Consider the following 142,606-nt stretch of genomic DNA (forward strand, 5'->3'; position numbering starts at 1 on the left):
ATGCTGGACGTTTAACAAAAGAAACACATCTATTTCCTTGGGACCGAGGCAGCTGCATGGAGTATAAATGATTTTACTTGGTAACCTCAACAGGATTCACTCCATTTTAAAGAGAGAAGAAAAGACCTGGAGCATCCATTTCCAGGGTGATCACCAAGGAGCAACCAGACTTCAATTCCTGTGAGGGTCTTCAGAGGGTTTGATCATTCAGGATGCCCTCATATACAAAATACTGATCTACCTGCAGCACTGGCCATATTCTGTTCCCAGCTAAAACGTGTGCAACTGCTGAAGTCAATTTACGAGGCAAACATTTAATTTAGCAAGCAGACTCACAATACTAAATTTAAACATATGTCAAGCCAACTAGTAGCTTTGTTTTAATTAACTCTCAAACTTTGTGGTTGTCATTTCTTTATATAAATGAGGATGTTCTGCCAAGGGCAGACTGTAATCCTATGTGCATACCTACAAAACCGCCTGCTATTTCACAGCCACTTTTCAAAGAGCTCTTGCAGAGGCAAGGGGATGTAGAAGTTATTATAAGGGTCCATATGGCAGTACGCTGGCACTGCAGTATTAAATCAGAGGTATTGTAGCTTTCCAGCCTAGATTCTCACAGTACCAGGTAATGTATATGTAGCTTTTTTGTTGTACAATTTTAGTGGCTATGCATTATTCAACAACGGCCAAAGTCTCTGCGCTGCCAGAGGTGATTCAGTGATGATAAAGGGAATACATTTTGCTCTAAAGGCAGGAACAAAGGGATTTCACAGGTCAGTATCTTCTCCATGAACTGAGGAACAATGGAAGCATTAACATTTCTAGTAAAGAAATCAGCTGGCAACAAATTCTCATCGATAATTAAAATGAAAGTACAAGCTGCCTTAACATGTAGTTAGACTTAGGAACTGTAACCTGCTCTCTAAATTAAATGCTTTCCTTGATAATTTGGCTCTCGCAGCAGGCGCTGAAATCTGCTGGAAGATGCCATCTAGTGGGTTATGGAAGTTTATTTAAGTTTAAATCTACTTGCTGGTGTGGAGCAAGGGTGGAAAGAACTGCAAATTCTGGGGTGAGTAATTGTTTTTGTAGACTTTCTGTTGCTGTTGTTCTAGGAAATCAAAATTTCCTTGTGGGAGCTTACATTGGAAGAGACCTAATTTTTCTTTTCCCAGTCCCCACAGCAGGGCAGTGGATTGTCACAGCTTCACTATTGACATCAGCCGGGCCGCACAGCTGTGGGGATGGCAGGGCACCTTCCTAACCACAAAGGCTGTTTGCTCTTCATTTAAGAAATTAATCCACTCCCCATTTTTGGAAAAGCTGTACCACTGTTGTTTTATTCTTAAAAAACAAACAAACATCATCAACAACAACAACAAAAAAAACCAACAAAAACCAAAACAAGACACTCCATGCCTACAAATTGTCTAGACGATGGTACAGTTGAAAGCACAGAATTGGTACCCGAACAAACAGAGCTCCTTCTGACAGGGAGCCCTGGCCGGGGAGCTGCTCGGGAGCGCTCCCGGTAGCCAGCAAGGCCGGCCGGTGGCCCACGGCATCTCCCACCGTGGAGCTCTAAGGTCCTCCGGTTCACCGCGTGTCAGTGGGGCATGCTCTGCTCTGCTCTGCTCTGCCGCCCACCCCAACCCCACCCCACCCCTCCCCTCCCCTCCGGGTCCCACTTAACCCGACTCCCCCCGCCGTTTCCCCGGTGCCAGCCACATCCCTCGCAAACCGCTCTGTTTTTCAGGGGGAGCAGTACCCGGCGCCGAGCACCCGCTCAGCCCGCGGCAGCGCCGGGGCAGCTTCTGCCGCAGGGGCCGCCGCTGAATGACCGTGATTAACGCCGCCGGGCCGCTAATTGCGGAGCCTCTCGGGAGCAATTAAGCACCTTGGTTTTCCTCCGACGGTTCAGAGCCCGCTCCCCGCCCTCTCCCGCGGCGCCCACCCGGGGCACCCGCCGGTGCCACGGCATCCTTCGAGAGGCGTTACCGGAGAGTCATTAAAGGACAGTCATTAGCGGGGGGGGGGGGGGGGGCGTGAACTCGGCGGGGGCGGGGCCGCACCACCGGCGGCGGTGGGCGGGGCTGTGGAGGCCACGCCTCCCCCGCGCGGCGCGGAGCGGAGCGGAAGTGCCGGAGTTGCCGCCCGCCGCTGCCGCCGCGCGCGCGGGGGAAAGTTCTGCTCCCTCAGGGCGGCGGCGGGGGCGGCCGGGCCGCGCCGCGCTCCTTCCTCCTGCTCCTTCCTTCTCCTCTTCCTCCTTCCTGGCGGCGGCTCCGATGCGGCGGAAGCAGAAGCGGCTGCTGCAGGCGGTGGGGCTGGCGCTGGCCGCCCTCGTCTTCTTGCCCAACGTGGGGCTGTGGTCCCTCTACCGCGAGCGGCAGCTGGAGGGCGGCGGGGCGGCCGGCGGGGAGGGGGCGGCCGCCGCCGCGGGCCCGCCGGGGGCAGCGGCCGGCGAAGCGCCGGTGAGTGGCGGCGGTGGGGAGGGAGGTGAGGGACAGGACGGGGACGCACAGGGTATGGGAGCTGAGCGATGTCCCCACCACCACCACCACCACCCGTGTGCGTGGGGGAACCGCCGGGTGAGGGATGAGGAGCGAGCGCGGCCGGGGGGGTGGTTCCCGTGGGAGTGGGAGCAGCCTCCTTCGCGTGAGCTGAGGGCAGAAGGGGTTTGTGTAGGGGTTTGTGTAGGGGATGGGTGCGTCCCTCCCCCTGTCATCAGAGGGAAGCCTCGGCAGTGGCCGGGGAGGCAAGGGGGAGCTGAGAAGCAGCAGCCGGCCCTTCGGGAGGAGGGGGCGAGGGAGGGGAGTGGAGGGGGTGGCTCCTGTGCCCCTGAGGAAGTAGCCTACGTCTGGGTTGGAGGGGGGACACGAGTACTTTCTTGGCAAATCACGGATCCGGAGACCGGAGGGTCTGCATGCCTTTTGTGGCTGAGCTTGGTAAGGCAATAAAGCTTGGTCTTTGCGCCTTGCTCCAAGGAATAAAAAAGGGGAGCTTGTCCCACCCTTGCAAAGAAAAGGACAGTAATTCTGTCTCCCAAGGGTGCTCATCTGTGCCATTTCTCTTTACCTGCCTTGGAAAGGTAGAGGGAGTGAGCATTACCTGTTACCTCTGAGTCCCTGCAGAGCTTCAGGTAAGGACTAGCAGCTGGTACCAGGTGGATCTTGAAGATATGTCTGTGTACTGATCCTCCTTTGGGAAAAGAGTAGCAGATAACTCCTCCTGAGAGAAACAGAGGATGCCTGCTGGATACATGGCCTGATGATATTGCAGCACATGACTGCATTCCTTTCTTGTCCCGGTGGTGTAGTAGTAAATTCAACAGACAAACCCTTCTGCTTAGCGTGCGAGACAGAAAGGCTAGATCACCCAAATTAGACGCTTGGAAGCTCAGTTTAGCTGCATTTACTTTTGGCTGTGTAATTGCTTTATCCCCTTCTGGGTTTGGCTTTGTACCATTAAGAATGATTGGGACTTGAAAGCTTGAAATGTCAGTGTGTAACTATCAGTTCAGCTGCCACTCTGCAAGGCTCTGCTTGTTCAAAACCACTTAAAACTCTTAGTTGTCTAAATCTTTCCCTCCTTGGAGACTTGCCGCTATGACTGTGCCGTAAAGGTGGGGAAACCTACTGTGGCAAATTCTGCTCTGAGAGAGAGAGGGCTCTCAGGAAGAGGAATTATCAAACTGAGACCAAGCTCTTCCTTCCCAGAAGAAACATTTTTTCGAATTCAAGCATTCGGTGCAAATCTAGGTATAACCATGATCATATCCGTGTAATGTTCCATGTTGGTAAAGAAAGGGATCAACTCTTACCTGCCATAAAGCAAATTTGTAATGAATCCTCAAGCGTATACAGAAATCCCTTTAACATACACAGCGATCATTACATGCCAGGAGTTCCCAATGTTACTGCCTTATGCTTGTATTTCTTTTGGATGCAGGGAATCTATTTTGATTGATTGATAAGAATCAAGCCCTGTAGTACACTGCTCCATAGCTTCATATGGTATGGAGTTATGGCGAAATGAAGACCATTGTAAAATCACGTGTCTTCCAGAGGTTATGAGGAGAAAGTTGATGATTATTCTTAGGAAGCTTCAAAGCTCCTTGTTGGAAGTAGCAGTTAATTCTGGTTAAATCTGTAACAGGCAAAAAAACAGTGACAAGCTGACTTTCTATTTTTGGTCTTCCAAAATTGTCCTTGAACTGTTGGCTTTGGGTATCCGTAAGCCAGACGGTTCCTACGGTGCAGTACATCACTGCTGATTTCTGTGTACGTTTGGTGTTCTTGGTATTTAGATATCCCTTATTGCTGGTGTTGCACAGAATGTTGACTCTGTTTTAATTTGTGTGAAGTATGGCAGCTGTCAGTAAATTGAGATCTGCTTTTGTTTTGATGGTGTGTTGAGCTGGACAGGAAATGTCTGTTCAGCTTACGGGAGAATTTGCAATAAAACCTCTGCACTTGTGTAAATCAGAGTTACTGGACTTTAGGCTGAAGGTGTCATCTTCCAGTCTAATTAAAATGGAGTTATGGTCTGCAGTGGGTCTGTGAGTGAAAAGTATACTTGTATTGTATGCCTATTTTTTTTGAAGGATTGGGCCCTGAAATAACTCCTGTTATACTGAGCAAGGGAGAACATACCCTAAAGGGCAACTGGCTGTCTTGATAAAAATAATTTGAGATAAAGCAAAATAAAGACAAACCAAATGTTTGGGTTTTTGTTTTTACTGTTGTCATAGAGGTACCTGCCAGCTGACTGCAGAGTTTTTTGGGCATCCACAGATTCAGTGGTTCCAGCCTTTCTTCCTTGGTCCTGACGTGCATTCATGGTTTTTGTACTTGCTAATCAACTTCCAGCTTATAAATGAGCATGCTATCTGCTTGTTCATGAAGCCGTTTGGAAGGGCTGACTTCTTAATACCAAAACTCTAGATGATAGGAGGCTATATCATAAAAAAAAAATTATATTCATAGCAGTCAGAAAAGATTTTCTTCTGTTTCTGGCTTTAATTAGCCTTTTTGTGCAGGCTAATCTTTGAATTGAGGACATTTCGGATATGATACAGAATTGAGCTTTTCAATGAAATCTCTGTCCAGGCTCATTCTTTCTCTTTAAATGGTGTCAGCTGTTTCAGTCAGTAATTTTATCTTTCAGAGTAGCAGCAAAAGGGGGGAAAAGGTTTTAAGAAACATCTGAATTAAAGCTACAAAGCGATTCCTGGAACAGAGTTGTGATGCTATAATACTGTAGTTTAAAACCTGCTAGGAGTTTGTTTTGTTGTGTATCTTGTGTTGCGTGTTACCTTCAAAATGGCAATATATCAGTGTAGGTGATTTTGCCTTATTTAATCTTTCCAGTGCCTGAAACAAATGTGTCAGAAAATTAAGCAATCAGAAGCCATGTAAATATATTCTAGGAAAGATTATGCTAAATGGTTTTTGCAGAAGTGCCTAGGCAGCTAATTACTTCTGTATTTACATGTTCAGGGGAAACATTATGGTGGCTGAAAATAATGTATTGCTTTAATAAGGTGGATTAGGTCTGTGTTCTTTCATTCTGCCTTTGGGTTTGTTGTTCTGCCGCTCTGTTGGGTGCTTTTTGCTCCGCAGGGAAGGGGTGGCCGTAAGTCATCAAGGTCTTGGCCTCAAGGTCGTGCTGCAGATCTGTTTAGAAAAGCTGATGCATTGAGTTACTCTTCATCTTCTCTACAGCTGCATGCTCCAAACTGTCCTTTATCAGTGTGTCTATACAGTTGCTCAGCAGATGATATGAACTAGGAAGTCCTTTCCTCATGGTGTGTGTAACAGGTTTGGCTAGTGTCGTGGCTTTAAATGGGGATGATGGTATCGAGGTACTGAAGTGTTTCTGCTGACAGGAAAAGTATTGGCTCAAGCTTCTTAAACTTCATGATTGTACTTTTTTGCTCACCAGTATGAGTGTATCAGTATGATCATGTAATGCAGATTGACTTTTGTGTAGTTTCATCTTTTTCTTTTTTTAACAAGCATTCAGTAAGTAAAAACATATGATCTGTAGGTGTCGGGGTAGGAAAAAGCAAGAGAAATGAGGCTATTCCTTTTGTCACTTGAATCTCTGCTGTCTGCCTCAGAGGCTGCTGGGCATCCTCAGCCGAAATGTTTGATGTGTAGTCCTACAGTGCATAAAACACAGAGTTAGTTTGTGGGATAGTGGTTTATGCTTGGGCTAATGCAACTATTTACGTGACTTCTCATGCTCTGCAGAGACACTGCTCTGTGCCTGTGTGGTGAGGCTGGAGATCCGCACTCGGCGTGATACCTGCTGTTAGGGGAATGTGGCATTTGAACTCAGGGAGACACTAAGCTTAAACATCTGTTTCTCTGAATTGTTGGCTAAAAGCATTGTAGCAAATTAGCTGCCTTTCATTGCATGTGTTTTTATCTGATGTGATGCATGCTTTATGGAGTCACCCTGTAGCTTGTTGTAGTAGTAATTTGTGCTCTATAAATTAACTTGCGAACATGATGGAAGTATATAAATCACATAGGTGATTGTGTGGTGCCCTCTGCTGCCAGCCAGCTGGAGTGAAGTGAGATATACCTGCCTGCTGGTATGTTATGAATGAAACACCAGCTGCAAACTTATGATTGAAAAATGGTTTGTGAGAATGCTCCTTTTGGAAAGTCTAGGATTGTGAACTTCAGCCGTAGTGCAATTAAGCTTAAAGTTTCCATTCAGTATTGCTGAAAATGGAGCCCTAACAATGAGCTGAGTGGGGAGCGTTGCTGTGCTGCCTTCCAGACTGCTGCTGCTGCTCGTGTCCTCCTCAGCAGAAGAAAATGATCCGCTTTGCCATTCTGACCTGGAGGCAGCTATGAAGCTGTCAAGGACTGTCAGCTTCGTGTTGTGCTTGGCAAAAGCCAATAAGGAGGAGGGTGGTTTAGCAGACTCTGTGCTGTTCAGGCTGGAGAGGGAGGGGAGCGGCTTGGGAAAAGTGAGAGGAAAACCTTTCTCCTCTCTGGCAGCCAGGGATAAACAGAACAACAAAATTACCATCCTTCCTATGCAGATTTCTTTGGCAGTTACACTGGTTGAGCCCTTGACCTTGCTACTGCCATTGAACTCTGGGGCTTGGCTTCTCACAGACCTCTTAGACTGTCATGTTGGCAGTTGTCATCAGCTGATAAAAGAGGAAACTTTGAAAAGCTTATTTTGGTAAGCATGGTGTAAAACAATTGGCATCTAACAGCTGAAGTGCAAGTGCTGAACAAGCCTGTTTTAAATTAAGAGTGACTGATTTCCAGTATGGGCTACTCTAAAGTTGATCACTTCAGTGCACTTGCAAAACGAGCAGGTTTTTGTGGACTAGACAAATGTGGACCACACTACTTATTAGCAAAGTGAGCTGAAGTGAACATGAAGTGGCTGAACCATCTCACAGCTGTTAAATGCAAAGTAAAATTTGGAAAAGATGTTTATTAAGAAACTGGAGCTTTCAGTGGTCTTCACTCAGTGTCTCATTATTCCTTCTGGTGATTTTCACTGTGACAGGAACACAGAACTCAATGAACAAATGAGCTGTATGCTAGGTCTCCGACACTGTGTGGAAAATAAAAGGTTTATTATACTTCCTGTTCTTTAGGGGAAGTTATCTCTATTGTGGAGCAGGTGCTCCTGTTATTGGACAAGTGGTTCTGTTTCACCACTCAGATGTGTTCCATGTGCAGTTCTGAATAGTTACAAGGGTTACCTTTCTTCAGGGAAAGAAGATTTCAGCAAGAAAACTTTTTGGCTCCTGGCATCTGGACTAGTTTTTGGATCACTGGTGAAAACTGTAATTGTACAGTGATCTCCAGAACTGTGTATTTTTCCTGTATGTGTAGTGATCAAGATGTGAGAGATAGCAAGATTTAAGAGTAACTATAGTTATAAATTTCATGGCAGATAACTGCCATGTATTGACTAAGTGGACTGGTAAACTAATGGAAAGTTTCTTACCACTGTTGAGGAGTGTTGGTGAAATTAGGCAGAAAAATGCTATCAACCAGACTTTCAGTTATATAGTATTATCTTCCATTCCCTGTTTAAATACAGTTACAGGCATCACTAATAAAAAGATAAAGAGCTGCAGTTAACCTTCCTGTCACTCTTGTATTTGCTTCCCTGTGGAGCCAACTGTAACCTTACTTACATTGCATAAGAACAGAACCTGTCTAACTTAAACTTTGAGGAAATTGTTATTCAAGTGTAAAAGCAATCTACACACTGCTCCTGTTTCTTTGCAACCTTTTCTTATACCAGGCAACACAGGCAGGCAGCCTTCAGCCTTCCTTCTGGAAAATAAAGAGCTGGTGGGGTGCATTAGGAATTTGCAGGAGGTATTCCACCGTGTGCTTGAAATATCACCAGGAATAAAAAAAAAGTGCTGCAGAAATTCTTTTTGATCCACTATGAAAGCAGGCAGTTCAACCTGCTAGCTTGGTATCCTGTTGACTTTAGCAGAGCTGTCGTTGGTAAGCTTTTATGGAGTGCACCTTAACTGGAGAGAGCTGTGCTGAGTTTCCTGGTACTTCGTGATGGTGTAAATGCTTATGAAAACAAAGCTGCTGTGATATTTACCATCAGAGGACACTCTCTAGTGTCCATCATGCTTCATGTTTTCCATCCTGTTAACTCTGTAGGGTAACCTCTAAGTTATGCAGCTTTAAATTATTTGATAGTAACATGAATAATGCATGATACTGTGTAGGCACAGGGAGAGGGGTGGCTTCAGTGACTCTGTGCATATGAAAGCTTTTAATAGTAATAGCTACTCTCAGGTTAAGTGACCTGAGCGTATGTGTAGATTTTCTTCTGTATCACCTTTACTAGAAAACTGGAAAGGAATTTTCCCATGGCTGACTGGGTTAAAAACTGGATATTCTGATGGGATATATTGTGATGGCAAGCAGACACTAATGATTATTTAAATAATCATAAATTTAAATATTATTTAAATGTTACTTCAATCAGACTGAGGTAGATTAAGTTAAAGCTGAGTAGTCACTTTTTGTTAACCTTGTATCTGTATGTTTGTATTCTGAAACCAAGTCGGGATTAGCCTTCCTGCCCTACATTTGTGCTTTGTCATAATCTGAGCCAATGTCCCTGGACAGAACAGTTTCAGTCAGACCTAGAGCAGTTTGACCACCCATGTATTCCTTCTAGATACAGCATGGCCTGGGATTCCTCTGCTTCTAGAGAGAAGTGTAAAAGACATTCTGACTTGACTTCAGGTCCCAGATTGTTTGCAAAGCTGATAGCTGTCAGTGGGGATTTTTAGCAGTTAACAGAAAGTGTGAATCTGTTTATCAGATTTCAGACTCCTGAACAAGTCCTGATGCTCTGAGTCACTTTCAGGAGTATAATGGTGTGATGCTTTATTTCTAAATCCAGGGATAATAGCACTGCCTCTCCCCCCCTTTTCTGATTTCAAATTTTTATGTTCTACTTTTGTACTGCCTTTCAAATTCTCTGTTATCTCTTTAAGAGTCTATTTGTGGTTTTCCCTTCAGATCTGGCATGCTGCTCCTGACTTCTTACAACCCAGGGAGTTAGGAAGTGTTACTGGTCCTTCTTTATTCAACCTGAAGCTTAACCTCTCAGTGGTAATGGTATCTTTTGTATCACTGTAACCGACACTCATGGTATTTCCTGCATTTTGTGTTACCCTGGCTAGGTGATGGATAGGTAACAAGGAAGGGAGTGTTTATCTACACAGCTTTCTTAAGAATATTAGTAGTACTGGATATCAAATTATGGCTGACTTGTCAGACTGTGCCTCTTTTGTTAAAGAGTCTGGCAAATAACTGGAGAAAGCTACAGATAAGTAAATCAATATGTAGCACAGTAAATTGTCAGGCAGCTCTCCTTTTCAAATGACTGGGTAGAAGAGTAACTTCTACAGTGAGATCTGCTGGCAGCTCTGCATCCGAAGTCCTGTGCACCCCCTAAAATATAAGAAATACGTTATTTGATATGTCTCCTTATTGTTCATAAACTTGATAAAGCTTTAAAGAAGGGAGGTCTACTGTTTCTTGGTCCTTAAGTTTGATTTTCTTTCTAAATAATTAGCTCTCTTCTCTGCCCTTTTGCAGTTCCTCCATTTTCTCTGATCTTAGCTCCAGGGTTAAAAGAGAGCTCTCTAGAGCATATATCTATAATTAAGGCTTTTTAACCACAGTTACAGTGGAGTATAAACAGTGCTCTGGTGTTGCTGATATCTAGGGAAGAAACTTGCTTCAGCAGAAAAGCTGTTGATTTTATTATAACTGAACTCTCTGCTATCCTAGTCATGGAGTTCCCTCTGATACTGCTTCGTGCCTTCCCACTTCCATAAGTTATCTTTCTAAGATTGGTGACCATTAATGGTATATCTTCTGTAGCTCACAAGAGTAACAATCATTTATTCTGCCTGTCGTTTTCTTGGAAACACAGGTTGCCAGCTATTGTGAGTAGTATCCCTCATGAGTATATTCAGAAAGCTTGAGGAAGTATCATCCAGCTCATTTCTAAGTTCTGACTTCTTTGGGTCTTACTGCAACTCTGTCCAGGCATCTGTACAACTTTCATAAAGTGTACCCATGGTTCATGGCGTTCAGCAGACTTCCCTCTTTTGGAGGCCATGATGTAAACACATGGACATGTTGCCACCAACAGGAGTCAGAGATGAAATTCCTCACTTAGTTTAGGTGCTCTTGGAGGTCTTACAACTACAGTGGGCAAGAGCACACTTAGAGGCGATTACTAAAGAGTAACTGATGGCTTCAAATGTGCATCCTACAAAACTCAGTTTATAGTAATATATCCTTTGCTTTTCTGTACTACTGGGTCAAACTGAAATGATAAGCAGTTTAAGCATATTAAGGGTTTAAAATGGAAACCCTGTTTTAAGCAAGTTGGTGTAATTACTGTGGGTATTATGATTCTTTCCTTTGCCAGAAGATAGAAAGCAAAGGAAGGGGAGGAGTGTGGAGACTGAAGACTTGACTGCATAGCACTGCTCAACCTGGTGAAGTTCATTCTTAATGTTTTTTTTTGAGATTGTGTCTTTCAGTCTTGACTCCTTATTAATTTTTCATCTGTAATACTTTTTTCTTCCAAATTAGCACAACAAGTAGCAGAAAGCAACTTCTAAAAACTTTCTAAACAGTGAATGCTGACATCTTTCCCTGCTAAGCTGAGCATTACCTTTGCAGCAAGGTAACTGATTTCTGCTCAGAGTGTCTCCCCTCAACACCAGTATGTATTTCTTACATGTATGTCATGTCTAACTGATGTAGCAGGGACCTGACACGTTTCCCAGATGTAGCTTTGAATAGAGAACCTGGCCCCTTCTGAGTGGTTGCGGTTCACAAGGTGACTGCTGAAGTCAAACTTCCAAAAGGCATTTCAGAGTATTTTTTTAAATGCACAGAAACTGTAGCTGTTTACTGAAATAATGACAAACCAAGAGGTTGAATTTCAAACAAATGTTGGAGGGTGGTTTTTCCAGCTACAAATATTGGAACTTATGTCTTAAAATTGGATGTCTATAAATGAACTCTTCCTTCAGTAGAGCTATTTGGTCATAAAAATAAAGGATTTACAGAATCAGTCTGTCTCCTGCAAGAATTTTCTGGATGCATAAAATCTTCCTTCTTGTTTGATTATTTTCTCTTTCCAAAAATCTGATTAGAATGACATTTTGTCTTTGTTAGTCAAAGTCTTGTGATGTTTTAGGGCTTTATCAGATCTTATCTAGAAACACTGTCAGCTGTCCCTCCTACATGCAGAGCTGCTTTGCTTCTGCCCTCTTGAACAACTGTTTTTACAAGATTAAGTTATGAAAAGTTGTGCTCTGCTTGATCTCTAAAGCCTGAAATCCTTTGCTTGCAGCTATGTGTGCAAGCTAAGATGACTTTTCAAAGGACCATCATCCTCTTCTGCATCTTTGCTTGTTACTATTCAGAAATCTAACATTAAAAACCTCTAGTAGCAAGTCTTGTTTTTTCTCAGTGGAAGATTGTGCAGGATTGTCTTTGTATAAATTACCTTTACTTGTGTTCAGATTCATTTGGGAAGTTACTTTTGCCTAGTTCATGACACTAACAAGAAAACAGTTTTTCTCCATGATGGAAGAGAGAGGATTTTTTTCTTTCTTGAGCTTACCTAACATTTTTCAGGCTTCAGATGAAGTCCAAATAAGAAATTTTCACAGGGTCTAGTAAGCATGAGCTGTTGCTTAATAAATAAAACAAGTAAAACAGAGTTTGAGTGTTCTTAATGTTTAGACCAAAGTTTTCAAAGATGTCTTAGAATGTGATGTTCTTTTGAAAAATAAGAGTCTTAGTGACTTTGATCTAGGATATGATACAAAAATAAGCACATAACCAGGTCTGGCATCCCATAAGCTTTTGTTTTGTTTTCTCTTTTTTATATTACTATTTTTTAAAGGGTGAGCAGCTTCTTCACTTCTTCTCAGACTGACTTTAATCTTAACTCTGCTTCCTTGGAAGTGGCTCTCTTTAGAGACTGTACTTTCAGCTCAGATAAGTAAAAGCAAAATATATTCCCTCACTAAAGAAAATCAGAATCCCAAAAGCTAGGTAAGTACAGGCATAACTACATTGTAAAGGGTTTCAGTTAGGCAAGTAAGTTATTTTATGTAACGTTACAGAAGGTCACTTAAATTTAGCCTGACTGTCAGTTCATGTTAGCCACTACGTAACAGGCTTATTCTGGATCTCAAAAAGAAGTGAACCCTGTGATTATCTTCTGTCTTCTCATTTATCTTCCAGGTGGCCTGTTGCCAGGGTTTAGTGTGTGATAGCCAAGTAATAAGGAATAACCCTTTTTTTTCCACTCCTGCATATGTTAGTTTTGCTAATCTACCAAATATACTCTGGACTGCCACTTCTTTTTGATTCTCAGGCTGCGGCTTACTGTGTTGGAAATATCTGAAACTCCTATTGATGTTTTGCTGCTGTATGCTGCCTAATTTTTTTTTTTTGGCTGTTTGGAATCTGAATCAAGGTATTAATTTAGCTGGGGGGGTGTGGAAATCTCCTTTCAGAAAACCAGCATCTGTTCACAGGTCTTGTTCACAGCAGCAAAGAAGCTGTATTGGTACAATTAAGGTGTTTGGAATGAGACTTCTCAAAATTATTTTGCTTGCCTGATTTTGAGGGCATGGAAGTAAGCTGCAAAAACATCTGCAAAGTATTAGAAGCCCTATAATTTTGGTGTAGGAACTGGCAGAATTGTATTTGGTTATACATACGGAGACCAGAGGACTATCCAAGTTAATGATTGTTGCCATTTTCCTGAAGTTGCTGCTGAATTTTTGGAAGTGTGGTTCTTCCCCCATTTTGCCCCAGATTGTTTCTGATTTTCAGATGTGGGTTGTGCGCTCTGTGAATGGGGATGTGGAAGATTGGAAAAATCTTCTCGGCAATGTGAGGGCCCTACTTGTGGTGTCTTTGACTTTGATTGCTGCAGAGTGTCTGTGTATAAAAGAGAATAGGTTTTCTTTCACCATAGTTGCATATTTTCTGCAAATAGGAATTTGGGCCAGCTGGTTACAGAAAAAGAGTCCTTGGCAAAGCATGTACAAACTAACAAGAAAGTTTCTTGAACCTCAATCTGTGCCAAGACCCTTTTCCTTGTATTTTGGCCAAAGCTGTTATCAGCATAAACTAATACTGGTTACCATAGGTGAAAGGCCTAATCTCTAGAAACAAGTGATGTCTTGTGGCTTTCCAAGTGCTGATATTTTTATAATAAGAGGCTGCTCGTAGTAGAAATGCATCTGAGAAGCCGTGAATCGATGCATGTGAGCAGAGTGCACTGGCATTGCAATAAATCATCTGGGAATTGTCAGTTGTGTAAAAACTCAAATATTGGCTTAACCCGAAAATGTTAAATGAGATATAAAACTACAGATTTTCTCTCTGGATCTTTGAAAACAATAACAAGTCATCTGAAAACTTGTTTTTTTAAAATTATTTCTAGAGGATATGCGTTTTCAAGCCTAATGCAGTGAAGTATATTTTTATAGTCCTTGAAAACAAAACCTGACAGACCATATTTGCCAGCACTTATATTGGTATGGTGACAGTGCTTCTTTTTAAAGCATGCCAGAGGAAATGCTCTGTGCTGGAGCATATGTCAGTGATTAGTGGGACCAGTGCTGCAGTATGAAGTGGGAGAAATATGGTTGTGTGTAGCAAAAGTTGAATGGACAGAACATGAGAAATGTAGTGGGTTTGGGTTTGGTTTTATAGTAGGAATGGAAAATAGTTACTTTTAGGGTTATCTGTATGTAACTGATATGCTGTCTTCCAAATCAGTTGAGGTTTAACCAAGGTGACAACTGGTGACTTTGTATGTTTCCCTTAATTTCTCTTTCATTTAGAAAACTGCCCATTTGAACCTATCACTGTTTATATAATGCAGGTATTTGCATGCATTGTTTATGCCAGAGTGAACTGAAAGACTTTGGTATCCAACTCTTTTTGTGGATTTAGACCTAAGTAGATTTAAGGGCTCAGGCAGAGCAATCCTCAGAAACCAGCGAATCCTCTCCAGACCTGACTGACATACTGGGTCCAGAGGTCTTGCCAGTCAAGCCCCTGGAGTGTGTGCTCACATTTTGCTTCTGAATAGCTCTTCCTATCTCCTTCTCCTCCCTGAAGCCCAGCAGCTATCCTTAGCACTGACTACCTTTGTCAAGGACACTGAGTTCAGAGCACAGCTCTCGGAGCAGAGCTCTCCATGAGCCACATGGGACCCTGGGTACTTGCATTTGAAGCCTTGAAGAGGAGGACAGTGCCCTACTACCCTTCCACAAGGATTGCTGACAGCTTTTACAAAAGAGTTGAAGTGCAGAAGCTACAGCAGTCAATCAACTTTGTTTCCCTGCTTTCACCATGCAAAAATAACAAACACCTGCCCTGTGTTTGAGAGGAATAGCTCAGGCATCAAAGCACGCAAACAGGTATGAATGGTTCTTATGCAATAAAGAGGCCACCTTGCACATAAGGGCCATGTACTTAAGACTTGGAGAAATCAAAGGTCAAAAGCCTGTCTTACCCAGCTGTTTTGAATTTGTTCCTGAAGGTACCTACAGACTTTACTCAAGGACATAGACCCCATGGTCAGCATCACAAAACTGGAAGTGGAGCAGTGAGATGCACGGCATTGCAATATTATAGTTTGTTGTGGATTTAGCCCTTGACATCATAGATGTAGTCATCACTCAAGTGCTGTAAAATGCTATTCTGTCTCACTCTATTCTTTGTATCTCATCAGTTGTGTTGGAGTACACCAGAATTATTCTATTTCATATAAATGGGAGCAAAATGAAAACGCCCTGATCCCTTTATCACAATTTATGTCTGTATTTGAACTTTGCTAGTATTTGTTTATGAAAACTGCTTGTTTTCCTCTCTGAAATCTTTTTGTTAGAGCAGCTCAATACAGCTTGGATTAATGGAAGTCACAATAGGTTAGAGAATCCCTGAAAATTAGAAAAAGAATGTATTAGCCTGCTGCATAGTATTACCCTGCTAGTATAAAAATTAGGCTGCTACTTTTTGTAGAGTAGACATTTGGCTATTAATACTTAAACAAATAATGCAAAAAGCCAAGTTATTTCCAATTAAATGCAAGTTGTAAAATAATTGTCTTGAGCTCACTACAGCTGTGACTTCCCTGTCTTACACGTTTTTTTGTGTAGATTTTTTCATCACATTTAAGAGGTTTTTAAAGCTATTTTAGGTCTGTTTTTTGCTCGCCTGTAAAGTTTTTGCTTTTGAGTAATTCTTGAGATAATTAGAAAAACAAAATTAAATTCTTTGGGTTGTTTAGGGAAAAGTGATAGCTTCATGAGGATTGATTTGTATTTCTATAGCGTGCAGGAGGCTCAGTTGGAAATTGGCAACAAGAAAGTAAAACACCAAAAGGAGGAAGACTGTTTCCCATAAAGTAATATCAACTGAAAGTATTTTTATTTTCCTTCGCTAAAGTTGCTCTATAGAAAATGCCTTAAAACTTAGATTGTTTGCTGGTACTTGTACCAAAAAAAGCAGCCTCTCATCAGTGCAATAATTTGATTTTTATACTGTGTCAGAAGTACTGCACAGCTTTCTGAAAGGGACAGCTGGATTTTCACTGCTGACTCAATCCAGTGTTTAAAGATCTCGGGTGTTTTCAGTCTCCAGGTTTTGTAATTGCTTCATACTTGAACCTGCTGGCTCAGGCATGAGATTTCTGGACCTAACTTCTTCTTCCTTAGCTTATCAGAGCTGTGGAAGGATCTGACTTTGAAACCTTGATTATTTTTAATCTCTTCTCAATTCCTTACAACCATTAAAGGTCTAAACATTTAAGAGGAGCACTGGCTTACCTCATTTGTGAGTCACACCTTCACAATAAATTGATGTTTTCAGCAAAATGTTTTCAAACTCATTGAAGTTGGATCCATTAGTAATGGGTTCCCATGGGGTTTTGGCTCATTTTGTTTTTTGTTTTTTGTTTTTTTTTTTTTTTTTTAGCAGAAATAGGTGTACAAGTGGCTCTTTGAAAGGCTGCTGTTCCTGAATAGCAGGGGGGAGGCAATGGTTCTGACTGGAAGATCGGCAGTGAGGCATGGTATTCATCTTTTCTCTTCTGATGGAAGACTATTGATAATTATCTGTGTCTCTTGCTTGTGAAGTGGTGTGATGCACTGTTAAGGTAGACTTGTTCATCTACATCCTCTGTTTAGGAGGTGGAAAAAAATACCAAAGAAAGTTTTCTTCCATCCTATTTATAAACTTTGTGAGCTTAACATGAATGAGTTTGGGCACGTGTTCAGTGCTGCTGGATTATGCAGTTAGGATTCTGTTCTGGCTTCCTAAATGAGAACAGTGTGTAACACATCACCATTCAGCGTGTGTGTAATCTGTTCTTGGTTCTGTGCTGTGTACAGTCAGCAAAAAGGGTCAGGAATTAAAGAGGAGATCAGTTCTTGCACCTGGATCTTGTTTGAAATCACAGGGTACAAAGCTTCTAAAGCCTCTAAAAACATCTTGGTGACTCCTTAAAAGAGGAAGCTGGTTAGCAGGAGACCCTGTAAGCTGCTTGGTTATAGAGTACTCTTAAAATTTAATGAAATATAATCCCACATTTTAATTGCATGTCTGGTCATATGAATTTAATGTTGACTTTAGCAATTCTGCTTAATACCTAATGGGGCTAAACTCTGTGTAGCAATGAATCTCTTCCAAAAGACCTTAATCTTAAATACTAATACTTGAAAAAGCAAGGAGGGAGAGGCAGCGGTTGCAAAGATATCACTTGGTTTCTTGAAGCTCTTCAAGTGTCTTTTGTGGTTCAAAGCAATCTTGGCTTTAGCTTATGTTACAAAGGTTTCCTCCTCACTAGTCTGCAGAATGCCTTGGACAACCTACAGCAAGTATGTAAGAGTTTACTGTCATCTGCAGCCAAAATGGTGGAAACATTAAACATAGCTCTTTGGAAAGTTGTTCTGCAGTTCTTTTGCTAAAGGGATTTATTGTACCTCATCCAGTAGCCACACTTGCTGGCTTGTGTCCCTGGAACACTGAATGTTTGATAAATGGCACAGTTTGCAGCAGGAGTTAGTCAAGAGTTAGTTTAGGTATATCCCTGCCATGTAATGCTGCACCATCACTTCAGTCAGTCCTGAAATATTATAGGTCTTTGTTTCTTTGCTGTTGTCTTCTGCCTTTGCTGAGAGGTGATGATAAGAGAACACAAGGAATGCTGCTGAACCTTTTATCCTCCTACTGCTGCACATGAGATTTTTGTAATTCATCTGTTTGGAGTTGAAAGGGTGGGCAGGGAGGGTTGTGTTATACCTTGAATAGTCAAACTGTTACAGTTTTTATCTTACACCTTTTGTGTATAGCTGTGTGCCCAGCCTGAAACTGAATGCTGCTTTAGTGACTCTTGATCTTCACGGTGGTTTACATCAAGCCCGACATAGAACAGTAAGCGCACCGGTGTCATTCTGGCCAGTCGCATATTCACTGACCACAGGAGAGTTGTTAACTGCACCTCTTGCCAATTGCATAGGCTGATGTGGGAATAAGACTGAATGTGCTTTTCTGGAGCAGTGGACTTCAAGGAGAAGAGGAAGTAAATGTCCATTTCTTCATGTTGTCCTCAGACAACATGCTATCCCCAACCCAGCTGGCAGAATGGGCTGCACTGGGCAAAAGGCTTGGCACTAACTCTAGCAAGGATGGCAGTTTTGTAGTACTAGACAGCTGGTATCCTGTGGATCTGACACAGTGCTTGACATAACTATTAATCTCTGTTAATGGGATTGCCTGACTCACCTTAATTTTTCATTGTGGAGTCAGCAAAGTGGATGCTTCAAGTCCGTGGAACTGAATACGCACTCCCAAGGCACACACCCAGCTTGAAGGTGGGAACCGTGTTCTGGCGCAGCAGGTTAATGCGCAGCTGACGCACAAAGTGCTTGTACTAAAGCAGCAGTCTTGGAGGTGATGGATTGTGTGTCCTTTCTTGCTTTCATGTGTCAGAACAGCTCTGGTTTCTTTAGTGGTCTACGGCTTGTGATCAAGAGAAAATGTCTATCATGTAAATGCTTTTGTGTATGTATAACAGAAAAACTGTAAATGTTAAGGCGTTTTATTATCTTGCAGTGTGAGGAACTATTTAGAAACAGTGTTGTCAGTTGGATGGGCAGCTTTCAGAGATAAAGGTGTCTGCTGTAGCTTTTGCTGCTCCATCTTTGAGTTTCTGTTGCTAGAAGGAGACGTGCTGTACTTTGGAAAGGTTGTAGTTGAAAGAAGTTACAAAACAGCACCCCAGCAGGGTATAAGCTCCTCGAAGTAATCTCTTGGATATTGCACATACTTGATAGACATCTCAAGGCGTAAGCCTTCTCTAAAGAGTAAACGAAAGTTCATTGGTATCCAGGCAAAGACCCTTTGGCAACCTGGACTTGGCTTTCATGTTGTCTGCTTCTTCTGGGTGAGGAGGTATTGTCTGAGCTGTGGATATAAGGTGCTCTGCAACATTTTAGTAGCACTTAAACTCTCTTGACCCAATTTGCTTGGTTTTTTTACTGGAGCACCGATTAGCAGTGGCTTGCTAGTGTAAAAGTAAGAAGCAGTTAATTCTTGTAAGTCAAATCCTGTGTGACACTGATTTGGGTTATGCCATCTTAGAAAAAATGGGGCAAACTCCTCAAATGAATGTGATAAACGATGGGCAGGGGTGATCCTGGTACCAGATACTGACGCGACAGGCAAATTGCATGTTAAGACTTCAGTGGTGTGGGCTACTTCTGATGGCTGCTTTCCTTCTCTAAGTCATGACTGATCTCAGTTCTTAGCCACAGCAGGCTTCCTTGATGGCCTTAACACATTCCACAGGATTCCAGATTGTTCTGAAAATACTTTCTAAATGCTGTCTTAATTAAAGATTTCTTTAAGCCAGAATTAAGTTCTTAAAATGTTTCAGGCATTTTCTAGAAGTCTTTGAAAGCTGACTGTACATTCCTTTCAAAGTTGATCTACTGCCTGTTGTGGGTTACAAAGTAATATTGTGTCCTTGTGGGTTACAGATTCAAATGTGTGTGGTTTTGTTTTGTTTTGTTTGTTTGGTTTTGTTTGTTTGTTTGTTTGTTTTTGTTTGTTTTTGTTTTCCTTTCAGCAGTTTGCCTTTCTGTGAACTGACACTGCCACAGCGTCATGCTTTAGAATTTTGCAATTGTGTAGTTGTGGTCCTTTAGCAGTAATGGAAAAAAAAAGTCTAGTGTTTCTGGGAGGGCATTTGCAAAATCCCTGGATATGTCAGATGAGATAGTGCTGCATAAGACAAGATACTAATAGCCATCTAAAATGCCTTTGTTTTGTTTTGCAGAACCTGTGGCTGCTGCTAAAATTGCATTGGGTGGAGTTGTTGGCAGCTGACGCAGCTGTGGTGCTGCAAGTATTTTATATGCTGCTTAGAGGATTTGAAGATAAGTGCTTAAGGGACGTGCCTTTAAAGACAAGTTGCACTGTCCTGGGTCCATCCCTACCAAGATTTACGAGAAGAGGTAGTTCTCTGCCATCAAAATAGTTATTAGAGCCTGGAATCCAAACCATGTCATGACTTTTTTTAGACAGGGACTGGGTACTGGTGTTTTGGGTTTTAATTAGTGTTCAGATTTTAAAGGCATAATGCAACTATCTGTATTCTGTGTATCTCACTGAAAAGGATGTGTATTGGAGAGAAGCGGATTTCTGTAACAGTAAAGCAGAATTCTTAGCTACAAATATGTGTTTGTAAGAAAGCTCTGGGTCTGCTCTCTCTCCAAATCCACGTTCTGCATAGATTATGTTTTTCCTTGCATTTTGCAGGTAGTTTGGAGGAGCTAGTGGTTCTAGTAGAGTTGTCACTTTTTCCTGGTGAGTCCAGTTAACTTCTGCAGAAAATTATATTCAACCTCCCCTTTAATCAGTGCTAGGAAAGCTGGCTGCTGGTTTGAAGATGAAGTCAGTGCAGAGGTGTCTTTCTGAGCTTGCAGTTGGCCTTTGACGCTTTGCTGCTCAGTTCTATAATGTTGCAAAAGGTTTAAAAAAAAGAAAATTGCAACCTTGTCAGTTTATGTTGCTTCTGCTGGGACCCGTGAGCTGCTGTGAAACTACTTATCAAGTTGATGTTCAGATTCTGATTGACAATTGCAAGAGTATGTCAGACTAGAACTCAGCCCAAAAATAAATACATGGTTATAGAGAGCATGTCATGTACATCATCCCAAAATTTCTTACAATAAGTGAAATGTTAATTGTTTTGTATTTGCTTTGCAATCTTCTGATGTATCAAAAGCCATGTAGTTATCTATCCTTATTAAAGGTTCTGAAGTGGCAATGGTTGACTGTCTCCGTATTTGCTGTTCAATTACTATTAAGTAACAGGAAAGCCTGCTAAGTGGTCAGTCAGCAAAAGTGTTACTGGGAAACTACGTGGCTATTGAGCACTTAAAAGCTGAAGACAAATTTTCAAGTGTTTTTTGTGTTCTGAAAGAAGGATGGGAGGCAGTTCTTACGAACTTTGCACTGAGATCAGACTAAGCAGTGAAGGCAATAAGTGAGTGCATTAATCTGTGGGGATGAGGAAAACATTTATTTCCTAAGGGAACAAAGTATGACAGGGCTGTTTATCTCCCTTAAGTTTCTCAGGAGATATGAACCGAAAATACATTGTACTTAGCTGCTTTTATCACTGTACTATGTAATTTCTTTGTAAAATATCTTACCCAGAGAGGTCAGTTTTCTAGCACAAGCCTTGCTCCTCTGTTCTTCCTCTGGTCTTGAAAGAGTTTTGCAGATTTGCCTTGTTTGTGAGAGGTGCTTCCTCCAGAGCAGCATAGGTAAAAAGAGGTTTAGAGCTGCTTGCATTAAAAAGACAAGGCCATAACATAGTTGTGAGACAGTAGCTTTTCCCTGACCCACAAAACAGCATATATTGGGAAGGTGCAGTTGGAGGTTTACATAGTTTTTGGACTACTTCACTAACAGCTGAAGCACAAGTTATGTGTTTATTCAGAGGATTTCCACTTGCAGTGTATCATTCTCCCAGTCTCTCACTCTGGATCTGGACAGCAGACTGTCCTTACGGGTGTGGGGCTCTTTGCTCACAGGCTATGAAGTTGTGCTGAGCGTTTGCTATTTGTTTTGAGTTGGACACGCCTGCCTGCCTGTTGGGCAAGTTGTTTCAGTTGGCTTCAACCTTTCCATACGGAAATGCCTGTTTGGACCACAGTAACAGCTGAATGAGCTGGTTGTCCAGAATGTTTTGCTTGAGTTATCTCTAAAGCCAAAGCCGTGGAAGGCTTTTTAACACAGAAATTTAGCATGAGCAAATACAAAGTTAGGCAAAGCCTGTTGAACTGGTGGCAGCTTGTATAGAAGCACTCCCTAAAGGAAGGGAGAGGCTTTTGTGAGTGCCCTATCAGTGTCTGGCTGCACACACAGCCTTGAGACTTTGTTCCTGTTGTACTGCTGGGAGTGAGTCCACAGCCCTGTAAGTCTTGGCTATACCTGTAGTAGCTGTGCTTTTCCAGCCTCAGTGTTTGTGTACCTTACATCTGTGCTGATTTATAATGCTCAAGAACCTTTGGAGCAGTAAAACTCTATCACCTTGTTTGAATGGCTTTCATTCAGAGGGGAGACGTGGGTCAAAATTGAGTTTGACTGGATTAAAATCCCTGCTATCATTCACTTCATTTGAAACAGTAAGACACTTTATTTGAGATGGAGTTTAAATTTTAAAACCACAATGTAAAATACTCAGGAAGCGATGTTATTTTGTGCACCCCTAATGGTGATAACTGGGATAAAACAATTGCAGGAAACTTATTTCTGGGGGATAAGTGAAGGGAGGTATTCTGGGCATGGCACTTTTACGATAACTCCTGGAGTTTACGCCTCTTACCAGAAGTATTTTGTATGTTTGACTGATACAATCATAACCAACTGGATTATGGGAATTTTAAGGTTTTTTTTTTTAAAAAGCATTTTTCAAAAAGCCCAAGAAGTCCAATTAGTAGAATTCAATTCATAGGAGTTTAAAAATTAATGGTAAGTTACCTTATAAAATATAGATCACCTGAGACTAAACTAAGAGCAGACATATGGTTTTGATTTTATTTTTCCCCCTTTCAAACTCTAGCAGGGTACTGAGGCCAGGCAACTTTATTTTCCTGATACATTATAACCAGCTGCAGCTGTTTTAGACATTATTGCTCCTAAATGGGCTTTGACAAATATCTCCTGGAAGCCAGCAGCTCTAAATATTACATGCAATGTATTCTGAGGAATTGTTGAAAGGAAAGTTTTAGGAATTAAACATTCAGCGTCTGAATCAAGAAAATTTACTTTCTGCCCTTGTCAGGGGATTTGCTAGCTGAAAAACATTCTTTTGTGAGACATGCACAGATGTTAGTGAGAACACATATAGACACTTGAATAAATATTGCCATGGATGGTCTCGCAAAGTATGTTATTTACTGGCCCTCTATTGCTAGTACTGGAAGGAGGACACTTGCTTGAAAGGGTACTTCAACATATATCTAAATGTTGAACTGAAATCTGTAACAGGTATGCAACTTTTCACTATTCAGGCAAAAAAACCCCTGAAACATGCATTTGAACCTGTGGAAACATTGTGTTTTGTACGTCAGTGACAACATCATGGCCCTCTACTACAGAAACTGTGATATTTCAATTATTCTGTTCAGGATTAAAGTAAAGAACTTTAAGTAAATATCTTCTTGTGCTTTTTCTTTGCATAGCTTTGAATTGTACAATGGGCAAGAAGGGCATCTTCTTATATATATATATGGGGTACAAAATGATGCTTGAATGTTCAAACGTATGGCTTTGGGGTGGAGAGAGACTATATGATTATTGGGAATTGCATCAGATGTCCTTGACTTCCAAAATTCAGACAGCTTGATTCATCCCTGCCTAAACCATTCACTCACTTTTCCATACCCTGAGAGGTGTTGGGAAAATATCTGTGCTTTGCTGTAAACACCTCATTAAAATGTGATTCAGTATGCAGCACCCTGAGTTCTCAGTCTGATCAACTGAGGAGAAAGGAGGTATCCTGAGAGGACAGGCTGAGCACCCAAAGGCTGAATGCTCAAAACTAGGTAGTGGAAATACCCCTTAGGCAGGGATGTGCCATACAGGCAATACATCTGATAAGAATTGCTTATATGTTAGCGGTTCATCAAGTAAGGGCGGTCCTAATTGTTTGAAATTGTTGGGGGTTTTGCCAAAAATCTTTATAGAGAGTTTTAAATGAAAATGGAGATTGCCTAAGTGTTATCAGTAGCTTTTTGTGCAAGGGCTTCTTTGGTAAAAAGGTATTTCAGAACAAGCTAACTTCATATATATAAAAGGTTAATGATGCATCTCATTTGTAACCAAAGGGAATCTCCTTGCCTGTCTGTGTTACCCCTAAAAAGCCTTCCTCCAGCTTTGGACCAGTTTAAATATAAGCCAGCTTGTGCTCATTGAAATCCCTAGATTCTGCCTGGCACTGGGGAGCAATTCCAAGAGAAGATTAGAGATGGCAAGCATCAATGGGTAACTACTTGAGCAAGGACCTGTATGCTTTGCTTGAAGGGACATGGCACACTGCCCTGCAGCAGGGAGTCGAATCAAGCAAATGCAAGTCTAATGATTTGGATTTTGCTACTTCACATTAGTGTTTAAAACTGCTTAGATATAATCCTCCTAGCAAATCTCTTCATGCTTTGAGATGGCAAACTGTCACTGCTGCACACTGATTTTTAAGTATGAACTGGTTACACTGAATTCTTGTGCAGCTGAACAAAGGGTCTCACTGATGCCTGGCAAAGAGGAGAAGTTTTCATGTTTGATTCTATTTGTACAGGAGCATAAAATGGTTCTTTGTATCAGTGTGCAAATGAAATATTCAGCCAAAGGTTTGGTTTTGATACTTGCCAGTTGTGTCGTGATTCTGGAAAATATATATATATCAAATACTTGGCAGCTGGGGGGGAACTCTGGTAAGTTGCTTTAGAGCTACTGGTTGCATGTGTTTAGTTGAACATGTTTTCTTGTCTTACAAATTATTACTAAGAAAGTTTACATTGAAGGTTGATGTTCATAATATGAATCGTTTCTGAGTGGCTGTTCACCTGAGCCACAAAAAAGTTTTTTCCCCCAGTTGCCCAGAATGTTTCCACTATCTTTAGAGTTTGCTCTGGTTTCTTGCCATGACTTCATCAGAAAAAAAACTCCAAGATAGTATGTGTCCCTCAGCTATAGCTATCTTAACGTACTTATGCTCAGAGGTCCCTTCTCTGTAAGGTGTATAGAGCCTAAAGTTTTCGCGTTTCTGATTAAAAGACAAGCCACAGTTCATTTTCTGAAACATCAATCAAAAGCATGCAGTACTTTTATGCAGCACTCAGAAGAATGAACTTTGGCTTGCATCTTCTTGTAAGGAAAAGAGAATGATCCAAGCTTTAATGGAAATTAGCAGAAAGTTGGCTTCTATTTAACTTGAAGGAATTTGGGGTGTTTTCTCATCTCTGTGGTCTAAATGGAATATCTTGGCTTGTCCAAAACAACTGCTGCTTTTTGAAAATGCATTTAAAGGAATTTTGGATATTAAAATATTTGATTTTTCCCGCTTCACCACCATGTACTATAGTTGCTTCATACTTTCCCTTCTTGGATGACATGTTTAGCTTACTGTAGTGAGAGCTGCTATGTAAATTGTTCCAGACAGTCAGAATATTTTTTACTGAGGATGTGATGAAGGCTTTTAACTACTTGATCATTGGTGGTTTTTTTTTCATGCAGTGATCTTTCTGAAGCTTGCAAAGAAGGTTACTTAAATAGAGCGGTTTTGCTGTGGAGTTGTTGTTTAATCGGGATCTTCTTTGGCTGTCACTGAGATTAAAATGTTATCATGGGCTTGATGCAGCTCTGAAAACTAAAGCCAAGTGCCTGTTTAAAGTTTTATATAGGGAAGGTGGTTTAAATTGCAGCAACCAATTAGATTCAGCTGTTTGGAGATGTTAAAAATAGGTGTACTAAGCAGCCAAAAAAGTGTTGAATTTCCCACCTACTAGTATGCCTTTATTGATTCCTTTAAAGGCTGGCACTGAGGTTTCCCTTCTGTTTTTACAGAAGCACCATTCCACTTTAGAAGGTTTTTAACCGCTTTGGTTCAGTAAGAAAGTTGGGGGAAAGTGGAGATTGATACATGTTCCTGTATGAGGGAGTATGAAAGTGTGAATTTGAATTTGTGAGTTGTAGAGATAGCAGGAAGAATATTAATTGTCTGAATGTGCTGTTCTGCCTGAGGAATAATGATCCAGTAACCAAACAGTATGTGTTAAGGAGGGGTTTGACACAAGTTGTCTCACTAATAGAGGTGATTTGATTATCTTGCCCCCATTTTGCAGCTTACTTCCCCCTCCATTGTGCTCGTACGGCTCCAGATGGTGACCTGCTGTAAACTAGATCGATGAGACGAGCTGGATTTGAAACAGGAAAAAAGCCTTTTTAACTGAGATTTGCTCCCAAAGATTATGAGTATAGAATAGCAGCGTAATTCAGCAAAGAGTTTTGCTGGGCTGTGTAGAGGAAAAAGACTGTTGGTCTCAGCTGTTCAAAGCATTTGCAAGGATTTATTTCAGACCATGGACAAAAGTGTCAGGATTTATCAATCTAAGATTAGTTTTACTTGAACGTACATAGCAGCCTTCATTTTGTTTATGTGAATTGGAAAGTAATTCCACTAAATTGCGTGTATTAAGAGTCTTATTTTTTACTTTTGGCAAGATTGACATCTTATCATTACAATAACTGTTACGATCCTTCCTCTTCCTAATGTAATTTGTGAAAATCCAGTCCTATGTAGGCTGCTTCTGAGCAGCTGTCCTAAGTGGGATTACTGAAACATCGACATTTATCTGAGCTTTTTACTTTTATAATTCGTAATAGCCAACTGTTCTGTGTTGTGCTTTTGGGATGGTGAACTTGTTTTGCCCCTTTGCACAGTGGTAAATTTATGGAAATACATAAATATTTCCTAATCTGGGAGCATCACATGGACACTTAAATCTTCAAGTCTCTTTGCTTGTTACTTCAAGTTTCAAGAGGTGTTCTTAGAAGTAAAAAAGACTACTTCACTTAATGTACAGCCCCTAAGAGTATTTTATAACATCGGGCATGGGGAGAGAGGGCTAGTTGAAGGCATCTGTGAAGCGATACTGAGAGAAGTAAAATCTTGAGGGGGAGTGAAAGTATTTCATTTCTCTGTATGCCTGTTGAAGTGAATTTACATGCATCTGAAAGACCACTCTGGCAACTTGCTATGCAATACCGAGGCTGACTTTTAGTATGTGTTAGATATGAATTATGAAGTGATCTGAGTTCATATTCAGTGTGCATCTCTTAATAGCATAAAATTATTCAAAGTTGAGTTGTTTCCTAGCATTTATGATTCTTTTGCCTTTCTAGCAAAGGTGGTAACTTTTACATGTAGCATTTTACTTGCATTTTCAGAAAACAGTTGCTTTTTTTATGTTGCCTTAAAATATGTAGCTTGTCTCTGAGTGGTCTTGCATGTGCCAACATCCAAAACTAGAACCGTATCCATTTAATAAATTTAGTTTGGGATTCAGGCTAACGTTCTTGGGCAAAAGAAAGCTTGCCATGTAGCATCATGTTCTATAATCTCATGGGGAGAAATTAGTCACAGGTTTGGGTGTGGCTGATTTTGGTTTGGGCTAAATAATCTGCCTATTTATTACTACTAGTTTTGGTAAACAGTGTGGTGCTTTTTTTCCTGAAGCTTGACAACCAGCCTTCGTCTTGCAGTTCCATTTTTACTTAAAAAGCCATCTCTCTTACCACAGCCTTTATCTTCCATGCATCCTTCCTTATGAGTAGCACTGCAGAGATGATGTTTTCCACAACAGGCTACTTGATTAAATGTTACGACAAATTATTACAGCCACTTGAAAGGGGTTGCTGTTGTCTTTAATTTTACAGTGTCAGGTTACCCTGTTTTAAGGAAATACCAAAACTCTGTCTCCCTTTTATAGAGGTCAATATATGTGTCTCGCCTGTAAACGTGTCAGCCCTGTATGTCCTCTCCTTTATGGCAGGGAGAACAGATGTTTCTACCTACCAAAAGATGCTTCAGGCATTTGCTGCAGGAGATGGCCACCAGGCTGTCAAAAGCAATCTTTATGGGCAGGCTGGTCTTTCACAAGGAGATGTGTTTACAGAGCATGAAATTAACATTTTTGCACAGAGGCAAATAATTGCTTACAATGGAGACTTTAGTAGCAGATTTGAAGCTTCAATGATTATTAGTAAGGTCAGATGGAGCACATAGTGATGTCCACCTCCTGAGTAAAGTCATTCAGAACTTTTTAGGCATTCATTTATGCTTAAAGGTTTTAAGATGTTGTAATGTTCGTGCCTTGAGCTTGTCACTTTTGATAAAAACTTGTACTAGGCTGTGTTGCTATATCTGTATATGTGGTATGGTTCCTTCAAAATCATTCTTGAAAGGAAAATTATTTTTTGATTTGCAGAGAGAAGGGGCAACCCATTCCCCTTACCTTAGTCTTGAATTATTATGTAGTAGTAGTCCAGCAACAGCTGGGTTTTTAAGAGACTTTGTAGGAAGTGTCTGTGAAACAAGCCTTGGTCACCATCAAAATGGATCTGTGTGAAAGCTTTCTATGGTCAGGAGATGGGTCTAAAAGGCCCATGGACCTCAGGTAGTGTTGGCTGTGCTGAGCTGCTCTCGTTAATGCTCTCTCTAGTCAGGTCAGGGTTTTTTCTTGAGCAGTGGTAAAAAGCTGTTTCCGGAGAATGGACACTGGCAGAATTAATCAGATCAATTCTTCACTTATGACAAAGATCGAATCTTGAACTTCAGTCTTCTATGGTAATAAGACCAGTTCATCATCATTAATCGCATCTCTTCATTCCCAGTTTCCTCAGCCTGCTCACTCCCTCAAGGTGACTTCCCCACTCAACAGATGTGCATATCTGACAGAACATTTAAAAACCACTGAGCTTGAAGTAGATAAACTTTTTGTAGAAGAAATTTTGTTCCATTGCAATTAACCACATCACAGAACTTAGTAAATTAGATTAATGTTAAATATAAGAGTCCAGTCAAAGTGGAGGTAGCTTTTCCTCTCTGCACACCACAGTTGTAAATGGCACTTAAGGCTTGGAGTGCTCCATTTTCAAAACCTCTGTGCTTCTTCAGGGAGGGAAAAACTAAAAAGTAACCAACATCAGAAAATCTGTTCTGAAAACCTTTTTAAAATGCCCTATGTTCCATCCATGATCTTCTCATTGTTTTTCTTTGACGGCATTCTTCAGAGACAATGGGACTTCTTGATTTGTTCATATTGTGCTGAGCAGCCCTAACCATAACACCTTTCAGTAGTTAGCCTCATCTGTCCTGAAAGCCAGTGCACGTGGCTCTTAAAGGAATGCCCAAGCATGACCTGAATATTCCCCAGAACAACTGTCCTTGTGTTCTGGGAACACCTGAAATCTAGGGTACAGGATACATCTCACTCCCCATTCCCATTTAAAGAAGGCTTAAAAATAGTTTAATCTACTTCTGTAGAAGACTGAACAGAGATTCACCTTCAAAATTCCTCCAAACAGGTGAAATGGAGCTCAGTGTTTCTGCACACTTCATGTAGGCTGTGCAATAGCACTGTTTTGCCAGTGTTGTTTTTGCCATGAGGTGTTACACCATAAATTTTCAGTGGACACGAGAGATCATACATACTATGAATTACTCAGATGCTCTGTAATAAGACCTGTTAATAACTTACCCTCTTTGAAGCAGTACTAGCAGTGTGAACTTATTTTTTTTTCCTGTTTAATAAGACTTGGTAGAACAAACACCTAACCAAATGTGAGGAGTTTGTATTGGCCATTCTCTGCTGTACCTTATGTACAACCATGCATTTTATTTCTGTATTGATTTTTCTTTTTTTTTGTCAATGCTTAAACAGTATTTTTTCAATATGAAGTGAGACTCATAAAAATACTAGATATAACATGTTCAAGTCAAATTGGGTACTTCTTTATTCTGGTACAACAAGCTTCAAAATCTCTATTTCAGATAATGTCCTGCTATACAGCAATATTTCTCAGTTCCATGGAGCTTCATTGTAGCGAGGTCAGACTATGCACCATAGAGAAGAGAATTTATATTTTATCATAGGGCTAACTGCTACGTTCTTGTAATGACCCTGAAGAACAGTAAATGCTCCAAATAGTTCAGTTTATTTGGAATATAGTTATACTGTGCTATAGGAGCTAGAGTAGATCTAGAAAAATATAAAATATTGCAGTATATTTTAATGGGATTCCTATTGGATGCTTGTAAGACTGTTCAGCTGCCATAGCTCTCGCTGATTTTAAGCTTCCAGAAAGCAGACAGTGAAGACTTCTGGAATTCAATGTTTTCAGTGTATTCTCAAGGGAGACACCTCCCTGAAGATCCTTGTGGTAAAATGACTCCTAAAAATCTAATTGCCTCTTGGCCCAAGATGGAATTTATTAATTTCTCATGTAGCTGAAAAGCCTATTCCATAGTTTCACGTGTTGTGCTTTTAATTTAATGTCTTTCCATTTTCTTCTTTGCAGAAGTGTGGAAAAGTGTGAGGACTATTTATAATACTTGCCCTTCCTTTCTACCCTAGTCAGCACCCATTATTTTGCATTTTTCTGTGTTTGATGTTTCTGTAAATATTTTGGGATGAAACTTGCTTTTTTTCAAACAGTAGGCTAAAGATTCATATGGTCTGTGATCTGTCATCACCCAGAAATTATGATGAAACAGCTGCTGAACAGCTGCATAAGAAGTCATTCAAGTCTTGCATTTGTACAGTTAATGCCTTCTTTACTCACCCTTTGAATCGTATGCCAAAGTTTTTGACACACTCTATTGTCAGGACCACTTTTGAATTTTAATTCTATTCTCCCCTTAGCTGGCAACGTCAGCAGATTTAACAAGCATGCTTTTCATTCCAGTATTGAAATCAATAGGTAATTTTACAGGGTCTAGAAAGACTCTGGCAAAGATCGTTTCAACACGACCTGAATGCTTGCATCAAAATGTATAAATTTTGATTAGATTTAAGTGAATTCCAATTTGGATATTAACAATAACAAGATTTGGTATACTCAGGTTTGCGTCACTGAGTGGAGTGATGCATCTCTTCTCTCTCCTGTCTGCCAAGTTGTTACCTGTCTCAGAAAGAATCTGCTTGTTTCTTAGTTTTTAATCCCGACGCTGCTGTAGTTAGTAGCTGTTGTTCATTTTTAAGATGACACTCAGAAGTGATTTGTCACCTTTTAGGCATGTACAATATTTTGGTATCTGCATTCCCAGCCCTGCTTTTCCTTATTTCCCTGGGTGTGTTCATTACCTTTCAGAAATCCCATCCATCTTCCACAGGTACCCTGAGACTGTCAACCAGCTTCTTCACAGGCCCAGCCAATTTATTTTACTGGTTTCTATTTTTTCCCTATTGTACCCTAACCAGGCTTAGTGTGCCCTCCTGCTGAACTGGCACTATGAGCAACCAGGTTGTTTCTTGACATACTGCAGCTTGCAGCTGCCCTTGTCAAGTGGTGATCACTACTGGATAGCATCTGTAGGAGGGACCAATGTACCTGTGCAGGATTTGGCCTCTCAATTTAACGTTTCAGTGGAGGTTACTTGATCCTTTCCTGGCCTTAGGTCAAACTCATCTCAGCCCAGGGTGGGGGCATGGACAAATAAAAGCCTTGGGATGGCATGAAGATGCATGATGTTCACAGTTTCATGCTGTATTTGAAAAGGGTAGAGTCAGACCTCTTGAGCAGCTTGTTTAGGAGAGAAGTATTAAACCTAGGGAGTGCAATCAGATGGCACATACGGTGCACACAAGTACTGCAGGGAGTTCTGCCAATGCTTTCCTTGTCGAGGTAGGAGTGGCGAAAGGGTGGTAGACGTTCTCTTGCTGGCTACGTGTACTTGGCACTTCAGCTTTTAACTGGTGAGGAGTCTCTATTCATCCTTGTAAATGCAATTTATTTTTAAGGTGCACAGAACTTTCCATGGGATAACCTTCCCCATATGGTTCATGGTGGGGTTTTAGTCCTTAATCATGTGATGTGCATGTTCTGCAAGTCATCTTTGCAACCCATCAGTGGTGGCTTGGTTTTCTAGAAGAGGTTGAAGACTGAAGTTAGGATTTTTGTTCTCACCTGTTTGTTCTCAGTGGAATAACGCAGTTTGTGCCTGGTCTCAAGGAGCGGCTCGTGCTTCCTGATGAGAAAAACTGCTTACAGAAACTCTGTAATGGTACAAGTTTCCTACAGCTATTGCCCAGCTGCTCAGCGCTGCAGTGTACAGCAGGACTCCTCCTCACCATCAAGGGCAGTGATGCTGTGTGCTGCCTTCTGTACAGGGAGAAGCTGGAGATGCAAACAAAGCACAAATACATCAAATGATCTGACAGCATAAACATGGGGAAATTGGAGGTAGCATGGCTCAGATTTTTTTGAGTAACTGGGGTAATAGCAGTAAGTCTGATTCTGAGAGGAGTGTGATTAATCCTGGCGTAGATCTGTGTGCTTGCTGTTGTTGGGTGCAATGTACTAGTTGTCTGAACAGCAGTTAAATAACTTCTTGGGAAGAAGAGGCGTGTTAAATGTTGCTTTTTTAGTGCTGATGTTTTCAGTTTAACATAACATTGTCAAGAAGCATCAAGTCTGCCAGAAGTTGGTAAAGAATTTACTTTAAAATCCTTAAAATAGCTAAAAGGAAAATAGTGGTATTCTGTTGGTGACAACTAGAAAAATGTGGGTTTGCTGCATTGATGCTAACAAAAAGCTGTGCTGAGACTGATGCTAACAGTGTGAATCAGGAAGCAAAGCAAAAGGTGGGCTCCTTCAGAGTACCACCTGAAGTAAAATGTTTAATTGAAAACAATGGTTTCTATTTTTTCCTAAACCAAAGCTGTCACAGTGATTGTTTACAGGTACTGTCAGTTGCCCAATGACTGGAAGGCAAACAAGCAGTGTCAGCACTGAAGGTACTTTGTAAAGAGTGTGGAAAATAAAATAGAAAACTACTTGTGATTCTCTTTTTTTTTTTATTGGAGTTAGCGAGAACTATTTTGTTCAAGTGATGTTTAAGTATTATGTGAACAAGGTATTGTTCCTGGTAGCAGTAGATAACTGAAGGGGGGAAATACTCTCTGAAAATACCTATAAGCCTCTTGATACCTGAAGTTCTCCCTAGAATCATTTGGCCTGGGACTTTGTCAGAGGAGGTGCAAGGGGGTCCTGTGTCACCTGGCCACATTTCCAGGGACAGTTTATTGTTAAACTGCAGCTGTGATCTGCTGAGCAGGATGAGCTGGCATAGCATATCTGGGGATTATTTTCTGTACTAGCAGGTGAATGCCACTGGTAGATGTTTTGACATCCTCAGGTATTAGGTCTGACTTACGCAGAGGACATCGGCATTCTCAGTCAAATTGTACCTCCTTTCAAATTTCTGATAGGAGATATTTCTATAATTCTGTGTGTAGCTCCTAATGATGGATAACGGCTCTGGAAAAAAATCTAAAATACAGACTTTTCCAGTATATTTCAAAATTCATTAGGGAAAAAGCAATTTCTAAGCTTCATGTGCAGCTTGCTATGGGAGGCACTCTGTCTGCTGACATAAACCGTGAAATCTCAGTACCTGGCAGACAACTAAATGGGAATTATGGTTCTTATTCCAGTTTTTGAGTCATATCTGTTACATAGCTTTTGTATAGATCGAATGTGGTTTTCAGTAGCAATGAATGTTGGGTTTGGTTTGTTTGGTTTTTTTACCTTTTTGGAGTATTTCAGGACAGTGATATTAACCTTTCTGAAGTCCATGTACTCCACATGCTGACAAATCTTTGCCCCTCACCAGGGCATCAAACTTCTGTAATGTGCGCTTGAATTTTGTTTGAATAAGTATGGCATCAGCACAATTTCCAAGAAGAAAGGTAAATACCTGATCTACACTGTCAGCTGTTATAAAGATTGCTGAAGCTCTGAGAGGCTTATGGATATCTTACAGTGCTCTGCCTGCCTTTCCGGGCAAAATCCAGATTGCTTCTGTTTACTATTATGAACTATAACTGTTGGCAAGCTTTCAAACTGCCTTGCTCATCCTACCTCAGAAAACATGTTATCATGCAGTCTCTTGTCTTGTGCCTTTCTCTATCACAAAATGCAAGACATTCTGATAGTATAGTTTGCACATTGCTAAGTCCCAAAATTTAGTGGTTTTCGCTTAATTTGTGTGTCTACAGAAAATATTTAGACTTCTTCCTTTGGGTATCTAGCAGATAGGTTTTGTCCTGTCCTGCTTCAAAGATTGTAGGACCATTAGCAGCCATCTCTTTTTTAATACCACTTATACCGGGGTTTCCCAAGGGCCCGGTGCCCATCCAGGTAGATTCCATTTTGTGAAAGGCACATTGTCATAGTTATTTTCTCATTCAGATAATTACAAATGCTGCAAATTTTTTTGTAAACTGAACAAAATAAAATTTGCAGTCTCACGTTTGCCAGGTCCACCTACATGCAGCACCAAGCCTAGTTGTAATCTTGTATTGGTTGTCTGAGCGCTGTGAATTTCACTTCTGCGTACTATTTCTGTGTTGAGGATATATGGGATGTTCGTTGTGTTGTATCCTTAATGAGATTTCTGCTAGTATGATATATGGTTTGATTCTCTACTAGTATTCAAAATATTTGGAAGCTGTGTTCATCTGTGCAGTTCTTGACTGGCTTAACATTCCATAATCTGATTGGGAGTTTGTAACTTGAGTACAGGGAATTCGTGGAAATGAGGGAATTAATACGTTTTGTATCCTGCATTTTTGTTAAGTCTTATTGCAGATTATTCAAATGTTTCTGCATATGCAACATAATCTGTGAGTCTAACTGGCAAGTCAGGTTTCAGAAACGGTCCTCTGAAGTGTGTCTTTACAGAAAACCACTACAGCCTGTGTGCCGTTTGCTCCTGTTAAATGGAGCGTGGATATATGCGGACATCTGGAGGGTTCCGCTTCAAATGTCCGTTTCTCAAATTGATCTCCAAACCAGCTTGTTCACTCTTCCGTCTCTGAATATAAGGCTGGTTGTATTTAAGACAGCTTCAGATAGCGCTAAATGCTGTGAAAAACAAAGTACATCTCTATGGATTTCATACTCCTAGCTTCTGCCAGGAGTTGTGGTCAAAAACCAGCTCTTGGACACACGATAAATTACTCCATGTATGTTGGTTCCTTGGGAGGGCTCACCTAGTTTTAAGTTTCCAGAAAGCATGTAGAGCAGAAAGGGAAGGTAGGAGGGGTGGGAAGCCTTTAATCTCATCTGAAATGGCAGTTCAGAGATCACTTTTGTCTACATCTTCATACTTCATGTATTTGTTGTCAAAGCCCCTCCTGGGGCTGCCATACCTCAGGCAGGGTGAGTAACGGGTTGTTTCCCATCTTGACCGTAGAGTAGCCCAGGCAGTGACGTCTTATTTGGGAATTTTATGTGTTGCTGCATCTTAAAGCAAGGTCAAAGAAATGTGTTTATTGCTGGAGGGGGAAAATGAGGTTTTTGATGCAACTAAATGCCTGCAGGAGCTTATTTCACGGTTTTTAGCAGATCCCTGAGACGTGCTACTCTGGGAAATGGAGCATTTCTGTAGATGGGAAGGTCTGTAAATGTTTTAGTGAACAGAAAAGATGAGAAAGCTGTTGTGGGCAAATGAAAGCAATGAGTCCTGTTCTGAAGTCTAAAACTAGGCCAGCTGGGTTTTTAACAGCTGAAAGAGAAGTCTGAGACTGAAACTGCTGTGCTATCACAAGGTGTGCTAAAACCCAGGGAAGAACTTGCCGCTTGGTGCTCTGCACGGACTTTGGAAAGGGACTGTGTATTTGGAGGCCTGGATTAAATTAGTCAAACGGTAAGTTCAGAATAGCAAACACTGCAAGACTGTAATATTATTTTTAAAGGTAAGTGAAGAACAAAGTGTAAGGTTTTTGGTAGAGATAGATGACCAAGCTGGATGTCATCACCATCCTCAACTGACATCTATGCTTTAATCAGCTGATGAGCCAGGACTTTTTGGCAGATAAAATTTTGATTGTGCTAAGGGATTTTCGGCAGTTGAGGTTGAGTAAAACTTGTTAACTGAAGGAATTTAAAGAGCGGGAAAAGGTTTCAGTTCAAGCAAGTACTGTTCTAACACTTGATACAAAAAGCTTTCTGCATGAAAAAGTACAGTCAGCTACAATTGGGTAATGCTTAATCAGTAGGCTGTCCTGTCCAAGGAGCAGCATGCTTGGCTTTCTGCAAGGAACATATTGGTTTAATAGCAGCTCAAGATAAAAATATCAGAAAAGGATCTGTTTTTTGTTTGTGTGCATTGATCTGTTCGGCTGGTTCTGGTCCAGCTGTGGTTTAATTAGCTGACATGGGGTAAGGACTGATCGAGGAGTACCAGCAGTAGCTGTGGCTCTACTTTTTGAAGGAAGCAGGCAGTTTTCATACCCCAGTGTGTGGCTTTCTCAAAGCAAAGCACTAATCTGAACATGTGGGTTTCAATATTACTGGTATTTCAGGTGGGAAAGAACATCGTGATGGCCACATGGTAGCATCATGCAGGAAGCTTTTAGGTCTGGTTCAAACCTGTTGCTTGGATCTGAGTTGCAACACAGCTGTGAAGATGTACTTGGCTTTTTTGTCTTTGAAAGCACTTAATCATTCTACATAATGTGCTGCCATTTAGTCCTGCATTGCCTTTTAATAGTTCCTGAAATGTTGAAAGTATGGATTATGTTAATGTAGCTTTTACATTTTTGATGGACTGAAATAACTTCAAGAATTAACCTTTTGAAAACACTAGGGTAAATTGCATGATGGGCTTTTAGCAGCTTGCTTTTTCTAGTAGTATGCTATCTCCTGTTCCAGTCAATGAAGAGCTTCAACTGACCAAGGTAAAGTTAAACTTCCTGAACTAGGAATGCTTCCACTTGATGTTGGAGATATTTTTATTTTTCATTAGTTCATCTGAAATGCTCAGCTGTTTTCATGCCAGTACGGAGGATGAAGGCTGTTTGTGCTGCATGGGTGTTGTACAAATTTGTTGTTCAACACATACTAATAGATCTCTGACAAACCAAAAAGAATTTTATTTCTTCATGGTGCAATAAGACTTAATATCTGTTTATTTGTGAAAAGGTTACCTATATTTAGTGTGGATGGTCCCACCATCATTAAAACCTAGGCTTCTCACTGCAGTGAGAGGGAGGATTCTTCCTGGTTTCTGCCAGACCTGGCTTCTCTCTCATTTCCTGCCTTCTGAAACTCTTGGGTACTTCAGGTTTCAAAAGACTGGAGAGAAGCTGCCTATGATTCTGATTTCTGCTTTGCCATAGCACAGATCGTGACAACTAGGTTGTATCCTAAGTGTGTGCTCTTGAGTCTTCCACTGGGTCCACCTCAGGTTGCAACTTCCTTTAATAAATAGAGGAATTGTTTATTTGCTCTGCCTTTCCCTGTTGTTGTGTTTGTGTGGTGTGGTTTTGGGTTTTTTTTTTGTTTTTTTTTCCAGTTTGTTTTGTCATCTTTGGCGTCTAGTTGTAGGATATAAATGCAAGTTATACTTGTTGAAGTGCTAAGATAAATGAAGAGACATGGGATGGACCTGATGCCCCCTTTACCACTGTCTCCAAAGATCATAGCTTCTTGGGTCTGGTCATAGCTCCTTGGTTTAAAAGAAGATAATAAATCAGCAAAACAAATGTTTGAACAGGGTTTGAGATCTGTACAGCATTAGGATTAGTGTATGCATTTCAGCAAATCTTTTTTTTTTTTTTTTTACTCATGTGTAGAAAACTCTTGGCTTACGTTTCCATCCACCCTTCTTTTATTCTGGCTGGAGGCAGGCACACTAAATAGTGATTAAACAAAAAATTAAAATTCCATTTTTGTGCATTTGGCATTTGAATGCTGATCAATTGCTTTGGCGGCATGTTAAGTAACAGCATGGTAGACAACAGAAGGGGCTTATTTACAGCAATCTGTCTAAATCCATTTTCAATGTATTGCTTAATATGCCTTTCTACTTTAATTCATTTTCAGATTTTTAAAAATGAAGTATGGAAGCGTGCAGGAGATTAGTTTAAGATATTGCTGGAGAAGTAATCACTCCTTAGTGGTAAACAACTTGCAGTTCTTAAGGAAAACAAAATGTGCTTGAGCTGAAATAGAACTTATGGGATTGCTGTAGGAGATAATGGATAAAATTCAATGGCTTGTGCACTTACATAGCTTGACTAGGTGATCATAATGAACCCTTCATGCTTTGAAATATCCTTTTTGCATTGCTGTTTACAACTGACCATTTCAAAAGCTAAGAGATTTTTGCAAAATGAGAAGGTAAGGTAGAGCAAAATAGAAAATTGCAAAGTCTATAGCCTTGCTGACCTATTTTATAGGGACAGAAATCCAGATCTGTAATGCAAATTTACCTCAGCAGGGCAGCATTGATAACTACAATGTTTGAAGAATGATCACTGTATTCCACAGTTAAAATGCAGATCAGGGGGGTTTGTGCTGGTGAGGTTTGGACAAAATTGTTATGTCTCCTGCGATGTAATTAGAATTATTGAGAAATTAGCATAAAAGTGAAAATTGATATGAAATACAGCATTACAGATAACATAGCTCCCAACAAATGAGATGCTTGTTTAACAGTTAAAGCAAAAGTCAGTCCTAAGAAACTTGCTGTGTTTTGCAGATTGCTTAGATATCACAGTCTAGAGCGTCTGTTGAAGGGGTATTATCAAGTTACGTAATTTGCATAATTGAGTCAAATCGCATGCAGCATCCCTGAAAGAAACCACTAAAAATAGCAACATTCTGGTCCCTGTGTACTGTGTCTGGATTTCTAGAGCTCAGACATCTTTTACAAAGAGGAAAAAAAGAAAAGGGGGGATGGAGGGAGGAAAGGAGCTTCCAAAATAACATCAATGTCAGCAACCTGCCCATTTTCACAGTCTTTGAGCGCGTATATGCATATCTTCCCTGTGCCCATGATGGCATGCTGCCTGCACCTTTACACACTGCTCTGCTAATAGTGATGACATGAGCATAAAAATTGCAGTCGAGGCAGGGAAGGCAGTATTTTATCATTCACACTGACTGTTTTTGGTAGACTGCTGAAATTAAGTTGAAAGTGTGATTCTTAACAAGAAATATGACACTAATCAGCCTGCTGCAGCTACACCTTCCCTTGGGGGCTATGTGGATCGTGGGTGCTGGCAAGGTCACTGAAGCAAAGACACTGATATTCATTTTCTAGCACTGAAAGTCACATCAAAATTAACGTTCAGACATTGTTGACAGAACTTGTCAGTGACTCACAGCAGACTTTTCAGATACTGTATTTTAATAGCACTGTACAAAACCAATATAAGCATTATATCTTTGCTTGCAGGGGATGCAGTTAGAAATATTCTAACCTCTTAACATTTACCCAACTTGAATTAAATTTAATGGAGCATTTCTGAATTGGTTTGACTAATGTAACTTCTCTGCCCAAGACCAAAAAAGCTCCAGAATGCAGCATGTCTGTCATGACCATCTGCAGCTGTGTCTACCCTTCGAGATTTTAAAAGCCACTTGAGAGGTATAGCCGAGCCAACAGAGATTAATGTATTTATCTTGTGTGAATCTCATTTGTCTTTAGTTGCACAGGGCAGTAACATCACGAGCACTGCAGGCAGAGGAACAGATAATGAGTTACCCTACGCAGTCCTTATTTTACTTTACTGGTGCCATGAGGTAAAACATGAGGTAAAAGTCGGTTCTTCTGAGTCTCCAAGATAGAGCTGTACAGAGCCTGTTCCTCAGGACTTAAGGATCAATAACACTTATTCTGTGTGCCTCCAAAGTCCAACACTATAGTTTGGAAAGGTCTGAATAACTGATGCATGTACTCCACAGTTTCCCCTCTTGCTTATTTTAGAGTTTACAAATTATTGAAGTTTTTCTCTTGATGTGTGGCCTTGGCAGGGTTTAGCTTAGCCTAGCTCAAAGATGTTTTTGTGTGTAAATTAATTTGGGACTGAGAGAAATAGTACATCTACTTGCTAGACTTTCTGCTATCCGCCTGCCTCATTTGTACTCTCTTCATAATACAGTGGCAGTCTCTGATTTTTCCCCACCTTTTTTTTTTTTAACAATGCTGGAGGATGGCATGCTACTGCCTGCTTTCACTTGGTATTTCAGTGTTTAAATTGTTTGCGTTGGGTTGTTGCTTGCTCTGAGGGTACTTAAATGCATGTTGCTGACCTTTCTGAAGAATGGCTTGAAGCTATGTAGAAAATTTGCTTCCCTGTTCACATTATCCTATTTTGAGCATACAAATACAAGGGAGACTCCAGCCCAGAGCCTGGGGGTGCTCACCCTGAGCAGGGATCGCTGGAACTGCTTTTTAATAGCTTTAGGTTGCTGCTTGGCCTGATGACCATTGGCTGTTTTGATGGTACAGCATTGTAATGGTGTGAGACACCCCTCCTGAAACAACCCGGTGATGCAGCTTCCCTCCAGAGGATGCTGGAGATGTTGGTGTGAATCTTTTGGGGTGTACTTTGAACCTGTATCCCATCTCCTGAGAGCCGCTGTGGAGGGCAGCTCAAGAGCAATCCACACAGGTACCTGCAGCAGTGGATGGCTGTCTTCTAAGGGACACTTTCAGGCTAGAGTCTAGAGTTCAGAGGGAAGGGAGGTGCCTCTGCAATTCTAGTTTAAGTTGTCTGAGTCCCAAGGAGTCGTGGGATTTAAAGCACTCTTACCAGTGTCCTGTTAGACAGCTTGGATGCCTTTTTGCTGGTAGGTGTCTCTTCCTCTCTTTCTTCAGTGTGCTTGACTTGCCCTGGTCACTTCATAGGGACTTAGCATAGGGTGCTGGGTTACCATGTGTAGAGTGGGTGTCATGAGGCTCAGAGTCACGCTGTGTGTTTCTCCTTTCAGATTCAATTCTACAATGCTCTTCTCTTCAGTGGTGGGTGGGATTTCTAGAGTAACTGCTGTTAAGGGCTTTACATGTGTTGAATTGCCGCAAAAGGCAGAGGGGATAGTGGCATTGTAAGCAATTCTCCTGGTGTGCTCATTCAGACTGGAGTGCTATAAACAAGAGACAAAAAAAGACTTAAAATATTGAAGTTTTGAACTTGCCAGTTGTTCCTGTGCCCAGTATGACACTTGTGCACAAGCCTAGCACCCAGAAAGTTGGCAAAACTCTCCTGGCAAGGAGGTGCTCTGGTCTGCAAGAGCTTTCCAGGACTTTTCCTGGCAGGGGAGTATCCTGGAGAGGAAACTAGCCAGTGAGCAGACCTGACAAAGCAAGGATCTTGCAAAACAGAGGCAAAAATCTCACACAACGGTAGTGTGCTCTGTGGGTTTTATTTAGTGAGGATGATCAAGAGGGTGACGTCTGAAAAATTAGAAACCACTGTAGTGGCCAGACAAGTAGACATGCTGGACTGTTTCAGTAGCACAGGGTGGCTGATTCATGGTGCTGAAAATTTAATCTGTTTTACACCAAAAATAACCAAGCTGCTGGTGTTGGCACATACCCTGCATGTCTTTCAATGTGCTCTGTGATTGCTGGCACCAGCCTCAGGTTGACCCAAGGACTAGCTGCATGCTTAGTTTTGCTCCAGAAGTGCTGTTGTCCACTGTGTTCAATTTGCCCTCCCAGTGCTTTCTTGCACATTTGTCTCCTGGCTCACACATAATCTTGGCACTTAAAAGTACTTTTTTGCTATCAGCAGGTAGAAATTCACATAGGAACAGTGGTGTTTAATGGAATGGCTAGAAAACCTCAATGCAGGTTCAGCGATTTTGTTTGATATCTGGTGAGTTCAGATGAGTCCTTCCAGAAAAGGAGAGGGCAGTTTTTCACCACAGCTCTGCTACTCTGGAGCTGTACTTACCTCCTCCTGCATGATGAGAATTGGTGAGGCTTTTGCAGCACCTCTCATGAAGCCTCTTTACCTCAGTAAATGCAAGTCTTCAACATGTGCAGTCAGAGGTGAACTGAAGACATTGGATTGTTCCTTGAAATCTTCATTTTATGTCCTGATAGGTGCAGAGTGAAATTCAGGAAGGTACACTGCCAGTTTCTGTATTTGAACAGAAATAAGGATTTAGAAGAATAGAGTTCATACGCTGAAGGGACGGTAATTAACAACACAAAAATGAGCTATTGCTTTTGATTCATATAACTTAATCAGTGTGGAAATAAAAGAACAGATAACGAAGATGAAGAAAATTAAGTAATCATGGAGTAAATGAAAGAGATCAAGTACACCATCTAAATGTAGCTCTATTGGGATTTTTCTTAAAGTGGTCGCTTTTCTTGTGGATGTACCTGTCCTTTCCTGCTAACCAGCCTTTTCTGGCTGTTGTCTGTTTTTCACCACTGTTAATTGCATCCTGTAGTGTGGTCCTGCGCTTCCCATGCCGCCCTGAGTGTTCCTTTCCCTCCATCTTATTGCATCATAAGTATTTTTTTAGAGAATATCCTTGTGAGCTCTGGGTGGCACAAGTGGAAGGCTCTTAGTTCGTGAACTGGCTGTGTCACTGACTGCTTGTCCATCTTGAGTGCCCATCAGCTCTCTTTCAGTGAAAATAAAATTAAATTGCAGAGAGCAGGAATGGGAATGCTCTGAATATTGATGTTCATTAATTGAAATGTGTAACTGAGTGTCTGGTTTCATGGATGAAACTTGACTTCTGCCAGGTATGTTACCATATGCAAAATGTCAAGAGGCTGGGTGTAAATCATTTTATGAACTGTGATTCAAAGCATCTAGATTGATTTAAAATCTCTTATGTGGAAGGAAAAAAAAAAAGGTCTAATAGTTCACAGGCTAGATTTTAGTCAGATTGAGCTCTCTTACTTTTAGACCACTGGTTTATTACCCTTTGGCATGGTGATACAACCAGCACAATTCATGGTTTTCATGCAGTTCCTGTGCTAAGAGTTACCACTCATAATAGAGCAGGGGGAGCAGAGAATGTATCTCTATTCAGCCACTCCAGTTCCCTTTGACATCTTTGTTGAAACCTGTCTTCACTGATGGCTTTGGAGGCTAATACACAGAGCACCCTTTCTCCTGACTGTTGTAGAAGGGTGGTGATACAATGGGGATAATCTGCAAAACCTCACAGCAAGATTCACCAGAGCTCATCTGTCAGACTGCACTGAGGTGAACTGCATCAGGCTGAAGTCTGGTGCCTTGGAATAACAAGTAAAATGTCCAAATGTCCTATTTTTCCAAGACAAATCTAGGCATGAAAATGAATGGATGAATAAATGAAGAGTTTGTAATTTAAGTAGACAGGCAAATATCATCTGTGTCCCGGATGCCAATGATGCCTGATAACCCTGCGAGATTACTATGCCAACCGTTGTTTTTTGGTGGTTGTTTGGTTTGATTGACCCATTAGTGAGACTTTAAACCTCTTGCCTTCCAAGGAGGAAAGCTTTTTTTCTTTCTAGGAAGTTCTAGCCTGTGGAGCTCTCTCTGCAGGTCATGAGGAATTAAAAGGGAAAAACAGAGCTCTAAGTTCTTTGTGTAACTACTTCTGTAGTAATGAGGCTACAAATGGCTTGCATTTATACTCTGTACTCTGCCAGCATATTACAACATAACTGAAAACTCATTCTCAGTGAAGATGTTCTCTTCTTGACCCTAAAACCTATTTAAATATATATTTTATTTATTTATATATATATATGTGTGTGTGTGTATATGTATCTCCCCCCTTGGATTTTGAGGATGTCAGTGTTTGAGATGTATCATGGTTTTCTTTCCACACACCATAGTCTCTTTGATCCTGAGTTCAGCCCATCTTTCATTTGCGAACTTGTTTCCAAAGCACCCATTGCTTTTGAATTTCAGGAACGACATCATGAAAACAACATAATGAAAAGAGGAGCTCTAATTAGGTTCAGTGCAGTCTCATGCCTTGTATAAAATTTGCTTTTAAGTGAGCAGCAAGAGTCTTAATAAATGACCTTTTAAATCTTATTTTGATTTTATTCAGGTATAGCAGTGTGCTCATTAATAATGATCCTGCGATAGGTCTCCCATTACAGCTTTTTTTGTTAATTAAATGGGATGTAAGATGCATTGGATGTTTTCAAAATGAAAATGAGAGTTTTTAATAGATCCCCTGATTAAGAATACAGGTCTGCATACATGATGGTGCCCTGAAAAAAATATCACTTAACAGCTGTAGCTAAAGTACCGTACTTAGGCAAGCAAAACTTGCTTTCTCCCTTACCCTGTTCTGGCTTGTGATGGTCTTACCTTAAGGAATATGTTTAATCTCATTTTACAGGAAGGGAAGGCTGCTAAAGAAATGTTTTACATGTTGTATATTTAATATATCCATTCTTTTGTTTAAAAGGCATCATACATGAGGCAAAAGAAAGACCTTTACTTTGGTGATGGACAAAGGAAAAAGGATTGGCATAACAAAGAAGCTATAAGGAGGGACTCTGAGCGTGTAGGTATGTAAGATTACTATAAAAATGTTTTAATACAGATTATAATTTAGTTTGATTTTATTTTGTAGGCTGAGTACAGAACAGCATTTTCAACTTGAGGGTCAAGATGATGGTTTTGACTTGATGCAACAGTTACCGTGTGTTAATTCCAGTTAAAGCCTTTTCCCCCAACTCCACAATAACCATTTTGAGGTGGAAATGTATTGGTAACATCTTGGTATTTTTAGGATAGGTACAGTATTGGTTTTTAAAACACTTACCAAAAAAAATGGAATATACCTGTACCTCTCCCAAAAAATGGGAGATCCAGGAATGAAAAGGAGGGATAAAAAAATGTTCTAGATTATAACGTTCATACGAGTTTTATTCCATAGTTCTGTGTTTTTGTCTTGTTTCACATAAAAGGGCCTGTTTTGAATGTCACCGCTTTATACTGGTGTGTCTGCAAGGGCTCTACGTCCTCTGTGCAAAAGCTCAGGTTGTTAAATATACATATCCATCTGTGCTGAAAAAAGCAACAGTGGTGAGGTATTCAAACCATATGTATTCTTCCTGCAGTAAAACAAAAATCATTCTATAGATCCTCCATAGCATTGCCATAGCCCCTTCATCTGTTTCTGATGTTAGAAGGAAGACTTTTGACTTCTATGATTTGCACAGATGAGTGGTTTATAGCAAAACTGCTTGTCAAAATTGTTAGGTTGACATGGTTGTCCCAGTGCTAAATATGGCATAAAGCACAAAATTAATGAAGGAATTTTCAAAGGGCTATAAGATGACTGTTGTTCTTTTAATATATGGATCAGTTTCTGACCAGTTAAGCACCAATTAGTAGTAATGATGCATGTTTACTTTCTGTCTGTCTATAGGAAATGGAGAACAGGGGAAACCTTACCCAATGACTGATGCAGAGCGAGTGGACCAGGCGTACAGGGAAAATGGCTTTAATATCTTTGTGAGTGATAAAATTTCTCTGAATCGTTCCCTTCCAGACATCAGACATCCAAAGTGAGTATATAGTTTGCATTTCTATGTGTGAAAGTTTACAAGCCCTAGATTATCACATCTGCAGGAGAATGTTCTTTTTTTGTTATGGACTCTTGTACCTTTATTCATGAAATACAATCCTTTCACAGCTGGGTCCTGCTGTCTCCTTCATAAAGAACAGTGTATAGTAATTGCAGCAGAAAATACAGGAGACCAAATCTGGGGAAAAAAATCCCCTTATGATTCCAAAAGACTTAAAATTACCAGAAACTTGCAGGCCTGTGTAGAAGAGATCTTGAACTTAACCCAGAGGTGAACTATTTCCTTCACCTCTCACAATGTGACAGTTCAGTTTCTGAGCCTACTGACATAGCCAGCAGCTTTTAGCAACTAATAAGGTAAAACTATTTCTTTCTGTAGTAGAAACTGATGTAAATGTCCCACTCAGTTGACAAGTGCCCTAAGTGTAGTCAGGTGATGACTTTGTCACTAAGCACTGCCCAGTTCTTATGTCAGCCACTAGCTGGAAATGACCCTGAAATGCTCAGAAGCAGGAGATCTGAGTGGCTCCATTCAACTATGTATGAAGAGTTTTATAAGAAATTGTTGGGATTTATTTATTAGTTTCTTAGACATCTTCCTCATAAAAACCTTATCAGGCTTTACGAGTAGAAACTAGTTCATGTTGAATGCTGGCTTTTGAGTTAATCTATTTTTGGACATTATTCCTTAGGATGGTGTCAAACTGGATTTTGTGTAAGCCAGAGGAGTTTTTCATTAGCAAAAGTGCTTCGGTTAGGATTTAACCTTTGTTTATACAAAGCTGAGACATGTTTAAATTCTGTTTGTGCAGTTCTTAATCTGAAAGCATTGTTAGATATTTGAATGGAAGCTTGTTTTGTGTAAAACAGTTTTGATCACAATTTAGTGAATCAGAATTCAACATCTACTTTATTCATGAGATATAATTTCCAAAAGTCAGGCTTTATAATTTGTTAGCTGCACATATGAAAGATTACCTCTTCACCTGTCACAGCAAACTAATCAAATACACTGGCTTGACACCCTTTTTCAATATATACTCATAAACCACAGTAGTGAGTATAGCTCCATAAATATTTTAGGCATGCAGCTGAAATGTTTAAACACAGAGATAAATCAGGTAACTGAAGATGCTTGTTGATCAGCCCATACTCAAGTTGTAGGAAATACAGTTTGAGTTTGCTACCCTAAATTATACCTGGCCTCCATTTACAGGGGCTGCCATGGACTCAGTGAATTTAAACATCAGACAATGCCAGTATTTCCTCATCTCAGGATTTAATATATTACCTCACATACTCTATTGTTTCCCAAAGTTGCTGACTCCTTGTTGCTAATTCCGGCTATTTAAACTTTTTTAAAATATGAAAGTTCCAACTTCAGTCCCCAGTTAAAATTAGTAAGTGAAATGTCTGGGTCACCAACAACTTAAGCTGTGATTAATGATGCTGCTGCAGCTGGTTTGCTTGTTGCTTGACACATCCTTTCCCCAAACATAGTGAATTTTAATTGTGGAGATCTCAAGGAGAGGATAAACACTATGTGTATAATGGATGCTAGGATTAGCTGGGCAGGGAGTGGGGTTACGTATAATGGAGATTTGCAGTAAAGGAATTTATGACTGAAAAAGTCTGTTGTGCATTCTCTGTGCCCATTAAAAAAGATATATTTGAAATGGAATGGTTTGTGTTATTTGGGAGGTTGATGAGGGCAATTTATAATGAAGTTAGGCTGAGACAAAGTCCATAGAGAGCATTCCAGAAAAAAAGGAGCTGTCTTAGACCTTTTACTTTACCTAGCTTTTTAGGAATAGTAAGAGATAATAGACACTTAGTCGTTTGGAGATGTGCCCGCAGGCAGCAGGAAGTGTAAGGGGAAGAGGAACTGGGGAAAAATGCGGCATCTGTCCTGTCCTAAGCGTTGGGGCCACAGCTGGGATTCCTCCCAACAGCTGGCTTGGGTGAGAAAGGGCAAAGCAGCAGCCATTGTGTTTGCTCTCTTCTGAGACGGTGTGTGTGTGCCTTTACATACCCAATCGTGTGTCACCTCTGCTTCCTGTTAATCAGGGGGCTGGGGGAGGGCATGTACTGGATCTGCCTGGCACACACATACAATTGTTTGTTTCAACAGTCATGTCTTCCCCTGCTAACATTTCCTTTAAGTGTTTTTTAATATTAAATACTAATTTTGCAGGTATGTGAAGCAATTGTAAGTGTGGTAGCTGGAGGGAAACTTTTTCTCCGTGCTTAATAGTTAAACTTAATAGCTAAAGTTTCTCACTTGTTAGAAAATGAGAATTCCAGTTTAAGAAGAGTTAGAAGAGATTTGGGGGCTCTTGTTTCATATTGGAAGAGAATTATAGCTAGTATCTATCTTAGAAGAAGGTTAAGTTTGCAATGCCAAGGGCTGGATGAAAGCAGTCCATGCAGCTTTATTTTGCATCTTGCATCTGTGCATTGCAGCCGCAGCCTGCAAGCTCTTGGCAGCATCCCAAGACAATTCATTAGACCCAGAATAAGCTACTGTCCTTTCATGCAGGCACCACAGTCACTTCCTGTAATCACAGATTTATTGAGCTTATGTAACATAGGTGCATCCTTCTCCATTCCCTGGGAAAGGTACCAGGAAAAAAGCTGCCACTGCCAGAGCCGCTTTTGTTCCCATCTGCGCTTCCGGGGAGCAGAGAGGGAATTACCTGCATGCATGCACTGCATTGTGCACCTAGTGGCAACCTAACCAAGTGCCTGGGAGGAGGGTGTCTACAAATCAGCTCTGGCGCAGGCTATGCAGAGGTCAGATTTTGTGGCAGAGCAGGGAGTGGAGTACGACCTCTCTCCCCTGCTAGTGGAAAGAGGGCAGCCTGCCCTGCTGGCAATGTCATCAGTATATTCTAAAAATCTCTATTCATGTATCCACCTCTGTCTGTTTTGCACTGGACACCTGGGGTTCTGGGAATGAAATAGGGTTTTGTCCCCTAGTGAACAGCTGCTCAGTATTTTTGAACTACAGTTGTTCATTGTATGGCTTTAGATCCTTACCTCTTTAACAATGTTCAAACTCCACTGATAGGGCCACACCTGCAGGAAAATAAACACTGCAGTTACTGCAGCAGTTTGAATTTTCTTCATGAAGCTACCTTGAAAACACTCCCACAAGGCAAGGGAGCAGCACCCCTATTTCAAAATTAAGATTAATGCTGTGGGGAAATACCCCCAAATTCAAGGGGTCCATATGGGGACTTTGCAGAACTGACTCTCCAGCCTTTTCCAAGTTCTGCAGTGCTTTGTGTTCAAAGCCCAGCTTTCTTTGCTTCTGTCTGCAGAACTGATCCTGTGTATCAAGCTAGACCTGCTGAAAAACGGGGAAGACGAGATTGATTGCTTAGGGAAAGTATGATTTGAATAATTTGTCCAGCATGACACAGGAAGCCTTTGGCAAAGGTTGGAGGCTGATCTAATACCGATGGAGGTGGGTTTGTTTATGAAGCAGTTCTTACCATGCAATTATCCTGTCTCTTCCATCTGTAGTTCACAAAAGCTTGAACTTCTGGGACTGTTTAGGGAAAATGTTGTCATACAAAATCCTTACTTAGCACATTTAATTTAAAAATGTTGGATGACACTTATACATGTGATTAGAGTGATTTGTTTCTCTGAAGACTGGGAACAAGGAAGCTAAACCAATGTAATGATAGTGCCTAGAACAGATATATCCAACTTCTGGAACAGCTTTGTAGAAATCCCTCTTCCTCATGATCTTTGAGGTATAAGGACAAGAAAAACAAGTATTTTTGAGAGTTCTGTATGCTAACTTATATCTGCAGTTTCCTTTAAAAGCCATTTCAACACTTTATAGATCCCTCTGACTTTGTGTCATTAAGTGTCACTACTGGCCATTAACAGTCCCCACTTCATATCAAATGGTCAGGTTTTGGCCAGGTAGTCTAGGTCAGGTCAACACTGGCTTGATAAGTGATTTTTTTTTTCAGGCACTTTGCATCAATTTGACGAGTAAAGGATGAACTAAGTTACTTAATGGTAATTAATATGGAAGTGCTGGTAGTTTTTGACACCACCTTTTAACCTTACTCTACCTATGTCCAGCTGCAAGAGTAAGCTGTACCTGGAGAAGCTTCCAAACACTAGTGTGATAATACCGTTCCACAATGAAGGATGGTCCTCCCTCCTCCGGACAGTGCACAGTGTCCTAAACCGCTCCCCTCCTGAGCTGATAGCAGAGATAGTGCTGGTGGATGACTTCAGTGACAGAGGTATGATAATTTGTATGTAACAACTCCACCTATGTTTACCTGCCTTAAGGAATCAATGAACTTGCAAATACGTGTATAATGACGTGAGGTTTTTCACTTGCCAGCAGCAGAGCTCTGGTGAACCTTGCTTCAGTACATTTGAAAGGCCAAAATTCCAGCAAAAACCCTCATGTTCCATATTCAGTCTGTGCTGGTTTAGCTGCTGGTGACATGGGCTGTCCTGCATTTTGGACAATGTGAATAAACAGGGAAGCTGGTTTTAATATTCTCCTAAGGGCCTGTGTAGCCCTTAACACTTAAACCCAGGATTAAATGTTTGATTCTTGGAATACAAAAACAAAAAAAGAGGAGGAAATAGCTCACTTCTGATGTTCTACTATTTTTTCCTAGACACAGAGAATGGTAAAAGAAGCCTTGATAAAAGGTTTCCACCTCAGACTGACTGTGATTTGGCTGACTTTTCTCCTGAATTTTGTGCTCCTGAAAAGTAAATCTGCAACATGCAAAACTTTGACTGCTCTTGCTTGCTGAGTTGTTTGCAACTATACTATCTTCTCCTTTAAAATTACTAAGACTATTTAGCTTTATGATCTGCAGAGTTCAAGAGTCCTGCCACTGAAATTACTCAACTGGGAGAAAAAGAGATACTAAAGGATATACCTCTAAAAAGTTGACATGTAGGAAGCTCTTAAAATGAGCTTGGAAACAAGCATGTGAATATTTAGCATTCTGACATATACTGACTTTCAAATAACCACTACCCAACAGCTGTAGTATTTGTTCTAAAGTACGTCTCTAATTAGCTTACAAGCAAGGTGTGCTGGTTTGTACAAATCAATGTTATATGAAATAAGTGTTTCCTTAGAGGATTTTCAGACTAAGCTGGGGAGAAAAAAAAAAAAAAAACACACCCTTCTAACAATGTCTCTTTAGTGCTACTCAGTCTAGAAGCAAATTAGACAAGCTCATGCTGTAACCAATTGTCAACAAGTTTCTTTTGAGAGAAGTGGAAGTAATGAAATCTGGTTTCCTGTGGATCTATTTTCCTTATTGTCAAGATGTGCCCTTCTGACCAGGCGAAAGAGAGCACTCCTGGCTCTCTCACCCTTGCTCTTCATCAGCCTGTACATATGCTGTTCATCCAGATCACTCTTGTGCTGTTCCACCTGCCTCTGATAAGATGCAAGCTCTTCTCTGTCAGCCATCCATCTTTCATACAAAGGTTGCAAGAAGTAGCCGAGATTAATTTGTGTGCAGCACCTATTTATAGATGGACATAGAAGACTACTGATGTTGGACAGTGAGCTAAACTGTTGAGGGAGGAGAACAATACACAGGCAGAGAGTGCTAATAAAAAACTTTATTTTATTTTTATTTACCTAATGTTTTCCTGCTAGCTTGGTTGATCTATTCATGTTGGGACAATTGCTGATTAGGATGAAACACTTTTCCTTCACTGCTGTCAGTTCTGTATCTACGCTGTAGCGTTTCCTGCTGGCTGCTGCTCCTTTTCCTGCAGTCAGCGTTCTTCCTTAACCACACTGGGGTTGACTTCCACATCCCACCCTGGGTTTAAATAGATCCTTAGTCTTCAGGAGGCTGTTAAGTCCTAAACATGTTATCTTGACTTGAAAGGCTGCTGGTTACAATTTTCTGGTTTTAATTTATCCATTGTATGTATTTAGAAAGAATAAAAAAAATACCACAAGAAAACACTTCAACCCGATACCTGAGAACTGATAATTTAATGCATCAAACTGAAAGACATGAAGGAGTGGAGACTCCAGGAAAACTTTTACTTTCCATGTTGTATGTTTGGAGAGGCCACGTTCCTGGATTTGGACTGTTAGGCCACTGCTCTGGTTATCTGTCTCTTATGATTAAATTGAGCAGGTGATACAAACGCTGTGTCCAAGCTGATGATCATCACTGCTGTGCACAGAACCATTGAGCAGTAAAAAGAATAAGGAGACATTTCATGATTTTCTTTGAAAATCGTATGTGATTAGTCCTCTGTGTTGTCTGCAAGGTGGAATGCTGTGCTTCTGTTTCAAATGGTGGTTCCACAAATTTGTAACAGCATCTTTTTTCTAAAATTATAGAATCACTGTTGGATGTAGTTATAGTAGAGGCCACATTTGAGACCAGAGAGGCATAGTATGAACAGTAAATGTCAGCTTCTTCCCTAAAGAGTTCAGTAAACAGTCATCATAAACTCCAGTGAAAAGCAAAAGATGAAAAGGATATTCGCTTAATAAAAACTGATTATTAATTTTTTTATCAAGAGGTTACCCTGACAAGATAAAATATCAGATATAGTCTGCTGTACCTCATGATGACCTTTCACTTGAGGGTTGTCTAAACAGACCTCTAACCCTTTAAAAACTGTTTAAAGAGACTAACCTTCACAAACTTGGCTTTCCCTGGCAAGGAGACTATATCAGTCTTGCTAGCATTTCTTGTGTACTGACCTGTGTTGGGGTTAAATGCAGTGGCCTTTGCCAAGCAGCCCCTGCGGTTCTGTTAGCGTTGTGCTCTTGTTCTATCGTAAGGATTTCTGCAGGTGGTGATGTTAGTGCCAATCCATCAGCGTCTTTCATCTGTGTACCTCATACACAGAGAATCTTTGCTTCACATGAAGTAAAGAGGGCTTTGCTAATAATAGAAATCGTAAGTATGGAAATCTGGCTACTGCACACATCGGTGTTTTTTCTGACAGATGTTACTTTCATATGTTTTTCATCTGTTTTTAAGCTTGGGAGTAAAGAATTTTTGGTGTAGCTGGGAAAAGGGTTGAGAAGTTGGCTAACAAAATGATAGAAGAGTGAAGACAGATTTCTGGGTTAGTTGGTGGCTGCTGTGGTCTGCAGCATACCTGAGAGGCAGCTGTGTTGCTTTGCGTTATTGGAGCTCTTAGACAGATGAATCATCATCTGGAAGTGTCAACAGCCATTTATTTCTTAATTTGTTTGATAGAGACAATTCTGTGACCTTTAGCAATAAACATTTTTCAACCAAAAAAGGCTGACAGCAAATCTTAATAGCGAGCAGCAAAGCTTTGAGTGGTGTTTTTGAAATGTTTCCTTTGCTTTGTATTTGAAAAATCAAAATGTGCTGGAACAACTTGCTGTCTGGAATTTTTTATGCATGCCTGTAGTATAGTGCAAATGATCAAAATCTAGCCTTCAAATGCATTTAGTGCTGGATTCCACATCAGCCACAGTGCTCTGGGAAAGGCTACCTCTTGGTGGGATCAGTCTAACACGGTACAGCAGTAGCATCCAGTTTGTCTTGAGCTGTTGTCCACGTTGTCACCTCCAGCAGCTGTCTTTGCTGACACTTGAATCTTTCTTTGTGGGGATTCCTTTGTTAGGATAAGTTAGCTTAAAGGCTGCTGCTTTATAGCATGTGCCATTGGTCACAACAGAGTAAATATTGTGGAGCTATTTTCTACTTTCTTTAATAGTAGTCTCTAGTATCAGTATGGTATTCCCAGTAAGATTATGATAGCTTATTTTTTTTCCCAGAAAACTTAGTTGGAATGTCTGTGATATAAGGACTTTCTTTTCCCAACCATAAGCATTTCAAAACAATTGTAAGGATTTAATGTGCAGAAGAATATAGGCTATATTGAAGAGGGAGGCACCCATTCGGCAGACTTGGAGAATCAGAATTAACCTGCTCGGTGTTGTGTGCTTGTCCTGCATGCCACTGAGAACTGCTAGAGACCCACAGACTGACCTCCTCGAATTAACCTCAGCTATTTCAGGGTGGTCCAGAATAGCGCCCGCCTGGCTGGATAAGCGGAAATTAGAATGCAATACATGTGAATTACGATTTTAGAATTCCTGATCATAAAAACGCTTAGCTGTGGCAGTCCTGTGTGGATTTGTGGCTTCACTTTAAATTTCTATAGCTATTCTTTAGTTCTGATTTCAGCTAAATTAAGCCTTTTCATATGCTGGCTTGCAGGGTACTAATTATATCCCTCTGAGCTTGTTGTTACCAGAATGGCCCCAAGTAAACTAAAATGCTTTTTTCATGTATATCAGTTTTCTCCTGGGGACTGTCAGATGTGAAATTTGTTTGCTTTTTGATTATTTAATTACAATGCTGCTGAGTGGTGAGTGAGTTCCATTATATCATAGAAGTGGGAGGAGGGGAAGAGAAGTTGAAATGCAGGTCAGTTTGTAACACTGCAGGTTTTTGTATCGGCTCTGATGACATTTTATTATTGATAGCAGGCAATGAGTAACAGACAGGCAATTCATGATTCTTCGGGGTCTGTTTCAGTCCCTGGACCTACAGTCTCATTCTGTCTGTGGTTGTGAGAAATCGAGTCGTTCATCTCTAGTGTCTGCCTTGTACAAAAGGGATTGTTGGTCTCCATCTAATTCTTGTAGCTTGTGGACACCTCTGCTGTACAAGCTATCTCTAAGCTTGCATGAACAAATGTAAAGCTGTTCTCTGTCTCTCACTAGATAAATGAACAGCCTCAAGCTGAAGGAACAGAGGGCGGAGGATGGCAGATTTTTCTTTGCAGGATGCTTGTCTAAATGTTCTTTGCTTTTCACCTGATATGTATTTGGTAGCTCTGTACAGCAGTGGAACATCAAGTATATACTGCTACTGGGTAAAAGGCAGAAGTCAAACTCTCCTCTATTCTGTCTGTTTTGAAGAAGAGTTCTTTTTCAGGTGGACACTGGACTGGAACATGTATGGAATCACAAATAGTTGAGGTTGGAAAGGATGTCTGGAGATCATCTAGCCCAACCCCTCTGCTCAGCTACAGCAGATTCCTCGATCTTACTCAAGTTTTGAAAATCTTCAATGATGGAGACTCCATAATGTCTCTGGGGAGCCTCTTCTGCTGTTCAGTCACTCTTACAGTGACTTAGTTTTCAAGTAAAAAAAAATCCTTATGTTTAAGCAGTCTTTCCTGTACTTCAGTCTGTGCCCAAGGACTCCCAGGTCCTCTTCTGCAAAGCTCCTTTCCAGCTGCTGGGTCCCCAGACAGTACTGATGCATGGGGTTATTCTTCCCCAGATGCAGAAATTTGCATTTCCCTTTGAACTTCACCAGGTTCCTGTTGACCCATTTCTTTCACCTGTCAAAGACCCTCTGAGGGCCACATCAGCCATGCCACCCAGGCTTGTATCATCTGCAGACCTTCTGAGGATGCACTCAGTCCCATCACCCAGGTCTTGAATAAAGGTGTGCAATTGTATTAGCCCTGATATTGGCTCCTGGGGTGCACAGCTAGTGACAGTCCAGGCCTCCAGCTCAGCTTTGTGCTGCTGATTACAGTCCTTAGAGCTCAGCTAGTTTTCTGTCCACCTCACTGTCTGCTTATTTAGCCCAGATTTCATCAGTTTGACCATGAGAACATTATGGGGTGGCAGTGTTGAAAGTCAAGATGACTTTTATAGGTAAGAAAAACTTAAGAATGAGGCAATCCAAACATATCAGAAGAGTAGACCTAATAAAATGGGCTGCATAAACATCCTGTGTGCCCTGATGCCCTAGTTTCCTTGTCAAGTCACCAACAGGTATAACTGTCTAGGGAACACTAATACCTCTAAAACGTAAACTGTTTTTTTGCATTTGTGTGTTTATCTGGAACAAACTGGCATAATGTATTTTTCAGTCCTTCCTTTCATGTAAAATGTGGTAGGGTTTTTACCTTTTCACTCTTTGTAGCAATCAAAAATTTTAAATGATTCAAGACACTGTAAACTTACTGCATGCTAAAAGGTTGTGACTTAATTGCTAATTGTCATTTAAAAGAAACATCTTGCTGCATACTTGTGGCTAACTATGTGCAGAGAGGAAAATGTACATGCTACACAGGTGGTTCCAAAGTACTTTAAGTATATCTTATGGCTTAGCTTGACAGAAATCAGTGATTGTAGCTAAGTGCTTAAATTTCATGTAAAAGTCATGTTTCAGCATTCAGTTAATTGCATATTGTCTGACAGCCTGTCCTTACTCATTTGAAGACTACTTTTGTATAAATGACAGTGTTTTAGAACAAGTGTCCCTTGCTGAAGAATGAGAACTGCAGCATTAGTCATCTCTAAAGCATGCATTGTATGCAAAGCACTGTGGTGATACAGTAATAAAGTTGAATGTGGCAGCACTGCAAATACTGCAGTGTCTAAACATCAAGATTGTTTCGGAAGTGTTAACCCAGCTGGGCTGTCTGCATTACGGCTTCATATGCCTGTACAGTAGCAATGCATGAAGACTTAACATCCTTGCAGTAACCAGTCAAAATCTGTACCTGCAACTGGGAGGCAGTAACAGTTTCAGCTGAAGTACTTTAATATATTTAACCCAATATGACAATGACATTTGCAAAGTCAACCTTCAAGCTTTTAGATTAAACACAGTATATTTTAGGATATGGTTATTCGAAGGCATGCATATTTGGCTATAGTTGATTTTGAGGAGAAATTTTTTTTTATAAGCAACATGTATCAGAGATCATTTTCCCTTGGTAGGGTTATTAGGGAGATTCTGGATTTCAGCTTCGTCTCTCTTCCAAGACTACCCTGTTTCCTTGAGCCTTATTTTAATTTGTGAATAATTTAACTGTTTAGGAGTCCTGAAAATATTTATTTGTTCAGCCACTTTTAAATTTTACTTTTTCTTCCCCTACTTCTATTCACTTTTTTTCCTTAGTTTTGTGTTTTCATCAGGACTTGATGCAATAAGGATTAAAGCTGCTCTTTGACGGTTGGGAGACAGCAAAGCATTATGACCCCAGACTCTGGCACATGGCCACTACTCATCTCTGAAAGGCAGCAAGAAGAATCTAGGTGTTTTAAGAAAGGAGCCAAAGGAGTGTTTTCCCCTAGCAGTGTCATCTCAGCCCTTGGTTTTGACCAACATTTTCCCCTTTCTTTGCCCTCTCCTCTTGTGTAGGGCCAGTCAGCTTCCTTTGCTTTGCACCGTTGTGCTGGCTCCACAGTGTCCCATAGCTTGCTTGAACGTTTACTGGCAGGGGAGTCTCGGAGCCCATCTGCTCCCCGAGTGTCAGAGGGAGCCATAGCCAAATCCCCTTTTCCCCTTTAAAGATAAATCCCCATGACTTAAAATCTCTTTATATTGCAGTACAAGTAATTCTGGAGGTAGCCATATGGGATAATCTGAATGGAAAAACAAATGTGGGTGAGGCTACTTGGCTGAACTACATGCAGCATAATTTGGTCTGAAGGACAGAAGTCACTAAGTAGTGTACTAAAGGGAGAAGGGAAGGGGTGATTAATGTATCATTTGGTGCAGCATCAGGTATGTAGCAAATACAGCTCTGTTCCATTAACTACATCTGCCAGGCCTTAATTGAAAGAAATCATGTTCTTAGTATCTGTGAAATAGAAAATGGTTTAATACTTGAATTCTTTTTGGTCTTTAAATGGAACAGTAAAGGATTTATGCAGCTAAAGAGATTATATTTTCATCTTCAGGCACATGCATTGTAGAAGTAATTTTTTTTCTCTCTTAAATGTGCTAAAGTGCATCTGGTTAGTACATCTCTGAATATGGAGTGACTGCTTAGGACAAAGTGGTTGACAGTCTTACTGAATTTTGAATATGATTCTTTTAAAGCTTTTTAACTTAACGTATTAAAAAAAAATAAAAAGCCAAGCTTTTGTTAGGCAACTATGCTTTTCCATAACCTTTTCTTAAATGTTGCTTTCAAGGTCTCTCATACAAATTGTGGTAACTGTTGTCTCAAACAACTGATGAAAAGATTGTTTTTTGTGAATTAAGTCACAGAATAAAGACGTTTTTTCCTTGCAGTTAGAATTTATTGCAGACCATCTCAGGTCTGTTTAGACTCATAAATAACAGCTTTGAAGTAGCTGTCAGCAAGATCACCCCTTGTGTAAGTGGGAGAAGGTTGATTCTTCTAGGTGGAGAGACATGGAAGGCTGAGAAAACAAATGTTCACTTTACTTTCATTAGAATTAAATTCTCTGTCATGAAACATACTCATTTTGATAGCTTTACCTCATTAAATCTGAGGCTCTTGATGATGCTCAGTTTGTGGGCCTGGTCATTTGTCTGGTGGTTTAATGCTACCAGGTGCATGAAGTCACAGTGAGCAGTCCTCAGGCAAGTTCTATGAATTTCGCTATTAAAATGCTTCTGCTAGAAGCCTATATTGATGGCATTTTTCCATGTAGAACATGACTTGGCTTTGGTGAATGTCACTGATTCTGGTAGTGACACAAATATTACAAAGGGGAATGGGCTTCAGAGTCATTGAAGTGGTTGTGACCCGCAGTCTAGATGTGACGTTTGTTACCTGACCTCCAGTGTGACTCACAGGGAGCACAGCAGAGTGTTTACACTGGTGGAGGAGTGCATTTGTGAACTCACCAAGACTGTGGTTGGTAGTGAGCACCAAATGGAGTGGAACAATAAAACCTGATGCAGATGTCCAATTTTGGTTTCTGAAAAGAGAGTAATTTGTTATTCTCCATTTCTGGCCGTGTCTTGTGGGTGTGGGATACTTTAGACAACTGTTAGTGGCAGGGCTTGCTTTGGATTCAGTGAAATGTGGATGGGATTCAATTTTATGTTTCCCCTTTTTCAGTATTCCTTTTTAATGTGTCTTTAAACACTGTTTCTGTACTTGTGTATACCCTTCATAAAGGGTAAACCCTGCATTGTTCATTAGGCAATGGCTAGAGAGCATTAAAAATATATTTTCTAGTGTTTTAAGTGACCTGAGGGCACACTGCAGTTGTTTACTTCAACTTTTTTTGTGACAGCCTAAATTAACTAACCAGTTTACTTTTCATCATCTTGTATTTATTACTTTAAGATCAGTTGCTATGGCTGAAGAATTCTTCTAGAAAGGAGATGAGGTGGCTTTAAAAGGTCCAGTTTACCATGACCTCTTTCTCAGCTAATTATTGTGTAGTGAAGGATGTCCGGCAAACAAAAGTTTAAAATAAGTAAATAATGGAGGAGCAGAGTTTCCATTACAGCTCATTAAATAAATCTAACTGCATTGCTTGCTACTAAGAAACCCCATGCATGTACCTTCTATTAGTAGAATTTTGCAGTAAAGCAGCTTTAATTTTATTCTATTCACCTTGAAGTACATATTTTCATCTGCTAGAAGTCAAAAATCTAGATACCTGCCAGCTGCAGTGCAAATCAGCATTTTAATGTTTTACAGCTGCTTCTCTATAGAAGTTAATTAGAAATGTGATTCAAACACCCTCTGCCAGTGCTCATATATGATGCCTATTATTGGTAATCATAGTTTCTGCTATTTAAGCATGCATTTTGGGTGGTTTTGACAAAGCAGCTGTTCCTACATAGGGACTTTGATAAAGGTGTAAACTTTTTCACTTTGAGAAAATTGGAAGGTAATGCTGCTGCAATTTAAAAATAAAAGTGGATAATCTAAACTACATTCCTTTTCTAGATAGTTTTAATTGCTGTGATATTTTCTTAGTAACGAAATGCCACACTCATTCTCTCACTATAGCATATATTCATAAATGTCCTGAGGACCATTGTTGCCTGTTACCCATAAGCTAAGCATGCACTGATGTCCCCAGTGGAGCACAGTAGTTTACCATGCTGAAAGGTGGAAGCCAAGGCTCGAGATTTAAAAGCAGAGTACCTTCAGCTATCTGTACTACCCTCTCCCCTCTGTCATTCAGCTAAAATGAATGTATCAGTTGAGAAGAATATTGTCGATGAGATGGTTTAGTTTTGGTATCAGTACAGCTGTGAACAGTCCTGGATTTGTGCTTCAGGATTTAATAGATTTATTGCCCTTTCTGGCACATGTCACTGACTTACTGTGATAGCTGCATTTCTTGCCAATAAAGTAAACAAGAGCATTGCGAATGGATGGTGAAGAGGCCTAGAAGAGTAAACTGAGTTTGTAAAATATACTCCTGACATGCAGAGTTTGTTACTACAAGTCAAAAGTGTCTTGTACTTTTCCTGCAGCTGTATTGACAGTTTTTTCATTTGCCAAATACTTCGTTTTCTGTTCCCTGACATACAGACTACAAGACAAACATGTTTTTGCTTTGTCATTCATGGTTATTAACGTATGAGCATTATTGTAGGAATGAAGGATTATCAGTTAGTTTTCCAATATTCCATCTGGGTACAACCCCAAACTAAAAATTTTCTAGATCTGTGCTATTGACTTCAGGCTTCATAGTTGTTCTTCCTCACTTAGACACTTGGAGTCCAAAAGCTTTGATCTCAGAGGGGTGCGTTCCTATCACATCAAAGCAACTTTCACGTGTGTTACCTCTCAGACCTAATGGCATATTATCTAACAAGACACAAGTCAGGAGTAGAATTTTCTGTTAATTCTCGTGCTCTTTCTGGAATCTTTCCTTTTTTGTTGGTTTGTACAGAGCAAATACTTTCAGGCCAAGAAGTTCTTTGTACATGAATACTGCTGATAAAGGCAAAGCTGAATCTCTGAGGACCGAATGACTTTTAAGGCTTTAATCCCACATCTTTGATATGTTCCAAAATGTTTCAGCATGAAATGCCTTAACACTTCGTCTGCCTGCATCTCTCTAAATGATGGCAAGCTGTCTTGCTGTTGGTTGTAGCATTTCGGTTCATGTCACAATATACCATCCAGTACATCACTATCAACAGTGAATGTATGCTTACATGCTCACCAGTAGATGCAGCTAACCCCTCTAGCACAACAACTTGTTCTGACTCAGTCTCTGTGCACCCATTGTCCTTAAGCCTGCAGGCTGCAGAGGAGTCGAGTTCAATTGGGTTTGTTCTGTCCTGTGAGCAAACTTCTGAAACACTTTTGCACCCCTACTTGTCTCTGCAGTGCTCAGAAAGCAGTCAGTGATGTACATTAAAGGCAATTAAAGACTAACCTGGTCTCTCACAATTTTTAACCCTAGTACGTCAGGCAGAGTATAAATTCTCAAGATCCTGAACTAATATGTGGGGCATATATTAGCCTTGGACTGCTGGAGGTGGTGGTGCCATTGGTATGGTGGCTTGTCTTAACGTTTTTCAGTGGTTTCACCTGCCCATACAGTTTTTATCAATTTAGTAGAAGAGTGTTAGCATAGAGCAGGAGTGCAAACATTCCCCTGGATAAATAACTAGATAGTCAAAACCAGGTATTTGGCCTTAAGATGAGGGCAGAGATTTGCCAGCTTGAAGGCACTATTTGGGACAGTAATGCTCTTCCTGCTAGTCACCATGGCTACATCAAACTTCAGCTGAATATTAAGTGTGCTGCAAGGAGTTCACTCCTGTTTCAGTGGCTACAAAGGCTACATAGGCCAAAAACTGCATCTGTCTAGTTGGAACGTCAGCAAAGCAGTCTCTCTGATGTTGAAAGCAATCAACAAGGAGATAACCGAGGGTCACAAAATTACCTCTTTAGATCAAATGTAGCCAACAAAAGAGGAAAAGACCTAAATAGGTTCTTTAATCTTGATACATATGTAATGAAATGGGAAGGGAGAAGAGTAAACTAATGAGAGTAACTGTTTCCGCTGTGGAAAAGCAGGTTATGTCACAGGAAGGAAAACTGATACTGTGGGTTGACCACAGAGTCAGTGTGCAGGACTTGGGCGGATGCATACGCCACAGGTTGGCTTCACTGCTCCTAATGAACAAAAAGTGCTTAAACCTTACAGCATAAAGGAAGGGTAAATGGATTTTTCTGGATTCCCTCAGGAGGAACCAGTTGAAATAGACTTCCTTTACAAATGAAACTTTCCTGAGAGATTAAGAGGTAATGCTGCATCTGAGATGATTGTTCCCTGTGTATTTCCCTGCTTGGAAATGCAGCTTACTAAACTTTCCCTAGGGCCTGGGTGTATTTATATGCTAATGCCACTAAATGTGAATTTTCTCATTTTAAGATTATACCTTTGTCCCTTTGTTCAGTACTTGTATGTCCTGAAGTCATAACTGAGCAGGGTTTGGATGTCTGCTGTAGGGTAAAGGAAGCTATGAGAAAGTTCCCTTTGCAAATTCAGGAAGTAATTGATGATGCAGGTGAGACGGCAGAAGTTTATGCACTTGAGTTTATCAAGGCATACAGCACAGGCTCACACAGATGCTCTTTGCCTCAGCAACTTGCAGCCTGGCTTATTTCCTAGGCCCCACGCTTCCACTTTTGTGCTCTTTATTGTATCTAAAATGGAAGCTTGGTTTTAAAACCATTCAGAAATAGAACCAAGTCAATAAGATTTCCAGAAACCTAACTTTTAATCTTTGTTACAGTATAAACAGTGATTGTTATATTAGGAAGTGGGGTTGTACACTTTCAGCTGTTGTCACATGCACAGAAACCCTTTTTGCCCCCCGGTGCTGAGACCCAACACTGATGCAGAATGGGCAGTGGAAACTGGGTCCCCTTACCTTTAAGAGTCTACCACAGAACTGTAATCAGTGAAGCAACAGATATTAATTTTCTCCCTTCCCAGGCCTTTTCTTCTTTGTAAGAAGATTCAGCTTGGGAAGCTGTGATCAGCTTAATCAGTTTGCTATTATTGGGACTGGTGTTCATAGTACAGTTTATTAAATCTGTTTATTATCCTCCCAACCAACTTCAGTGATCAGAGTGTGAAAACACTGAAAGAAAATTAAAACTAGTGTAAGTGCTGCCTGTTTGGATAACAGCACATTTTGCTATTTAAAAGGATTACTCATCTGCACCAAAACAGGGAGAGAAGTTAATTTCAATGATGTAGAGCTTTCTATTTCAGTGATGCCTGGCTTGCACGTTGTGATGGATTCAGGAAGAAGTATAATTCATTCCTAAATTGTTAAACAGCACATTAGAGCCAAGTATCTAAGTAAAGATGAATGGATTCATTTGTAATGTTAAACAAGCACATCTGTATGTGGGAGGGTAGGGGATGGGTGTCTAGGATAACCTGTAAACAAATGCCAGATCAACAGATGCACTTCAGGTTTTGGTGGTTGGAAAGTAGCCAGAATAACCTGCAGGGAAGGGAAACCAGTCCTGTCTGCTTAAAAGGGAATTCTACAGGTCCTCCAGTCCTCTCCTGTGCCATGTTCCCTTCAGCAAGAAGGGGAAAGCTCCCTGAATTTCCAGAGTGCAATAGCTCTCCTGTCTTCATAATATCTTCAACCTTCTGAGTGTAAACTGAAGTAAATCACCTCAGCAGGAGGCAGGGTACTGTAGGGCAGAGGGAACTTTGGTTTCACCAGTGACATCTGAGTAATGTGGGAAGGTGTCTGAGAATGCTTCTGATTTCTGCAGTGCCGCTCATCCTGGTTTGGCTTGATGGTACTCATGCAAGGAAGGGCACCAGAGTTGCAGATGAACTGCACAGTGTAAAATTTGGAAACCAAAGCTAATAGGTTCTAAAGTAACATGATCCAGGAAATGTTTCCCTCATAATTCTTTCTCTGGATATAAATCTGTGTCATAGTTTCAAGTCTTGACCAGTATTTAAAATGAGTTACATTTTTTTCTGTGACAAATGTGGGTACTCCCTTCCCTGCCAAATACTGCAGAGATGTTACAGGGACATATATAGAATATTATGCCAGCTGTGTTATTGCCAAACAAACTGTTTTGAGTCCTAAAAGCCTTATCCCATCCTCCTCTGCAGAGGACAGTTTGCCTGAGTGAAAGTAAAGGGTTTGCTTACAGCTCCTTTGAGTTCAACATCTGTAAAAATAAAGGTTTCATGGGATGGGACCAAAAAAATCTGCTGTCTTTTCGGCCCTGGGATCAATTAATGACTTGGACAGCTCAAAACCCTGAGCAACGGCCACATTATTCAAAACATTCAACTTGAATCTTTTGAAATACAGAAAGCAAATGTGTGTTGAGTACCTTCCAGTTGCAGCTGCCCAAGATTCACTGCAGCCAGAGGTGGAAGTAGTCTAGATCGTCTGAGCTCTGGAGAGTCCCAAAGTACCACCAGACCATGAGTCTGTTCTAAGAGACCCCAATGATTTCCTCCAAGCAGCACTCATCTTTGTGTCTCAGGAGAGAATGACCTGAGTCATAAGCTCCATGTCTTCAAGCAGCATCTCCTGCTTAAAAACAAAACAAAGTCTCAAGAACTCAACAGGCCTGATGCAACTATTTCTCTAACTCTGCCAACCTACTGGGAAGCAGCCTAGCATGTTTGCCTAGTGAGGGAGGTATGCACTAGTTGCACATAGCAGTCGGTTATTTGTAGGTGTCTGTGGGGAAGGTAACCACCCCATGTGCAATTACTTCTAAGCAGGTGCTTCAGATCTTGGTGTGTAACTGTGGGGAGGGAAAAGGGCGTAAAACAGGTCAGGCTTCATCTGTGAGCTGTGACTACAGTGGCCTGCTGCTGTCTGCAAACCTGAGCTGTGTGAGCTCAAGGGAATGAGGTTCCTTTGTGCTTCAGAGCAGCTCTTGAGACAAATAGCTGTTGAACTTAAAGCGTGCAGGCAAGATGTTAGAAACTTGAGAATTGCTGGGTCTCTTCCACTGATTTTTATAGAAAAATTACTTTGGTTGGAGCCAAATCCATTCAAAACAGGCTACAAACCTACTGATGATTTTGTACAAGCCTCTGTGAAAATGTGGCTGAGCCAGTGAGATGTGAAAGACAGGGAGGATCCAGACACTGCTGAGTGCAGACAGGCTGTGTGGTTTGCTGTGAGGGAATGTATTGAGTTAACTTCTGCTTTGACTTAATAGTTGAGTCCCATGGGCACTGCAACTGCATTGCTGTTCCTGTCCTGTAGATCCATGTCTATGTTGCCTTGTTTCTTATGCTTTTGCCTCGAAGATGTGAAAAAAAAAAAAAAAATAATCCTTGGGCTCTTGTGTCCTCTTCCAGCTTCTGCACAGATTTATTTTTGACGTGGTAACGTTTCTTAGGTGCTTGTTCAATTGGCAGGCATGCAGTGGCTGAAATTAAAACTCAACTGGACATAAGAAATTCCTATCTTGGAAAGTCCTTCCATGTTACAAGGGGTCACCAGACTAATGGCATCTGAGGGCATCTCTGCTTGAATGGTGAGACCAGAAGGAAGAAGTACAGTAAGACTGCCACAGGAATTTGAGCTATGAAAAATAAAGTCTTATTCTAGAAAGCTTTGGGACTGCTTACGTTAAGCAGGCTGCTGTTGAAGCTTCTCCACTATCTTCACACAGTTTTATTTACAGCTCAAAATAAAGAAAATAGTAGTTCTTGACTGGTACTATTAATGTATACACTGTATATCAAGTTTATTGCAAAGTCTGTTAGCAAGCTACCAGCCTAGTTTTTAATCTGCAGATAATCTTACTCTCATTTATATGTTTGGGCTGTATTACTTTGCCCAGCGTAGGCGCAGACATTGGAATCCATCCAGTTCACCTAACAACTTTCATTAAAGAAAATTGCCCTTGTAATAAAATTACTCAGTGTGACAAGATTCCATAATATATTTTTTAAAGCCTCGTAAAATTTTGTAGCAGTTAATGCCACTTGTTTGTTTTTTGGAGGTTTACTTTAAAAAGCAAAAATTGACTTAATTGTAACAATATGTGTAATAGAATGAAATAACTATTTTCCATCTGGACATATAGAGGTCAGACTGGGCAGCAGGAATAGTACAGGGATAAGGAAATAAGAAAACCTTGTCTTTGAAAAGTACTGTGTTTTGTACTTTGCTTGTGAGGTTGCTTGAAAATCTGTGACTCTTTAGTAAGGGAAAGTAGGTAAAGTCTGCTTACTTGCAGTTCATGATATATAAATCTTAACCTTACAAAATGCAATGATTAAGCATGAATTTTTCTGCAGCAATTGGGAGCAGCTTATCTGAGCATCACTCCTCCTGACTGCAAGGACAGCACTTGGTACGTGTCCCCCCCATACCAGTGAGAAGACATGAGTGCTGATGGAGTACCTGTAGCTTTTCCTTGCTGCTTCCAGCCATCAGAGACATAAGAAGGTTCCTGATGTGTGAGATATTTCTTACCAGTACAGCATAGAACAGGATACTTGCTGCAAGCGTGAAATGCTCTGGTAATTTTTTTACTATAGAAATGTAGTAAAGAATTGCTGAAAAACCAAACCCTGCATTTGGGAGTGGAATGGGAAGTCAGGGGATTAGAGTTCCTGCTGTCTCTTTGCAGAGTACTTGCCTGAGAAAACTCGGTGGCTCCTATGCCTTCTTTTCTCCTGTTACACTATGAAAATGGGGAAGTCTCTCAGTTCTTAACTGCTTGTTCATGGATAGTTATAAATCAGCCTGTCTTCAGTTAGTCTGTAGCAGAGCAGCCATCATCATCACAAATATGGCTGAGTGTAGTGACTCTTTGTTCACTTGATGGTGTGTGTCTTCCTGCATGAGATCAGATCCCAAACCATGCTAGTGTTTTCTTTGTAGCAAGCTCAGCTGTGCCATGCTCATACTCCTGGAGGAATTCATTAGACTGCCTTCAGGTATCACCACAGATGAAACTGCACAAAAAAACAGGACAGTTCAGAAAGGTAGATGATGCTAAAACATAAAATGACTGGCACACAGGTGGAAGACAAACCTCTGGGATCTTTCAGAACTTCATTTTCTTGTTTCTATCAAAATAAAAAGTTGCAGAAAGTCTCTATATATTCTTTTTCCCATTGTTTTGGAGCTTCGGATTTTTTTAAGACCTTCCAGTGATTTGTAGGTGTGAATTAGATAACATAAATACACTGTGGGGTCTGAACTTGCAAGTGTTACAGTATCTATGGCTACTGTTAGGAGAATTGGACCCAGAGCTTGTGTGTGATGGTTACTTCCTTTGTTATAATGAGCACTGGCAGCCACTCTTATGTTTATCTTGTCTTGAGTAGATTAACTAAGGTGTATCTCCTGGCTTGGGTTTAGCTGATTTTATGGTTGAAGTGAGAATTGTTTGTTCTCTTTTCTGTTGAACTAAGCTTGTGTGATAAACTAACAATGGCAAGGGATGAGCTGTGATGTTGAGCAGTGGTGGTGTCCTTTTTTTTTGTTGTTTTGTTTTGGCTATTTAAGTCTACCCACTGCTTCAGGAGGAAGCAAGCTGTACTAATAATATATCTAATCTCTATGGAAGGCCGTTATTTGTAAAATCTGTACTTGGCAAAATTTCTGGTTGCTTCAGAAGAGACTTGAAAAGGATGAGGAAAAAGCTTGCTAGACAGAAGGAGGTACTAAGGGCTCTACTGAGCAGGAAAACCTATGTAGATATTCTGGGACAATTAGACTCATCAGGGAAAACACTAAAATGCATTTGTGAGAAAAAAATCCTGGGGAATGCTAAAAAAAAAAAAATTGGAAAAGCGCAAAGAGCTTGCTAGGAGTACCTCAAAAGCAAAGAAGTTGATTTGGGTGGTCTTTGAAGGAAGGCAGGTGATGGCTGCTTCAAAGAGAAGGTGCAGACTGTGTGTTAGTCATGGATTTTGGCCATTTTTCTCCTCCAGTGGCTAAAACTCTGAAGCACAATTGCTGGGTCAGCACCATGGGAGAGAGCTCATAACTTAGTTAAGTTTATTTGCCTCTCTGCTCTTTTTAGAGAGCTATTCCAGTATCCAGCTTCCCTGGTGCCCTGTTCGGGGGCACTTTCACATTGTCTGCTTTTTCAGCCCCTGCCTTTCATGCCTGCTTTGGAAGCCAAGGAAGACTCTGCTATACAGAATGGAGTGGATCTGTTCCCTATAGTCAGGGCAAATAAACCTGTAAGGTTATTTGTATTTGAATGATTGCCTCTATTCAAGTTTTACTGTGTGAGATTTTAAGATTAGTTAATTGCTTAGATCTGACAAACTAGCTTTTGCCTAGTGAGGCTTGTTTCCTTGATCCGTTGCTGATGGCAGTGGATAGTGTGCTGCATTAATGAACAGTCCCTGGCACACTGTGAATGGGATTTGCTGTCAAGTAAGTTAAAACTTCAGATGCCTAAAGATCAACCCGTTAGTGATTAGGCCAGCGTCAGCTCTTAGCCTATTTTTAGGTTTTCCTTTGGTGCTTCACTCTGATGTAAAGACAGCTGTGTGCCCCTCACTCTTTGTGTAGACTGAGCTATTTATTTCCACATCTAAACAAGCTGTCCATTGTTTTGATCACTCAGTAATTTTTTTCTGCAGCTCTCCTGTTTGAATTCTTGTTAATCATGGTGACTAAAAGTGTCTGGGCTAATTCAGATGTGGATCCAGTCCATATTCAGTAGCATAAATATTTCCATATTTAAATGCAAGTATCTCCTCTGATAGACATTTAACATAGCCATCCGAATATATACAGCAGCTATGCCTGCCTTGCTTGTTTGGAGAGATGTCTGACTAGGCTTTTTGCTGTTTATTATTTATGGATGAGTGGATGGTCATGTTGTGTGTTTTGAAGAAACCAAACGCAACTTAAATGCACTGAGTGCAGTTTATTTTTAAAAGTGAATTGTCCTGTGTCTCTTCTAAGGTACACTGGTTTTCCACAAAAGTGTCCAAGAATCCCTACTCAGATAAAGTTCTCCCAAAGGTCTGCCAGCTGGCTTTTTATTTCTTTTCCTCTTTTCCTTTCTTATCCTGCATTCCTCCATCTTCTATTAGTTCTTCTTTTCTTTTTTTTTTTTTTTTTTTGTTATTGCTTCTAAGGTTTTGGAACATCTTCAGGAGTCTTGGTTAAGCAGTTATGTTTAAACCCCAGTTTTAAAATAAATTATTCTTACTTCCTTTTTCCTGTTATTTGTTAAATGTTTAGGACATACTTCCAAAGACCTCTCCTTCTGGTAAAGAAAGAACCGTGTTTTTAAGAAATGAGTCGTTATAGTGTTTAAATTTCTCATTTCCATACAGAACACCTGAAGAAACGCCTGGAAGATTATATGGCCCAGTTCCCAAATGTAAGAATCCTCAGAACCAAAAAGAGAGAAGGGCTGATAAGAACTCGAATGCTGGGGGCCTCTGTGGCGATAGGGGATGTCATCACCTTCTTGGATTCCCATTGTGAGGCCAACGTGAACTGGCTGCCGCCTCTGTTGGGTAAGCATGTGGTGCTGTACGTGGCTGACAACTGAACTGCTAAAGAGCTGGCAGCAGGTGTTGGTGTTGAACTTATTTCCACCTGCTGCTTTCCCCTCATGATGTAAGTGGACAAAAGAAAGGTGACATGTTTTAAAAGGGAAAACAAACAACAACAACAACAACAACAAAAAAAAAAAAAAAAAAGCAAAACCTAAACATAACAAAACAACAACAAAACCCCAAACAAACCCAACCACAGACTCAGTTCAATTGTTGGCAACTTGTAGCCTGTAATACAAGAATTTTCTTCTGTTCTGGAGTCCTGCACTGTACAATAACTCTATCATATGCTTTGCTTAATTAAAGAACAGGGATTATATTCTTCTGTTTCCTACTAAATGAAATCTTAAATAATTTACAGCTTCCTAGAAGAGTAAACTATTGCATGGTCGTTCAGCAACTTGCAGAGAGGAATGGCTTTATGATACTGGAAAGATCTTTACATTCTGTTTTTAGGTAGCTTTTAGGGGTTTTTTCTCCTATATATCTGTATTGAACTTCATAGTCTGCAAGCCGGTAGAAAATACTTCTTGTGAATGGCAGCTGCTGGTATGTATTTGTAGAATGTGTTCAGTCCTTTCCCAGGCAGTGCTTCATCTTTAAGGAGGTGTCAGTTTTACAATGTCAGTTCTTTTCAAGGGTGATTAATTGAAAGGACAGTGCCTTCTTTCTCTAGTACCCGTGTGCCTCTGGCCAGTACCAAACTCCTTTAAAACCCTGTTGCAAGTGACCTGTCAAAGCTCTCTCTGAGGTGCAACTTTGTCAAGTAAACTGTGGCAACTGTAGTCAAGTGGAGATTTACGAAAAACTACTCAGATTTTTCAGCAGAATTGTTGGATGGTAATACTTTGCTTTCACTACAATTTGTATCTGGTAATAGTGTAAAACATTTGCAGCTTCATGAGCCCCGGGGAGAGAGGATGGAATTGCCTCAAATGCCATTTAAATGAGAACGTGTAGAGTATACTTTAATTTTAAAGCATAGAAAGGATTTCTGTTAGATGTGCATTGGAAGCTGTTTGTCGCCTCTGCTCTGAAAGTTAACTTCCAACAAGAGACCGTCTCAGTAATAAAGTATTTAAGAAGTTCCAGATGTTTATGCAGGAATTAATCCTGTCTTGTATTATTTGGTTGGAAGAAAAGGTTGAGGGGAGGAGGTACACTTGCATTTCTTGAGCCTGCTGAGAGTAGTTATGCCATTAGTCTAAATTGCTTCCTGCCAGATTCTGGCATAGTAATTAAAGCTAGGTGGTACAATGGGTTATTGCCCTGGCTTTGAATCAGTGTGGAAGGGGTTCACATCCAGGTCGCTTGTTAAAATGAGGACTGTTCACTAAATACAAGATTGTCTGGTTTTAGCCTGGTGGTTTAGGTATCTGTGGTAGTGTGGCTGTGTCTTTCTATTCTGCTTCTGGGTAATGGTCACTGTAGCATGTATGCGTGGTGTTTTTATCTCAGTAGTTCTAGCTTGAATATCTCAGTTATTTCAGGAATATCAAATAAATTAATATAAATTGGAGCATCCAGAAAAAAAGAAAACAAATAGGAAGAAAGTTATGTTGTTCTTGGACAACTTCATCTTTTGATGCTGCTCTTGTAATTTCATAGTGAAAGGAATGAACTGGTGCAGGTTTTCTAACATGTTTCTCCAATCTTCAGATCGCATTGCCCGAAACCGCAAGACTATCGTTTGCCCTATGATTGATGTTATTGATCATGACCACTTTGGATATGAGACTCAGGCTGGAGACGCAATGCGAGGTGCATTTGACTGGGAGATGTATTACAAGAGGATCCCTATTCCTCCTGAGTTACAGAAAATTGATCCCAGTGATCCCTTTGAGTAAGTTACTGAAATGCAGTGTGCTAAGAGCTGGCTAACAAAATAACACCCTGTTACAGGATTGGTTTACACCTCAGTGTAGTAAAAGTCAGAAGTGGTGTTAAGCTACTTGCTTTTTGGCAGCTGTTTGCTTTGTTGGTTTAAAGGAAATGTATTGTGTAGTAGCTGTGAACACTCTCCTTTTTGTTGCTATTTTTTGCCACCTTAATTCCCACAGAAGTTAACATTTCATTTAAAACTGTAATGTGTAACATTTAATGTGGTCATTTATTACTGAGATCTTTCAAACATAACTTAGTATCCCTAATGCTCTGCCAAAAACAACAAACCAATGGCAGCTTATATGTCATTCCCAGGTGGGGGAAGAAGAAAACCTAGCAGAATAATTACAGCAATTCTGATGATTGCAGTGCATTGCAGAAGTAAATCTGTGATCAAGTTATGTTCTGCTGTTGCTGTGCTTGCCAACATTGAGACAGTTCTTCTGTCCTTTTTACTTCTGCAGTGTTCAAAAGAAACCTCAGCAGAACACTTTTTGAGGTCAAGCTCAAGGACTTGATCATACTGCTGAGACAGAGCACCACATGTGCAGCATATGGGTACCCCTGGGAGAGGTTATGTCCTGTCACTTAGTGGTGAACTCTTCTGCCTGTTTGGAGGAGAGGCATTGACTGGTTCTGAAGGGAGCCTAGTCTGGTCCTCCTCATTTGCAAGTGGGAAATTAGTAGATAATGTGAAAACAACTGTTTGATGCTCCAACAGGACTGCAAAGGCACTGGGAACACTGGGTGATGAAAATAATATTTGTCAAATCTTACTTTGTTTTTTAAATGTTTAGCTAGAGATCTGTATCTTTGAATGTGTTTGTAATATGGAGTCTGGTTTTTCCTTAAGGTCTCCTGTAATGGCTGGAGGACTGTTTGCAGTCGATAGAAAGTGGTTCTGGGAGCTGGGAGGGTATGATGCAGGTCTGGAGATATGGGGAGGAGAGCAGTATGAAATATCCTTTAAGGTGAGCTATGTTCTCTGGAAACTACTTTTGTTTTGAAAAGTAAGAATTGTTCTGAGGCGCAGAATATGAATGATCTATCTTGTCCTTGCTTTTGCGTGTGAATAAAGGTGAAAGAGCTGGGAGTAGTAAGATAGTACACAGAAGAAACAGCGATGATGTGACCAGTCATTTGTGAGGGTCAGTTTTGGAGCATGATTAGCTGGGGTGTCCCCCGTTCTGTGGTCACAGCTTCAGATGCATGCGCTCTTCCAAGCAAGGGTAAGTCAGCTTGTGTGGAGCTCTCTCTGACTGTTAGGCTGCTTAGTACTCTTCCTGGCAAGATGATGAACTACTCTCCTTCTTGAAGTAAGGAGGATTCAGGATTGAAAACCTCAGTCCTGAGCTTGAGTTCCCAGAGATGAGAGTAACTTACTGTCTGTAGTCAATCCATATGACTCCTGGCTGCAAGGAACTGAGACTATTAATTACCCTGTAAGAAATCCTCAACAATTGGAATAATAACACTGTGGCTGGCAATGACTTCAGATCATTATCTGCTTGGCTTGGGGACAATTCTGTTACTGTTTGACCAAGCTCTTCAGTTGAGGGCTTTAAAATAAGTTATCCAGCTGACCAAAAATACATAATAATAGTAACGAGTCACTGTGACCCACAAAGACCACTGGTACTTGTGTTAACCTTGGAATATGGCACTCTGAAATCCATCTAGGAAACCCACTGGAATGTCTCGGACCACTGAAGGCAGGTGGCCAGTCTTCACTTCGGCACTGGGAATCCTTTCCATAGGCTGGAGTGAACAGAGTAAATATTTCTACATTAAACTCTGCTTGGGCCACAGTGTGGTTTCTCTTTCATAGGTTGAATATATAATCTTATAGGTGTCTGGATGCCCTGAACTAATCTAGTTGACCTCAGCACAGGGCTAGAAGATGGTAGTGATGCTAATACAGTACATGGTTTAGCTTCAGCGGCAAAAATTCCTCATGTCTCCACTGACAAACGAGTCATGGTTGATCTCCTGCAAACCAGATTCCTAATTCTCAGTGCCTCTATGCAATTCAAAGGCATATCAAACTGTATTCAGCAAGTCATATTACCATATGTACACACCATGTAATACCATATAGCAAACAATGGAAGAAAATACATTGTCTTGAAAACGATGTATTTCCTTCTGTTGTTTGCTCACAAAAAAAACAAGTAATAAAGTTACATTGGAGGTCCCTTTTCCTCTGTAATGGTAGCAGGAAGGGAGGGGCAGGGGGCACCATATTTGGAGATGTCATTACGATTAGAACCGTCTATTCTTTGTGTTGTATGTAATGAAATTGTGTAACAATATCATTCTCTGCAGGAGGGGCAGTGGTGGTATTCAGCCTCTTTTCCTTGGCCCTTTTGGAAAATGCTAGTTTCCAAGAGTGATGACAGTGGCTGGGCAAACCCTTTGTCTCTAATGCCACAGCAGACAGTCACAGTGCTTGATTTGCAGGAAATAAGACTACTTCATTCATCTGTTTGCTTATCCTCTCTGAAACACACTGTGTTTTATTTCAGTCCAGAGATGGTAATTTATGGAGGGATAAATTTGCTTTAATTAATCTCTGCAAAGACCCCCTTTTTTCTTTCATTGTGCAACAGAAAAATTAAGTTTTATCTGAAAGAAGCTCAGTGTATTTTCAGAAATTAAGATAAATTGATACATTCATCTGTAGCTGATAGATTTAATAATTCTGCTGGAATAGCAAGAATGGAAGGTTTGTTCATAGAATTTATGAAGCTATGACATTTCCTGGCGTGCTTAGAGCTACGTTTTTACCTTTAGAAGCAGACAGAGATTTTGTAGTTAAGGGGGCACTGACAAATAATTTAAAGCTCTGGGTTTAGACGTGGGGTATCTGCTTTCACATTATTTATTATCTAATGGGAATTCAGATTCTAAGCGTGCCAAATTTACAGCCTGACTTTAACAAAAAATCCGTTCCTGTGCCTGGGAGTTGTGGGTGCAGGTACCCTTTTGTACTGCTGGTCTTTGATCCATTGCATCAGATCTGGCCTTCTCAAGCCTCAACAGGAGTAGGTTTGTGGGTTTTTTTTCCTTAAGCATATTCTATTTTGGCCATGTATGGACTGTGCTTTACAGGGCTTTTTTGCCTTTATTTTAAAATCCAGAGCTCTGTTGCTGAGAGACTGGAAATAAACAAGTTTATTTAGGAGCCTCTTGCCTTTCTGTTTTGAGATCATATGTTTTTCTGTCATCAACTGGCTCTGCTTCCTTCAGAGAAGAAAATTTCAGGCTGAAGGCAAGCCAACAGAGAAACCATCGGTGTTTAGCACCTCAGAAAACATTTAGCCAGATGATAGCTCAAACATTAATAGAAGCCTTGCTCCTTCTATGAAATGTGTACATCAGACATCACTAAAACATGGCATGCTGAAGGGACAAAAAAATTTAGGTGAACTTTAAATTAGAAACAAATTTTCTACCCCTAACTGCTGGTTTGTAGTTTTCTGGGTCTTCTCAACCTCTTAAAACAGAAATTTCTAGATTAGAAATGAAGTAGTGAATCTATCCATTCTATATTCAAGCAGAAAACACATGCTTCTTTCTTCTTTTGATCTGTATATATCCAGAATAGCTCAGTGCCTATAACCCAGTACTTCTACAGGTCAGGGGTCTTCCTGTTTCAAGTCATCATCAAATGCAACAGGAAGATTGCAGTCTTGAATCTTAGCTGCAGGCATTATACTTGTTCAAATGAGCCTTGTTTTTTCACGAGCCCTGCTTGCAGAATGCTCCAGGCAAACCACTCTGCCAATCTGCGTGGTGTAAGAACCATTCTCCTTCATCTCAGTGGATTACCAGATGCTGACCTTTGAGTACATTCTTGTATTTTGGAGAAAGGGTAAACATGCAAGCACAGCTATTTCTGTGTGGTACTTGTTACCTTTCCTTTCTTCAGCCCCTAACTTTACAGTTGTAGTTTCTCTGTTCAGTGGTCTTCACTGAGGTTTTTACTTTTTGCTTTTGGGGAGTCACTTCCATACCTCTCCTCTCTTACAGTTTTTCCTGGTCTTTTGTATATTTCTGTAATGATGTGAACAAAATGGAATACTTTACCCAAAGTGACAATCTTATCTTTCCTTCTAAGCACAACTTAATAGCTCTGATTTTCTGAATGCTCCTGCATACTCAACAAATACCTACATTCTGCTGCCTACGTAACCACTTAATTTTCTTTGAGATTAATATATTTAATTCAGAACAGTATATATGAAGTATTTAAGCTGTTTCTTTCTGCAAATGCTACTTTGTGCAGCAATTATCTACACTCGGTTTTATTTGTGATCATGTTGCCTCTTTTCCAGTATTTTTGTGGCTTCTATTCTGTTTGGCTTACGTAATCTTCACTAAACTGCTTCACACCTCTTTTCCATAAATATATAGTCTCTGGTTTTTTGGGTATGGGGAAAAGGAAAGGAAAACGTGATGTCTCTGACTTGTGTAGGCATAAATATAGATGTACTTTGTACCTCAGAACTTGAGTGGTGTGGTTCTCAATCTTATAATTGTACATTGTACTTCAAGAGCAAAGAATGGGAATCCGGAATGTCCCTTGCCAGGTGATAGATCATTTCAGTTTTAGAAATACTTGTCATGTAATTTAGAGATTTTAAAGCCTTCATAATATTCAAAGGGCTTGGTACAAACAAGCCCCATTGAGAGTTGCCCTGAAAAGAACAATTAAGGGGGAAGCAAGAGATGGACAGTATTTTTGGTCTTCACTCCTCACTTCAGCAATAGGAAATATCCACTGTGCTTATTTTGGCGATCATAGATCATTGCATTTTGCAGATCCTTTTCCCAAAGCATCAGCATGGACTGCTTCTCCTGATTTCCATAGCATAAAACATGCTGCGTGTTTTCCAACAAATCTAAGTGCTCCATAGCTTCTGTTCTTGTATCTAATTCATGCATCTCCTTTGTCCCAAGTCAGCAGCACATTTCGGATTCACATTTTGCCACTGGCCTCCTGGCAGGTGCATAGTTAGGGTGCAGCTGCCAAGGGATCACTTCTGACAGCACTTCTAATTCTATCACTGAAGTCAGTGCTGATTGTGAGCCTCTGCTGCTTATTCCAGGAACACACTCACACCACTTTCCAGCAGCTCACGTTTGCCCACACTGAAACAGGCCGGGCATTCTGCTGCTTTTTTTGTGGGTTTGGTTGTTTGTTTTTTTGTTTTTTTGTTTTTTTTTTTTAAGCCAGCACATGCTGCTCAATTCTAAGGCTCTCGACTGTGGTACAGGGTGGCTTCTTTCTCCCTTCCTATCTGATGATGCAGAGATCAGTTTCAGACCACTGACTTGAATTTTTGGCCTCTGTTCACCCTATGTGCTTGGTTCAGGTCCTAGAGTAGCCTCCCACCAAGCAGCAGCAGGGAAGTGGACCCCTCCACTCTCTGAAATGTGATTATTGGAAAGTGCTATCATTATTCTAAAATGCTCCAGACGGTAAGGAAGGGCCATGCTGGTGTATGTTGTGTGAGGAGAGGTGTTGGGCAAACACACAGATCCCCGTGCCTTTTGAGCTACCTTAATCTTTTATAGAGCAGTAAGTCCCAGCTGCAACAGCAGCTGATGCTTACAATGCAGAGGATTACGATTTGCCTGAATTATTGGTTGCCCTTGCTTTCATTCTCTCGCCTACCTTGTTATATAGAGAACCCCCTTGACTTATCCACCATGTCCTTGTCTTCCCACCCTTCTGTGTGTGCTCAGACAACCAGCCAGCTTTTTTCCGTTGGTCCATCTCATGGTCTTTATTTCTGTTGTAGCTTGCAGAAGCAGCTTTCGTTTCAAGGCTTGACTATTTCCTTTGTGTGTTTTCCCTCTCTTGGGAAGCATTGGTTCATCATGGTTCAGTCTTTGGAAACCATAAACCTTGTATACCCAGATAATTTGTGTTCACACACCAACTGTGGTATTGTATTGTGTGTTTGAGAGGAGAGGTTCAGCTGTCTTACGTGACACTGTTCTGAAATAGCAGAAAGGGAATTGGATCAACATAACATTCCCATGTAGAGAATAATTGGCATATTACCTTGTGCTTTCAGAGCACACTAGCTGAGTCAAAGGCTCTTGAGTCGTTTTATGAATATGGAGTTACAGCTCTCCAGGCCACTGAGAAGATGGAAGTAATATCACTGGTGTTGTTATGTTACTTCCCTTGTATATGGTTTTATTATTAGGGTGAGATTGTGGTCTTACAGGAGTCTGTTGCAGTATGCCCACTGACCTCAGTGCAGCCAGGTTTTCTCTTAATTCTACCAAATCTGTCATCTGCTAGATTCCTAGCTGAAAATGTAGATTGGTAAAATTGTGCCTGAGAAAGAAGAGAAATTTCCTGTTCTCTCCTAATGAGATCTGATTAGATCATTGTATAAAGCACTGTCTGTCTGACCAGCTTTAATTCTTGTTCTCACGGCGTTCTAGTAAATGGCTGATTGAAATTAAGTGCGTCAAGTTCAGGCTCTGATGTTTACTGTCATGTCAGCCAGGGAGATGAGGCACCATCTCACCCTTCTGTAAAACAAGAAGAAGAAGAAACTGGCTCCCCTGGCCTAAGGAGACCACAGTAAGTGACAGTCAGTGTTACCGTGAAGGCACCAAGTGCTGCCCCACAGAACAGCACTGTTTCACCTGTTTGACAGCGCTGTATTTTTAGCAGTGTAAGTTCTGGTGTGTCATACCTGTGAACTGTACCCTTGCTTAAAAATAACCAAATATCTCTGAGTGGAAGTGTTCTCTCAGCTAGCACACGGCTCTTCTGCGTTTGCTTCACTTCCAGTTATTCCTTGACAGACCCTTGGATGTGATTCCCCTGACCTTTAGCTCTAGCTTTCTAATGCTTTTGTTAGCTGTGTTTTACCAATGCATGTCACGCTCCTTCCCTCTCCCCCTTCTTCCAGTTTTATAGATAAGGACTGGTAATTGTCTTTATGGAGGTTGTAATGAGTTCTGTCACCACACAAAGAAGCTCACTAATAAAATAAATCAAAGCAGCAATGAATGAATGGAAAGCATGCTTTTAAAATTAGATTTGTACTGCAAGTGCCATGCTGTCACTTGCAGCATGAGATAATGTTAAAAAGGCACTGAGTTGGCAAAGTACCTTGAAAGGGTCACTGAGCTCTGCTAGCAGGAACTAGGAAGCTTTCCATTGCCTTCATGCAGCCCTGGTAATTGCAGCATCATTTGGGAGTAAATATTTTAAAGCATGATTAGGAAAAGAGCACATAAAACTGATCTTAGATTTTACTTGTTCAGTAACTCAGTTAAGTAGCTTTTCTTATCATATCATTACATGTGTTTGTGTAATGTTGCCTTCTGTGCCTGGAGTCTTGTACCAGCTTGGAGCTCTTGGCCCAACATATCATCAGTTCTGTCTGGCTTCCCATACCCCCTGCCTCTCCAATGCACTGCTCAGTAGATAAGTGCTGCCTGTGTTAGTGCTTCACAAGCTCTGCAGTGCAAAGGCAGTGCTCTTCTCTAGCTGCATATTGACTGCAGGAGTCTGTTTCTCATGTTACTCAGGGAAGTCATGTTTTCAGAGCAGATGTGTATTTACAGTAGCCTGACTGAAAGCCTTTCCTCAGAGATTAGGGGCAGGTAAGGCATCCTGTGGGCAGGCAGCAAGGATAACAAGTTGGTGGTTTTATTCAGGCTTGTGTTGCACTGAAATGCAGCTGCTTGTGAACCGATAGGGCTTCCGTGATGCAGGGTGCAGTGCACAGGGTAAGAATATGGATTACTGAGGAGTGTGCGTGTCTGTGCAACTGCACTCTAGGCTTCTTCAGCTGTTCTTGCTGTTTTTCATACTCTCTAGATGTGTTGCAGCTCTTACAGCCTTGCACAAACCATTTCTGTCATAGAAACATGAAACATCCACAAATTCTTGTTTTCTTAGTCTACCTGTTAATTTCCCAGCAGAGGAATCACACTGTGGCCTTCTGCAGCAAAAAGCACAGGAGCTACAGAATAAAAAGAATTTCTAATTCCACTAGAAACTTCACAGGAGCTGGGTGCTAGTTTCTTTTTTCATCTTCATCTCTTCTGTACCAGCCTCTCAAGACACAGCAGGGACAAAAGGAATGAAATTCTGTAGAAGGAGTGTGTCCTGGTGTTTATAATGCATTTATCAACTTGCTTCTTATCTCTCTCACCATAACGACATGTAATTAAGTACCTTGAACTTTAGAAGTTGCCTGTGAAAAATATTCCTCTAACTGAGAGCAACCAACCTCCATTAAGTTATACGCAGTCAGCAAATGACTGTAATTATTAGGGCCAGTAGACAGAGCTGAAACTCCAGAGGACTTTAGTGTCAGAGCTAATAATTATGCAGCAGCCTTGGCCAAATATTTCTCTTCCGAGCTAAGTATTTAATATTGTCACTGTAGAATATTAATGGAATTGCCTGCTATGTGTGAAGCTGTTGACTAAGCTCATTGTACAGTGAACTGCGGTGGCTCAAATTAGCCACAGTGAATGGAGAGATCAAGAACACTGCATCAGCCTGCAGCACCAGTGGACCTTCTTAAATACTGCTGCCTTCGGGGCATTAACATAAATCTGAGGACAGAATGAAGGGCAAGACAGCGTCGTGCTTCAAGAATTCAGAAAGTAATTTGTTTTGCATACTGAAGCATACTTTTTCTTTAAGTATTGATTAGGAATCTCTGGCAAGCACATATGAATTTATTTCTTAAACCTAATGAAGTAGATTGGCTGGTTCAGAAAACATCTCCTTTGGTTTCACTTGGACAAAATTACTACATTCATGCTATAAATAAGGAATAAAAGAAAGTTGTTTCAGAGTGTTGGGACAGAGTGAAATCTTCCCAGATGGGAAAAGAAACTTCTGGGCCTAATATAGATTTTCACCAAGCATCAAAGTAGTTGTCTTCAACTAGCAGTGTGTTCTGGTGACTTTGAGAGCTCTTTTAAAGCTAATGTTTTCACCAGGCAGGGATTTCTACTTAATTGTAAGGCTGCGAAAGCAATGACTGCATATCAGCAATGAAACCATGTGATAGCAGTGATAACCACAGGAAAAAGCAGCAGTTTCTTCTGGTTTCTGGCACTTGAACAAGCTCATGGATTCCCTGGAGTGCTTTGCATAACACATGACCTGTACTACAGAGATGGTCTTCCTTTTACAGCAACATTACACAACCTACACCCAGGTTTTATATGGCAGTCCAGTTTAACTACTGTGGTTACTACTGCTGTAATAACATATATCAATTTACAGTGTGCTATGTGCTGTTCTCTGGGTGCTTAGGTGGTTTTTTGGTTCTTTTTTCCAAAGAATGCAAAACTGAACTGTTTAGCCATTGGGCTTGATAGCACTTGTGCTAAATCAAGGCTTGCTGTATGGCTGTAAGTGGGTAGTTACAGGATTTGAGACCAAGGCAAGGAGGGAAAGATATTTGGGAGAAAGTGTACTTTAATGTAAAAAATCTGGGTTAAGCTTGTTCTTTACTTGAAAGTCTCTTTTTTTTTTCCTTCATTTTTCTCTATATAAGCATGAGTGAATCTGTATCTCTGCTGTTTCACAGGTATGGATGTGTGGAGGTCGCATGGAGGACATCCCTTGCTCTAGAGTTGGTCATATCTACAGAAAATATGTTCCATACAAGGTTCCAACAGGAGTCAGTCTGGCAAGAGTAAGTGGTGATGGCATTTCCCATGACAGATGTCTGACTGCAGTGTGACCATGCTGTTGTCTCCTCACCCCACAATGGGAGGCAAACATAGGCTTTGTAGTCCATAAATTGTACTTGTATAGTGGTCAAATGGAGCAGTTTTACAGCGGTGGATGTGTAGTACAAAGGGAAGAGAACTTAGGGGAGCTGCAGGCTCCTATGCAGACAGCTGCCATGCTCCAGACATCAGCCATTGTTGGGAAGAAACTTTATGATCAGGCGCTGGCTGTGGAATCGCAAATAAAAACAAGATATGGCTTTATTTGTGTAATACTTCATACATTTCATATCTGTGCTCTCCAAGAGCAGCAGGCTTCAGTGTGGTGATTGTGTTTTGGTGACTGAAAGACCTCTCAACTTCAAGCATCACAGGCCACCGAATGATCAAGCTGTAGTTTTCCACAGTGGAATGTTCTATCATCTTATTTCTTAATCTAGTGTAGCCCAAAGAAGAAAGAGCTTTTGCCTCTCGTGCATTCTAGGTATCTCCAGTTAATTTCCAAATTGAGAAGGGATTGCATTGCCCTCTGGTGGGAGGAAAAAATCATAGGAGCAGGAAGGCTGCAAAACTGAAAACCACGGAAAGGTACCCTGGTGTTCTGCAGTCTTATGGCTTGCACAATGTTAAAATGTTTCCCAGTTTAATAGCATCACCCTAGTTATAGATTTGGATTTATTACTCAGCCCAGCAATGACCTGTCAGAGCGATAGAGTACTCTCCTGTCTGTGCCTCTCTTCAGGAAGGAGCTATATTTCTTTTGATTCAGTATTTGGCTCTTGCATACTCCCACAGTGCTGTAAGGAGATGACGGGCAGGTATAGGAAAGGCTGTTTCTTGGCACCTAAGATCATACAGTCACCTTGAGATGAACGCCTGCTCTTGTGTGTAGGCTGCATTTGGGGCAAGGTCAGTGCACTGCTCATTCTTAATGTCCAGATTTTTTTGGTAGTAAATGACCACTGCTGGAATGACCAGCTTCATGCAAGGTGGGCAGCGCTGCTGGGTCACTGAAGTCATGCCTGCACATGGCACGTCACTGTGCGGCACCAAGCGTGTACCTGATGTTGCCAGAGAACAGTCCAAGGTCCAACAGTCTCTTGAGAGTATTGTGACAAGCAGTAAGGGGGGGATCTCGAGAGGGTGGTGTTCCTTGCTGTCTTGGAATTGCACAGTGGATTAAGCTTTTCAGTGATACGTGAAATGTACTGCTACCATGAAGTAAGCCCTTTGTTTCTATTCTGAAGGCTCATCACCTGAAAGTTAGTATTCCTGCAGTATCTCAGAGTTTCTCTTAAACAGCTTTTTACCCCCAAAAAATGGGAAAATAGCAGTAAGAAAGAATATTGAGAACTGAAGCTTTCCAGAAGAAAGTACTGCAAATCCCATTCCTAGATGGATATAAAAGATGCAGTAAGAAGGATTTAAGAAAGCAGCTTTTTGTCAGGGACCTTTGAAAGTCCGGTGGTATTTACCAGCATCATTTTCTGACTAGCTTCTTTACATGGGAAAAAAAAAAAAAAAAAAAAAAAACATAACAAAACAAAAAAAAAGACCAACTTTTGATTAATGTTGTTTTTCTTAGCCACAAGGAACTAGATAAAATGGCCAAGTGCCATGATTCTGTTTTGACCTCAACCAAAAATATCTTTCTAAAAGTCCCTTGAAACTAGAGAATAATAAAAATAATCTTTGTCCTGAAACTGGAGAGAAAGAGTGGATGTGAATGAAAATCCTTTCTGAGCAAGAACATGAGAGCTGTTCTGACTGCTAATGTCAGTATTTTGTGCAGAGCGTTCTCAGGTGTTTTTCCCTCTCATTTTCACACGTGGCTGTTACCCACACAGAACTTGAAGCGGGTGGCTGAGGTGTGGATGGATGAATATGCAGAGTACATATACCAGCGTAGACCAGAGTACCGGCATCTTTCTGCAGGGGACGTTGCAGCTCAGAAGGAACTTCGCAACAACCTCAACTGCAAAAGCTTCAAGTGGTTCATGAACGAGGTCGCGTGGGACTTGCCAAAGTTTTACCCACCAGTGGAGCCTCCAGCAGCTGCCTGGGGAGAGGCAAGTTTGTGCTCTGAAATCTGCAGTGGGCAAACCCTCTGGGGTTTGTTTTTTTACAGTTGCCTTACCCATGTGCTCCAGTACCAGTTTGCTGTGGGTAAGGTGGCAAGTGTTTAAAGATCCTGCTTGATATGTTTCAAAGACCAGAACTCCTCTACCATTATATTGGCCTGATCAAAGAAAGCAGTTAGGCAGCCGTTTCTATCAATGCGCAGCTACAAAGAGAATAGAGGCTTGGCTTGTTCTGCATGTTGTGTATTTAGTAGAAGAACTATTTAGTTGTCAGAACAGGCCAACAGGGAGTACTAGGGAGAGGTGACAGTTGAGCAACAGTAGAAATCTTGTATTTCCAAAGGGCTACACAACTGTCTTGAGTTACTCCGCTCCTTATCTTTCCCACCTGAAAGCCAGGAAAACCATCCCTGTTTTTGAAAGTCGGATGTGTTCTGGGGAAAGAATCACCCCAGGAGTGAAGTTGTGGATTGTTACAACACAGTGGGGTCTGCAGTCCTGTAGCTAATGGGTTTTGCTGTGTGCTGGAGGTTATTGTACCACTGGTGTTGGATCCCATTTTGAGCTCCTGTGCTTTCTTCTAGCTGTTATCTTCCAGTTTAGATACCTAGTTAAGGGAAGTATCTTAAAACTGTCTTCATACAAATACTGACACTATTTGAGGCAATTTAAGCCTTCATTCCTGTCACTTGGTAAGAGTAGAAGATTCAGTGACTAATTTACTATTTCAGATACGCAATGTAGGAACTGGACTGTGTGTGGATACTAAGCATGGAGCCCTGGGATCCCCACTGAGGCTGGAAAACTGTGTGAAGGACAGAGGAGAGGCAGCATGGAACAATGTGCAGGTAACAGTCCCTCTGATAAATCATCAGCCCATAAATAAATTTGAGGAGGGAGAATTTATAAGAATAAATGTTCGAGAAGGAAGGCCATTGCAGGACTCTGTCAGGTGACCAGAGGGTGCTGTGTACCCCAAGGTTCATGTGCTAATACTTGATGGGCTTGTAGCAGGATGTGGCTTGTGTTTGTGGCAGGGTCTGGAACCTGACAGACTTTGTGCAGAGCTTTTACCTCTGCTTTGAAGATCTTTGAGCGAACAAAAGAAAGCACAAGAAAACAATATGCCAAAATAATAAACCAGTAACAAGGCAGCTGTAATATGTAACAAAGCGAATATTAACTTCAAAGGTTGTGCTGAAAAAAGTGATAGAGGAGCATCATGCATATTAATGAACCTGCAAGAGCATTCAATAACTGTTTACTATCATCCTTCTGACAGGAGGCAAATGCATTATAAACACCCAACCATTGCTGGAGAGAGATGAAACCGGCCAGGCTATAGATTCACCCTCTCAACATATAACGTGCCAGAAACGACAGCTTTATTGTAAGAGAAGGGAGGGAAATATTACTTTGTCTAAACTGTAGCAGCTGAGCTGAGAAAAGATCAAGAAAACAATGCCTCTATTACAGAGCCATGCATAACTCTTCAGGGGAATGGCTTCAGTAGTAGGAGACAGAGGGTTGTTGCATATCAATTTTGATGCATGAAAACTAGAAACAAAACCAATTTACTCCGGCAAAGCCCAAAACTAAGTTGTTGTTGTGTCGAGAGGATCTTGAACAATTAGTGTTGGCTTATGTTTAGGAGGAGAATGTGTTTTGAACTTCTGTGTAGCATTAAGACTAAGTGATTGTGGTAATTTCTCTCCCAAGAGTGGTTTAAAAGAGAGACAGAAACAAAGTAGCTTATTTGTGCAAAAGTTTTTGGCTACTTTGCTTCAAATAATAGCACCCTGCTCATTACTGATCTTCCTTACTGCTCCGTGTGATTTCCCTGAGGAGAGGTCCATTCCTCCACCTGGCTCCAAAGGGAGCCCTCAGAATTGCCCTTCCCCTCAGGGACTGAGAGGTGTGCTAGCTAGTAGCCCTGCAGGGCCACGTTGGCTACTGCTGGTCACAGAGGACACTTGCATCGTTGCCAGAGATGCTGTGCTTGTCAAAGTATAAAAGAAAAGCTTGACAGCAGTGCCTGACTTTAAAGTAGTTTATCTTTTGTGGGATTTAGTCCTACAATGCTTAAAACACGTCATGAGTCAAGCCATGACTGAAGATGCAGCTTGACCACGCTACTGTTCCAAGCTGTTGCCAAAAGCAAATGCCAACGGGGCAGGGCAAGGAGCAGAGCATGTATGTGGTGGAACTTCTGCTGACTCTTTACCCATGATCCAACCCCTGTGACTCAGGGATTTCCAGGCCACATGTGCTGGCATCCAGTAGCTTTCTTTCAAGGCCACAGCATTGCCAGACATAGGTTGTGCCTAGTTACTAGAGCTAAAACCCCTTCTCTTCTGTAGCATCCCTCCTTTCATTTCACCCAGAAGAGCTGAGAGATCATTGCAGGGTTGGTAGAAGAGAGAGCCAGGAAGCATTGCCCTGGTGTTTGCCCTTCCGACACTCCTGTGGACAGGGGTTGGGGAGTTGTGGGCTCCTGGTCTCTTGTCCCAGAAGGCGTGGGACAGACTCCTCAAGGTGACTGCAGGCTGCCTGTGCAGGCTCGGGTGTTTACTGCTGGCGTTAACTTGGAGCTCCTGTAGCACTCTGGCTTTTTTGCTAGCTGTGAAGTGCTGTAATTGGTCAGCTGCTCACTTAATCCGTGATGTATGTCTGCATTGCAGAGACATTCAAGGCTGCTATTAGTACCCAAGCTAACTAGCATGGCTGTTTGCAGCAGCACAGTCTCATTTAGCATGCTGTGTGGCAGCCCACGGGGTAGCTGTTGCAGACTCCCCTAGTCAGCAGTCCCTGTCCCCAGAGGTAGAAGTAGTTTTTCTCTAGAAGATACTGTCCTTTCCCTGAAGCCATCCCCACCCTGTGGGCAAAGAAGGGAACAACGTTCTGCTGGTGAAAGCACCGTGCCCAGTACCAACCATCCTGAGGGTCCTGTTTGTCCTGGCAGGTATTCACATTTAGCTGGAGAGAAGACATTCGTCCCGGGGATCCTCAGCATACCAAGAAGTTTTGTTTTGATGCCATTTCCCACAGCAGCCCTGTGACCCTCTATGACTGTCACGGAATGAAGGGGAACCAGCTGTGGAGATACCGAAAAGTGAGTGTGTGTGCGTGTGCATGTATGCGTGTTCTCAGTTAAGGTGTCAAATTGCCTATAGACACTTAAGCTTCCTTAAAATGTCAGCATTCATATTTTATTCCTTCTCTTCATGTAGCTGTGGTAAGAGAATCTGCAGACAATCTCTTGTCATTGTGCTATTAATTGCTCTTGATTAGAGAGAGGTGACTCCCCCATTCCACTGGTTAGAAGTGGTGAGGACTGCTTCTCCAGGGCTGGCTAAGCAGAAGGACACTCTCCTTGCAGTCCTGTCCGCAGCTGGCAGTGAGGTCGTGCGACACCTGCGCAAAACCTGTTTGCAAAGAGGTGTGCTGTGTTTATTGGTTTGTTCTGAATACTAGAAGATCGTGCCAAAATAGATAAGGATTTATTCATCCTCCTACTAAGCAATGCTTTTGTGGCCAACAGGTGAGTACGTTAACCAAATGCCCTATGCTAGTCCCTGCAGTCTGCATGCACCGTGCCACAGAGTGACTGCAGCAGGACGTCAGCCCGTAGGCTGGAGAGCCCAGCTTCAGTCTTCAGACTTTTGAGCTTCCCAGTGCAGCTGTGAGGATTGAGCTGGGTACTGTTCCAAGGGGCAGGAATGGACCCTGATACTTGCCAACCAGTTAAGCGTGGAACAACTTCTTCAGATATCCAAGTGACAAAACAGCTTGCCTTGGTTTTTAAGACTTCTCTCTGCTGGTTTTAAACAGCTTTGCTTCTCTGCTTAGCAACCTCACATCAAATTTCTCTTCTCCAGGACAAGACCCTCTACCATCCAGTAAGCAGCAGCTGTATGGACTGCAGTGAAAGTGACCGAAAGATCTTTATGAATAGCTGCAATCCTTCATCTCCAACACAGCAGTGGATATTTGAACATACAAACTCAACTGTCTTGGAAAAATTTAACAGAAATCTTGATCTTTAAAAGACTGAGAAAATATATATATATATATTTTACAGTTATAGTTTTTACTGGGGAGGGTTACAAAAAATTTTTTTAAGAATACTTTTTTTTAAACAGTTAATGAAGGTAAAAGGGAGAATCTCAGGAGAAGGTTAATTAGCAGGCCAGTCTTTATTGCAAAGATGCTGCATCCTTCTCTTCTGGGGATGGTGGAATTTTAAAGGCTTTGCCAGAGCCACTTCTGTGCTGAGACTAAACAGAAACTCTGTTTCTAAAGGAGTCTGAATGTGATTCAAAATGCTTGCTTTTTTTTTTTTTCTTTGTCTAATTTCCCACCTGGGTCTGGTGTTGAATAATTTTGTTATCCAGGACCCTCCAGGACTTTCTGTAGCTGCTATACTACCCACTGAAGTGTTCCCACATAGGTGCTTTATCTTCCAAAGTCCATATAAGTAAAATCTTGAACATAAGATTTAATCTTTCAATCAAAAAAAAAGGCCATCAAAATGTAAAATGAATATTTTATTTTTTTCTTTGCCCTAAACCAAAATATATTTCAAACAGGTTGAGTATTATTACTTTCCAAGTCATAGCTCTGATAAAGGAATGAGGTCTAGTGGAAGTGCAGCCAAGTGTTGGGAATATTGCTGTAGTTATTAGCAATGAGGAATCTGGGTTTCTGGTCCGTTCACTTTGCAGTCAGTTTGTCACTCACTGTTGAATCTTCAAGGTGAAAGATTAGCAGAGGGTTTTTAAGTAAGCACAGTTCTTACAGGTGAAGATTTTGCTAAGAGCCTTTGGATATCAGGTGCCTCTTATTCAGAATCTCTTTAGCACAGACACCTCTAGGGTTTGTCAGAGTTAAATCTACTACATGAAGGCAACTTCCATTTTTCCTTCAGAGGTTTGAAGGCTAATTTAATTCACAGTTGGCGTGAGCAGGTTAATTCAGAATAATTAAGTCAGGGCTGAGATTAGCCATTGGTCTTTACCCATGTGTTCATTGGTCTGTAGTTTGTTGCAGTCGTGAGTCCTGTAGTCAGTAGTGTTCTAGGATTGTGGGAATGTGCCATTAATCTCTCCTCTTTTCCCAACATCCACAGCACTGTACAGTTTACTGTGACTGGAAATCTGTTTGCTTAAGCAGAGATGTAGGGTTGATGGGCCCATTTCACTCGTACCCTGTCCCTTGTGTAGACAGTTAGCAGTGCAAGGTATCCTTCTGGTTTGGCTGCAGGACCTGCCAGACACTGACCCAGAATTGTCTCATCCCAGGAGCTGGAAAAAAGTATTAATGCTAAAGGACGAATGGAGGACCATTATTTTCAAGTCTGTCTGAAGCAAGTGTTTAAAAAAATCCCACACTGATTTAAAATTAAGATGTTGCAAAAACAGATTTACTAGTTCAGTTGACTTAGTCTTATACTGAAGGCAGCAGCAGCATATTCAAGTAAAAGCTGTGAATGACGGCACAGTTAACCTTTTGCAAAGATGCTGCATAAATCAATAAAACTAGCTCTTTTCCAGTAATTGCCCAGCTCCACAGTTTGTCCAACTGCCCATGCAGGAATGTTGCAAGAGTAGATAGTGTGCAGCCAGCTCTGGGAGTAAAAGACTGAAACACTCAGGGTAGGATAAGGGGCACTCCTCTGAGACTCTTGATAAGCATGGTTAATGGACTCCTCCTCCTTGGAGGGACAAGGAAGCTGCTCTAGGGTGTCTTTTTCTCATATGAAGGCAAGATTTTTGCTTAGTGTCAAGAAACAAGCAGGCTGGCTCCCTCTGCAGAGCTCCAGAAGTAAGAAGCCCTTTCTGATAGTGCCAATTGTAGTGTCATTGCCCATGTTTCAGATGTCTTTGAGGCCAAGTAGTGCTGTGTCTGTCACCTGGGAGCAAACTAGGACACAACTATTTGCCTCTCAAGTTCTCAAGTCTGGTATATTGACTACGAGGCTCAAAATCATTTTCCCCTCTCATCCTCACAGCTGAGACTGTGTCTGGCCTATTCTGCCAACTTGCCTGGTACGTGCAGTCACGAAGCAAGGGAAACACGGTCACTGTGTTACAGCCAGGGCCAGGCTTGCCAAATGTGTTGGTGTCTAACATTTTGGGAATGAAGGAAGAAAAAAATCTCTAGGCTTTCCTCATGACAATTTTGCAGAAGCATTCCTGTGGAAGAGAGACCAGCATCAAAGAGAGTTGACATCTTATGTTCTCAGTAACTACAATACATCTGTCATTAGGATCCCTTTTCATTTCTATGGCAGAGTCACCTTCCAGTGCTTTGTGTCTGACTGTTGCTTTCCTTAAGTTATTAATCCTCTCATTAGTCTAGTAGTGCTGACTGTGCATCACTAGATGGCCTGACTAGATGTCTTTATGAATGTTTTAATACCTGTGGATCAAGAAGCTGTTTGTCCATGAACAGTGCTAGCTTTTGTCATTGGGACACAATCAGCAAACTATATAAATGGACTGTAGGTCATTCTGCTTGCAGCTTGCAACTTTGTGTGTCTCAGAAGTTAATCCTCTCATTAGAAAACTGTTTCTAGAATGCATGGCTTGCTTTGTACTTGGGCTCACCATGTGAAGAGTCCTAGCTGCTCGGCTTGCTGGACACTTGCTTCAGAGAGAACTGCAGTAACAAACAGGTCTTTTACCACTTAGTGATCTTAATTTGGAGAGAAAGGACAGCTCTTAGCAGTTTGCACCAAAAGATGAGATCATTGTTGAGGCAATTCCTGTTTAACAACCAACCACCAGTATATGGAAACTGGAGCTTTAGCGTGAGTGGTTCTACTGAGTCTTTCTCAGTATGGTTGATCTGATCTGTTTTCTAAAGGTTTGGGATCTGAGTGTGATAAGCACCTCACAAAATCTGTCCACTTCTGACTGGCTCGCTGGGCTTTGAGCTATTAATTTATTTATATCAATTATACTTCTCAATACCCTAGAGGCTTTGCTGGCTAATGAGAAGACTTAATGTAGCCAACCATCCACTGATTGAGAAATAGAAGCTGTATTTCATCATCTACATCTTTAATTGAGCCTTTGCTGGGCAATCTGGTTAATTATTCTAATTACTTTTGGTTATTTGTAAGCAAAATTGCTAAAGCATGAATACATAAGCGACTCTTCACATCTGCATGCAAGTCGAGACTGGAGATTAAATACCAGTGATTATCTAATGCAAAACAAATGTTTTCATATTTTTTCCCCAAAAGTATTCAAACACCCCACTCTCTGTGGCTGCATAAATTCCGCTGCTTTTAAGTATCAGAATCCCAGACAACAGGGGGATCCCTGGATGTGTGTTATGTTGCATAATAATACCTTGATTTGCTCTTAAAGCTGTTGTTGATTTATACTGGTGCTAATCTCAAAGGCCTACAGAGTAATAGGTTTGGGGCTCCTATGTGTGCAAGGTGTCTTTTTTTCATGCCTGGGAAATTAACTTTCTTTTCCACACATAACAGAAGAACATGTGAGCCTTACTGAAAGGGGAATACAGCATCATTAAAATAAAGATGTGCCTTTTTAAATGTAAATGTACAGCAAATGCTTAAACTTGAACCATTTCCTAGTGCCTTGCTGGACAAGAGAGAAGAGGGAAAGGGGTTGGGAGATAAGGATGTAAGAGAAAGCCTGACTCGTACAGTGTTTGTTTGTGTGTGGTTTTTAAAATGTCTGACTTCAAGTGCAAAATCTGTGTGAACAATAGTAGCTCAGAAGCTCCTGGATTTCCTCAGTTCAATTGATATCATTAATCACTCTGGGGGAGTTTGTCACTCCTAATAGAAAAACTCAGAAAGGATGGCAGCTTTCTTTTGGTACGCTGTAACAACTAAAGCTAGACCAGAGGATGTCTTGGTTCACCTCGTGGTGATGGCTCATGCATTTCACCTGCATGCAAGATCCTGCATTTTATTTTCTAAATATCCAAATCAGAAATCACAAATAGTCCCAAAGGCATATAAAATCTGTAGCAGAAGTGTCTTTCAGAAAGTCGATGCCTTCCGTCACTGGGAAACTTAAAGGGTGTGTTCAAATCTAATACAGAAGTAGCAAGAAAGCAATTTGTCAGTTTAACTTTCTTCCTGGCTTGGTTTACATTAGTCTATGCACAGGGCTTTGCTTTCCTTTACTGGAGAGTTCCAGTCAACAAACCTTCGTTCTCCCTGCTGCACTGAGACATCAATGTACTGAAAGTCAAACAGGCACCACCAGCAACTGGCATTGCAAGAACACAGTGCTCTCGTAGCTACTGTGGGATCATTATAGTAACTGTGCTGGCTTACATCACCAAGGGGAAAGGAGAGAGGTCTCCCAAAAGTCATATTGGGCAATCGTGTAACTGCTGGATAAAAAGGGAGAAGCTTTTATTTTAAATTGTCTTTCAAGATAGGGACAGACACTTGAATGGTTTTAACTGGAGAGAACAGCCCTCTAGCAGTCAGCCTGCCACACTCTCATTTGAAAGAGCCCTGGTAAAGTTATGTCTGAAACAGTCTGGCTCTGTTAGCACAAGACATTTAGGTGTACCTTGCATCCCACATCCACTCCCAACTGCTCTGGTTCATGTTCCTACTGACCTACTGTATTTCTAACCACTCGCAACAAAGGAGCCTGGTGGTGCCTCAGTTGGTCCTTCTCTGACAAGCGGCAATCTAGGTTTCTATTTTAACAATCATTTAGTATGAGAAGCTTCTTAAATAGTTAGCAAACTGTTGCCAAAATGGTGAGTAGCTTTAGGTTAATGTCAGAGTCTGGGGGATGGGATTAAAAGGTCTTTCACAGGATACAGAGCAAAAGGGGAGCTGGACTGGGAGTCAGGAACACTGGGTCCTGCTCCCAGTCTACTAGTGGTCTAATACTTGATCTTAAGCAAGGAAAGTCTGTGTGCTGCAATTTCCAAACCTGTGTAAGATTTAGCTTTAAGTGCTTTATTTGCTGACCTAATGACTGTTCAGTCCATATTTTAAAACAAGTTGCATATTTTAAAAGTCACCTGGTTTGAGTGGAGAGGAAAATGGGAAAACTGAGATCTGAAATTTCCAGCAGCATTCAACACAGTGGTCAATTCATTTCACATTCCTCATTAACCAGTCAGACTGATTTATCCACATTATTAATTTAAAGTGTAACCAAAATAAACTCACCTGATTGCTCCTTTGTAGTTTCATGCTTTAACTTGGAGACCTCTGTATGAAACTAGGCAATGGTAGATTCTGGAAATCCTAATAAAAATCCTATGTCTATTTTTCTGACTCTGCCTGTGCTAGCTGAGTATATTCCATTATTCTCTGCATTTGAGCTTTCTTGATGCTTCTGTATGACCCAAAAGGCTTCAGTGATTCCATCAGATGTGAGAGATTTGGGAGTTTTATATAAACCCACTGGATCTATGTGGTCTTAAATCTACTAGTTCAACTTTAGGAAAAAAATCCTAATCCCAATTAGTGAGGAAGCAAATGTGAACTTCAACCACAAAACAAGATAAAAGCTGATCAAGATAATAGACTAAAATGTTAGCCCTTATGATAACAATAACAAATAGCTTTAGCCTCTAGGGTGGAGAAGGGAATTAGTTTCAAAATGCATTCTCCAGGATCTCAGTGATAAGGTCTGTTTGTCTATTCCTTGTACTGCATGCATTCTATCTGTAAAACTGGATGGTGCCTCTTGAATCAGTGTGTATTTATTTTGTTCATATTAGGACCAACAGCCTAATATCTGGGGGTGGTAAAGGACTTGTAGCACTTTAATGTAGTAGCTTTCATAAATTGGGAATCATTGATAGAATGCCTAGTGTTTTTAAAGTTGAATGGACTTCCTTTTATAATATATTTAAAATAAATTTTTAATGTGTTTTCTGAAAACTGTGTATGCAGAAATGACTGTCCCTGCCTGTTTGGCTCCAGCGGTTGATTTCTTTTCTCTACTTACTATGAGAATAAGCTTAGTTACCCTGGCCTGGTGTTTCCCCAGCAGAGGCTTCCTGCCACGTCACGCACTGCTCTCCTGCAGGCCCTTGGGAAGCATCCTTCTCAGCTGCCCTTTGTATTGGGTATAAATTGCAGGGTTTACTGCATTCATGCACGAGCAGCCAAGCTCACACCTGAGTGCTGCAGCAGGCGAACGCAGCAGGTTCAGGCAGCTGGGGGCTGTGGAGATGCCCATGGGCATCTCTGTGTTTGTCCCTTACAGCTACTGCCAGCCAGCTCTGAAACCGGCAGGAACAACCCATCGTGCCCCTAAACTCCAGCCTGTCAGAGAACTCTGCAGCACCCCAGCTCAGACAAGTTTAACGAGGAACGGCAGTCGTGAAGAGAGAAGGCACGTGAGGAGAAATGTAAAAAGATGTGGAGAAACCTGGAGGAGATGTGGAGGGAGAGATGTTTGTGCAGGGAGGTGCTCTGTCCCCAAGGGTGTCATCCTGGAGGGGCTGTGGCGGTGGTGGATGACTTGTGCCAAGGTAGGACACCCCCAAGGGATAGCAGCCATGGACAGTCCTTGTCGGGAAGCACAGATGAGCAGAGAAAACCTAGCATGGAGAAGTTACACACTTGACCCTGACCTCCCTCACCACCCATCACCTCACTGAATGGATGGGGAGAAGCTGTGTATGAACTGCAGCAAAAGGGAGGTGAGACTAGGAACAGTGGAGGACAGGTGTTTGCATGAAACTTAGCCAAAGGAAGGAGGAGGAAAGGTGTTTAGTTCAGTGTGTTTTTTCTTTTTTCTCGATACCCAAATCAGTGATTAGAAGTTTGTGTTGATTGGTTAAGTAAAAATTCCCCAGGTTGATACTGTTGTGGATGACAATTCTGGAGCATCATCGACTGCAGTGACTGCCTCACGGTCAAGCTATGGCTGGCTTTCTGTAGCGAGGAGCTTCTGGGTGTAGTTGGCTGCTACTCTGTGTGGGTGAGTACTTCAGAAGAGGGACAGGGTGGGACTCTCAGGCAGTCTTGTCCCCCTGGCCAAACACAGCAGTGCTGTCATGCCTGGATGGTGATCCTTCACAGTCCTCCTCGGAGCACAGGCCTTGCTGTCTTCTCGGGAACAGCACCTTTGCCCTCAGGCCCTCAGAGAGCTGACACCTGGGCAGCAGCCACTGTGTCTGGGACACTTCCCTCCCCGAGCTTGTCATCAGCCACGTGTTCAAAGCAACACAAAAAGCTTTTTTCAAAGGCCGTTTGTGTGTTTACTGCTGAGATATACAGCCATGAGAATAAAATGTTAAAATCGCCTAAACCTACACATGCATCTTGTCTGAGCTCCCTTCTCCTGCAGTTTGGGGGAGCTCAGCATCGCCCAGCTCAGGGCAGGCTGAAGCTGTCGCTTTCCTATCTCCGTGCCTGCCTTGAGAGCAAACACTGGCAGATCCATCCTGCACCTTGGTTTTCAAGGGAGGGTTTTTAACAGCTTGCTGCCCTTTTTGTGTTACAGTCTTTCTGCAGGGAGTGCAGCCTTTCAGCCCAAGACAAGGTAAGTTTAAAGGCATTACTCATGGCCTGTCCGGTGTTCCCGTTAGGACAGTCAGCACTTTCTACTGTCACCACTTCATTTCTTTTGTGGCCTTCCCAACACTCCTTTTTACTTAACTCCATGAGGTGAAAAAGTGAAATAAATGGAGGGGAGACAAACAATGCCATGTGGGAAAATCAGCGTGCATGAAGGAAAGGAAAGGCTCTTTCTAGGGGACCAGCAGATAACTGCAAGGCATGCTCCTAAGGGAAGACTGCTGTGATTCTTGGCCACGGGAACATTTCCCAGGGGGAGTATGTGGCAAACACTGTGATAGTTTAAGCATTTTAGTAGGTTCAATATGTGCCATCCTAGAAAAATGCTGAGGAGAGTGGGAGTCTGGGGGAAGGTGCTAGGGCAGAGTCTCCATTGGCCCCCAAGGTACAGAAAATGGAAATGGTCTGATTCCTGACTGGAGGTATAAAAAACTAAAAAAGGCTTCTTCCCAGGACGTTTTTGGCAGCACAGACCTTTCGGAGAGTAGCATTTCTGTCCCAAGAACCCCGAATGGCTCCATTAAAACGGTAAGTTCCAGATGACAGCTACCTCCCAGACTTATCTTTAGAGGGTAGTGCTGCTCCAGCTAAGATTTAAAGGCCTGTGTAGGTTCCCCTAATTTGATTAGAGGGCTGGCTTGGATGGGCAGGCTATTACAGCTTCAGAGGCACTAAAGCTGCCTGGGTGCTGATGGGTTTATGAAACATTGTTTCTCACTTCATTGCAGCTCCCACAAAGAATTATTAGATCAGGTTAGTGATAGATACCTAATAAAGAATGTCTCTATGAGGCAGTTTATCTCACAGCAAGCTAGTTCTGGACTAGCAGACTGTGAAATCCTGAGGTTCCCATGAGGATAAATACACTGAAATAAACTGCAATTATATGAACACCTCCACGCACTTCTTTTCTTTTTTTGAAAACTGAAAAAAGATGTCATTGTGTTAGCCTAAGCTGGAAGTACTTAGCCCTGAATTAGCAGTCGGTGAAAAAAGCAGGGGCTTTTTTCCTCTTAGTAGGCATTGCAAAACAACTCAAAATCTTTCTATTTGCATGGGATGAGAGTTTGGAGCCAAAGATGAAATACAACCTGATGGTAAGTACCAACCTGCTCTGGCACTGATGATGCCTGTTTCTCCAGCCACTCCCAGCTTCCCACAGAAAAGTCCAGAGAGCACCTGCAGAATCTCCTCCTCACCAGGACAGGAGGAAGTCTTGCCTGTTGTGATCATGTTCCCTTTTATCTACTTGCTTGCTGCTATTATCATCTGTCCCTGCAGTCTGTTTTCAGCTTTCCGAATGTCAAGATAGTCCTTCTGCAAGATTTCCTCAGCCTGCCATTTGATTTTTGTTTGCAATGTTAAGATAAACCTAGAAAGCTTGCTATCAGGAGCTCTGAGATCACTGTCAGCCTTCTGGTGTTTTCCCTTTCCCAAAACCAAGGGAATATGTGTATGTTTTTTGCCAGGAGGGTATTACTTCAGGCAGGCAGATTTGGCCGGGAGCTTTTATAAGTGGTGGCATCTTGCTTTTTTAAATCTCTGCTAACTGCTTGTTGGTCTGCAGGTAAAGACATTTGTTTCCCCCACCTTCCCATTGGAGTGGCTGGCTCCTGGGAGCAGTGTGCCAGGAGAGTGCACTGTGGTCCTCTACTAGTAGTCACAGGGACAAACAGAAATTAGTAATTGCCTGAGGGCACTGGCAATAAAAACTAAGGCAAGAGGCAGAACTGTTGAGGAGGATTATTAAATCCCTGCCCTCCAGTTTTATTCTGAGATGTGTTTGGTATTGCAAGGACTGCCTGGAAAATATATATTTTATAGTTTCTCAGTCATCTTGTGTGGAGCAGGTGGAGCAGGCTGCAAGATGCCAGTGTCCGTGTTACTGCAGAGCAGGCTGCTCTGATGACCAAGGGCTTTGAGGAGTCTCTTTCTTGCAAATGTATTCCGTGTGTGAGATTCAGCACAGATCATCCCCTGCTAACGCACATTGTTCCACGTGAGGGATTTCAGACTTTGAAGTAATTTTTAGTCTGTAGAACCTTTTTTTCTGTTTGTGCAGAGTCTTCAGGAAGATTAAATCCTTTTCCATTTACAGCTGCTCATGCACCTTGGACAATAGCATATGCTGTCTGGTATTACAGAGGTCACAGCATTTCCAGAAGTAATATCTCTTCTCCACAGATGAGTAGGAATTTCTTTCTTTCCCCACTCCCTTATCACCATCATTTTTTTTTTTTTTTGTTTTTTTTGTCTTTCCCTCCCTGAGGATGAAAGAAATGCAAAGCTTCGAGTCAGATTGCTCGGGGAAAGTTTTCCAGCTCCAACCTTTCCACTATCCCTACTGTGTAATTAGGGGAGGAAAAAACAAAACAAAACAAAACAAAACAAAGCAAGCCGGGGAGGCTTATGTGATGAGGTAGCCAAGATCAACCAGGCGTGGAGTACGTCGACACGAGTTTTGTACCCGGGACTGGGCGAGAGCCGCAGGTTCAGCCCGGCCCTCCGCCGGCTTTCGCGCCGTTACGGGAGCGGTGCCGGAGGAGCCCGCGGCTCTGTGAAGCGGGGGAAGCGCCGCGGCCGGCGGGGCCGGGGACGCTTCCCGCCGTCTCCCTGAGGGCGGGCAGCAGCCGCTGCGGCAGCGCCCGGGGCGACGGGAGACGCCGAATTTCCTCAGGGGAGAGCGAGCGGGCGCGGTGAGGGGCGGCTGGGCCCACCGGGGGGGGGGCACAGCGGTGCCCTGGCAACGGCGCGCAGCCCCCCCCCTTCCACGCGCCCTCGCGCCTCTCTCCCGGCGACCTTCCGGCTGCCGTGCTAACGCGGAGGCGGGCCGGGGCCGGGCGGTGGCGGCAGACAGGCAGCGCTTCCCCCCAATAGGCGCGCAGAGTGGCGGCGGCGCGCCCCGCCCCACCGGCCATCCTGCCCAATCAGAGCCTCTATCTGCAGGCGCAGGGAGGGGGATGGAGGGGGCGGTACTTCCGCTGCCGGGGAGGCGGTTTTGTGTGTGTGAGTGTGAGTGTGAGCGTGAGCGGTGCGTGGGGGTCCCGGCTCCCCCTGTGGGCGGCGGCGCTTGGGGGGCCCGGCCCGGCCTCCGCGGTCGCCGCTGAGGGGCGGCGGGCGGGGGGGTCCCCCCTTGAGGGGGCCCCTGCAAGAGTGGGGGGCCCCCCGCGGGGGGCGCCGGGCGGCGGGGTCCCCCCCCCCCCCGCCCTGAGGGCGCGGGGAGGCCCGGCGGCGGCGGCGGCGGCGGCGGCTCTTTCCCCGGTTCTCGGCTCCCCGGGCGGGGTGAGGGGCGGGCAGGTGGGCGATGAATGGTTTCAGCACCGAGGAGGACAGCCGGGATGGGCCTCCCGCCGCCCCTTTTTACGGCCAGAGCTGCTGCCTCATCGACGACGGGGACCGCTGCGTGCGCCCCGCCGGCAACGCGTCCTTCAGCAAGCGGATCCAGAAGAGCATCTCGCAGAAGAAGCTGAAGCTGGACATCGACAAAAGTGTGAGTGGCGGCCTGCGCCGGTGCTGGCCGCCCCCAGCCCGCCACCGCACTGCGGCCCCTCCCGGGCCGGCCGCCCCCCCCGCGCCTCGGCCGGCCCAAAGTTGCTTTTTCCGCCCGGCGAGTTGAGCTCTCCGATTGCCCGGGGGGGGTTCGCTTCACCCGCCCCCGAGCTGTGGGGAGAAGGGGTGCGATGGTTTGTGTTGCGAATTCGGTTCCCCTGGACTGCGTCTCCCTGTCTCCAGCGTTACTACGCCAGGGCAGCACGCCTGGGTAAAGATACGGCTTTTCCTCATGGCACTGAACGTCTTGTGTGGCTTAATGAAGCAGTACTAAAAGCCGGGTTTGGGAGGAAAGCTCTCATGCGGCAAGGGAGCAGATGATGTTCAGGGGGAGCAAAGGAGCGAGCCATCTTTGCTTCGGAGCAAATAGTGCAATTTTAATTTCAGTTTCGTATTGAAAACTGCTGATGCTACTAGGTGAAATCAGAGATACGGGTTACTATTTCAGTTAGGTGTTACTGATGTTACTTTTTTTAATTGGTAAGAATTTGTTTTCTAGTGAAGCAGATTATTAAAAACAAACTATTGCATCTAACTCGAAAGGCAAGGTGTGCTGCCTTTTAGCCAGGGCACTTGCACAGTTGGTCGCTGGCAGGCACTAAACAGCCCAATTTGCTCCTGACCGCTTAATGTCATTAAGTGACAGCTGTCAGCTCAAGATAGAAACGGGTTGTTTGCTGAGTAGAGAAATAGGTAGAGCAGAGCAGGCTGTCAAGGTTACAGAAGGAATTTCTGAGAAGTGACTCTGTTAATAGAATTCTGCTCTTTGTGCTTTTCTTACCTGATCTTTAAAGACTAAAACCATTAAAACCAAAAATAAGGTAAAGTTTTAAGTCAGTCTGTTTGGCGTCTTCCCCGGCTGGTTAGGTCCCTTTTGCGGAGCCGAAATTCATCATGTCGCAGGAAGAGAGTGACTCAATTTGAAATATAATGTTAAAAAAGCAAGTATTTCTCCTGGTCGTAGTCCTCAGCAGATATGTCTAGTGGTATAGTAATGCCTTTCATTTTAGGAATGATTGTTTGACAGATGTAAGGCTTTAGAAATAAAAAGAGGAAATCAGACTACTGAACTCAAAATGAAGGGAAAGTATGAAGCAGGCTGCATATAGTGATTTCAAATGTAGGGTGCCAGTATCACCTGAAGATGTTTTTGCTATACAGGTACCAAATAATTTTGATCATTTGTGGTCTTTTGTTGTATATATGCTAACTGTAGTGGGATAGTATTTGTTAAAAGGGGGCTCCATGGCAGGATAAGCTATAGGAAAGAGACATGGTTGCATGTTTTAATTGAGGTAATTAACCAACTTTTATTTGGTCTAGATTTTGAAACACATTAATAATATTTTGTACTATTCAAACCATAAAGTTCACGAGAGTGGAACAGGATAATATTTTTGTTAGTTACCTGGTAGTAAGTCTTGAAGCAAATGCACCTCCTCCAAACAATTACCATTTTTTTCCTGACGTATGATTGCAAACATAAAAAAGAAATATATTATCAGCAGAGGTTCAGGTTCAGCTGGAGCTCTTGAGTCCTTCATTTTCCTTGTCTTTAGTCTTTGTAATGTAAATTATCTCTAACTCAAGAGTATGATGTCGGGCCTGGGGTTTAAGATTAGAAATTCCTTAATGTCATGAGGCAGTCATGAGGGATGTTCTCTGTAATACTGGTGTCTAAGTGGGTGCTGCTGAATGATCTTTCTGCAGTACCTGTTTTGATTGCTTCTTCACCACTTCTGATTCTTAGGTGAGACATCTGTATATTTGTGATTTTCACAAGAACTTCATTCAAAGTGTCCGAAACAAAAGAAAGAGGAAGACAAGTGACGATGGAGGTGACTCTCCTGAGCATGAAACGGATGTCCCAGAGGTTCGTTGGTACTGAGTGGGTGTAGAATGCTTTACCAATTTTGAACATGCTGAGTTTTGATTTGGATGTTTTCCTGTTTCAGGAAATATTTAAATTTTAAATTGTGACTCCACTGAAACTGCTAGGGATTTACTGTCACTTTTCTGGAAGACTTTTTTCTGATGCATAATGTCCTAATTTTCTTCTTCATCCCTGTATGAGTTCTTTACCCATGTAAACTTTTCTGTAAAAAGAGGTATGGTAAGGTAACTGCACAGCTTCATGTATGTACTGCTTCCAAACAGAGAGCTGTTAAAGCAGTATTTTTACCTTTAAAAAAATGAAGTAATATCAAATAAGTTATTTTCAGTGGTGACTGAGGCCTCAGTACGTTTCTTCGTTACCTAGCATGCCTCATTTTGCAAATACACCAGAGAATCTAATAGGTCAGCTTCTCTATGTTTGGGTATGTGGTATCCAGGGGTATTAAGCTTCTCCAGACCTTTGCATATATAGCATTTTTGGCACTATTTAAAACTACCGAAAATCATTTGTAACATCTTTTTATTTTGGGGAAGTAGGCCTGTTTTTTTTTTTTTCTGTGTTAGTCTAGAATAATCTCTTCTCTATGCCATTGTGTGCTGTGTTTGCTTTGACGATGTTTCTGGTACTATTGACACTGCAAAAAGTTGTGCAGGGGTGATGTTCATGGAGGAGCTGAGTTCTGGCCACGTCAGCAGAGCCCTCTGCTGGAAATGCCACCCATACTGGCAAAAAGCATTTTATTTCTGGAAAAAAAAGCCATCAAGAATCGTTTTGTCAGCAAAGCTGTGTCTTGACTGCAAAGCTGTGTCCGCACACCTCCTGTGTGGAGCTGTTGAAAAAGTTGCAAGTTTTTAGTTTGTTTTTTTAAGGATACCTGACCTTTTGTTGTAGCTGTTTGTGTTTGTCTTCTGCAAGGTTCTCCATCAAAACTTTCCTGTACAGGCTTTACGTTAATTGCCAGGATGATTGGTGAGGACTCATCTGGCATGTAAAAATATTGATGTTGTAGAGCATGTAGGGTATTTGGTGGTTAAAAACTGGGGAATGCACATCACCTAACTGAATAGTGAACTCTGCAGTGTGTCAGTGTTAATGTAATTTTCTTCTTGGTTTTCAGCAGAGATTCCTTTTGTCTTTGAAACATGGCATTTCCCACATGATCTTTGTCTTCCTTCCTGTAACCCCCACCACCACCACCCTTGCTTTTAAACTGTGCACTTCCCATTGAAGTATTTGAATTTGATTTCTTCTCTGTCTCTGTACTCTGTTTTATGTCACAAGCCATTTGTTCAGTGCCTGCTAAATTGATAGTTCTTGCGTGAGTTTTTTAAACCTGGTGGGAACAAAAGGTTCCCCTTTGCTTGAAGGTCGCAGAGGTGTAATTGAGAGCAGAAATTGGCCAGCAATTCTGTTGACAGCATGTGAACCAGAACAAAATTTTGCATTTCCCTGAGGCTATTTTGGTCCTTTAGCATTAACAAATACAAAATATACTTAGATTTGTCAGTAAGACAAGCTGATGTGGTTCTGAACGCAAGCAAAAAGCGGTCCTATTGAGGAAGAAATAGTTATTTTCACATAACTCTACACTGCTGCCTAATAGAAGCCAAAGGTTGTGCTCATCCCTTCTTCTCTGCTTCACTTCCAGGTTGACTTGTTCCAGCTCCAAGTGAACACCCTGCGACGTTACAAGAGACATTATAAGTTGCAGACTAGGCCTGGACTCAACAAGGCTCAGCTAGCAGAAGTAAGTGACAACAGAGGTAGTATTCTCTCTGTCATTAAAAAAACTTACCTCCTGCTGAACCTCATATTTTGTGGACACTAATATCAGTAGTGACTCTCTCACTAGTATGTACCGTGTGCTCTGCGAAAGGCTTCAGGGGATGATGCCCACAGAAAGCTATGTGCTTTCTTTCACCCGAGACAGTCATGGCTGACATGGAAGCTGGCTCTTGAAAGCATGGTTTAGTAACTTGCTTTTCTCTGCTTCCTTTCCCTCCTTGTTTGTAGTCATAATCCATTTCTTTAGCAAGCAGAAACAGAACCTAATTTCCAGTGGCCTGGATGTTAGCTGAGGGATGGCTCATCGACTGAAACTCAGACTTACGCACGACTAGTCACCTTAAGTGCCCCTGTTAGTTTTTCTTTCCTCACAGGCACTTGAAGTGGTTGGAATTGCTTATTATTAAAGGCAGAATCACTGACCATGACTTCAGATTCCTTATTTCCCTCCCTTGTCCTGATGTCTTATGATTCTGTATTAAGAGAATAAAAGGCTCTTTCCTTAGGGGCCTCTGCTGCTGCTTTCTCACCATATGGGGTACTTGTTAAGAAGGAACTCTCTGTATCTCTTTGTTATTTGCGTTAGCTGTGCTTGGTGTGCATCTGCTCTGCTCACTTTCCTGACTTGATCTGAAGGCATTCTGTGGGAAAAGGCTTCTCTAAACCTGAAAAGGCTGTGGCAGCTACTGAGTGGTAACAAGGTTGATTTTGTAAGCTGAGGCTTTCGCAGCTGTCTGCCCAAAACTGTTTTGCTTTTACTTTAAAGCACAAAAATTGGCAGACTAAAAAGGACAGCAAGACACTGTCTTGCTCTCTTTCAAAGTCACCTAGGGAATGAATATACAGAATATAGAGAAAGTGTAGTGTAGTGCATGTAGGAATAAGTTGAACAAAGCAGGGTGGGTGTATGTCCTCATTAGTAGTTCTGATTTGTCATGTTCTAACTAACCAGTTCATAGTCTCTCAGCTACCTCCTGCCATGAAGGACTACTTACTTAGGCAATTTACCATGAATGTGCCCAGGAGGAAAAAAAAAGTAAAAGTACTATGCAAGCAGAAAATAAAGGGAGCCTAACTTAAAGTTGTCACACACTTCCCAGATTTCCTGTGAAGTCTGAGCAGCTTTGACCCTACGCTGGATCCTCGTCCAGCTCCCATGCTTGAATCACTGCTGCCTGAGGCTCTTAGACTCCTGCTGCTACCCCACCGTAAGGAAAACTCAAACTTCCATAAATCTTCTTGGAGTGACTTATTGCTCAGCCTGCATCAAAATCAAGTTCTGGAGCTGTGTTGGGTATGAGAAGCACATCTCATCCAGCTCCAACATGTTTTCTACGTTCATTTTCTGAGGAAAAAGCAGCTAATGGTTCAGGGCTTATGCTAGTGTCAGAGAGGGGTAGCCCTAAGCAAATCCTAACCCTCCCATTGCAAATCCACTAGTGTTCCTTTCAGTGAAAACTTACTCAATGCATTTTCCTTTGGACTCTAAAACTTTACTACATCTGGTTCACACAGCAAAGTGTTTCAATATTTCTGACACTCTCCTTTAAAGTACAGAGATGCAGGGAAAACTTGCTCTCCAAATAATCTCGGCATGAAATGTCACTTAGGAGAGGCTATGCTGCTTTGGCAGGAGGACATTCTGACTTCCAAATTCCACTTGTAGGTTGGCTGCAAATACTGCTGACACAGCAAGGCTATGCTATGTTCATATGCACATTCCAGCTGTAAAGAGAGAGAGGTAAATGAGGACTGACAGTTTGAATTGGTGCATGTTTGACTAAAAGTATATTACACTCAGTGGCCATAAAATCATTTTTGGAAAGTGAAGAGAAACCCTATTCTGATTATTTCTATTTTTTAATTTCAGAATTTCTGTCTCTTTACATGTTGTCCTTCTAGACTGTCAGTCGTCACTTCAGGAATATTCCTGTGAATGAGAAAGAGACGCTTGCGTATTTCATCTATATGGTGAAGAACAACAAGAGCAGGCTGGACCAGAAATCAGAAGGTAGCAAGCAACTAGAATGAAGATTAGCAAGACTTGGAATAAGAGAAACCTTGAAGGAACAGATGGTATTGTGCATTTTAGGTATATAAAAACTATTGAAGTATATTGTAAATTTTTTTTTTTAAATGCAGTAAGTCTGGATGACAGAAAAAAATATAGACATTCTTATCAGGAGTATTTGAAAACATGTGCCCAGCATGTTTCTGAAGACTTCTTCCCCTCATTTCAGTCACATTGGAATAAAGAAATGAGGATAATGAGAAAAGCAAGTAAACCTGTAGGACTGTGGAGTTTATCAACTCAGTGTTTTAAACCATTTCTGGAAATCTGCATCTTGGTGCAGTTCAGATCACAGATGGGATTTTTTCACTGAACTCAGACTGCATCACAAACCACCATGCAGTATGTCTTGGCACAGGACTGGAATAGCAGCAGAGAGAAAATTCATTATCGAGGTGCATGGGTCAGAAGTTTGTCTGAAGCTTGCTCCCCACCTACACATGCTCTGTCTTGCCTTGAGTCAGTGCTTCAAGTCCCAAACTTCTACAAATGCTCCAGCTCACCAAATCTACTCCAGTGAACACTACTTGACTAGTCTGAAATTGACTTTTTTTTTTTACCATTTTTTCTCCATCTCCCTTTCAACATGGATGCCAAACAACTCTCTGCAATCTCTTTTTCTAATTTCTTTTATTTAAGAACTCATTAATTAATTGTCTGTAAGCATTGAAAAACTTTTGCGTTTTCTCAGAATGTGGTATCAAGGCAAATACAGCTTATTTGCTGGGTTTGATCATGTTGGTAGAAATGCTTAATTCACTTATGCGTATTTCCCTTGATTTCAAGGCTCAGTGATGGTATTGAAACAGTGGCTTAAGACATCTGTGTCTTAACCTCTGTGTCAGATCAGGTATCAGTCACAACTGATGTGAATTTTATACTGAAGCTAGTCTTTCGTGGGTGTCACAAAACTGCTGTGTGGGTTTGTGAGCTCGGCAGTCTCTGTTTAGTATAAAGCAGACTTATGCTAATGCCTGTAGCACCGTAACCGGGGTAGTGAGCTGACTGGAGCATGATGCATTTCATCTGTCTTTGCAATGGGCAAAAAGTATTGAAGCACTTGCCTTTTGTGAGCATTACGTGTGCTTTCATAAGAGCTGCGTGAGTGGAGGGTGGCATGCTGGTGCTCTTTAACCGGGCGCTGTAGGAGGAGATCTCTCTGATTTTGTTATTTAAAGCCAAGGTGTCCTTACAAATAACACAGTGGTTATTTTGGCAAAAGGAGCTTATAAAAGTGTTGGTCGTGACTGACTGTTCTCCAGTGACCTCAAATTCTATTCAAGGGGATCTCGTGATTTAAAGCACCACTCTGTTTCTTTGCTGTTTTAACCAATGTCTCCATTCTGTTACAAGATGCCAAGACTCCACATAGAGAGTATATTCTCAACAAGCCTTAAGCAATGAACTGAACAGTAGAAAACTTTGGCTAGCATTTTGTCAATGGCAGGTTTTAATATTCCAAAACTGGATGAAGCTTTGTTGAAGAGCTAAATACACAGGTCATGATCCCAGCTTAGTACTGCATCATGTTTCGTAAGGCATGAAGGGTTCACATAGTGAAGCTCTTGTCGAAGCTCTCCCAGGGTCTCTTTAAAAATCAAGTCACAATGTAAAGCAAGCTGTTCACATCAGCTCTGAAGTGTTTGCTAATACTCCAAAAACATGTTCAACAAGCTTCAGCATGTCTAAGTCCCGTGTCATAGGAAGAAATACTGTTATGGGACACGTCCCATTTGTGACATTTTGGGGAATGTGATTGTTTTAGCATTTCCTTGTTCAATTCAGTATGGATTTTAAGAATATCAGACAAGAGAGAGGTTCAGGCAATGAGGAGAGAATGTCTTGCGTCGGTATTTCATGAATGTTTAAAAATTTCCTAATTATGCTGGTCCTTTCCTTATTGAAAGGGTGGAGTAATTCCCACATCAGTCAACATGATCTGGCTTCTCTCATTCAGGACAGATATCTAAAAGGGTATGTTCTCTGACTGCATGTTAATCTTCAAAGTGCTCATGTAATCAGAGGATACTACCAAGGGAAAATGAGTTTCTGAGTTGAGAGGGTTATGCCTCATTGTAACTTCTAGACCAAAACTGTAAAAATGTAGTTTGTTTGGGACTTACTTTTTGTTGTTGTATTTTGTTTTCTTTTATTTCTAAGAGTAAATAAATCTGTTGGGGTGTTTTAGCAGCCAGCAGCAAAATGATTCTTTTCAAGGAAATATGGTGGCAGGTTCCATCTGTTCAGGTGTATTTACTGGAATGCTTTTGTGCAGAGGTGGTATCCAGGAAACATTTTTTTTCTTTTCTGAAAATAGTCAATTGATGTGAAATGTGATCTTTGTTGGTGTCACTCTTAAAGCAATTATACTTTTTTGAAAAAATTCTTAGTGAAGCGTGATGGTGAAGAGATGTTTACCAGCCATTAGCAGTTGTTTATAAGGTGGAAAGCTTGGAGGCAAGACACCAAAGAAGCAGAAGAATCTTTGGCTGTCGGACCCCATGGCCTTATAAACCCTTGCAAATGCCTTATTACCTTGTTCTCAACTTAGCTAGAGCAAAACGCCTTGAGCAAAAGAAAGCCGATGTCTTGTTGGAAGGGTTAGCCACTTTATGGCTCCCATGCTATAAACTGAAATCACACGTCAATTCAGTAGCAATATCCATGTTCAGGGTGCCTGTGATTCTTGAAAAGCATTTAGTGTCTAATAACCAGAAAACGCAACAATGCAATTGTCGTTCTGTATAATACCATTCTGTGTATTTGATTCCTTATGCTGCATGCCAATTAAAAAAGACTTTCCAACTTTTTGTTTTAAACTTCAAAGTAAATGTGTTTGAACCTCACACTTGTGAAGCCATGAGGTGGGACATTTTCTCAGCACTTTTAGATGGGACTTGTTGGAAAGGTGGGAGACCCAAATCGCTTTGGCTGGTATGATAAGATTATTTTTGTTTTCCTTTTACATTTTGCTTTTCACAGATGGGCCTTAAATTCTGTCTAGCTTTGAACCATGGAGCACAAGCCTTGGGGGCATGGAGGATGACCAGATGTCATCTTCCATTCATAATAGTGGAAGCTTATTTCTTACAAGCCTGCATAGGTGACATTCACCCTGGGGCAGAGGAATCATCGTTGAAGCCCTCCAGCCATTATATAGCCTAATTTAATTACATAGCCTAATTCAATTCTCATTGAAGAGTTGCATTAACTTCATTAGACCCCTGAATAGATCCAAAGCCATTAGTATGAAATCCAAGTAATATGGAAACATTTCTTCTGGGGTTAATTTCATCCTGTATGTTGACCCTCTGCTCACTCTAAGGAAGAAGAAGAAATCATTGCTGTTAGTTGTCGGCTTGAGCTCAACTCAGGGGAGTTGGAAGTATGCGAAGACTTGAGTTTGTGGCAATCTGATGGCTGAAAAGTGCAAATGTATCCAAGGAGGCTGTATTAGAATACAGTTTTTTTTTCAATTTCTGCATCTCAAAAATATTGTATATCAACCTGAAGTAAGCAATTTCATTAACAGCTAATCTTGCTTTTGCCAGGCACTTTAGATGCTCAGCCTGAGGAAAGCAGAGTGGGCAGGTTTGTACCACTTGTCCCAGTACTCTGGTGTCCGTTTTCCTTAGAAACGTGGCTGTAAACTGCTGGATACCCTGGTGTGCAAGACTTGACCAAAACATATCAAGTCAGGCATTTAAAGTTAGTCTTAAGTGCAAGCTGGATTCAGAGAGGCTTTGAAAACAACAGCCGAAATAATCCACAGTAAGTGGGAGTTTTCAAGTGGGTCATGATGGCACAGAGAAGATGAAACACGACATGGCCCACAGACTGAACAAAACACGCTTCCACAGTTAGCAACGTGGAGGAAGATTTGTTCTGTGTTAGCTCTTGTAATGGATGTTTTATGAGAGGGGGAGAAGGGGGGGAGCTGTGCACTTTACATCTTTTGGTTGAGCCAAATGTAAATACCAATGGGAGATCTTCAGCAGTAACTGCAGTTGGAGGGGAGAGAAATGGTCTGCTGGGGGACTGCTTATTTAAGTTCACAGATCGTTACACTTCCGTAGAGCACTGGAGTCACTTTGCTTCTACAGTTTAAAAGAGCGGGTAGTACAAGGCAGCCTCCCGTGCAAAAGGAGGCCCTGTACTGCCCAGAGTACTGACTGAAGAGTCCCAGAAGTGAAGGAATGTTATTGATGCCTCTTTCCTATTGTCACTGTTGCCCTTTAGCCAAGTTAGGGAGTTTTCACTTTCCACTTTCAAAGTGCAAATGAACTGTTATGATGTAAGATACTCCTTGCACTTTTCACAGCTATCCCTGGTCTCGCGTTTTTGACTTGCCTGTGAACACATCTGTTTGGAATGAATTAAATGGTTGAAGAAAGTGTGTGTGTGTGGGGGGGGGGGGTGCCTCCTGCCTTAAACCTGAACTTCCCTTGCAAGCAACTCTGCAGGCTATCCTGTACATCAGCAGGCTCCAGGAGCCTTTTACTTAGCTGAGCCCTAACAGGGCTGGTTTTACTCCGGTCCCAGCCGCAATCCTGCTCGGCAGCTAAAGTGCAGGGGAGGTGAGTAGCAGGTAACTTGCAGAATGGCTTGGAGTCTTTCAGCGGGCTTACTGGGAGAGAAAAACTGTGTTCCCTCTTCTGTTTCTGGCCTCCATGTGTTGTGCTGATCTTATGCCAAATGTTTTGGACACCTTGTATTTTTAACTGTGTAATATAGCTGTGTATTGTTAAAGCAACTTAGTAACTTATAGAAAAAACTGTAGAACTCATTTCTCTGAGGTGTAGGAAATGTCCTGCTTCCACTGTGTATGAGACTAACTCTGTACTGTCTGACAAAGATAAAATGCTGAATTTCACTTTAATAAATGATCTATCTAGCAACAAAGCCTACATTCCTTTCTGTTTGCTTTTCTGTCCTTAGCACTTTTGGCTCCAGAGCCAATGGAGTTCTGCTTTGCATGGAGGTTTTGTGCCAGGCTTCTCTGATTCACTCTCATTTCCCACCCACCTCCCCAGGACTGAAAAAATTGCAGACACGGAGGGGAGAATGGGTCTGCCAACTAGGATATGTCCAGCCTGAAGTAGATAACTCAGGTGATGGGATATTTTTGGACAAACCTATGTGGGTTGCACAGATGCAAATAATGGAGCTTTCTGAATGCAAGAAAAAGGCGCCAGATGGAGATTGTTGGAGAGCCACATGACCTTGCATTTTGGGGAGTGTTGGGCTTTTCTAGGATAGCGATTTCCCCTTCCCCTCAAGTGCAGCATCTCAATTGATTCATGTTTCCTAACGAATCTTGTTTATGTCTAGTTCAATCCTGTGCTTTTGCTTCCTCCCCAGGTACACCCTTGGCTATGTTTTACAAATGACTTCTAGCTCCTGCTGTCCAGAGTCAAAGCTGCGTATCTAGCTGACAGGGTGGGTGCTGCTCCAGAGTAATGCTGACATGTAGCACTGCAATGTTCAGTCAGTTAAGCTGCAAGATCCTTTTCCATGTTGTGCTTTGTTTCATTTCTTTGTCCCATATTGCTCTTCCTCTTGACCATAAGTCTTGCTTTTTTTGCTGCAGTGAGGAAGTGAGTGATGCCAGAATCTGGGGCTTGAATACTTGTTCTCCTGAACCCTGTCATGGCATTTCCTAAGGCTCTGCTGGCACGGTCTGAGGCATGCTTTAGCCTTGATTTTTAGCCAGGAAAAAGGTTGTAGTGTAGCTTTACAGACACTTGGGCTCTCACAGAGGAGGATGATAGGATGTCAAGAGATTTACACTCAAAATACATGACCTGCATTTATCACCGTCAAATTAAATTACACTGTTAATGTGCAGTAAAGATTTGCACAGATAATTCTCCCCAAAACAATCCTGCAACTTCTCCTGTAACCTCATTCCTTGGTGCTGTCCTACAACTGCCCTGTCTCCTCTCTGTTCAGTTCATGGCAAGGGATGTCACGCCCTCTGGGAGGAGGGTGCCAGCTTGTGTTGCTGCTGTTCGGTGACTTCCAGCCGTGCAGAACGTGCCCGTTTATACTGGCAGTGGTGCACGCAGGACACACCTGGTCCCCCCTGTCCCACATCTCAGGGTATTAGCTTTCAGTAGCAAGGGAGTGGGACTACAGGGAAGAGACCTTAGCAAGTTGAATCAAATTGTTGGTGCTTTACTGTGCTGTGAGAAACAATCAGTGATCAGTTGTTATGTTTGAGTCTAATATTCTCGTAGCTGAAGCCTGACCTTGATGTATCGGAGAGCTGGGGCAAACTGAGCTGGCACGTCAGAAACAGATCCCAATGTCCTCAGTGCCCACACTTGTGGACGTGTCTGGAGGCCTTTGCAATGAACCAGAATCTCGAGGTGACACGGGTGGGCTCCACGAAACAAGGGGCAAGGGTGGGTCACTTTACAGGGCATCACCTCTGGGTTGTCAAGTTTTTTAGGAGGTATCGGGGAAAAGTCTTCAGGTGCGGGCAAGGGCAATGTGCCTCAGTGGAAGGGAAAAAGCTGTGTCCTTTGCATTCCCAAATTGGTGAGGGTGGGCTCTTCAGCCAGCACAGTGAGAGGGTGTCCTGCCCAGGGAGGGCAGGCAGAAGGGCTGGAGGAGGACAGCTCTAAGCAGCGACCTGTTGTGCAGATGCCGTCTTTAGCACGAGAAGGTATAATGGAAACTCCGGTGACACAAATAAACTCTGCCAGTTAATTTCTTATTTGTGTTGGCTAATGAATAATGCTGCTTAATCTCATGTTTGCTCCCTGCCAAGAAACCCACAGATTTCAAGCTCAAAACCAAGGAGGAATCTGCTCAGTCTTTTTAACACGTTCACGCTGAGAAACTAAGCAAGCAGCAGGTTCATCCGATGGGCCTAAAGCTCCGTGTCCCTCTCTCCGCTCCCTGCTGCCGTGCGAGGGCAGTGTTAGCTCAGTAACCCGGGAGGCGGGTGCTCTGCAGCTGCACCTCTGACCCAGGGCAGCTGGCCCGGGGGGACCAAAGATGCCTCCTCGGCAGCAGCTGGCTTTGCTTGTCAGATGCCGGAAGCAGGATTATGCTGGAGTGGGATGTGGAGATCAGAAAAATGGTTTGTTTGGTTGTTGGGTTTGTTGTTCTTTTTTTTTTTTTTTTTTTCCCTGGCTGGACATTGAAATTGAACATGTCCGATTCTCTGCGTGAGCCGTCCTGCGGCCTCCTCGCAGTGTTGATGGAAACCAGGCTTCGGTTCTCCGCTCCTCAGCAGAAAGGGCAGCGCAGAGGACTGGGGAAAAATGCGAACGTGGATTTAATGGTTTTATGTTTTAGAGATGTGGTTGAGCAGGCTGAGTGTGCAGGGGAGAGCCCTGGGGATAGCTTTTCTTTTTTCCCTTTTTTTTTTTTTTTTTATTTTCCCTGTATCCAATAAGGGATGACTGCACGGCTCTGCCAGCACTCAGTCTCACATTGCCAGGAGCTGGAACCGATTTCACATCTCTTATCCTTTCAGGCAGTGTTGGATTCTTCCCGAAGTACCTCAAAACCCCCTAATGTGCTTTTATTTAATTGTTTTTGGAACTTTCTCCAAAATCTGTTTCCTTTACGTGTTGTAGGAAGTACTCCATGATCACTGCAGCATCCTCAGCAGGGAGCACCGTGGTGCCTGTAGGGAAGAGCAGAGCCTGCAAGACAGGGGAAGAGGGACATGTCAGGTAGCTGAGATGGCTCTGCTGCTTCTCCTACCACATGTATGGACTGTCAGGGACTGGAGAGCACAACGATGGGCACCGCATTAGCAAGCTCTCTAACACAGATTGTGGTCCCAAAGCGGAGAGGAGGATCTGAGTCCAAGAGGTGTGTGAACGTTGCCCGTGGCTCTTGCTGGTCTTGACTCCTGTGTGGGCAAGTCCATCTTTAGAAAAGGGAAGGTGGTGGCCCTGGAGCCAGCTCGTTCATAGCTCAGTTTGGTGTCTGGGTTTTCGCCAGCTCCTGCGCCTGTTGAGCAGACGGCAGGCCGGCAGCCGTGGCCTGGCAGGCAGCCCTGAGCAACCCGATCTCCTGTTTGGTGGCTTGCTGTCCAAACTGCAGGCCCTTCATTGGGCTGGGGCGGGAAGGGCAGGCACCACATCCAGCCCCTCTGCACGGATGTGAGGGAAGTAGCCTGGCACCTTCCCAGCTCTGCCTGGCTACAGAGGGCAGCCAGGATCCCTGCAGGTGTCCCAAAACTGGACTGTTCAGCTCTTCCCTGTCCAGTCTGCCCTGGAAGGATCCCTGTGCTCTGCAGGATAATGTTCTCATTGTTCCACACCTACTTTCAGAACAGAACCAGATTTTTTCATTTTTTTCCTGGAATTTCCACTGGTTTACTGACCATAAACCCTGACCCTCATGTAAAAAGCAGAGTCCTTGGTGCACAAGTCCTGGCCTCGACTCACCACAGCCCTCTGTGTCTCTATTTTCCTGGGGATAAAAAGCAGTTGAAGGCTCTTCATTGGTGCAAGGATAGCACTGAGTACAGACAGGGCTTTTCTTATTAGACTAGCACAAACTACAGTGCCAGGGAGCTGCTGTTCCTCACCAGGCTATTCCTTGTCCTCCACCCTTCTCTCATTTTCCTGATCCTGTTTTCCCCACTCTTCCCTTCTGCTCCAAATCCTTCATGCATTCCCCAAATCAAGCCCACAAAAGTATCTTCACATGAGCCTTCCCACCTCTTTACACCACATTCCTAGAAATAGGAGCCTAAAAGGGCATTGGGTGTGGAATTGTGTGGGTTTAGCCCTAAGCAGCTGGCTTGGTTCCTGGATGTTTTCTAGGATGAGTTGATGAACACAGCAGCCCAGGCTCAAGTCTGAGTCATGTTGCTGAGCTTCAGCACAAAGCCTGCCCTTCTGCTCTCCATCAGACACAGGACCAAGGTACTGGAACCTAAACAGTGAAGGTGAGCAGAGGAGGGGGTTTGGGGGTTGATGCAAGCTTTGTGCACTAGCTCAGGCTTGTAAGTCCTCACAGCTTCTTGGTTTGGGAAGGAGCTCCTGGCCGAGGCAATTAAACCAGCCTGCTCTAGCCACCACATCCCCCCTGGCTGCTCCTGCGGGTCGGTTACAGGCCATGAGAATTTTGTCAAGGTAGATGCAGTCTAAGGAAAAAAAGAAAAAAAACTTTTCCTCTCAATTCCTCATCTTTCAGCCACTAGTGACGCCATAAATTCCCCTACTTCTCTGGTTACTGTAAAGTCTTTCAGGGTGGTCAGGACCTGAATTCGTCGTGCAAAAGAATAAGCAAGGAAAAAAGGAAACTTTGCAAGCAAGAGCCTTCTCTGCCTTGGGGATCCGTTGCAAGGAATCAGCGAGTTTCCAAGTGCATGCTCTTGCCTTTCAGTCCCTCAGCTCAAGTCTCTTGGGTAACTGCCTGTCTCGCTCTCCTCTCACCAGCAAATATCCTCCTCCCAGCCTTGCTTCCCGCCTGTGCTCCAGCAGGTCCGGCTGGCTCCTTGGCCCCTCCGATCTGCAGGTTTCTGAAGCTTCAGCAGCTCCAGGTTTGCTATTGCACTTCAGCTTCGGAGTAAGCAGAAGAGACAGAGCTTGCCCAACATCCCACAGCGATGGAGGTGGCATGGAGCCCGCTGAGCAAAGTGCCCAGCTGATTTTACCCCCTGCCCTGAGCTGTACAGCACTGATCCTCCAGCAGATAGCCCCAGCTCCCGGCCAGCTTCTACCTTGGACCTTAAATCCAGCTGCTGAGTGGGACACAAGTAGGCTGCTGTGCCACCCCACACCATCCAGCTTCACCTGAGGGCTGTGCTGAGGTGTCATGGGAGATCAGTGGGAAATGGGCAGCAAAGTGTCATCGCTGCCAGAGAAGATGCTTGCTAATGGGATTGCTCCACCACTGAGCAGGGCAAGGATGGGTCATTCTGCAGAAAGCCATGGTGAGCACCTTTGCTAACCCCACACCAAGCACGTGAGTGTTGTGAGAGAAGTAAATACTCACTTTTCCCAACACCCCACACTGGGAAAATGGCCTTCCTGGAGTGGAGCAATGAAGGTGGGCTCTGGAGAGGTAAGGGCATGGAGTGGACAAAGAGTTTGGCCACTGTTTGACAGATGGTCTTGGGAATGTTGGCCCAGGGTGTAGTGCTCTTGGTCTTCTCCCAGCACAGGCAGTTGCATGGAGAAATACACCCTGGGCAGAGCACTAGCAGAACCAGGCAGGGACAAGCATAGGGGTGAAAAGCCAGAGAGTTTGGACTTGTTTTAAAAAAATAAAATAAAAGAAAGAAAAAAAATTTGGAGCCTTCATCTGCCTTGTGGCTTTAGAGTCTTCCCATGCTTAGATGTCATTTCTAAAGCTATGGGTTGGAAATGCATCTGGTCTTTAGATAGATCTCAGAATCACGTGACTCCAGAAGTATGAAGATTTCAGGAAGAACTATTCCATGTCATGAACTTTGCAGCTGAGGGGGCCTCTGTTGGACAGAAAATCTTCCAACCAGAGCGGTACTCCCAGGAGACAGTCTGACTTGGGAGCCAGCAACTGGTCTGAGAGTCTCCAAGTGTTGGGAGATGATCAAAAAGCTCCCCTGGCAGTAAATCTTTCACCTGCCATGTTACTCACTGGGGCTTGTGGCCATTCCTCCGAGGTCGGCCCTGGGTCAGGATTTCTCCTGTCTCCTTAGCCCCCAAACCTGGAGATTTTTGTCTTATCTTTGACGCCATCTTGACACCGAAAACAAATTATGGCCCAATTACCCTTACTGAGAGGGGCTGGGGCTACCTTAAATAGCCAGAACTATCAGGCGCTTCCTTAAGAGCGGGTAATTAGAGTGGGGTGCAGGGTGGGGAGGGGACAAGGACTGGGGGGGACCCCTGGCATGGGGCTGCCCTTGCCCCCCTGTTTGGCATGGCAGGAGGGGACACCCCATGCAGCCCCATCCCATCCAGCCCGTCTCACTCCGGCCCAGCCGCGCCGCAGCCTTGGGCTCCGGAGAGGCCAGTGCAGAGACAGAGACGGGGCTCCCCACCACTGCGCTGTCCGGGGGTCTCCCCCCTGCCCCACGCCTCCCCCAGCCCCGTGTCACCACCTGGGGCCAGGCCAGAGAGGCCCCATGATGGGAAGCAGCTGCCCTGGCCGTGGCCGTGACCTTCAGGGTGACCTTGAGCGTGTCCCTGTGGGGCTGGGGACCAGCTGTGCCTCTTGGCCCGAGCAGGGGCATTTCCATGCCCACCCCAAGGGAACAGCGAACAGCAGCATCACAGCCAAACAGCCATAACAACCGACCTGAAACTTAAAAAAAATTGCTTTTTCTTCCTTTTTTTCAGTGGCACCAGCACGCGCTTCCCTCGGCTGGGTGCCTGGGCATGTCTCACCCAGGGTTGTGCTCTCTGCCTGAAGTCAGCAGCCGTTTTGGGGGCTGACACGTGCTGAGCTGGTTCCCAGCCCGCAGCCTGGACCGTGCTCATCCGGGGGCTGCTGCCCGAGCCCCCCTGCCCCGGGAGCGCGGTGCCGGGTGCCTGTGGAGCCGGGTCCCTTCCAGGATCCAGCCCAGGGAGCAGGGAAGTGGAGCCGTGCAGAAATATCAGACATTCCCCTGGCCTTGCAGGTTTGCTCCAGGTACCCTCACGCTCTTGGGTGAGCGGGTGGTTGGGGCTGGGTGTTTCTTTCCTTTTTTTTTTTCCTTTTTTTTTTTTTTCTGTCAGATTGGTATTTTATTTGGCTCCATACTGTCTACTGAGCTGTCCAGTGTAACCCTTCCTTTGCTGCTTCTGAGATAAGAATAGGCTCCCCCGAGATCAGATAAACAGGCCCATAAATACCTACAACAACAACAAGCAGGGTCTGGGTTTGGCAGGGAGAGGAAAAAAAAAAAAAAAAAAGTGGGCAAAAAAGGAGCCATTTCTTTGCACACCAAACCCCAGGGGTGAAGAGTTTGGGATGGGAAGCACCCAACAGCCCCTCTCTCCCCGGTGCTTGCCCCCTTGGCTAGGCAGAGGGGCAAGGGGCCGGGCAGGGCAGGCAGCAAGGTGGCTGGGTCCCCTCCACGGTCCCTCATGGCCGGATTCCAGCAGCAAGGGCCACGGCACGTATGACGTTGCCCCGGGGCCAAGTGAGCCCTGCGTGCGTGTGCTTCTGTCCGGGCAACTGCAGACTCAAGCCTGCGCACCGGGAGCATGCTGCTTCCCAGCGGCATCAAGTTCACGGCAGGGTCGAGCCGTAGGTATGTGCGGGGCCACCTCCCCTGAGTGATGAGCCAGGCTCTTGGATGGCTGAAATTTCAAAGCTGGTAGCCTGAGTGTTTTAATTCCACCCAGGCTGGGTGCAGCCGGCACCAGGATCCCCGCCAGTGCCTGCCGGAGGCTGCCGGGACGCCTCTCCCAGCCGCTCAGGTTTGCTGCCTGAGGAAAAGAGGCTGCCCCTGTGCAGGGCTCCCACCCCCCCTGCAGCTCCTCTCCCTTTGGGGGTGAAGGGGGTGACCCCAGCCTAGCCTGGACCCAGGCCTCAGCTCAACACCAACACCCCTTCCCGGCCCCGGGGCCGCGGAGCCGCCTGTGCGGTGCCGAGGTGGGGACGGTGCTCACTGGCTGCAAATACACCCCCACCCAAAGCGGGTGTTGTGGGGAGCAGTGAAGCCCCGGGGTACGGGAAATATTTAGTGCTTTCTTTTTTTTCCACTCCCCCCTCCCAAAACGCTGAGCCAATCTCGCAGGAAAATCCTTTTACTGGGAAGGGAAAACTTCTGCAGATGTGGAAACAGAGAGTTTTCACTTAGAAAACCATGAAGGAGGGAGGGAGGCCGGCACTGGGGACACCTTTCCCAGAAGTTTGCAGCCAGCAGGTATCACCAGAAATCTGTGATAAGAAAAGCAACAACCCTGCGGATGCAAGCTGAGCATCGCCCCAGCTGTGCAGGGTGTCCCCTTCCCAGGAGCAAAACTGGAAACCCACAAGAAAAAAAAAAAAAAAAAAAAAAAAAAAAAGAAAAAAAACACCAGAGGGTTTTGATGGGGTAGGGGAGGGTTTGCAGGCTGCAAACGATATTCCAGATAGAGCTCGGTGTGCCGGGACCGAGGACACCGACTCCTGTGCAGAGCCCCCCCGCCTTAAGCAGCACAGCAAGTCCCAGGTCCCCGTTTAACTCTTTCTCTCATCTGATGCCGAGGGGCAGCCCCGAGTGGTGCCGGACGGACACGGGGGTATGGGCTGGCACACACCAACAGCGCTGGGGCTGGACACATTTATGGGGCGCTGGATTACAGTGTTAGTGATGGTTTGGGAGCTTTTCCGTAAAAACCCAGCGCTTTAAGGGATTGGGAAATTTAGCCATAAAATAGGATATTTGGGGCTGATTTTCTGCACTTTTTTTTTCTTTTCTTTTCTTTTTTTTTTTTTTTTTTTTTAACTTTAATGTGTTTGGTTTTAGAAATGCCCTGTTCTAGCTTCACTCAGACTCGGTGCTGTACTAAACTTTTTATAGCCTGAACAAAACGATACCACCGTGGGCATTGCTCTGCTCGGGCAGTCAATTTTCATCTCAGCCTCGTTCAAAGAGATCAGAAAACAGATGCAGGGCTGGGAAGGCAGCTGTGCAGCGGCTCCAAAGCGAGGGGAGGCTGATTCACACAGCCTGATCGCTCTGCAAGCTTTAATTACACCGGCCATCCTCCCCGGTGGTTGTGTGTCCATTCACCTGTATTTGTACACACTCACAAAGTGGTTATAACACCCGAGCTGCTTCCCCTCGGGTGAGCTGGTGTATTTTTGGGGTGTGTGCGGTTGCATGTGCAGAGATTGATCGGCGTGTCAGCAATTTACGGATGTTGCATCATTATTTCTATAACTTTAGTGGCAAGCAGAAGCTTGGTTTAAAACAGAAAATGTAATGCTCCCAGCTGAGCCCTCGGATTAACCCTACAATAACGTACGACTCTCCTCCATGCTGGTTTTCTTTGCCCCAAGCAGTGGGACCAGCTCCTGGTGTCTCTGGGAACGCAGCGTGGCCAGGCTGGGAGAGCAGGATCAGGCCCTGAGCCCGTGCACACACATCTTGGAAGCCACCCTTCAGTAACAGAGCTGTGTGCACACAGAATAAAGGAACGAGGATTCGGCTTTAATTATTAAGGATTATAACGGATTTATGCCTGAGAGGTGACAGAGATGACTTTGGGCTGTGTGGTGCGTCCGAGACTGGTGATACCTGTCATGTTCAGACAGTGAGGGGGGGATGTTGCTCCTTCAAAATGTGGCCGAGGCAGCACCTAAGGGGGGATCCCTGTGAGAAAGTGCTGCTGGTGCCTGAGCCAGGCAGGGGAGATGCCTGGGCGGGAAGGGGAGCCAAGCCCTGAATCTATGTGTGGCAGCAATAAAACCGGGGCTCCGCAGCTTTACAGTGCTCGTCCCATCCAGATATGGTAAAGGCCTGATCCTGCTATCCTTCCCCAAGCCAAATATACGTTCTGGTCCCTCTAGCAGGTCCCCTGGGTCAGGAGGGAAGGGGTTGTAGGGCAGGGGCAGAGTTTGTGCCCTGGGGCAGACTGCGGGGACACACTCATAGAGCTCCTGGGGTGAGCAAGCACAGCGGCATAAAGAAGTCCCAAAGGATCCCACCGGGGTGCCCGAGCCGCACGGGAGGGAATTCCCTCGAAGTGATCAGCCCCACAGCAGGGCACTGACCTAAGGGGAGTCCTTAATCCCACAGCATCCCTCACTCCTGCGGGCAGCAGGGCAGGGGGCCCGGCCTCAGCCACGAGATCTCTGGAACAGAGGAAGGCGGAGGGGTCGAACCCAAGATTGTTTGCGTAAAGTTTAAATTTTATTTTCTTTCTTTTTTTTTTTCTTTTTCTTTTTTTTTAATTATTTCATTTTAAATACGTGGTGTGGCGCGCCCGGTCCCTCGGGAAGTGGTCATGCATATCTGAGGTAGAAAACCCGGCACAGAAGTGTTCCCAAATGCACCTCTAGGTAGTTTCACCGCAGCCACCCGTCGGTCAGGCAGCGGACGGGGACGGGGGCTCGTATTTACAACAGCAAACGAATCAAACCGTTTCAGCCCGGCCCGGGGAGGGGGGAAGGAGCCGCCGATCGCAGCTGAGAGCGGGGAAGAGCAACGATTACTGCAAACGGGGGAAGGGGCGAGGGGGGGAATGGCCCGGCCGGTCCCCGCTGCCGACGGGGCGGGCAGGATCGGGCCCCGCAGGCGACCTTCGCTTCTCTCCCGCGGAGCATCCATCCCGGCGGGGGGGAGCCTGGTCGGGTACCCGCATCCTGCGCCTGGATGGGCTCCGGGGGCCGGGCCGGGGCTCTCTCCGACATTGCACATGGAGGGGCGAGCGGGGAGCGCTGTCGGGGCGGCGGGACAGCCCTCAGGGGTTCAGTTCCAGAGCCCAGACCTGCTGGGGCCAACCCGTCCGGCCCTTCAGCTTCTTCTCGCCGTGGCCCAAAGGCTGCGAGTAGACCTCGGGCTGCTGCGGGAGAGGAGACGGGGAGAAGGGGGGAGAAAGGAGCGGTCAGGAGCGGAGCCGAGGTCCCGGGCGGCCCCCCCTGCACCTTGCTCCCACCTCGGGGCTGCAGCCGAGCCCCGCGGCTCCGAGCGGCTTTTATCAGCCCGAGGATAAAGCGGTTTTTTGGGGATCCCCCACCTCCCCACACCCCCCGCCCGCTGCAGCAGGGGGAGAAGCGGCCGCCCTTGCTCCGAACCGCTCCCGCTCGTCCCGGGAAAGCGGCCGGGAGCGGGGAAGGACGAACGGGCGGAAAGCTCCGCCGCGGCCGGTCCCGGGGTTTGTCCCTCGGGGAAAGCGCCCGGGAGCCAGCCCGGCCCGGCGAGAGCCCTCCGGGCAAGGCGGGGAGGGCTTTTCTCCGCCGAAGTGCCGCCTACGGGTGTTTAATTTTTATTTTTAAGCTGGGGAAAAAAAAAAAAAAAAAAGAAAAAGAAAAAAAAAAAACGCTCCAGCAAGGCCGAGAAGATTTAGTGTTTTTTTTTCTTTCCCCCAGCCCCGGGGCTTTCCCCGCCCGCTGCCGTCCCGGGGAGAGCCGGGGCAGCGGGGGCCCGGCCCGCCTCTTACCGTCTCCCTTTTCCTCTTGTTCTCCCTGCCGTCGGCCTTCTTGATCTCGGCTTTGAAGCCCTCGGTGTCCCCGGGCTGGCTGTCCTTGGCCAGCACCTCCATCAGGTAGGCGATGTAGCTGGTGGCCAGGCGCAGGGTCTTGATCTTGGAGAGCTTGGTGTCGGCGGGCACGTTGGGGATGCACTCGCGGAGCTCGGCGAAGGCGCTGTTGATGCTCTCCGTCCTCCGTCGCTCCTTCTTGGGTCCCCCGACCCCTTTCCGCCGGCCCAGGCGCCCGCTGAGAGCCTCCAGCCGCCCCTGGCCGGCCGGGCCGTACTCGGCGGGGCCGTAGCTAGGGCTTTGCCCGGCGAGCTCGGGGGTCACCTCGGCCGGGTTGAGCACCCAGCCGGGGAAGTAGGCTCGCTCCTGGTGGCACCTCGCCGCCGGCCCGAAGAGGAAAGGATCGTGCAGCATGTGGTGGTGGTGATGGTGGTGCTGGTAGCCCCCCACCAGGTTCATGGTCCGCCCCGCTGGCCCCGGGGGCCGCGCTCAGCACCGCTCCATGCCCGCGGCGGCCGGCCGGGACGGGCTCCCCGCCGGGCGGGCGCGGGAGGCGGCAGCTGCGGCGTGGGGCTGCGATGGTGGTGGCTGGCTTTGGGGTGTGGGTTGGTGCGGTTGGGGTTTGGGGTTTTGGGTTTGTTGGTTGGGTTTTTTTTTTTTTTTTTTTCCTGGGGTTGTGGTTTGTTGGTGTTTTCTTTTTTTTTTTTTTTTTTTTTTTTTGTTGGTTGTTTTTTTTTTTTTTTTTTTAACCCCTTCTGGAGCCTCCCAACCCTGCCTTTATATAGGGCCGGGCCCCCCCCCCGCCGCGGAGCCAATGGGCAGGGGAGGATGCTCGGGGGCCCCGGGGGGAGCGGGGAGGCGGAGGGGGCGTGCGCCGCGCTGTTGACTCGGTTTATTTGGGCTCACACCTCCGCTGTTTGCTCTCGCCTCCCGCTTGCTCCTTGCTTGAAGGGGTAAGGGGGGGAGCAGTGACCCGAGGGGGGGGGGTGGTGGAACGACTCCCCCAGCTCCCGCCCCATCGCGCTTCGATCCCCTCCACTTCCCCGCTCCCGGGGCGGGGGCGTCCGAGCCCCCACGGAGACTCGCTGCGCTCAGCGGCGGATGAGAAATGGGTGCGGGGAAACCGCGGATTGCCCGGACCCCCGACAGCCGGGCCGGGCCGTGTGGCCGCAGTCACTCAGGGGCTTTCCCCTTCCCGAGAGCCGGAGTCCCTGGTGGGGGGGAATCCCCGGCCCCGGGGCCACTGCGTCCCGTCCCCACTCGGGGAAAACTCGGTCCCGTGGAAGGTGACGGGGCCAGCCGGGCAGTGCGGGGTGCGGGGTGCTCGGTGCCGAGCTGGGCATGGAGGGGGCGGCGGGGTGGGCTCCCCGGGGCACATAACCCACGCGTGTTTTGTGCGCCCATGTGCGTGGCACAAACACACGCTGCCCACGAATGTGAAGCATACACCCGTGCTGCGCGTGCAGCCACACCGCGCGCGGGTGCTGCTCACACAAATACACCGGCCGTGTTGCCGACACATACCACAAACACAGAGATGTTACCTACACCTCACACCCAGCCGTGCTGTGCACACACACCACAAATACGTTACACACATGCCCTTAAGTGCGCCCATATATTTTACATGGGCACACCAGCAGCACACATATGCTACACACACAATACCACCAGATATATATTACATACACACACGTGCTGCGCACACATACTGCATACACAGACACACATTGCATGCGTGGCATATAAACGCACATGTGTATGCTGCACATCCATGCACAGATGCCTCACACACATACATAAATATATAAAAATTATGCCATACACACACAAACTTATTTACCCTAGGGCAATGGTGACCTGCCCTGCATTTTTCTGTCCCGGCTTGGTCACAAATGGGCTGGGAGGGTCCCACTGGGAGCTTGTACTTCACCACAGCCCCCAAACCTGGGCCCTGCGGTGGGCAGCAAGTCCCACTCGCCTCTGCACCCACGGGAGACAGATCCCCAGGGTGACAGCTCCAGGACCCCACGTTTCACCCCCAGCCCGGCCAGGGGCCAACCCCTGCTCTTGCTCCGGTTACTCCCAGTGAGGACAGGCTGGGCACGGCGGTGGCGATCGCAGCACGGTGGGGCAGGAAGGGGCTTTGGGCCCAAGGTATGTTAGCGATTAACGGCGCTTTCCAGCGATTCATCTTGCAGCGGAGGGTGGAAACGTTGGAGGGTTGTTTGCAGGCGCTTGTATTAATCATCTGGGCTAACACACCATTAACGTCCTCCTGCATTTTAAAGATGACAAATTTTATTTGACTTCTCTCAATCACGGTTCCCGGGCGGATTCGGGAGCCACTTAAATGCCTCGGATTTTCCATCGTTAGTTGTTACAAGGCGAGTTGCAAAGGCAGGAGGCCAGGGGGGGCTGGGGCAGGGTGCAAGCGGGTCTCCGGTTCTGCTGGGCCCCGGTGGCTGGGGCGGGGGGGGGGGTGTCCGTACCGGATCTGCCCAATTTCGTTCCCCCCCGCTTTGTTCTTAGCTGCTGCAAAGCCCCCCCGCCCCCCCCGCCCCCTTCCCCACCCCCTTTAAACAAGCACCCTGCAAACATTTGCTAGTGATTACTCTCCCGTTAGAGTCAGGCCTTGGGTAGGGCGTCGTGTCCCTGATTTCCTCCAAAACACCCATGGCTGGGTGAGATCCCTGAGCCTGGCTTGGAGCTGGCAGGGGCCAGTGCCCGCCTAGGGGAGGATCAGGGGTCCCGCTCATGCCTCACCCCCCCTCCACACCGGCACAGCACCATCTGTAATGCCCTGCTCCCAAGAGGAGTTGTTTGTAAGAACAAACCAGCCAGGCTCCTTGCTGAGCCTCTCCCCAACCCTGCAAGAGCCCTGATCCAGCAGATGGTGAGGCTGGGGTTTGTGCCACCCAACCCTATCCCTGAAAAACATGCACCCTCACAAAAAAAAAAAAAAAACAACAACAAAAAAACCAACCAACCAAACAAAAACCCCACAAACAAGCAAACAAAAAAACAACAAAAAAGAACTTCCATCCCCATAGCCCTGCATTGCACAGGCCACTCACAGCCACGTCCAGCTTGGAGCCGTCACCTCGAGCCATGCACCAGAGCCACCTCCAGCCTCTGGCCAACTAGCCAGGTAAGCCCAGCCCAAGCCCGGGCGTTATCTTGCTTTAACCCCCCCACCCTGCCTCCGGAGGTCCCTGGACCCCGCACAGTTTGGAAATGCTCAGCTGAGCAAATAGTGGGACGGGCGGGTTGATTTTCCTTTGGAAAATCGTTCTAATCTTTCGTGTTTTAATAAAATAATAAAACCGGAGCCCTTTTCACGCCGACACCTTCTAAATCAAACCAGACTGCCTTTGTCATGGCGTCCAAATTTAGCACTTCTCAAACTTTTGGTGAGTTTCTTTAATTTCATGTCTCCCTGCTCATGTGGAGGAGGAGGGGAAACACCGAGCGATTCAGATTAAGCAATTTATGGCTGGCATGGCGGGAGGAACCATGTTTCTCTCCACCTGTTTTCCTTCAAATCCTTCCCAGAGAAAGATTTTCTGCCCTCACAGCCGGGAACTGGTGAGGGGGTCCGGTGCTGCATGTCAGGGGGTGAGGTTATCTTGGGTCTCTGCAGCCCCCCCAGCACCCCAATCCCAGCAGGAGCCACCTGGCTCCGCACCCAACCCCTGCCCTGGGACAGGGGCTGCAGTTTTGGCCCTGGCCCCTTGGCCACCTCCTTATCAGCACCCAGCGAGCGGCAGCCCGGGGTGTCCTGTGACTTTGACGCCAGCTCTGCTCCCCCCTCCCCGGCTCCCTTATCTAAATAGGAGCGTAAATCAGGGCCTTGGCAGATGCCCTGGCAGGACAGGGACTCCATAAAAAGGGGCTCTGCTCCAGCTCTGTTTACATTGCCGCCCCATAAAATATTCCCCTTGTCTTCCCTGCTAGCGGCTCCCTGCAGCATCTCGGCACCCTCCTGCTTGCGCATCCCCCCGCTCAAGGCTCTGCCACAGTCCTGGGTGCAGCCTGGAAGGTGCCAGCCCTGACACTCTGCAGCTTCCCCGCCGTGTCCCCCCATCAGGTTGTGCCCCGAGGTGCCTCTGCACCCAGGCGCTGCCTTTGATCCCCCCCTCTGGCAGCCGCCGCAGGCACAGAGCGGGGCTGAGCCAGCTCCCCCGGGCAGCTGCGTTGTGTCTAAAGGTGCCCCTGGGTATTTATAGCACTCGCCCAAAATAATGCAATAATAATCACTCAGCACCTTCCTAACAGTTCTGCTCCCGGAGGCCTGGGGGGAACGGTTGCAAAAAGCCTTGGGAAACTGAGGCACGAGCAAAGTCTGCTTCAAGGTGAGGTGTGTGGGGCTGGCTGCATGAGTGTCGCTGCTCTGGGGGGATTATTTTCCTCCCAGTGATGTGAGGAGGGAGAGAACCTGCAGAAGTAAAGGAAATCAAGCCAGTTTAATTGGCATTGAACCCAGCCCCAGGGTCATGGCCAAGGCTGGGCTACAAGCACCACGGCTGCAAAAACCCACTCAGGGCATCCCTCCTCCACGGGAGGATTTGCCACACGTGTTTTGCTGTGGCCAGCACAGGTCTTGTAGGGGCTGGGGGAGCACTGAGACGCAGGGGAGCTCACATGTGTCGATGCTCATGTAATTCTGCACCCACACACTGCCCAAGTCCCCCAAACTACATCACTGGGCTACTTGATCCTACAACAACTTCACACGAGCAACCGCCAGTGGGATTCAGGTTGTCTGAGCCCCACGAAAGGAGCAGAAGGAACTGGGGGTGAACAAGGTACCCATGGCGACTGTGCCGTGCTGAGCCCAGATGCTCCTGTTCCCAGCAGCAATCCGTGGCATCTTCTCTGTACACACACCTCCCGCACCGCCCCTCCGGCGACATAAATGATGATTGCAACCATTGCCTCTCCAGAAATACAATCTATTTATGGCCAAGCAGCCACTGCCCTGTCTGGATAAATCAAAAGGAAAACAAAGCTTTATGGAAAAAAGATTATTAAATTTTCCATGTGCTCCTGAAGGGATGCGCCAGGCACTCATTGTTTATTTTTTGTCCTCTCTCTTTGCTCATACTGTAAATGACATTGTGTTTACAAAAGTTTTTATGTCATCAGAGCAAAGTCACAGCTCAGCTTCCTCTCCTGTGTATTTTATGTAGATGGATGTGTCTGAGAGGAACATTCAAACTAAACAGAGCGCTGGTTTATAGGAAAATGTATTTATTTGAAAAATCGTAACTCACAATTTCGGCAAAACCGGGCTCCACATTTATTGCCGCTAATGGGGTGTGGCGGCCATAAATTAACCTGGAAAATTGCTGCGGCCATATCAACAACGGCTCATTGTGCTGACGGAGCAGAGCGGAGCAGCCGCTCCCCAAAGACGGCTCATGTCAATTCTTAATTAGGTTTGGGTGCAAACAATAGGCAAAGGGAAGGTACCGGCAGCCTCTCCGCTCGCCGCTGCAACCAGCCCCAAAATCATTACTCCAAGCTGGCATGGGTGCCCTGAGTCTTACTTAAAACAGTGCTGTTCCCCCATCTGATTGCCATGGAAATCAATGGAAGGAGGGTCTACTTGACATCAAGGGAATTTCTGCTTATATTACATTGCTCATCAACGGACGCACAATTGGAGATAATGGGAAAAAGAAGTCTGTGAGCCGTGACCGGCAGCCCAGGTGACCCATGTGCATGGAGACCTGCTCCGGTTGCTCTCTGGTTCACCTCTCCTAATCCAGAAGAAACTTTTGCACTGAAGCAGGAGTGATGCTTCTGCCCTAAAGAGCTTCTTTTCCCACTCAGGTTCCCTACTGAGACCAACACTGACCCCCAAAGCCCTGGGACCAGGTGCTGGTCCCAGGACAGGAGGTGTCACCATCATCTCGCTGTCCCCGATGCCCTGGCTTGGGGCAGGGTTTGGGTGCTGACCCGTGGTGGCATCTCTCCGCTCGTGGGGAGAAGCAGAGAAGAGCTCCTGGCTGAAGCAGGTCCCTGACGAAAACCAGTGCCTTCCCCTCCTCCGTCCACTTTCCACTCCTGAAGCAAATTTACAAGGGCTCTAAAATGTCCTGCTCCAGGGCATCAGCCAACTGCTAATGGCTGGGGATTGGGAAAGACATTTCCTCCGCGCGAGAAGGATTGCATAAGCGCTTATTAAGGCAACTCCTGGCGTCTTCGTCTAAAGCATCTGGTTTGGGGCATGGCTGGAGACAAACTGCTGGATCTGGAAGGGCTAGAGCTGGGCTCGCTGCTTCCAACTTTCCCCTCATCCGGACATGGGTGCAGCTTCAGGTCGTCTCATACGCGCCGGTGGGGAAGAGGGTGGTGGATCGTGCCATGAGATGCGTCTTTCTCCCCCTCCCTCTGCTCTCCATCTCGTCCTGGTGGTGCCACCTCTGGGACTCACCTTCACACCTTTTGCTCCGCAGGCTCTTGCTTTGCAACGCTCGGCAGGAGGAGGCATGGTTTGAGCTCCCACCCCAGGTACTCCAGGTACCATGATGGTCCACGTGCAAGAGGAGTTTCCCCAGTCCCTGGTCACGCTGCCATCCCACCTTCCTTGGAAGAGGGGCTTCCCTCCTGCATCGCTGGCACTCTCTGGTGCAGGGACTGACCTGGCTCAGTTGTTGGGCTCCTCCTGCCCCGCACTGTATTTACATGACACTGCAGGTAACTGGCTTTGCTGTGGGGGAAGGCTGGTGACCGCGGCCCAGGCCACTGAAATAGGTTGGGATGCTCTAACTGGGCTCTGTTGTGCTGCAGGCTCAGCCCCGTGGGCTGGCACCAGGGAGCAGCCGGAGCCGGGGAGCACCATCTTGTCCACATTTCCCTGGGACCATGTCCCAGGATCCATATTTCCCACCCTCCTCTCTGTGCAGACCCACCTGGAATTTTGAATTCATTTTCTCTGTAAATTTTCTGGGGCAATTCCAGTTCTCATCGCACAGTGTCTCATGCCAGGCCTGGCTATGCTTTCCCAGCACTGCCAGGGTAGGAGAATAAGGACAATTAGTGGTGTCTTATTATCCTGGTTATCCTTAGCTCTCCAAAATCCCAAGGCTTCTCTCTTCCCTGGGTGCAGGATTTGCTCCACTCCCAAGGGAGCAGGGGGGCTGGTTTTCCCCCGGTTCCCCCCGTCGCATCCCAAGAGATCCGTGCAACCGCCGGGCTGGCCGTCAGGTTACAGCAAGACTTGCAAGATGTGGGGTTTTTTCAAGGTTGAGTTCATTTTCTGCAGATTGTGATGGTTTTAAAAATTAACAAGCGTCTGTTAAGACTTTTTTTGCAACTGAAAATTATTTGGGGGCTGGGGGTTTTAAATCATTTTAGTGCTTTTTTCCACCCTTTTTCCCCCTGTTTTATAAATGGGAGGTGGCAGAAGCAGGAGTGCAGCCGGCATCAGGCTGAGGATGCAAATATTTTCCTTTTTAGGTTGCAAGTTTTGGGGGGAGGAGATGGTGGGGAGCTGAGGGTCAGTTATTCATGTTGGTTCCTTAGGTTTTGTTGTATGACCCCCCGCAAAAAAAATTAAAAAAACAAGGAGAGGAAGGGGGAATCTGGAGATCCATAAGGCAGCTGTTTCTTTAGTAAAAAACAACATCTTCACACGCAAAGGCGCTGCCGGCCATGGGCCGTATCCAGCCCTCCGCCTCGCCACACCAGCTTTTAAAAGCACAGCCCGTGCAAGGCCGCGCTGTGGGGGGGTGCGGCGTGGGCTGGGAGGGGTGGCTGGGCTGCCTGGCTCTGCGCCGGAGCTGCCGCCGTCCCGGCGCTGGCCCGTCCGTCCGCCGGCTCCGGAATGTGCTCCCGAAATACACAGTCGCAAACGCCTCGCAGAGCTGCCAGCCCCGCACTGTGCTGGGGGTCACCCCCCACCCTGGTACCTGCCACCCTCTGTCCTTTTATGCATCAGAGAAGTGCTCTGAGTGCGGGTGGTTTGGGGCAAGAAAATGTCTTTTTGAGGAAATTATTATTTTTTATGAAAGCTGCCTCACTCTCACTCCCCATCATCCAGGCAGCCCCTGGATTTTTGGGTTCAGGGTGGCAATTTGCTTCCCCAAAGCTCATTATCCCCCACCCCAAGTGGGGACCCAGCACCCATCCCAGCTGTGCTGGTGCCTCCAGAGCACCCATGGGCATAGGGGGGTGGTGGGCATATTTTTGGGGAAAAAAGCCCAGATATACCAAGAGTTCTATTGTCAGTGTGGTCCGTGGTGCCACCGTGGACATCACTCTGTCTTGCTTTCAGGGAGTCATGGGATGGGGACATGCTGTGAAAAGTAAATCCAGACCTGCAGAGAATAACAACTTTATTTATTGTATATCAATATGCGACTCCTCCTAACATGCTCTGGAGAATAAAACTGTTTGAAATGGAGATTATTGGCAGGAAAATTATTTCTCCCATAAAAATGCTGATCCTTCCCCAGTTCTCAAGACTGCAACAAAATAGTTTGCTTTGAGCTGAAGACACTTCTGCACTCAGCTCCCTGTTTCCCAAGAAGAGCAGTGAACATGAAGGAAAAACAAGCCTTTCCCATTAAAACACACTTAAGTGAAACTCCAGTTTTCTCTTAAACTTTGCTTGGAAACATTTGGAGCAGCTTCGTGCAAACCAGTTCTGCCCTTTTAGAAGTCATTAAAATAAATAAATAAAAACAAAACAAAACAAAACAAATAAAAACCCAAACAACCTAAAATAGCCGTTTCTGTAGGAAGCATCTTGTTTGGACAAAAGGAAGAGGTTTATTTTACATCATAAATCCAAAAGCTCCTGGGGAAGCACCGTAAAGGCAGCCTGCCGGCACTGGTGGTGGAACAGCTCCAGGGACATTTTGCAGGACATGGCCAAAGCCAGTGGGTGCTGGCAAGGTGAGGGCTACCACCGGTGTTTCACCACTGGTTGGTGGAGAACTTCCAACTTCAGCACGGTGTATTATTTTCCATAAGGATGAAGACTTGCAGGGAGTGAGTTTGGGCAGGGAAAGTTTTTGGACCAGCGTTTGGTTCCGCTTCAAGCTTGCCCCAGCACTCCCATGGCCTCTCCAAAGGGTCCATCCCATGCAGGAGCTGAGGAAACTCACCTCAGGACAAACAAAAAAATATTCCCCAATGAGGTGTCAAGGTCCTTCATAAATTCTTTTTTTTTCACTGAATCCAGGTTACACCTAAAACACAGAAAAAAAATCCCACTAATTCCTAAGCTAGCAATATACACACCAGCAATCCTGATATGGTATTTTTATATATATATATATATATAAAGTATATATATTTGTACAGATAAATAAAAATGTAAATATATATATATTTATATGGTGTGTATATATATATGGTGCTGCTTTTTCTGCTAGTGGCATCAGACTGCAATTTAGGCACAAATGTTTCTATCCCAGGACCTTTGACGATGAATTTTTGACACGCAGCTGCCTCCCTTATGCAAAAAACCCAGCCCAGTGAGACCGGGCCGGGGCACCCGGCCTGACACCCCTGCAATTAGGCAAAAATTATTACTAATGAATTTGTGGGAACCTGACAGTTTATAAGGGGAACTGGGATCCTTCTGGACGGGCACTCCTCCTCGCTGTGGCTCTCCAGGAGGAAGCTGTCTCAGCCTCATCAGCTCTGCGTGATGCCAAAATCGCAGGGTGGAGGGTCTCTGCAGCTGGTACTGAGCACCCAGTGCCGTGTCCTCCCCTCCCCAAGAGTTCCTGCACCCCACTTTCCTCAGGAGGAGACGGGAGGAGAAGAGGCCATGTCGCTGTGCAACCGCAGTTTTAGAGGGTAGTTGTTGTTTTCTTGAGCTGAAACGGCAAGAAACATCATGTCTAAAGATGACAGGCTTAATTTGCAGTGTCATTAACCAGAGCCGAAACCCTAGATGGGCTGGGTCTCCTGTGTGCAGCGCGCTTGCTTCCCGCGCTGCAGCTGATCTTTCTCTGATTCTGCCAGATAAAGGCCTTTGTGGGTCCATTTCCCTTGCTCAGACCTTGTTTTTCTTCACATGGATGTTATTATTTAGTGTATGGTATAAGGAAGTAATTTCTCCCCCTCTGTCTCACACACATCTATAGTGGGTGAACGTATCCCCCCTTGCAATGCACTGGCTCCCCAGCACGCTTGCAATCCCCTTTGTATGTGCAGGGGTTCAAATAGGCACAAAACACGACCCTCAGGAAGCATCCCTTCTCGCTAGGAGAAAAACTCTCGTTTCTGAGCAGGCCACAGCCCTGAGATCTCGTGGAAATAAGACCCAAGATCCAACCTGGGGTAGTGTGGTGAGGGTGGTGCACGCTGCAGGTGGGCAGCAGGAATGCGAAGACTCACAAAAGCCCCACAGCCACCATCTCTTGGTCTCAGCTGCGCGTTACAAACCACATTCCCAGCTAAAAGCAGCTGCTGAAACCCAAACACGTTGGATGTGGAGAGAAGCCCCCAGCCAGGTGAGCCAGGCACAAGCGTTTGGCCACGTCAGTGGCTCTGATGGGCTCAGAGACACCGGCACTTAAACACAAACTGTTTTTTTTTTTTTTAATGAACAGGCTTGCTCTGGGCTCTGAGCGGCCCCTGCTTTGGCAAACGGTGAGCGGGAGGCGAAGGGGCTGGCACAAAGCTTGTTGGCAAGCAAGCGGCCGAGCTGAGCGTGCCACTGGCCTGCGCTGCGCGAGCCGGCAAGGTCAGAGAGCAGTAGGAAAAAATACCGCAATAGGCAAAGCATCTCCCATTTGCCCCTAAGCTCCAGCTCTTCCTGTGCTGATAACGAGCCTAGTAAATCTCCCTACAGCAGTGAAACATTTTTTTTTCCCCCTCTCCTGTCTTCACAGCGGTGCCTGGTCAGACAGGGCTGGCTGCAGGAGCCATGGCGGGGCTGCCCTCCTCACCGGCCTGTGGGGAAATACCCCAAAACTGTGCAGCCCCCCCCCCGAGCATCCTAGCAGGCTCTGGAGGCCCCCGAGCCCTGCCCTGTGCCACAGGAAGGCAGCTGGGTACAGGCAGGAGCTGTCTCCTCTCTAATTGTCCCCCCTAGAGCCCTCTGGCCAACCCACTTGCTGATATCTCAGGCCGTGGTGGCTGGTGCCAGGCTGACTCCGGCGAGATGCAGACTGATACAGCCCCTCCGCCCCGCACTGAGGGATGCAGGGCAATAGTGAAGGAGGAAAACCCAGAGTATATGTGTCCAAAGCCTCCCTCGCCTTAGTGCTCTGGCCAAAACGGGGAGCCCGGGCAGTGAGCAGGCTCCCATCAGTAGGCTGCTGCTCAGCCCTGGGCTGTATGAACCCGAGTCACCTGGTAGATGTGGCTTGTGGCTGGACGCACGGCACTGGCCTGGGAGAACTTGAGTCTTCTCAAATCCAGGCAGGATGCAACACTGCTGCTCTGAAAAAGCAACTCTGCGTGTGCTCAGCAGCAAGACGGGGTTTTCTCAATTTGGGAGTTGTGGTGGGACCACAGGGCTAATCATTTCCCATGCAGGAGATGGCCACAATGCTGCCTCCTGATTTCTCTCTCATGAGTGACAAAGAGCCAGGACCCTTTTTATCCCACCACGCTGCTGTCCCCTCCCCACAGACAGGCCCCTGTCACCAAATTGGACATGTACCTTGGCTGGGCTGCTGCCCCGTTGGGACATTCCTCCCTCCTACACCAGCAAATGCTGTTGGTTTTCTTCTTCCTCTCCCGCATCCCTCATAAATTTCCCGTTGCCAGCTCCTCCAGCACCATGTTCCCATTAAACCTTGCAGGCTGACTGTATCTGTCAGTGTCACTGTCTGGGGCTGGAATGTGTCACCCTGCTCCAGAGGAGTCATTTATTTAGCTGTAGCAGAGCATTTCAGGACAAAGTGCTGGGTTAGATCACGGTGGGACAGTTTTCCTGCGGTGGCAAGCGCCGATCCATCTCGCGCAGCAGGACGAAAGCGCCGCTGCTGGATTCTTTCCTATTTATTTTTCCTAAACAGAGGGCTGAGGAGTGCGAGTGTCGCCTACCAGCAGGATCCTGCACTTTGCTGGAGCGTCCTAAGGAAAGGAAGTTTGCTTTAAAAAGTCTCCAAAACCTGTGAGTCTGAAGCAGACATTTGTTTCCACCCTCCCTGTCCTGTCTCACTCTTTCTATAAGGTCTCTTGGGGTGCCTGACTGGCAGCAGGGGTGGCCCCACAGTTGGGTGTGCTTCAGGGACCCTGCCCTGTGGTGGCACGGGCTGGGGCTTGTAGGGTCTGAGATGCTCGTGGCGCGGGGGGGAAGCATGTACAACCATGTCCCAACCTGGCCCCGTGTTCCTGCAGGTAGCGCGGGCAGGGAAGTGCTGGTGGTGACAGTGTGGTGGCAATGGGGAGCAGACAGCTGTGATGTGCCCATGCCCACACCACGTGCAGCAGGTCCCTGATGCTGCAGAGGGGGGTCTCTTGTAAGTATTAGAAGTAATAATCAAACATTCAAGGTTAAAACAAAATGAAATGAGGTGCCTGCTCCTGTTACCCATGTAAGTGTGCAGCTGCATGCAGGAACCCCGGGTGCTGGGAAATACTCTGTCCTGGCTGTGGCACCCCCTGGCCCTGCCTGGCAAGAGCTTATCCCTGTAATGGCAGGGATGTTTGTCTGGGGGGGGTACAGAGTGATGAAGATGAGGCACCAAAGGGACAGCTGGTCACTGCGAGGACAGACACCTTCTGCACCGTCTGTGCAGCAAGAACGAGTCATCCTCAGTGAAGCAATGAAGGACTCAGCTGCTTTCCTTTGGGATACGTGCCCTAGGGTGGTACCATGCCAGTGGTAACAGGCTTCCCGTTGCTTTTTCCCAGCTACCTGTGCTGGTGTCCTCCGGGGGGGGCCCAGATGTGCTGGGAAGCGCCTCTCCTCGGGGCGCTGCCCGGTGACCTGCATATGGTAGGGGTGGAAGAGACAGTCAGTCTGTATTGCTTTGTTTATAAGAACATATTTGCAGTGATTGATGTCTGAGCTGGGGAAGTATGCTTGCAAGTGAGACTTTAAAACATGAATCAAACAATGTTTGGAATACGTACGCTGCTCTGTCAAACATTTCTCGGCGTTTGGAGTCTGCAGAGCCTGCGCGTCCAGAGGTACCAGTGCCTGCTCAGAGGTGTCTGGAGGGAAAGCGCCCGCTCTGCTGCAAGGGTGAGCGTGGGCATCCTTCAGCCTCAGCATCACCTCTCCACACCAAGAGGCTGCTGGGGACGGGTTGGAGTTTGCGCCCGCGGCCACTCTGCCGAGGGAAGCCTGCAGAGGTGTCCCGTTAAGCGCCGTCCATCACGGGACATTCCTTTATGCGACGCTCCTTACTGCCAAATCGTCCCCCGGGCATGCCAAGGAATGAAAGCAGCCCTGGAGGACAGAGTCAGCTTTCAGGCTTCCTTCCCCTCCAGATAACCTGATTGCCCGTGGAGAGAAGAAAGGTCTGGAAGGGGCGGGCCATGTCCAGATGTTCACTAAGTGCATTAAGACCCTCAGCCAAAGGAGCACATGCTTCAGGTTAAGCCCCTGAGCAGTCCCAGCTGCAGCAGTATTAATGAAGTCTTCAGTTAATCGCTTGCTGAATGCTCTCCCTGATAAGGGCCAGAGTGGTTTACATGGGACAGGGAATATTCTCAGAGTTTCTCTTTGCTTGTCCTGACTAGGAAGTCCTCTGTGGGCATCCCTCCATACCGACATCGCTGCTGCCATGCCACCCCCTCTGCCCATAGAGTTACGCAGGTTTCCCAGGTAAGAGACCTGCCTGCACCCATCGTGCGGGTAGTAGAAATGGCCCTGAATTTTCTGGAGCTCTGCTTTCTCCTCCATTCATAGAGATGTTACCACTTCCCGTCACACACGAGGTGGGGCTGGACATGGCTCATCTCAGCGGAAACAGCTGTTGAAAACACTGCCAGCTGTTGGGACACCTCTGCCCCAGCTGCCCCATCCCACTTTCTCCAGGTCCCAGGGGACGCCTTGTCCTCCTGTCCCCAAGCCAGCCCTAGGCCACCATCTCACCCCACCAGAGAGGATCCAGCCCTACCAACTGATTTGGGAGATGCCCTCAGCCTTGGGGATGCACGTATGTGACCTGATGGCACCAGGTGACGTGCCATGTTCAGAGGAGCATCCTCACCTTGGTGAGATGTCCTGGTGAGCAGATACCTGGGGTGACACTAAACCTGCCCTTCCTGGGAAAGGGATCGGTTGGGGACAGCCTCAGGGGCGTGGGTGCCAGCTGGCTGCCATTTACTGGCCATAAATGACATTTCCAGCTCCAGATTAGGTGAGGGTGTTTGGGACTAAGAGGGACAGCAGAAACTGAGCATCCCTCCAGGACAGGCTGACCTTCCTCCTCTGGGCTCTCTGCCAGCTGCTGCCCATGGGGACAGTGGGTCTGCCCATCTCACCCCTCCACTCAGCCATCCTTTATTTGGAGCCCCAAGAAAACCATTAGAGAGATATTTTTGATCCATGAAAATCAGAAGGACCTCTGTTCCTCCACCCAAGCACACCACCCTTGTGCAAAGTCTCTTTAACCGTGCACATGGAAAACACATCCCACGAGCAGATCCCCTTCTCTCGCAGGTCCGCTTTCATTGCCTTTTAGCACAAGGGAGATTTATTCACTCCGCGGGTATTTTTAAAAGGTATTTTCTTTATAGCTGGGCTTCTCCCGCTTAGGCAAGATTAGGAGATCGTATTTCATGACTTGTTGTGGATCCCCTTTCTGAAGCTCTAATGAACTATGGATGAGTGACTGTGGTAATCCAGTCTGTGCAGGAGCTCGTTAAAGTTGCTGAGTCCGTTATAATAACTAGCTACATCTGATCAGATTACTTCTTTAAATCGCCGATTCCACTGGCATATAAGAGCCTGCTCTTATCCCAGCTTGGGCTGCAGGAGCTTTGCTCTGGGCTCGGCAAGTGCCCGGCTCTCGCCTTGTGCGCTGCTAATGAGGCACAATTTGATTAACTCACATTGCAGGAAGACCACGGGATTTCCCTTCGCTGCCTTTCTTGGCCGACCCCGGCCAGAGCCAGCAGCCCCACGTCCCGCTGGAGGTGAGTGACTGGTACAAAGAAATGATCCGGCCATTTCCCTGTCATAAATAGAGATTTTGGGAGAGGGCTGGTGAGCGGCTGCTGGGGGCCACATCCAGCCCAGATCCATGTGAATGACAGGGGGGAAGCTGGTGCTTGCAGCTCTGTGCCCTGCAAGGAACAGCCTGGAGCAGCTCCCTGCCACCCTCCCAGTGCTGCCAGCCCACCCCATCCTACACTCACCGCCTTGACAAGCCCACAGCCTCTACGGTGACATCGTGCCCTCTCCCTGGCAGTGGGGCTCACAGCCCCAGAGCCATGGGATGGAGCTCCAGCCCAGAATCCCAGTAAAATGGAGCTCAGCACACCAGTAAAATGGGCTGCAGCCCCGCCAGGAGCAGGGTCTGCCCTCCCACCCCACACCGAGGTGGTCGTCCCGACCCCTGCCCATATCCCGTCCTTATTGAAAGCAGAAGCAGGCAGCCCTGGAAATATCCAGAATGGGGAGGGGGTGAAAAAAAAAAAGGCCAGATCCATCTGCAGAAACACAGGCAGAAATGTTTCTTTGTCTTGGGAAGTGTCAGCGAAAGAAATTCCCTTTGAGGATAGGTTTGTGTTTGCAAGACTTCAAACCCCTCATCTGGACAATAACAGCTTCTGTCTTAGGGAATCAGGCCCTTAAGGTACTGGCCAAGCCTGGAGTATTAGATGTTAGGACAGTAATTAGGGCTCTGGTGCTGATAAGGGTGCAGACCTCAGCCACCTTCGGCTCTGCTCATGCCAGAGGGGTGAGTGTGCATCACACCCAGCCGTTTGCAGGGCTCCCAACGGCACAGAGGCACCGGGGGATGTAAACAACCCACGGTCTGGCCCGGCCAGGGCTCTCCATCGCAGCCACACTGGCTAGCACTGGCCCGAGGAGCCATGGGGGCAGCTGCTGTGCCCAGAGCCCAGCTCAGCACCAGCACCCCATGCTCAGCAAAAGGGGGATGCGCTCAGCAGTGGCGGCAAACAGGTCCCCACTGGCACTGTAACGTCAAACCTGATTTAGTATGGGGAAAAAAAAAAATATTTTCTCTCATCTTGGTCACCCACGCTGTGCCAAACCCTGGCAGCCCCACTCAGCCACGGGTTTGGCATAGGGTACCAGCTTCTGCCAGTGAGTGCAAGCACACCCAAACACGTTCAGGACCGAAAAACGCCAGGTCCTGGGCTTTACAGCTGCCAGCCCTGTAAAAACCAAGGGTCTGCCTTCACTGCCTCCTTAGTCCCCTGTCAGGGAGCCCCAGGGCTGGCAAAGGGGCTCATGCCAGCACCGTGCAGCCCCAGGCTGCAGAAGAGGAGGTTGATGCACAGGTCTGCAGGCAAAAGAAGGCCGCCAGGGACTTCTGATCATCTCATTAGCTCACGAGAATGGCGGAAAATAATTGCTCGTGGTTCAATGCAGTCCATCTGTGTGGGATTTTCTCAATAATAAGTGCATACGGCCTGGTTTTAATGTTTTTCAATGTTTTTTAAACTGAAACATTTCCTAGTGCCGAAGCCCGGGCAGAAATCAGTTCCAGCCCTGGGGGCAGTGAGGGGATTTAGAAGCACAAGTCTCAGGTTGACTCTTTAACAGGGTTCGTATAAACTATCCTGGCCATAATGCTCATGTAATTGATGCTTTTGAATACTCTAAGGAGACTGAGGTCCTCTGAGGCTTTGAAAGTATGTTTTACAGTATTTTCTGATGTGATACATAAAAAAACTCCTAATCATGAGTCAGGCAAGTAAAGCCCCTGAGACCGACTTAAAATTATTTACACGCACACACACCCCTTTTTAAGTGATCATATTTAAAGCTTTCCAAAATGCTGTGGTTTTTTTTTTTTTTTTTTTTTTTTAGCAAAAGCTGATTTTTCGCACAGTCACAGCACCCTGGCAGTTTTGGCGTAAAACCTGCCCCGCAGCCGGAGGCTGTTCTCCTGCACAAGTCTTCAAAACAGGAGCTGATTTGTCTTATTTCCCTGCAAGATGTAGTTTGAGACTTAACTCCAGTCAAGCAGCAAGTGACTGCGAGGAGTTTTGGTCATCGGGATGGATGAAGCGATGGGCTCAGTCCTTTCCAGACCCCAATTCTCCTAGTCCATGAAAGCCAAGCAGGTAACTGGAGCAATTTCCCTGGGATAAGGAAACTTCACAGGCATCTTGCAAACACACACACACACACTCTCGTTAACCGACACTCTGACCCCTGCCAAAAATCTGTCCTAATAATTTCCCTATGTGGTGAAACGTTGGGCATTTATTTCAGCTTTGCTCCACTGCCTTCCTCCCAGAGAAAGCGTGGGGGGCTGCACACCCTGCCCGCCCCACGGCTCGGCCCCATTGCCAGCAGCCCCAGCCCCTATCCTATCTGGTAAGTGGGGAGGGAGTGAGAAATAACCCTCCTAATCCCTTATCAGGTTTGTAAACTTAATCCCTCTTTTAAGTGGCACCGAGTCAACTGTCTCCCTTTCCCGCGGCATGGCTCAGGTGGGAGTGATGCACCCATCAAGGGTCATGGTGGCCCCCCCGGGCCCCTCCGTGCCTGCACCACAGTGTGAGGCTGCCGAAGCCCCAGCGGCCGCCAGCCCCGGCCACCTCACCCCAGCTCCTCTGCTCGGGGCTGCTTCCATGAGACAAAGCAGACCCCGTCCCCCCTACCCCCCCTGTCCTACCCATCCCAGGGCTCCCATGGGTATAGCAGCGCCTACCCCAAGGACCTCCCCCCCGACTGTGGGATGGCCAGGGGCTATTTTGGGGAGGGTTTTTTTCTGGGCTACCACTGGAAATCTTGAACGGCACAGGAGTCCGAATCTGGTCCGAAGCATTTCAAATATGCCTTGCCGCGGGCTGGAGCGCCAAGCCTGCCTTAAGTGGGCAAGGGATTTAGTACCTGCAGCCTCCCGTTGTCCCGCCAAGGGCACAGGAACCCAGCTCTGGTCTCTGGAAAATACGTGCTGAAGGCCGAGTATTGCACAATTTTCCACCTACCCCTGAAGCCTGCCATGGAAAACTCAGGCTGAGCACAGACTGCTGCACCTGCCCCGGCTGTGGCTGGCATGGTGGGGGGCTTGTAGGGTTTTCTAGGGGTTATTGGTTATTTGGATTATAATGTCATGGGTCAAATTATTGTGATTAGTAATACTGCAAGAGAGAGGAGCAGGAAATGGAAAAATTGGATTTTGCTGCTGCCCATGCCCATGCTGGCCCATTCTGGCCAACCCCGCAGCACTCCCAGGGGGGTCTTCCAGCAGGGCGGGAAAGCAGCCGGCGTCTCACCAAGCCCCACGTTTTGGGAGCTGCCACCAAAACCAAGATCTCCCCTTTCCCACATGCTTACTGAATGTCTTGGGTTTCACAGCTGCCACCCCCCCAAATATATATAATGGGGAAATGTGGAGATTTTGGTGCAGAAAAGCTACCAAGACGCTTCATTTAAAGGTTGCAATGTGCTTTAGGTGACCACAATAGTTCTGGTTTGATTTGTCTTTGGAGGATACTTACCAGCTTTTAACCATTTTTTGCTTAATCCCTTCAAATTATGGAAAGTGAATTTAAGGTGGAGAAGAAACATCTCCCAGACATGGAAAACTAATTCCTGCTTTTAAATGACACTTGGCCATTCTCAGCCTGTACCCCAGGCATCCCTCTCGCCTTGACAGAGCTGTTTGGAGTTTGATTAGAATTTATAAATAATCTTGTTTATCCCCAAATTTACACTTTTTAGAGTGAATACATACTTCTGCAACCATTTTTCTGTTGCTGATGGGTGAGGACAGTTTGAGCCATGGAAATAAAAGGGTGGTAGTGGGTTTTTTCCCTGAATGGCTTTGCCAAGACGGGGGGACTCCATGAGAAGCGGAGTGTCTCAGCAAAAAGTGGCAGGCACCTGCAGTGGGGACACATATCAGGAGCAAGGTGATCCACCCTGAAAAGGGGGTGACATGCTGGAAATGGGTGACATATGCTGAGAAAGGTGTGATGCATGCCAGGAAGGGGTGGCATATACCAGGAGGGGTGTGACACACACTGGGAAGGAGGTGACACACACCAGGATGGTGGTGACAGACATGCAAGGAGGAGCGTGACACATGCCAGGAACAGGTGACACTTGTTGGGAAGGGGGTGACACATGCCAGGAAGGGGGTGACCCCCACGAGGAGATCCAGGCTGGGCCTCATGTCCCACCCAAGCAGCTGCAAATGGCACAGGACAGTCAGGACGGTGTTGGTGTGCAGTAGCATGGTCAGATCCTGTGGCTTCAGGCCACCTCATCTGTCACACGCGTGTGCCAGCGTGTGGGGCTGCCCCGATGTGGAGCGATGCACCACAGAGCCACTGCTTCCCTCTGCCCGGCAGCAATACCCACCACTGGTGCTCGAGCTGTGGCTAATGTCCTTTCACCGTGTATTATACAAATAATATAAATAACTCGTCCTCAGACTTCAAACATGCCACTTCAGATGTATGGTGGGAGATTACAGAGTTTGTTAAAGCTCAGGTCTTCAATCATCCGGGCAGCTTCGAAGCTGCTCACTAAAATACAGATCAATGCTTCAATTTTATGGGAGGCCTGTCCCATGTGACCAGACTCAAATCCCTTATTTTATGGCTTGCTTATACATTCCTGGTGAAAAACGGTTTACATTTTGGGCCCCGGGAGCTCTCCTAAATCAGCTGCCAGGTTTTTGCAGCTGGTAGTAAAGGGAAGCGCTGTCATCGGGCTGCCCAGAGGTGAACAAATGAGCCGCCAAGCACAGGACTGACAGCTTGCCCCGAGCCATGCACCAGCTCCCCAGCTGCTACTGTGGCAAGGACACTGCTCCGGCGAAGGGTCACTGGCTGTGACACCCTGGGCACCTCTCCAGCGGCACCAGTCCCATGGCAGCATCTCCTCCAGGACACCCCAAAGCTTCAGCACTTCAGAGGCACACAAATGAAAGGGTTAAGCCAGGCTAGATGGCTGGGGAAGAGGGATACTAATCCCTCAGCTCTGGCCATGCTAATTATTTGCTGATTCAGCTGCTGAGCTGAGCCCAGACCCAAAGCGGAGCCTTGGCCCACGCCTGCTATCAGTGCTGGGGATGCTCGGGGCTCGGCGTCACCTCTTTTCTCTCAAGGGGCAGAGCCGAGCGTGGTGCCCAAGCCTCGGCTGACATTTAGCTATGAGAGAGGCAGCGTGTCGCAAGCAGGTTTTGCAGGGAAACTGAGGCACAGATTATCCCTGGGCAGACCCAAAGGAGTCATAATTTTATACCCTCATCTTCCCGCAGCGTTTCACCCCTTCCCTTCACCCCGGTGAGCATGAGAAAGATCCCCTTGGATGACTCCAAGCCTTGGCGAGGACCGGAGCTGCCACCTGCCACGATGGCATGGGGACCTGTGGGGAAGTGCTGCAGGGACAGAGCTCAGCAGTGCACTCCCACCTTTGCCAACTGCATCCCTTCTCCTCCTTTAATGAGCACGACAAGTTTCTAGTGTTTCCCAGCAGCAAAGTCCCCTGAGGTTAGCACTAACAAAGTCCCCTCTAAAGTCCATAAACCCCCCGTTGTCAGCTGCCACCTCACCCGGGCAGCCTCAGTTTTGAGTGATGGCTGGGCTCGCAGCTCTTGCCGGCTAAGCAGAGCGCACGGTCGGTAGCAGGCGATGGCCATAACTCCTGCCTGTACTAACACCTCCTCGCCCCGGCTCCTTCCTGACGACACCGTGACAGAAAGCAGCTGCTTTGCCAGAGAAGGGACCTTTGGGCTGCAGCCAGCAGAGGTGGAAGGAGTCCAAAGGATGAAAGGCAGGTGCCCAGTTGTGCAATGGTTGGATGTGGCATTGTGTGGGAGGATGGCTGAGCTCACAGGGCACACAGCTTTTCCCTCCCATTGCTTCCCACTGAGGATGCTGGCACGGGAGCAGAAAGTCCCATGGGGAGGTTTCACCTGGCCGCTGCTTCCCAACACAGGTGTCTTATGGTACCTAAACCTGTGATGGGATGGTTGGATGAGATGAGTCTGAAATCCAGATGGGCTGAGGTCTTCCAGCTCCTGCCCAAGTGAACTTCGCTGGTACCCAGGCGGTACTCTGAGAAAACCCAGCTCCTCTCACTGAGGCATCCAAAACAAGGTAAAACCAGCCCTTGGATCCTGACCCTGCAGTGCCGAGGTGCTGGTCTCCTGCATGGCTGGGCAGGGTTCCCTGTCGCCCACTCTGGCGATGGCCAGGGAAAGACTTCAGTGAAATGCCAGATGATCTTATCCCACCCTTATTAAATCAGGATTTCCGACTTGAGGAAAGCAGTCAGCATCCTCCTACTTCCAGCTATTTAGGGAATGGTTGAAGTTTTTTCCTCCTGTTGCAAATGGGTAGCTTCATACAGAGAAAAAAAAAAAAAAAAAAAGAAAAGAAAAAGAAAAGCCATATTCATCTTGCTTTGAAAATGCTGTAAATAAATCAATTCACTCCCAGGGATAAGCTCTGCCTTCTCTTTGCGGTTGACTCCTGCCAGTGCTAATTGGAGCCAATAGGCACATCATGAGGGGAGCAACCCCCTTTACAGGCAACACTTTAGCCTGGCGAGCATGTTTACAGCCTTATTTCAAAGCCTTAAGGAGGAGGGATCTGTCATAAACCTTGGCAGCTTTTGCTGAGGAAACAGTGCTGCTAGAATATTTAAAAACCCAGCGTTTGGGTGGAAAAATATAGAAAACATATGTGTTTCCATGCGAGCTCTGTTGCTGCTCGGAACTGGATTTGTGGCAGTGCAGGGCGGCCGGGGAGCCTGGCAGGTCCTGAGGTGATGAAGAGCCATCGCTGGCAGGGATGGGGTACCAGGGCCCAAGGGCACTCATAGGTCTGAGTGGCCCTGAGGACCCCTGGGACCCCCACCCTGCCCATGCTGGGGGATCCATATAAGCTTAGTGCAGGGCTTGGAGACACATTCCCTATAATGTGCTTATCCTGAAATGAGCCTACAACTTTTGGGGTGCTTGAAGTTGAAGGCTGTGATTTAGAAGAAAACCACTTTTCCCAGTCAATAAAAGAGCTTGGTGTTGGTTTGTTTTTTAAAGAAACAAGTATGGGGAAACTATAAAAGTTAGTAAAGATGTTTTCAGGATTACTTTTATCTGAAGAAAATAAGGAGAGATTTCCTGCACTGAAGACGTCAGTAAGTCTTATAGGGAAAGTACTGTGGATGGGTTGGTGAATGGGCAAAAGAGCCACACTCTGGGTGTGGGACGGGGTGACCTCAGCGCTCCTCGGGCTGGAGGAGCAACAGGACTGGCTGCATCCAGTGCTCCCCAGCGCTGGACGCTGCATCTCCTGCTGCAGTACCGTCTGCTCAGTGCAACCTCTTCATCTCTAACACTTGGGGATATATTAAGTGCAAATAATTAGCAATAATTCAGGTCTTCCTTGCGCAAACCCCTCTGATGGCACCCTTTGCCAACCCCCCCCACCCACAGTAGCTAGCACTGTGATTTCCCACCCTCTCCAGGGTTAGGACCTCTCTGTCCCAGTGGGGTAGGGAGCAAGAGGTTGGCAGGACTCCAGCAGCAACACGGCACTGCCACAAGCCTTCCCCCAAAGATGAATGGCTGCCAGTTTTCTTAATCCAGCCACTTTGGAAAAATTGTTTGTTCTCATCCTGTTTGAAACAGCTTCAAAGTGGCTCCAGTCTAGACTGTGCCAAGATAAATTACAAACCCAAAGCGCTGATATAAACCATAGGGGAAGGAGTCATTTGCTCTAATGTAATTAAAACAAGATATCATAATGTATGTAAGTATGTATATGTGTAGGCATGCTCTCTCCTGGCAGAGAGGTGGGGAAAGAGAAGGATGCTACCAGGCTGCTCCCAACGAAAGCTAGACCATCTCCACTGGGGTGGGGGCTTCTGCCCCCTTTAAAGAGGAGTTGAGCAGGGAGACCACACCCCCAGCACACACCAGCCAATCAGGCTGTGAGAAGCACCTCTGACATCATCACCTCTGGTATAAAAGGTGAAGGGGCCGATGCAGATGTGTGGTGGTCACTGATGGTCATGGTTCTGGTGGGCACTGTCTGTAGGCAGTGTCATTGCTGGACGCAAAGAGGAGGACTCTGGAAGGGCAGCAGTGTGCCGAGGGAGGCCCAGGCCATAGTCATGGTAGGAGGAGAAAGGCAGAAGGGCTGCCCCAATACAGGAAAGGAAGCAGGGCATGCTGGTCTTCCAGCATCAGGATGCCTTTCATCAAAGTGCATTCTGATGGGACCCTTCCTCTGCACCTCCTGTTGGGGCAGCTGAAGAAAAGGGCTTTTTCTTCACAAAAGGTACAGGGTGAAGTAAACACTTTTTCCTTCACCTGGAATAGG

The 142,606-nt window shown here is 44.6% G+C and overlaps 3 protein-coding genes across 4 annotated transcripts; 2 read left to right on the plus strand and 1 right to left on the minus strand.

The window, feature by feature from the left end:
- The first annotated feature begins 2,181 nt into the window (after positions 1–2,181).
- GALNT10 (polypeptide N-acetylgalactosaminyltransferase 10) lies at positions 2,182–92,163 on the plus strand. Its single transcript, XM_033006209.2, has 12 exons — positions 2,182–2,474; positions 44,124–44,226; positions 45,093–45,231; positions 49,356–49,522; positions 68,329–68,514; positions 70,216–70,399; positions 71,294–71,411; positions 80,034–80,141; positions 82,026–82,247; positions 82,991–83,107; positions 85,222–85,371; positions 86,138–92,163. The coding sequence occupies exons 1-12, from the start codon at positions 2,289–2,291 to the stop codon at positions 86,303–86,305; spliced, it is 1,848 nt and encodes a 615-aa protein (XP_032862100.2). The 5' UTR covers positions 2,182–2,288; the 3' UTR covers positions 86,306–92,163.
- Positions 92,164–96,801: 4,638 nt separating this feature from the next.
- SAP30L (SAP30 like) lies at positions 96,802–108,014 on the plus strand. The gene is made up of 4 exons (XM_042790278.1): positions 96,802–97,300; positions 99,110–99,232; positions 100,905–101,003; positions 102,944–108,014. The coding sequence occupies exons 1-4, from the start codon at positions 97,115–97,117 to the stop codon at positions 103,070–103,072; spliced, it is 537 nt and encodes a 178-aa protein (XP_042646212.1). The 5' UTR covers positions 96,802–97,114; the 3' UTR covers positions 103,073–108,014.
- Positions 108,015–117,893: 9,879 nt separating this feature from the next.
- On the minus strand, positions 117,894–119,798 carry HAND1 (heart and neural crest derivatives expressed 1). 2 transcript variants are annotated; one of them, XM_033006245.2, is made up of 2 exons: positions 119,150–119,798; positions 117,894–118,549 (listed from the first exon to the last, which is right to left on the minus strand). In XM_033006245.2, exons 1-2 carry the CDS (start codon positions 119,645–119,647, stop codon positions 118,451–118,453), a joined length of 597 nt encoding a protein of 198 aa, XP_032862136.1. In that variant the 5' UTR covers positions 119,648–119,798; the 3' UTR covers positions 117,894–118,450. The 2 variants fall into 2 exon arrangements, with proteins under 2 accessions (XP_032862136.1, XP_032862134.1); XM_033006243.2 differs by having other exon boundaries at positions 117,894–118,552.
- Between the last annotated feature and the right edge of the window lie 22,808 nt (positions 119,799–142,606).

The sequence above is a fragment of the Tyto alba genome, unplaced genomic scaffold (genome assembly GCF_018691265.1).
Source record: "Tyto alba isolate M040663 unplaced genomic scaffold, T.alba_DEE_v4.0 Super-Scaffold_17, whole genome shotgun sequence".
NCBI lineage: Eukaryota > Metazoa > Chordata > Aves > Strigiformes > Tytonidae > Tyto > Tyto alba.

Coding starts and splice junctions, on each gene's coding strand:
- SAP30L (XM_042790278.1), top strand. CDS start 97,115: ATGAATGGTTTCAGCACCGAGGAGGACAGCCGGGATGGGCCTCCCGCC. Junction 97,301..99,109: donor AGCTGGACATCGACAAAAGT/GTGAGTGGCGGC, acceptor TCTGATTCTTAG/GTGAGACATCTGTATATTTG. Junction 99,233..100,904: donor ATGAAACGGATGTCCCAGAG/GTTCGTTGGTAC, acceptor CTTCACTTCCAG/GTTGACTTGTTCCAGCTCCA.
- GALNT10 (XM_033006209.2), top strand. CDS start 2,289: ATGCGGCGGAAGCAGAAGCGGCTGCTGCAGGCGGTGGGGCTGGCGCTG. Junction 68,515..70,215: donor CTGGCTGCCGCCTCTGTTGG/GTAAGCATGTGG, acceptor TCCAATCTTCAG/ATCGCATTGCCCGAAACCGC. Junction 80,142..82,025: donor CAGGAGTCAGTCTGGCAAGA/GTAAGTGGTGAT, acceptor TTACCCACACAG/AACTTGAAGCGGGTGGCTGA.
- HAND1 (XM_033006243.2), bottom strand. CDS start 119,647: ATGAACCTGGTGGGGGGCTACCAGCACCACCATCACCACCACCACATG. Junction 118,553..119,149: donor ACAAGAGGAAAAGGGAGACG/GTAAGAGGCGGG, acceptor CCTCTCCCGCAG/CAGCCCGAGGTCTACTCGCA.